Source organism: Ambystoma mexicanum, chromosome 1q (genome assembly GCF_040938575.1).
Source record: "Ambystoma mexicanum isolate Mex_15411 chromosome 1q, UKY_AmexF1_1, whole genome shotgun sequence".
Classification (NCBI taxonomy): Eukaryota; Metazoa; Chordata; class Amphibia; order Caudata; family Ambystomatidae; genus Ambystoma; species Ambystoma mexicanum.
This window is the reverse complement of record NC_090922.1, coordinates 1402728060-1402872238: the sequence shown is the minus strand read 5'-3', so window position 1 is coordinate 1402872238 and position 144179 is coordinate 1402728060.

The window sequence follows — 144179 nt, the reverse complement described above, 5'->3', positions numbered from 1 at the left end:
TGCGCCATGGACGCATACATTTACGATCAACATGGACTTTATTTTCCATTTGCGAGACTTTGGTGCTTTTCTATTTTTCCCAACAAACTACACTTACCACAATGCACTTGGCTATAACCATCTATTCCTGGCCATTCCTATTCGTCATCTTCGGAACTACAATCCCCAGAAGCCCCTTAGGGATCGCCTCTGCTTCCACCAGCTCAGGAACAGAGAGGGAGGTGGCCGATTGTCTGCAGGTGTGCTTATCCACTGTGACTCCTGAAATTTCTGCAGCTAATCTTGACTTTGCCATTGCTGCTTCTGATGCCTTGGAAAACCATCCTAGAGCAACCAACTCTGCTGTACCTCTGGCTCCACCTTCCAACACCTTACTGTTGCCTTTCAAAGCAAGATTTGCCATGGAGCCTGCAGCAGTCTTTCACAGTTCCTCTGAACACACTGTTCGGTTTTGTGCTCCAAAGACTTTGTCTTTTCTGAATTCTACCTCAAGGGTTCAGAACATTGATCCTGTCTCCGTCCTTCAAGACTCCCACCTAGCAACTTTAAACAGTTTTTGGTGCCTCATGATGTGCCTTTTTGGAATAAGACTCTTTCACGGTGTGACAGACATTCTTCTTGTTGGTCAACCCTCAGGGAGCCTGGAGAGGGGCCTGGAGAGGGGCATACTGTCATGCCTGTGCCATGGACGCATATATTTACGATCAATATGGACTTTATTTTCCATTTGCGAGACTTTGGTGCTTTTCTATTTTTCACAACAAACTACACTTACGACAATGCACTTGGCTATAACCATCTGTTCCTGGCCATTCCTATTCATCATCTTCGGAACTACAATCCCCAGAAGCCCTAGGGATCGCCTCTGCTTCCACCAGCTCAGGAACAGAGAGGGAGGTGGCCGATTGTCTGCAGGTGTGCTTATCCAGGTGCGACCAATTAGCCTGCCTCTGTGCTGGGCTGGGCGGTATAAAAGCTGCTGCCTGCAGGAGCTCAGTCTCTTTCATTAAGAGTCCTTCCGGCACCTTTTTGCTTCGAGCTACGGATCTTGTATGTGGTTCCTTCTTACTCCGGCTTTGATCCAGTGCCCTGCCGGGCTCTCTACATTGCAGCTGATTACACTCTGCTGCTTTCCAGCCTCCGCCCTTGCCCTGCCGGGCTCTCTGCTTTGCAGCCGATCATGCTCTGCTGCTTTCCAGCCTCCGCCCTTGCCCTGCCGGGCTCTCTGCTTTGCAGCCGATCACACTCTGCTGCTTTCCAGCCTCTGCCCTTGCCCTGCCGGGCTCTCTGCTTTGCAGCCGATCACGCTCTGCTGCTTTCCAGCCTCCGCCCTTGAACTTCCGGGCTTCTGCCTTGCAGCCGATCACGCTCAGCTGCTTTCTTCCGCCCTGGTCTTCCAGGCTCCTGCCCTGCAGCCTGCCTCACTCCGGCTGCTTACAGTCCTTGTCCTTTGGGCTCCCTGCGCTGCAGCCTGCCTCACTCCTGCTGCCTACAGTTTTGTCCTTTGGGTCCCTGCTCTGCAGCCTGCCTCACTCCGACTGCCTACATTCCTTGTTCTCTGGGCTCCCTGCCTTGCAGCTTACAGTCCTCTGCAGCCTTCTACAGTCAGCAGCCCTAATCTTCTAGGCTTACTCCTTGCTGCCGGTCCTTCTGGCTCCTTGCCGCGCAGCGCGCTTCACTCCGCTGCCAACAGCCCTTGTACTCGGGCCTTCCTACCTTGCTGCCGGTCACGCTCCACTGCTTGCTACCTACAGCCTTTGTCCGCTGGGTTCTCAGCCTAGCAGCCCTCTACAGTCCTCTGCAGCCTTCTACAGTCAGTGGCCCTGCCCCACAGGGCTCACTCCTTGCTGCCCGGCCCTTCTGGGCTTCGTGCCGTGCAGCCTGCTTTTCTCCACTGCCCTAGCCCTTTCCCTTTGGGCTCCCTACCTTAAAGCCCTGCTCCTGTGGGCTTGCTCATTGCTTTCCTGCTCCTCTGAGCTCTGAATCTTGTTCCATACCGTTCTCTGCTATCCAATCCTGTTATTCAACTTTCCCTTCATTTCCTTCTGCTAGTTTGCTATCAACTTCCTTTTCCTGGATTTGTCTGTAAGTATCTTCTCTTGTACTGTTTGTAGACCCTTTTGTACAGAGCTTGTCTGTTGGTTTCCATCAGGAAACCTCTGCCCCTTCCCTTGTCTCGTTTCTACGTTACAGACACCCATAGCTGTTGTTCCAAGCCATGAGCTAACAGCGTGGGCCTCTGTTATAGCAAACTGTGCAGAAGGCTAGAGTTTTTCCTAAGGTCCGTGGAATACTCTTTTTCTATATCTGCATACACCCCTAGAGGGAATCCATTCTGTTTTACCTTATTCCTTGCTACACTTGCCTACTCTTCATTATCATTACTTTCAGCTGTGTGTGTACTTATCTGTCCACCTTACTTCGGCACAACCACCCAAAACCCTTCCTGGATGTCCTGTGCCACTCATTACAGGGTGTCATCCCGTGACAACTCCAGACTTCAAATCCATCAATCTCCAGAGACCAGAATTTTGAATCCAGACTCCAGAACTTGTAGCAGAGAGGCCTGAATCCACAAGCTGAATCCTTTTTCAGCAGGCCTCAAAATCATTTGCAAATTATTCAAACAGCCGGGCTGAGCTGTCGGATTCTGGCCTAGAACCCTGTGCCAGAAACACCCAGAAAGCAGAGCTGTATCCAGAACCGCAGACCGGACCCAGACCAGATCGCTGTGAGCAGAACCAGAGATCCAGACCAGAGATCCAGAACCAGAGAACCAGTACCAGAAACCGCCCAGAAGTCCAGTCCATCCTGTTGACCAGATCCGTGACGAGGCCCATTCCTTCCAAAATTAGGAGTGAGTACCCAGCTAGAACTGTGCAGAACCCATCTCTTAGCTTAAATTAATCTGATTCAAAACATTTGAACCTGTCCCGAACTGCATCATAGAATCGTGTGTCCCTTCTCCGATTTTCAACCTGTAAAAGTGTCATTTTGCCATTTTGAATCATTATTTCATTTCTGAAAATCTACCTACACGAAAACGTCCGTATCGTCCGTATCTCTTGACCTATCTCAAAATCGTCCGTTTGTGATAGAAGCGAGGTTTAACTTTTATCGTAAAGCTGAGATTCTAAGCTTTCCAACAAGCTCTAAACCGACTTGCTACTCCTTATAGTTCGTTCGTAATTGCGCTTGACGCACGCAACTAAATTGCAGCGATTTGACATTTTGCTTCATTTCAGCCACGTGTAAAAATATTTGTCTTTTGCTTCCATTACGGAATTCCGTTTTCAACCTGATAACCATCCGAGAATCACTGATAGGGCTGGCCTGAACTGATTTAAAATATCTGTCACTCACCCTGAACCTCTAGAGGGAATTAAAAGCATTTTTAGCATATTTTTCACTTCATTGCCATTGTTGGTATTCTTGAAGACTGTGTGCTCTCCTTCCATTTCCTTATATTGCATAAAGGGTGGGAGTGAATTGTCAAAAGAAAAAGCGATCACATTATCTCTTGTTGAAATCATATCAAATTATTTCTGTGTTGCATTCTGTTCCACCTTTCATTTCCTTGAACCATATAAAGCATTCTCAGTTACCTTTTCCTCCCTATACTAACTCTTAAGTAATTAAATCAGTGTGCTAGTGTAACATCACCCAGTGTTGATCACTGTCATATTCTTAAGTGTGATATCAAATATTAATTTATTCTAAAAGTGTAATATATATATATATTGTTTAATTTTTCCAATAAATCTTTTAAATTGCAAAACAAACCTACTCCTTGGCTCAGTGAGGCCAGGAGGATTCAAAGAGAGGGGCGTTATATAAGGGTTTATCATCCAGAGTATAACTTGTCATAAAAATATATAAATAAGGGCTTTCCTTTGGCGTCCCAGACGAGGCACTGACTTAGTGGGATTGCTGAATTGAAGTCATTTAACAGAGTGGGGGCTCGTAGCCGGGGATTCTGGATTAGATCTATCACTTGTGCAGATTAATACAGTGTGCTAACTGACAGGATATATACATTCTGTTGGATCACCACGCCGTGTTACACTGTAAAAACAACCTCCCAAAGGAACGCTTTAAGGAAACGGTCTGTTTTGCAAAAGAAAATACAAACTTCTGTAAGTCAGGAAGGAAATCAAGTTCCAAAATGACGACCTTGGTAGATATCAAAATAGCCAGAGAACACCTCTTCCATAAGCTATTTGTGAGAGGTGAGTGGGCTCATCAGGACCAGGCGGTCTGGTTGCAGGCAATCGCACCACAGATCACTGAAACAGGGTCAGATATATGGAGAGATCGGGGTCCCTTACATGTGGCCCTGAGTGAACTATATATGGCCCCTAAGGCCAAGGATGAGCACAACAAGATTGCCAGGGTAGAGGCATATTTATATTTACATATGGGAGCCATACAGGACAAATGTGCTGAAGGCCAAGATCTGGCAAATAGGCAACTGATGGCATTAGAGAAGGCCCAATCTGACCTGGTCTCTTCTGAGCAGAGGCTGCCGAGGAGCCAGGAGTCAGAAAATGATAGTAGGCAGTATATTATTAAAATAAAGGAGGAAATGGATATCCTGCAACAGGAAAAGTCTGACCAGGATAACAGATTTCTGGCCTTGCAGAAGGAGTACCAAGAAGGTTTGGACGCCCTACTGCAGATCCAGAAAAAGCTGGAGCAACAACTGGACTTCAATAGGGCTTGCTAAGAGCAGGTAGTCACCCTGCAAAGCCACCTAGATAGGGAGAAGACAGAGAGCAATAAACTGATTTTGAAAGACCTGGATACCCAGGCAGAGTTTGAACAAGAACACCAGAAAGCTGGTGCCTTTCAAAGGCAGAGGGACAACCTGGCGGCACAGATGCAGGCTCTTAGTCAGGAAATGGACACCTTAGGCCAGGAAGTCTGCCAATTAAAAGAGGAAATTGAAGGAAATCACCTGGCCCTCCAGGGGCTGGGTGACCTCCAAAAAGAACATCAGAACTTGTTAGAGCACACCAGGAGGGTGGAAGATGCTCTGGCAAGAAAGGAGCAGGCCAGTAGGGATGGGACTCAGGAGGTAACCCTCCCGCAGCAAAGACTGGCCCAGTATTCCAGGACCAACCAGGAAGCAGAGAGAGAAAATGAGGCTCTCTGTCAGCACAATGATAGGCTCCAGCAACACGTAGCCATGCAGTAGAGACTGATAGAGTCCAGTAAGGCCTTAACTGAGGAACTGAAAGCGCAGGCTCTTGCATTGCAACAGGGAGCAGGGGCTGACAGAGATGAAGTTCGCTGGGAAAGGGACACACCTGAGCATAACCTCAGGAGCCCTAGTACCAGAGGCCTTCATCTCTTCCAGTCCTTGGACTCTGCCACCCCCATGTCCCCTGGCGCACATGAGCACAGGGCCACAGGGAGGGCAGATTACTATCCAGCCAAAAGTATGGGGTTCATAGGCCAGTAAATCCCAGGAATGGATGGGCGGGCATCCGGGTATGGGCACCTAAGCACAGTGCAATTTAATGGGGAACCCCAGGACAGTAGGCCCACTAAGGGCATCCTGAAAACCTCTGCCCAGTTAGGTCAGTGGGGGGGTACCCATCAAATCCTGGCAGCAAGGAGGGATCTGAAGACTCCTCTGAGCGGCCCAGGACACAGGAGACCAGGTCCTCACATTCTGCCAGCCATTCCCAGGCTCGCAGAATCCGGGAAAACCTGGAAGATCAGACGGGCACCTCTGGGAGCAGTGCCTCTGAGTCAGAGGATGAGTGGACCAGGGTTAGCCGAACCAAGAAGGCCAATAAGGCAAAAAGGGCCTTGCTTAAGGACCCCTTAAAGCAGATCAAGGCAATAAGGAGTGTCATCACCCCTTATCACAAGAACTCCAAGTATTCTGTTTGGGAACACTTGGAGCTCTTTGAGAAAATGATGGAGCCTTTCCATTTGAAGGACAGCAGTAGTTGCATCCAGTACGTCAAATGGACATTCTCCCCAGAATACTCCAGTTTCTTTGTGGGGCTGGAGGACCAAAATCATTCAGATGGTCCACCTATGGGGCGGCCATCTTGAAACATTTTTCTGTTCATAGAAATCCTCAAGAGGCTCGCAAGGCAGCCTACAATTTGCAATGTGGGGAGGATCAGGCCCCACAAGATTTTTTGCAGGAGTTAAAGCGTGCTTTTGCGCAGACTACCAAAAGGGTGCGCACCAACAGTAAGGAATTTGTTAATACGTTTTTCCATGTCTTACCCAAATACATAATGACCCAGCTCGTGAGAGATGTTCACGAGAAAAGATCTTTAGACTGGGTCATTGAGCAGGCCACCCGCATCTATGAGGTGCAGAAACCGGTGGAAAAAAAGAATCAGCCCAAAAACCCAAAACCAACAGCACCCCTGCTGCTGTCAAGGTGGCAGAGGTAAAGGTTGCCCCTGTTTTAGATTTGGAGATGGGGGGGCCTAAAAACCTGCCTGCACCAAATAATTCACAGCCCAGAAGGCCCTCGGGCCAGTCACAGACCGGGAGTCAAGGAGGTAATCCCACAAATGGGGTTCCTCGCTCCCCTGACTATGTAAGTCCCCGCTACAAGGGAAACAGACCAATCCTGGGTTATGTGTGGACTCCTCCGCCCCAAGGGGGGGGATCCAACCAAGCGCCCAAACCAGGCAACTTCCCTCCGCACTTCCCCCAGGAGGGCAGAAATTCACCAAATCCAGGGCAGAACTTGTTCCCCAGGTATCCACCCAACTTCCAGCCCCAGAATCATCCATCCTTCTTTCCCCACTTTCCTGAGCCCAGACAACCTAATCCGGGAGAGGGGAGGCCAAGGGTGGAGGGGTACCCAAATCTTCCCAATCCAGGGTACTACCAGAGAAGGGATAGCTACCCTTCCCGGGATCAGCCCAGGGGAGAAAACAGAACCCCGTATCAGCCTGAGTGGGTTTCACAGTTAGAGCACCAGGTCCAAATTATGGCACGGGATCTGGGTCACATACTGAGGGCTCAACAGAACCCTCAGATGAGCATGCCACCGCAGAATTCCCCAAACTCTGGGCCTGGTGCTCCAGAATAATGACGGGGCAGCACCCCGATAACCCACCGGTTCCCAGGGAGGAGGCACAAGGGAAAGGGGGGTGTAAAGCCTTGGAGGAAGCTTCCTTCCCCACTTATAAAGAGCCCCTGGAAACCCAGGAACCGGAAACAAAATCTCCTACCCCTGAAAGTCTGCCACCCAAGGAGCAAAGAGGAGATAGGAGAAACAAAGGACCCAAACAGACCCATTTTGTGGCGGAGGTACAGGTCTTCCAATTTGAGGGAGAGGGATCCTCAGAGGATCCTGGGAAAAGGATCTTCTCCTTCAGAGATGGGGGAAGTCCTCCCAAGGAAAAATGGGTCCCAAGGGATTCCAACCTAGACTGGGTAGATGTGGGGATTGAGCTGTTGACGCCCATCATCCTATCCCAGAACCAACAGTATCAAAAACCCCTGGTTCAAACCCCTCCTGGTGACTACCTCCAAAAAGGGGGGGGGCGGCCCGGAAACGGAACCAGGAAAACCTAAAACCGAATCAATAGACTGGGTAGATGTGGGGATCGAGCTGTCGCCGCCCATCATCCTATCCCAGAACCAACAATACCAAAAATCCCTGGTTCAAACCCATCCTGATGACTGCCTCCAAAAAGGGGGGGCGGCCCAGAAACGGAACCAGGGGAACGCAAACCATTTCCAGTTGCCAACTTTTTCTATCAGATTCCCAAGGCTCTCCACAGAAGTCTGCCCAAATTTCTTCTCTCTCAATGTCCAAAACCATAAAGTTAGCCCACCAGTTGTCCAAAAATGTACATTATCTGTGCCCCCTTGAGGAGAAGGAGGGAAGATATTATGCCCCAGTACAAGTATAAGGGCAGGGTACAATTTTGGCACTGGTGGACACTGGATCCCAAGCTACCCTTCTGTCCAAAAAGGCCTTTGATGAAATAAATTCAGTAAGGGGGGAGAAATACCAGATTCCTCTCACCTCTCTTCCTGGACAACTGCAGAACTTTGACGGGAAGGAAATTCCCGTCGATGGGACTGCAGATTTGGACATTAAAATTGGGCGACACAAGGTGAAACACCCGGTCATAGTAGTGGCTCCAGAGGGCACCCCTTGTTTACTAGGGAATGACCTCCTGAGAAGGTTGTCACCTCTAATAGATTGCGTAAACAGGGTCCTCTGGACCCAGACTAGCCGACCAATAAAATTAAAACAGAGTGTCAACCATATTAGTTTAAACGGCACGTGCCACATGGTTGAACAAAAATCTGACCAAGTAGAATTTCACTTCCAGAACAACCAAATTCCAGATGTAACAGTAATAGCAGTAGGACAACAGACTGGTGATGGGGGGTCCTCTCTATTTCTGAAAATAAACCTTCCTTCCAGTTTAAGGTGGTATTCCACACTGGAAGGAAACACTCTGAAATTCTTTACTAATTCACAATCAGACATTCCCACTCCTATAGTCCAGAAAGATGTGAAATAAGCTCAGAGCCTGGCTGATATTCAGCAAATTGGAGAGCAATTGTTCATCCCTGTTCAGTTAAATGATGGGAAGGGCTCTGTTCTCACCCGAGTATGTGTGAACAACGGTAAGAGCTTCATCAGCGAAGCCATGTTCCGCCAACTCCCAAAAGGTCCAGCCATTCCCACATTCAAACTGATAGACAAATGGGAAATGGATCTGGAGACACCCAATTCCAAACATCTCATGCCAAGCAGGTGTATGCTCAAAATCTCCATTGGCAACAAGAGCATAGTCCATAATTGTTGGGTCGTGTGAGACGTCACTGCCGCCTTTTACTTAGGCAGTGATATTCACAATCGCTTTGCCATTAGTTTGGACCTAATAAACTTCAAAGCTTCGTCCTGATTAGCGGATAATCCCATGGGCTTTGATGATCCACAAAAAGCATTTAGGTCAGCTCAATTGCTACCTTATGCAGTCGAAATTCAGGTTAACGAGGAAGTCACCATCCCAGAAAGGACCCGACAATTCTCCCTGGAAGTGAAAGTTAAAAGAGGACAAAAATGGAAAAACCCTGATGCTTATATTCATCTAAATGCTTTCCTCCAACAGCAAGGGTTAGGGGTTAACCCAACACCATTAGTCAACATAGAACATGACTCCATTCCAATAGAGGTGGATAACAGCGACTTAAAGAGTATTACTCTAGCCGCAGGCACCATTATTGGAATGGCGGTTGATGACCGACATTTCTCCAATGATTTAGGAAATGAACTGTTAGGACCAATCCCCAAGGACTGTTTTGACAGTGACAGTGATGACAATACAACACCAGACAGGATCTTTACCCGGCATGGGGGGAACTTCCTGGTGTACACTTCCTGCCCTTATGGTAAGGAAGATGTGACTTGTGACTTCAGAAGGGATGAGGTGATTTTCCAGGTCCATGGGGGTTGCCTTTTCCACCTGAAGCCTCCAGTCAAATCAGCACTCTGACCAGGGACTTCTCCACCCAGCTGGAGGACGCCGCTGAGATAGCAAAACCAGAAGTCTTTCCAAGCTTCAGGCAGATGGTGGAAGAGAGCGTCAACCTAGCTGAGGCCTGTTTGACTCTGGAACAGAAGCAAAAGTTGAAACAAGTTTTCTTGGATTTCCAAGATCTCTTTGCGGTAGACTCATATGACTGTGGTCGCACCGACATCCACACAACAACAATTCCCACGGACCCTGGCATGACTCCAGTGTTTGTGAAGCAATATCGTTTGCCTTACGCATCCATGGAGTCCCTTACTGAAATAATTACGAATCTTGAGTCCCGGGGAATAATCCGTCCAGTCCACAGCACCTTCAATAATCCGGTGCTGGGAATATTGAAGCCAAACGGCCAGTGGAGACTCTGCGCCGACCTTTGGGAGCTCAACAAACGGGTCCATACTTCCCGATGGCCTCTTCCCTACATTGACCAAGGGATGGCCCAGATTCAGGGGTCACAGGTATTCACTGCAATAGACCTGAACAATGGATACTGGACTGTGCCTGTCAGTAGGGAGGACCAATACAAACTGGCTTTTACTTTTGGGGGCCAGCAGTACACATGGACCCGGACTCCCTTTGGATACCTCAACTCCGGCAATGAGTTCAACATTTTCCTACACAACGCCATGCCCGGCCTGGGTACAAGGGGTAACCTGGCTTATGTAGATGATGTCCTCATCACAAGTTCATCTGTGGAGGAACACATAGCGGAGATCCATTATGTTCTGACACAGTTGAGGGCCGCCGGAGCCAAACTTTCCTTTCAGAAAGTACAGTGGTGTAGAACCCGTGTTAATTTCTTGGGGCATGAGATTACTCCTCAGGGTCGCTGTCCCCAAGAAAAGAAAGTGGAAGCACTTCAGAAACTGAAAGACCCCACAACTCTGCGGGAACTAAGGAGCCTCCTTGGACTGACTAATTACAGCAGAAAGTTCATTGAGGGCTACGCAGAGTTCACTAGACCCCTGATTCATCTTTTGAAGGGGGGGTCAAGTGGAAATGGGGTCCAGAACAATACGAGGCAGTAAGACAACTCAAAAGAAGCCTCTCACAAGCGCCTTGCCTAGCTTATCCTATCAGAAACAAGGAGTTCTTCCTGGAGACAGGGTTCTCTAATACGTGCTTGACAGCAGTATTATACCAAATGCATGACAAGGTCAATAAAGTAATCTCCTATGCGAGCAAAACATAATCCTCTGTGGAGGAAAAATTCAACGATTTTAAGAAGGCACTCCTAGCAACGGAGTGGGCATTGAAGAATTACCACCCGTTCATCCAGGGGGAACACATCATAGTAGAGACTCCACACCAGCCTCTGCAATATCTCCAAAGTGACAGAATCTGAGCCGGAAATGTGAGTAATTCCCGAATTACTTCCTGGATTCTGTCAATGCAAGGCTTTCCTGTGGAGGTCAGATATGGCCAAAACAAGAAGAGTCACCTCGCACAAGGTCTGGCTGACTTGCATGATTGTGCCAGAGAAAACTGTCTCGAGGACGAAAGTCTAAAAATCAAGGACAACATGGAGGCATACCTTAATTCCCCACACAAAGTCTTTGAAGAAGACAAGTGTGAGGGAATGCCCACTGTCTATGTGGATGGATGCTTTTACCATGTTGAAAACAACGGGGAAAAAGAACTGGTGGCCGGCGTAGGGAATGCGTGGGTGAATGAGTCTCCTGAACCCTCTGCTGGGTACAAAATCGGTCCCTGAAGTAGTCAAGTAGCAGAGTTGATGGCTGTGCATCAGGCCATCCTCACTGCTGTCCAACATCAACTCCACGAATTGGTCATAATCACAGATTCAGATTATGTACGGAATGGGTTTGTGGAGCACCTGGTTAATTGGAAAACCAGAGGCATGTTATGTGCTAATAACAAACCCTTGAAACATGGGAAGTTAATCCAAAACATTGATGATCTGGTCACCTCGAATGGGATGACCATCTACTGGGAAAAGATCAAGGGTCATTCCAAAGTAGAGGGACCAGACAAAACTGGAAATGATTTAGCTGATCAGCTGGCCAAAACCAGGGCCATCCAAGGGGATCTAATAGAAATAGAGTCCCTGTTGGGGGAAATCCAGGTCACTGCTAACACTAGGTCCCAGACAAATGCTCACAACGATCTTTCAACTGCACAATGGAGTAGAGAGACCCCTGATGCTGATTTAATTACGGCTCAGAAGGGGGATCTAATAATTGGTAAGTTTTACCAACACATTGAGGACCCTGAGAACTTTCCCCTGACGGATCCCGACTAAGTTGGGAAAGAGGACCTAAGAGTGTTGATGAAATGTCCAAAAATGTTCTGAATCCAAGACGGTTTGTTGGTAAGGAAATCCCAAGCTGGCCATGATCAGTGGGTGGTTCCTACCTCATTCCAAAGCCTGATGTTAAGTCACGCCCATGATGCGGCCACAGCCGGTCATAGGGGGTTTCACACAACACTGGAAATCTTAAGAGAGGTTGCATACTGGCCACACATGGGGCAGGACCTCAACCTATACTTGAAGGGCTGTCTGGTGTATGCACAATTTCAGCCATCATCCCTCACACACAGTGCGCCTCTCCAAAAGATGGGGATGACACTGCCATGGTCGGATTTGCAAATTGACTTTGTAGGCCCTGTGATTCGCTTATCTAGGGGAAACAAGTACATGTTGACGGTTACATGCTTGTTTACCAAGTGGGTGGAATGTCTCCCGGCCCCAAACTGCAAGGCAGAAACAGCAGCTGCCCTGATGATTAACCACATCTTTTCCCGTTTTGGTCTACCTCAAAGGATTGAGTCAGACAGAGGTAGCCATTTAACCAGCGAGGTAATGACAAAGATGTGGGAGATACTGGGGGTCAAAAGGAAGCTACATATTGCTTACCAGCCAGCCTCTTCTGGTGCAGTGGAGAGATACAACAGAACCATTATGAGCATATTAAAAAAGTTTGTGGCAGATTCTGGGCCAAGTTGGGATATCCGATTACCTCTGGTCCTAATGGCCATCAGATCTACCCCTTCATCTGCAACCAAAATGTCACCATTTGAGATGATGACTGGACGCAAGATGGTGATTCCCCAGCATTTGCTCTACAGGACCCGAGAGCAGACGTTGATCAATGCCTCCACAACTCATGAGCATGTGGAGAATTTGAGGTAACACCTCCAACATGCTTTTGCCTATGCTCAGCGAAATCTAGAAAGATCAGCTGATAGCATGAAGACCCATTACGATTTGAAAACTTCCAGGAAAGTATATTATGTGGGAGACCGGGTCTATCTATACAATTTCCAAAGGAACCAGGCCGAACAGCGAAAATGTTTGCCTACCTGGAAGGGACCGTTTGAAATTGTAGACAAGATCTCCCAGTAGCTTATAAGATCCGCATCCCCAAAGGTAGTCTGGCGGAAGGGGAAGACAAGTGGGTACATATAAATCAGCTAAAGTGTTGCCATCCCAGGCACACTCTGCAGCAACTGGAGGAATCCTCTGGAATCCCAGAGGGGGCCGCTCCAGAGTAATTCAGTTCCAACCCTAAAATATCCCGCATATAGTCTCTAAAATATCATGATTCTGGTATGAAAATGTTTCCTGTTATATCTTGTTTTTTAAAATAAGACTGCAAAATGTATCCGGATGTATAAAATGTATATGTTCGCCACACCATTAATAGTGGTGTAAAATTGTCTAGGAATGTGTATTGCCGCTTTGCTTTATCATCCTAGGAGAGATGAAACCATGGAGACTGACCAAGGAGAACGATCCGGGGACCGGGAGCAAAGATCTGAGGGGCCCGGGTTACCACCCAATATTCCCATCAGCACAGGTGAACCGATCGATCCAACCGGATGGAGGAAAAGATGCTGAACTGTGCCATCTGCGGAATTGTAAGAAGATGATGCGGACATCCCAGCGCGTGGATCACAACATCCTTTGCACCCGACTCCCCCTCGACTCGAAATCAAAGTGCAGTCAGGTGGGGGGGCTTGTTGGGTGTCTTGACCCACATTCAAGTTATTATGCTACAAGATTTGGTGCTGTGGGTTTAGAAAATCCAAGATGGCTGGAAAACCCACATTTGCGCCAAAATCCAGTAAAACCGTGCAGTTTGTGCGCACACCAAAATGATCGCCTGACCTACCACCCACCAGTGTGAGCGTGAGGGGCCAGAAGCGCCATGAGCGAAATCAGTGCTAAGGAATATGGTGCTGTTCAAAATCTGTTGTTATTAATGTCAGAAATGGGTGCAATACTGGTGCTCACCACTACCAGAAAGCCGGTGTTTTAAAACCACCAGACACTTGTGTAAAACTGAACAAATGAACCCAAACCAGGCCAAAGAAAGACTTGCTAAGAGGTGGATACAATGTAAAACTATATTCTGAAATGACGGGAAGGAAGTAATTGTCTAATGTATGTATTGAAAATAGCTGGGGATGTCAGCAGCTTAAGTGAATTTGGGTTTAAAACCACTAAAATCGAAATGTTTAGAATAAATGAGTGACCTACTTTTGAGTGTCACATAGGTTGCAATTGTTTAAATGTCATAGTTTTGAACTTAGAATCAGTGTTCTAGCTGCATGTGTAAAAATTGCAAGTTTGGTTTGAATGTAGAACACTGGGAACCAAAGTGACATTTAGCTGAAGCCTGGCTTAAAGAGATTGAATTCTGCCTGACAACTACCCCCAACAGGAGTTGAAACTTGATCAGCAGCTGTGTTCCCAGGCCTTGCTGCATTCTGCTGCCCCTGCCAAAAGGAGATGACACCTCTCTGATTGAATTAGGGGAGTGGCACCTGGGGACTGCAGGAAACTGAACAATGACCCTTCCTTGGCTCAGGCAAATGTTAAATTAGGGGTGTCGGAAATGGCTTCCTCTTGGAAGGAAATGGGAGGGGCGCTGCATCTGTGAGCAAGCTGAGTTGGGGGAAGTGGACAAACCAGAGATTCCACCATGTGCTTTGGAAAACAACACCCCTTTGGGGCCAGAGCATAATTTTAAAAAAGATGGATAATTCATAGTGCGGACTTGTAAAAATATATAAAATATATAAATAATATCATTCTTGTGATTTTTCTGTGCACATTTCAAGAGGTGTCAGGACTCTGTGGTATGTTCTGGGGAGTAGTAGCGGAAAATAAGGTTGTTACTACAAATGTATGCATGTTAAAAATCTGACACTTTATCATCTGAAACCCAAATCCCTTGTGCACATTTGTGTATAATCTGGAAAAGTTTAGAGGTCGTTATCTGGATGAAAAGGGCAGAATTCTGTCAAAAGTGGACACGACATCTTACAAAGACAGGGATCGGATGGTTTGGTGCTACAGAAAATATGTTAACTGGACATATAATATTAGAAAAGTGGTACATAGATAAATGTGTATTTGGATCAAATATAGATTTGTGTGCAATTTGACAAGGGGAGGACCCTCTGACCCATAAACCTTCCTCATCCATCTGACACACAACTCAGTTCCCCAATCAAGGGAGAGAGGAGGAGTTGGCCAATGATAAGTTGAGAGGGTTGGGCATGCAGAATGAGCCGACCAACCCACTTTCAAAACACATGAAAGGAGACTGTGCAGGACAGGTAGAGATTCATTCACTTTCCACTTTCTTGCGGGACGCTTTGCCGGGAGACTCCAGACATCAAATCCATCAATCTCCAGAGACCAGAACTTTGAATCCAGGCTCCAGAACTTGTAGCAGAGAGGCCTGAATCCACAAGCTGAATCCTTTTTCAGCAGGCCTCAAAATCATTTGCAAATTATTCAAACAGCCAGGCTGAGCTTTCGGATTCTGGTCTAGAACCCTGTGCCAGAAACACCCAGAAAGGAGAGCTGTATCCAGAACCGCAGACAGGACCCAGACCAGATCGCTGTGAGCAGAACCAGAGATCCAGACCAGAGATCCAGAACTAGAGAACCAGTACCAGAAACCGCCCAGAAGTCCAGTCCATCCTGTTGACCAGATCCGTGACGAGGCCCATTCCTTCCAAAATTAGGAGTGAGTACCCAGCTAGAACTGTGCAGAACCCATCTCTTAGCTTAAATTAATCTGATTCAAAACATTTGAACCTGTCCCGAACAGCATCATAGAATCGTGTGTCCCTTCTCCAATTTCACCCTGTAAAAGTGTCATTTTGCCATTTTGAATCATTATTTCATTTCTGAAAATCTAACTTCACAAAATCGTCCGTATCTCTTGAACCGTTTGTGATAGAAGCGAGATTTTACCTTAAAGCTGAGATTCTAAGCTTTCCAACAAGCTCTAAACCGACTTGCTACTCCTTATAGTTCCTTCGTAATTGCGCTCGACGCACGCAACTAAATTGCCGCGATTTGACATTTTGCTTCATTTCAGCCACGTGTAAAAATATTTGTCTTTTGCTTCCATTACGGAATTCCGTTTTCAACCTGATAACCATCCCTGAATCATTGATAGGGCTGGCCTGAACTGATTTAAATTATCTCTCACTCACCCTGAACCTCTAGAGGGAATTAAAAGCATTTTTAGCATATTTTTCACTTCATTGCCACCACATTAAAGTATTTTGGGCCTGTGTTTAAAAATCATCCCTGGTGCTCTCAGCTTGCTGGGGGGGAATTGGAACTTTGTATTGCATTTTTGTTGGTATTCTTGAAGACTGTGTGCTCTCCTTCCATTTCCTTATATTGCATAAAGGGGGGGAGTGAATTGTCAAAAGAAAAAGCGATCACATTATCTCTTGTTGAAATCATATCAAATTATTTCTGTGTTGCATTCTGTCCCACCTTGCATTTCCTTGAACCATATAAAGCGTTCTCAGTTACCCTTTCATCCCTATACTAACTCTTAAGTAATTAAATCAGTGTGCTAGTGTAACATCACCCAGTGTTGATCACTGTCATATTCTTAAGTGTGATATCAAATATTAATTTATTCTAAAAGTGTAATATATATATATTGTTTAATTTTTCCAATAAATCTTTTAAATTGCAAAACACACCTACTTCTTGGCTCAGTGAGGTCAGGGGGATTCAAAGAGAGGGGCGTTATATAAGGGTTTATCATCCAGAGTATAACTTGTCATAAAAATATATAAATAAGGGCTTCCCTTGGGTGTCCCAGACGAGGCACTGACTTAGTGGGATTGCTGAATTGAAGTCATTTAACAAGCCACAATAATCTCTTTGGCCTTGCAATATTTGCTACTATTATTATGATGGCATGTTTCTAACTGTCAATGACACTCATGCAAAGACTTATGCATAGCCTAAAAATAAGCTACGGTGCAAAACAACATGAAATCTAAATACTTCAACCATATTTTTCACTTTAAAAACTATTTTATTTACAATGCTAAGGTATGTCTACATGCCCAATGACATCTGTTACTTACAAATATTATTGTTTAATATATTTTCAATAAATGATAAAACAATAAACATAACGAATAAACTCAAATAATCCATAATATCCGGCACTTTCCTCAGGCTGCAGCATCCTAATTAAGTTTCCTCCTCTGTTGGATAATTCTCTTCAAGCCACTCATGGTATTTCTCCATTCTGAAGTAACAGCAAAAAAACCTGTTTCTGTCACCTCACTTGTTAGAATGAAAAATGGAAAAACATTACCTGATGAAAGAAGGTGGGATTCTCTGCATATACTTTCTGAATGGGAGCTTTTTGTTTCTATAGTGGGCAGCTGCAACTATGACGTCAATTAGCTCATTTGCGCTTCAACTATTGAACCTATAAGACAATGGGCCTCATTACAGGTCCGGCGGTAACCTTACCGGTAAATCCAGCAGGTATATGCCGGACCCGTAAACAGTTACCGGTGCCTGACTTGCCGGTAACACCAGGGTATTACAAACCCGGTGGCCGGAAAGTCAGGTGCCGGTAAAATGTTGTTTCCCCATTCCCATAGAGTCCTGTAGGACCCTATGAGAATGGGGACCATGGAAGCACCGGCACCATTAATAACGGTGCCGGTGCGTCTGTAAAACTCTGCGGGCGGGTGCCGTTCTGCCCGTCAAATCTTGCTATGGGAATGGGGAGGTCGGATGCACTGGACCCATTCAGAATGGTGCTGGTGCATCCGACATACTGTGCTCGCGGGTGTCGCTCTGCCCGCCAGGACAGACCTGGTGGGCAGAAAGGCACCCACAGCACAACTCGTAGTTTTCCGGTCCGGGAACTACAGGTCCAGCAAACTTATCGGTACCGTAGTTCCCGGACCGGCAAACTTGTAATGATGCCCAGTGTGTATTTTGGCAAGCTTGTGTAGCCACTGGCATACATGTTGTGATAGCCGCCAGTATTAGGACCCACATTTCTGCGCAATAACCATATTATTTTGTGGATGTTACACCAAACAATTTTACATGTCTTTCTGATTCATGCCCCACCTCCACCCTTGTGTCATTTGAACTTTGAAATCTTGGCAATATGTCTTATCGAGTACGAAGAAAAATGTATGTGTACCCGTAACTACAAGAAGGTGTTCATAGCTGCAGCTATAACGATATCTGAACTATCTGGTCAACTTGACAATTTTGCTCCAATCACAATAACAGTTTTTGTGTTGTATAGTAAGGTGGTTTTTACTTTACACTGTCTTGTGAGAAAGGTGTGTTTTTAGCAGACTGTTGATTTAAAGAGAATATAGATATTGTTTTTGCTTGACATTTTAGACTTTTGTTTTTAGGGAGAAAATTGAGTCAATTTCAGAACGAGATTGTGTCAATTCATTAAGTGGACTGTCGGGTGATGAGTCTCATTGCTCAGAAGAATGTGGAGGAATAGCACAGCGGCAGCGTGCGCGTCTTGGAAGCAAGACGACACAAAGCAACAACAGGTTCGATTCCCGGGTCCGCGCTTAGAAACCTCTGAGTGTTTAAGCGCGTTATAAATACGTAACTAAGACAAAGAAAAAACACAATTACACAACTAAGAAAAACTAACAATTCCTGTAACAGCGCCTCGATGCCTGCGGGCTGTGTGAGCGCTTTATAAATGTAAAATAAATAAAATAAATAAATAAATAAATAGAGAGTTTGGAGAATGGGACTAATACTGATGTTGAGGAGTATCAAAGGTTTTTCTGGTTTTACAATATCACTTTAGATGGAGTACTTGAAATGAGGGGTTTGTGCTCAAGTAGCGGAAAGAGATTTTTGACTGGGAGCACAGTATATTTTCTCTTTGGGAAAAGAAAATTAATTAGCCATCTAACAAAAGAGTACAGATATTTTGAATTGTAATAGAGGAGAGGAGTGTCTGAATAAAAGGATAGTTTTGTGTTTTATATTGGCACAAAAACACAAAGGCTCTTTCAAGAGCCATAGAAGTTCCGAAATAATATTGAAAATGTACATGTGTTGCCTGTTTTTTAATAGCTCCAGCTACAATGGATGTCTATGGGCCCATGAGCCTATTCCATAGCATCTCGTAGCTGCGGTTATGAAATGATGGTTAAAAATATGTTGTATGTTTTTTATACATATGTATATTCAGTGAAAAAAACATTGTTAAAGGGACATTATGGTTCAAAGTAAAACTGAAAAAAACCTTGAAATTCTCCAGTTATGGTAAGTTAATCAACCATAACTCGCACCACCACCGTGCACTGCTAAGACTAACACCCAGGACATCAAAGATGACAATCCAAATGTCATTGATGACATCACTGATAGCATCACATGTGCATTTACTTTTCATGAAAGGTCTGAACTGTGGATTCTTATAGTAATGTTGATAAAAAAGTGTGAAGGATTATTGGAATAAATATCATGAGGTACGTAGTGCATTAAGTAATGCATTGATACGAACACCATTCTATTATCAGTTTCTTTCCAGTATACTAAGCTACTCATGTAGAGACAACAAAACACATATAGACAACAACACATATTAATATGAGCATATAAAGGGAAAATGAAGTAAACAACAGTATTACCAGCCAATCTTCATACCCCAACTGATTAACTTTATACACAGAAATGATCGCTCTTCTTCAAAGCTACTACTTCGCTATGTATAACTACATATAATGTGATTGGACCCTAAGGAAAGTAGTGTGCATACAATGCATTAAAATATGAGCATATCCAGGAAAGTAAAGTAATAAAAAAGGCAGAACTATAAGAAAGTGTTCATAACCTTACTGATTATCTTTATACACACAAAGCATTGCTGTTTTCCAAATCTGTGTTTTCCCTTATGTATGTGTTTCATATGCTGTGAGTGAACCCAAATGAATTACTGTAAGAACATATTTGAAGTATAAGTCTACCAATATAGTACTTGAATATGAATTATGAGTATATGAATGTTTAGTTCCTGACTGTTACTGGCCTAGATAGGTCAGTAAAGGAAAAAAGAGGGCGCCAGTCATGTGATGTCATCAATGATGTCATCAATGGCATGTGTGATGTCATCTTTGATGTCCTGGGTGTTAGTCGTAGCAGTGCACGGGAGTGGCACAAGTAATGTGTAAGGGGATTCAATTCAGCACTACAGCTAAGTTAACGCCTAGTCTAGAATACTGAATGAAAACCCTTATTGATATATCTTTAGGTCCAGTTCATGCGTTCTGGATGACTACCCCTGTATAACACCCCTCTCTTGGAATCCCCCTGACCCCACTGAGCCAAGAAGTAGTTCTGTTTTGCAAGTTTAAAAGGTTTATTTGATAATTTAAACAAGAGATATATAGATCACACTTTATAATAAATTAATAATTGAATAGCACACTTAATCTGATATGATAAAGATCAACAACGGAGAATCTGGCACTAGCACACTTCTTATAATCACTAATGAGTTGACATGAAATGGATAAGGTAGCACACTGGTAAATAGGAACAAAAGAAGAAGGTGGTACAAAATGCTTTATAGAGTTCAAATGGATGCAAGGTTGAATGAATGAAATGCCGTATAGAAATACTCAATATGATTTCAACAAAACAATGTAATCACTTTTCTCTGGCAATCCCCTCCCCCCCTTGATGCAAGGCAAGGAAATGGAAGGAAGCACACAGTTCTCAGAAATGCAATCAAATGTGATTCAGTTCACCCCAGCAAGCTTAGAAAACAGAAGTTTAAAAACACAGGCCCAAATTGCTTTGATATGTGCTGGCAATGAATTAAAAAAGATGCTAAAATGCTTTTAATTCCCTTTTCAGAGCTTCAGGGTGAGTGGTATCTAGTTAATATTAGTCCAGGCTCACACTAGCAATGATGCAGGGATCGTTAGCAGGTTAAACGAATTTCTGGCAAATGGAAGGCAAGCAGCAGCAGTTTTTACATGTGAAGAAATTTGCAAATCGCGGCAAAATTTGCGGATGCGTGTTCCGCGATTGCGGTAAAACTATAAGGGGTAGGAATGCGGTTCTAGGTGCGATTCAAAGCTAAGATTCTAAGCTTTCAAATAAAAGTTATTGCAAGTCTCTAGCACAAACGGTTGCGGAGATATGAGCGATTGAATAGAGGTCGTTTTTGGGTTTTGAAATTTTAAAGTTCCAAAAGACAAGTGCAGCTTGCGACTAGAAATGACAAGTGACAGTTAGGAGGCAGTTCTACTTAGGTTAAATAGATTGAATTATATTATTTTAACTAAGAGATTGGTTCTGCACAGTTTTCTAGGTACTCACACTATATTCTTGAGTGAAATGGGCCTCGCCATGGATCTGGTCAGGGTTTTAAACTGGACTCTGGTCTGGTCTGGTCTGGTCTGGCCTCTGCACTTCACAGTGATCTGGGTCAGCTCTCTCTGCTGGTCTGGGTCTCTCTGGGTACAGCACTGCTTTCTCTCTGGTCTGGTCTCTTAGTTCTGGATAGATTGAAGTCTCTAGTTTGGCTTTCTGGAGGTTGATGGAGGTAAGTATGGATTTTTCCGGCAGAGCGTCCCGCTGCAGATGGATTTGGAAAGTCCCTATCTGTCCTGTCTGTCTGCTTTTATGTGTTTAGAATGTGGGTGTGTTCTAGCATCACTGACCCTACCTCTCTCTCAGCTTCTAATTGGTCAAACTTCCATTTATCATTTGATTGGGGAATGAACTGTGAGTCAGAGTGATGTCATTTTACAGCCTGCAGAAAGTCCACTCCTCCTGTCAACTTACACACAAATCTAGATTTGAAACAAATACATATTTGCAGAGGTACATATTGTTTTAAAATCATATGCACCCATCATGCATTACAAGAGGTATCCCCTGTTCAAACTCTGCTCTTCCTGGGAGCTTGCATTCAGAACTGGCACATATTTCACTTTTTAACTGATTTTGCAATTTCTGACATTGACCCAACTTTACATACAAGTGTGCAGGGAGTACGGACATTAACTGATGAAGTTTCAGATTTTTAACATGCATACATTTAGAGTAATATCCACTTTTCCGCTGACACCCCCCTGAACATGCCACCGGTTCTAAAAACCTCTTAAAATGTGGGCAGAAAAATCACAAGAATTATGGTATCATTTATAAAATTTTCACATGTCCGCTCTATGAGTTATTCATCTTTTTAAAGTTATGTTCTGGCTCCAAAGGGGTGTGGTTTCCCAGGTCACATGGTATAGAAACCAGTCTTTCCAGTTTCTGCCAAGCCAGCTTGCTCTCACAGGCAGTGCCCCTCCCAGCTCTTGCCAAGAGGAAGCTACATTTTACGACTGCGGTAATAAAAACCTTTGCCTGAGTGAAGAGGGCTTTGTCCACTCTCTTGCAGAGCCCAGGTAATTCAGTTATCAGATAGATGGCATATCCTTAGTGGGGGCAGCAAAAGGAAGGTTGGCCTGGGAACACAGTGGTGACTCAAGTTTCACTGCTGATGGGGGTAGTTGCCAGGCAGAATCAAGTTCCTTCAGCCAGACTTTCAGCTACTGTCATGTTATTTGTTGCTTTTTAAATTAACTTGCAATTTTACACATGCAGCTAGAATGCTGATTCTAAGTGCAAAACTATGACATTTAAACAATTACAAAGGCATGTGGCACCAAACATAGGTCACTTATTTAATCTAAACATTTTCGATTTTAGTGTCTTTAAATCCAGTGCAATTTAAACTGCTGAAATCCACAGCGCAGCCAGTCTTGTTATAAACCTTGTCTTATGATCTTCATTTCCAGATTTTGTAGGCACACAAAACTCCATTCTGCCAAATGTCTGCTGGTGTTCAGTAAATATTTTGCACATATTGCAATGTTTGAAAATAGGCATTTTGACTTGCCTTCAGGGAAACAGAGTGGTTTTAAAACGCCGGCTTTTGGATAGTGGTGAGTACTGGTACTGCACCCATTTTTGGGATTTAAGAAATGAATTCCCCACAATTCTAGGTTGCATTTGGCAATCAGCATTGCCATTCCCAATGGTTTCAGACTACTGTGCGGGTAGTCCAATGGTGGTTTTAGGCAGTGTCCTTCTGTGCCCATAACATCGGCAAAAATGAGTGGCAGCCTATTCTTCATGCATTTCCCTGTGCATTTTCTGGGAAGCTCTGGCCATCATGATGTTTTCCATGTCAGTACTGCACAGTTTTGAGGTAGGGCTAGGATGCATGGGTAAATACATCCCACAAGCCCCCCTCTTGCGATGGCCATTCTATTTCCCTGATGGGACTCGCAAGATCTGGGATGTTTCCTCATCTTCTTCCAATAGATGGCACAGTTCAGCATCTTTTCCTCCATCCGGTCGGATCGATCGGTTCTCCTCGCCGGTCCTGATGGGAATATTGGGCGGTACCCCGAGCCCGTTGCGTCTCAGCTCCCGGTCTCCGGATCGTCCTCCTTGGCCCGTCTCAAGGTTTTCTTTCTCCTAGGACGACAAAGGAAGAGCGGCAATACCTATTCATAGACGTTTTTCCACCACCGTTGAGATAGTGGGGCAGCATATGCATTTCATCATCACGAAACATTACATTCTTATTTTGAAAAAAAAAACAGTATAACTAAGAGACAGTTTCATGCAAATCACAATATTTTAGAGACTAGATGTGGTATGTTTTATGGTTGGAACTGAATTAGTCTGATACAGTACCCGCTAGGATTCCAGAGGATTCCTCCAGTTGTTGCAGAGTGTGCCTGGGATGGCAACATTTCAACTGGTTTATGTGGACCCACTTGTCTTCCCCCGCTGCCAAAGGACCTTTGGGGATATGGATTTTGTAGGCCACCGGGGAGATCTTGTCGATGATCTCAAATGGTCCTTTCCATGTAGGCAAAAATTTGCGCTGCTTGGCCTGGTTCCTTTGGAAGTTGTATAGATAGACCCGGTCCCCCACCTGAAATTCCTTCCTGGAAGTTTTCAGGTCATAGTGGGTCTTCATGCTATCAGCTGATCTTTCTAGATTCCGCTGAGCATAAGCAAAAGCATGTTGGAGGTGTTTCCTTAAATTCTCTACATACTCATGAGTAGTGGAGGCATTTATCAGTGTCTGCTCTTGGGTCCTATAGAGCAAATGCTGAGGAAGCACCATCTTGCGCCCAGTCATCAACTCAAATGGTGACATTTTGGTTGCAGATGAAGGGGTAGATCTGATAGCCATTAGGACCAGAGGTAATCGGATATCCCAACTTGGCCCAGAATCTGCCACAAACTTCTTTAAGATGCTCACAATTGTCCGGTTATATCTCTCTACTGCCCCAGAAGAAGCTGGTCTATAAGCAATATGCAACTTCCTTTTGACCCCCATTATCTCCCACATCTTTGTCATTACTTCACTGGTGAAGTGGCTACCTCTGTCTGACTCAATCCTTTGAGGTAGACCAAAACGGGAAAAGATGTGGTTAATCATCAAGGCAGCTGCAGATTCTGCCTTGCAGTTTGGGGCTGGGAGACATTCCACCCACTTGGTAAACAAGCATGTCACAGTCAACATGTACTTATTCCCCCTAGCCGAGCGAATCACAGGGCCCACAAAGTCGATTTGTAAATCTGACCATGGCAGTGTCATCCCCCGCTTTTGGAGAGGCGCACGGTGCGTGAGGGATGATGGCTGAAATTGTGCACACACAAGACACCCCTTCAAGTATTGGTCGAGGTCCTGCCCCATGTATGGCCAGTATGCAACCTCTCTTAATATTTCCAATGTTGTGTGAAACCCCCTATGACCGGCGGTGGCCGCATCATGGGCGTGACTTAACATCAGGCTTCGGAATGAGGTAGGAACCACCCACTGATCGTGGCCAGCTTTGGATTTCCTTACCAGCAAACCGTCTTGGATCCGGAACATTTTTGGACATTTCATCAACACTCTTAGGTCCTCTTTCCCAATGTAATCGGTATCCGTCAGGGGAAAGTTCTCAGGGTCCTCAAGGTGCTGGTAAAATTTACCAATTATTGGATCCCCCTTCTGAGCAGTAATCAAATCAGCATCAGGGGTCTCCTTACTCCATTGTGCAATTGAAAGGTCGTTGTGAGCATTTGTCTGGGACCTAGTGATAGCAGTGACCTGGATTTCCCCCAACAGGGACTCAATCTCAATTAGACCCCCTTGGATGGCCCCGGTTTTGGCCAGCTGATCAGCTAAGTCATTTCCAGTTTTGTCTGGTCCCTCTACTTTGGAATGACCCTTGATCTTTTTCCAATAGATGGTCATCCCATTCGAGGTGACCAGATCATCAATGTTTTGGATCAACTTCCCATGTTTCAAGGGTTTGTTGTTAGCACATAACATGCCTCTGGTTTTCCAATTAACCAGGTGCTCCACGAACCCGTTCCGTACATAATCCGAATCTGTGATTATGACCAGTTTGTGGAGTTGATGCTGGACAGCAGTGAGGATGGCCTGATGCACAGCCATCAATTCTGCCACCTGACTACTTCGGGGACCAATTTTGTATCCAGCGGAGGGTTCTGGGGACTCATTCACCCATGCATTCCATACGCCAGCCACCAGTTCTTTCTCCCCGTTGTTGTCAACATGGTAAGAGCATCCATCCACATAGACAGTGGGCATTCCCTCACACTTGTCTTCTTCAAAGACTTTGTGTGGGGAATTAAGGTATGCCTCCATGTTGTCCTTGATTTTCAGACTTTCGTCCTCGAGACAGTTTTCTCTGGCACAATCATGCAAGTCAGCCAGACCTTGCGCGAGGGGACTCTTCTTGTTTTGGCCATATCTGACCTCCACAGGAAAGCCTTGCATTGACAGAATCCAGGAAGTAATTTGGGAATTACTCACATTTCCGGCCCGGATTCTGTCACTTTGGAGATATTGCAGAGGCTGGTGTGGAGTCTCCACTATGATGTGTTCCCCCTGGATAAACGGGCGGTAATTCTTCAATGCCCACACCGTTGCCAGGAGTGCCTTCTCACAATCGTTGAATTTTTCCTCCACAGAGGATAAAGTTTTGCTCGCATAGGAGATTACTTTATTGACCTTGTCATGCTTTTGGTATAATACTGCCGTCAAGCACGTATTAGAGAACCCCGTCTCCAGGAAGAACTCCTTGTTTCTGACAGGGTAAGCTAGGCAAGGCGCTTGTGAGAGGCTTCTCTTGAGTTGTCTTACTGCCTCGGCTTGTTCTGGACCCCATTCCCACTTGACCCCCCCCTTTAGGAGATGAATCAGGGGTCTGGTGATCTCTGCGTAGCCCTCAATGAACTTTCTGCTGTAATTAGTCAGTCCAAGGAGGCTCCTTAGTTCCCGCAGAGTTGTGGGGTCTTTCAGTTTCTGAAGTGCTTCCACTTTCTTTTCCTGGGGACAGAGGCCCTGAGGAGTAATCTCATGCCCCAAGAAATTAACACGGGTTCTACACCACTGTGCTTTCTGAAAGGAAAGTTTTGCTCCGGCGGCCCTCAACTGTGTCAGAACATAACGGATCTCCGCTATATGTTCCTCCACAGATGAACTTTTGATGAGGACATCATCTACATAAGCCAGGTTACCCCTTGCACCCAAGTCGGGCATGGCCTTGTGTAGAAAAATGTTGAATTCATTGCCGGAGTTGAGGTATCCGAAGGGAGTCCGGGTCCATGTGTACTGCTGGCCCCCAAAGGTAAAAGCCAGTTTGTATTGGTCCTCCCTGCTGACAGGCACGGTCCAGTATCCATTGGTCAGGTCTATTGCAGTGAATACCTGTGACCCCTGGATCTGGGCCAGCCCTTGGTCAATGTAGGGCAGAGGCCATCGGGAAGTATGGACCCGTTTGTTGAGCTCCCTGAGGTCGGCGCAGAGTCTCCACTGGCCGTTTGGCTTCAATATCCCCAGCACCGGATTATTGAAGGTGCTGTGGACTGGACGGATTATTCCCCGGGACTCAAGGTTCTTAATTATTTCAGTAAGGGACTCCATTGATGCGAGAGGCAAGCGATATTGCTTCACAAACACAGGAGTCATGCCAGGGTCCGTGGGGATTGTTGTTGTGTGGATGTCAGTGCGACCACAGTCATATGAGTCTACCGCAAAGAGATCTTGGAAATCCAAGAAAACTTGTTTCAACTTTTGCTTTTGTTCCAGAGTCACACAGGCATCAGCTAGGTTGACTCTCTCTTCCACCATCTGCCTGAAGCCTGGAAAGACTTCTGGTTTGGCTATCTCAGCGGCCTCCTCCAGCTGGGTGGAGAAGTCCCTGGTCAGAGTGCTGATTTGGACCGGAGGCTTCAGGTGGGAAAGGCAGCCCTCATGGACCTGGAAAATCACCTCATCCCTCCTGAAGTCACAAGTCACATCTTCCTTACTATAAGGGCAAGAAGTGTACACCAGGAAGTTCCCCCCATGCCGGGTAAAAATCCTGTCTGGTGTTGTATTGTCCTCACTGTCACTGTCAACACAGTCCTTGGGGATTGGTCCTAACAGTTCATTACCTAAATCAATGGAAAAATGTCGGTCATCAACCGCCATTCCAATAATGGTGCCTGCGGCTAGAGTAATACTCTTTAAGTCGCTGTTATCCACCTCTATTGGAATGGTGTCATGTTCTATGTTGACTAATGGAGTTGGGTTTACCCCCAACCCTTGCTGTTGGAGAGAAGCATTTAGATGTATGTAAGCATCAGGGTTTTTCAACTCTTGTCCCCTTTTAACTTTCACTTCCAGGGAGAATTGTCGGGTCCTTTCTGGGATGGTGACTTCCTCTTTAACCTGAATTTCAACTGCATAAGGTAGCAATTGAGCTGACCTAAATGCTTTTTCTGGATCATCAAAGCCCATGGGATTATCCGCTAATCGGGACCAAGCTTTGAAGTTTATTAGGTCCAAACTAATGGCAAAGCGATTGAGAATGTCACTGCCTAAGTAAAAGGCGGCAGGGACGTCTCGCACGACCCAACAATTGTGGACTATGCTCTTGTTGCCAATGGAGATTTTGAGCATACACCTGCTTGGCAGGAGATGTTTGGAATTAGGTGCTTCCAGGTCCATTTCCCATTTGTCTATCAGTTTGAATGTGGGAATGGCTGGATCTTTTGGGAGTTGGCGAAACATGGCTTCGCTGATGAAGCTCTTACCGTTGCTCACACACACTCGAGCGAGAACAGAGTCCTTCCCATCATTTAACTGAACAGGGATGAACAACTGCTCTCCAATTTGCTGAATATCAGCCAGGCTCTGAGCTGATTTCACATCTTTCTGGACTATAGGAGTGGGAGTTTCTGATTGTGGATTAGTATAGAATCTCAGAGTGTTTCCTTCCAGCGTGGAGTACCACTTTAGACTGGAAGGAAGGTTGATTTTCAGAAATAGAGAGGATCCCCCATCACCAGTCTGTTGTCCTACTGCTATTACTGTCACGTCTGGAATTTGGTTGTTCTGGAAGTGAAATTCTACTTGGTCAGATTTTTGTTCAACCATGTGGCAGGTGCCGTTTAAACTAACATGGTTGACACTCTGTTTTAATTTTATCGGTCGGCTAGTCTGGGTCCAGAGGACCTTGTTTACGCAATCTATTAGGGGTGACAACCTTCTCAGGAGGTCATTCCCTAGTAAACAAGGGGTGCCCTCTGGGGTCACAACTATGACCGGGTGTTTCAACTTATGTCGCCCAATTTTAATGTCCAAGTCTGCAGTCCCCTCAACGGGAATTTCCTTCCCGTCAAAGTTCTGTAGTTGTCCCGGAAGAGAGGTGAGAGGAATTTGGTAATTCTCTCCCCTTCCTGCATTCAGTTCGTCAAAGGCCCTTCTGGACAGAAGGGTAGCTTGAGATCCAGTGTCCACCAGTGCCGAGATTGTACCCTGCCCCTGTACTTGTACCGGGGCATAATATCTTCCCTCCTTCTCCTCAAGGGGGCACAGATAATGCACATTTTTGGACAACTGGTGGGCTAATTTTCTGGTTTTGGACATCGCGAGAAAAGAATTTTGGGCAGAATTCTGTGGAGAGCCTTGGGAATCTGAAAGAAAAAGTTGGCAACTGGAGATCAGAGCCATTGTGGGTTCCCCTGGTTCCAGTTCTGGGCTGCCCCCCCCTTTTTGGAGGCAGTCCCCAGGATGGGTTTGAACCAGGGGATTTTCTTGCTGTTGGTTCTGGGATGAGATGGTGGGCGGCGGTAGCTCAGTCTCCACATCTCCCCAGTCTGGATTTGCATCCCTAGGGACCCATTTTTCTTTGGGAGGAGTTCCCCCCTCTCTGAAGGAGAAGATCCTTTTCCCAGGATCCTCTGAGGATCCCTCTCCCTCAAATTGGAAGATCTGTACCTCCTCCTCAAACTGAGTCTGTTTGGGTCTTTTGTTTCTCCTACCCCCCCTCTGCTCCTTAGGAGGCAGACTTTCAGGGGCAAGAGATTTTGTTTCCGGTTCCTGGGTTTCCAGGGGCTGTTTACAAGTGAGGAAGGAAGCTTCCTCCAAGGCTTTACACCCCCCTTCCCTTTGTGCCTCCTCCCTGGGAACCGGTGAGTTATCGGGGTGCTGCCCCCGTCATTGTTCTGGAGCACCAGGTCCAGAGTTGGGTGCGTTCTGCGCCGGCATGCTGATCTGAGGGCTCTGCTGCGCCCTCAGTATATGACCCATATCCCGCGCCATGTTTTGAACCTGGCGCTCTAACTGGGAAACCCGCTCAGGCTGATACGGGGCCCTGTTTTCTCCCCTGGGCTGATCCCGGGAAGGGTAGCTATCCCTCCTCTGGTAATACCCCGGGTTGGGAAGATTTGGGTACCCCTCCACCCTTGGCCTCCCCTCTCCCGGATTCAGTGGTCTGGGCTCAGGGAATTGGGGAAAGAAGGATGGATGGTTTTGGGGCTGAAAGTTGGGTGGATACCTGGGGAAAAAGTTCTGCCCAGGATTTGGAGAGTTTCTGCCCTCCGGTGGGAAGTTAGGAGGGAAGTTCCCTGGGTTAGGTGCTTGGCTGGATCCCCCCCCTTGGGCTGGAGGAGTCCACACATAACCCAGGATGGGTCGATTTCCCTTGTAACGGGGACTTACATAATCAGGAGAGCGAGGGACCCCATTTGTGGGGCTGCCTCCTTGGCTCCCTGTCTGTGACTGGCCCGAGGACCTTCTGGGCCTAACATTATTAGGTGCAGGTAGGTTTTTAGGCCCCCCCATCTCCAAATCCAAAACGGGGGTGACCTTTACCTCTGCCACCTTGGCAGCAGCAGGGGTGCTGTTGGCTTTGGGGTTTTTCTGGGCATTACTTTTGCTATCTACCGGTTTCTGCACCTCATAGATCCGGGTAGCCTGTTCAAGGACCCAGTCTAAGGATCTTTTCTCGTGAAAATCCCTCACGAGCTGGGTCATGATGTATTTGGGCAAGGCATGAAAAAATGTATTAACGAATTCTCGACTGTCTGTGCGCACCCTTCTTGTGGTCTGTGCAAAAGCACGCTTTAACTCCTGCACAAATTCTTGTGGGGCCTGATCCTCCCCACATTGCAAATTGTAGGCTGCCTTGCGAGCCTCTTGAGGATTTCTGTGAACAGAAAAATGTTTCAGGATGGCCGCCTTATATGTGGACCATCTTAAATGATTTTGGTCCTCCAGCCCCGCAAAGAAACTGGAGTATTCCGGGGAGAATGTCCACTTTACATATTGAATACAGCTTTGGCTGTCCTTCAAATGGAAAGTCTCCATCATTTGTTCAAACAACTCTAAGTGCTCCCAAACAGAATACTTAGCGTTCTTATGGTAAGGCGTGATGACGCTCCTGATCGCCTTAATCTGCTTTAAGGGGTCCTTAAGCAAGGCCCTTTTTGCCTTATTGGCCTTTTTGGTTCGGGTAACCCTTGTCCATTCTTCCTCGGACTCAGAGGCACTGCTCCCAGAGGTTCCCGTCTGTTCTTCCAGGTTTTCCCGGATTCTGCGAGCCTGGGAATGGCTGGCAGAATGTGGGGACCTGGTCTCCTGTGTCCTGCGCAGTTCAGAGGAGTCTTCAGATTCCTCCTTGCTGCCAGGATTTGATGGGTACCCCCTCCACTGACCTAACTGGGCAGAGGTTTTCAGGATGCCCTTAATGGGCCTACTCTCCCGGGGTTCCCCATTGAACTGTACTGTACTTGGGTGCCCATACCCGGATGCCCACCCCTCCATTCCTGAGTGGTACTGGCCTATGAGCCCCATACTCTTAGCTGGATAGTAATCTGCCATCCCTCTGGCCCTGTGCTCATGTGCGCCAGGGGACATGGGGGTGGCAGAGTCCAGGGACTGAGAGGTATGAGGGCCTCTGGTACTAGGGCTCCTGAGGTTATGCTCCGGAGTTTCCATTTCCCAGCGAACCTCATCTCTATCCGCCCCTGCTCCCTGTTGCAATGCAAGAGCCTGCATTTGTGCCTTCAGTTCCTCAGTTAAGGCCTTACTAGACTCTATCAGTCTCTCCTGCATCGCTACCTGTTGCTGGAGCCTATCATTGTGTTGACAGAGGGCCTCATTCTCCCTCTGTGCTTCCTGGTTGGTCCTGGAGAACTGGGCCAGTCTTTGCTGCAGGAGGTTTACCTCCTGGGCAATGTCCCTATTGGCCTGCTCCTTTCTTGCTAGAGCATCTTCCACCCTTCTGGTGTGCTCTACCAAGTTCTGGTTTTCTTTTTGGAGATCACCCAGCCCCTGGAGGGCCAGGTGATTTTCTTCAATTTCCTTTTTTAAGTGGCAGACTTCCTGGCCTATGGCGTCTCTTTCCTGACTAAGAGCCTGCATTTGCGCCGCCAGGTCGTCCCTTTGCCTTTGGAAGGCGCCGGCTTTCTGGCGCTCCTGATCAAACTCTGCCTGGGTATCTAGGTCTTTCAAAATTAGTTTGTTGCTCTCCTCTTTCTCTCTGTCTAGTTGGATTTGCAGGGTGGCTACCTGCTCTGTGCATGCCCTGTTGAAATTGATCTGTTGCTCCAGCTTTTTCTGGTTCTGCAGCAAGGAGTCCAAACTGTCTTGGTGCTCCTTCTGCAGGGCCAGAAATCGGGTATCCTGGTCTGTCTTTTCCTGTTGTAGGATGCCCATATCCTCTTTTATTTTAATGATATATTGCCTACTATTATTTTCTGCCTCCTGGCTCCTCTGCAGCCTCTGCTCAGAAGAGTCCAGATCAGATTGGGCCTTCTGTAATGCCATCTGTTGCCTATTTGCCAGATTTTGGCTTTCAGCACATCTATCCTGCATGTCTCCCATATATAGGTACAGGTATGCTGCTATCCTGGCAATCTTATTGTGTTCCTCTTTGGCTTTAGGAGCCATATATAGTTCACTCAGGGCCACATGTAAGGGACCCTGATCTCTATATATATCTGACCCTGTTTCAGTGACCTGTTGTGTGATGGCCTGCAACCACACATCCTGGCCCTGTTCGGTCCATTCACCTCTCACAAATAGCTTATGCAAGAGGTGCTCTCTGGCTATTTTCATGTCTACTAAGGTCGTCATTCTAGAGATTGGTCTCTGTCCTGACTTACAGAAGTTTGTATTTTATTTTTGCAGAACAGAACTTTTCTTGGAGTGTCCCTTTTGAGGAATGCTTCACAGCGTAATGCAGCGTGGTGATCCGACCGGATGTATGTATCCCGTCAGTTAGCACACTGTATTAAGCTGCACAAATGGTAAATCTAACCCAACGTCTCGGCTCGAGCCCCCAATTTGTAAGGGGATTCAATTCAGCACTACAGCTAAGTTAACGCCTAGTCTAGAATACTGAATGAAAACCCTTATTGATATATCTTTAGGTCCAGTTCATGCGTTCTGGATGACTACCCCTGTATAACACCCCTCTCTTGGAATCCCCCTGACCCCACTGAGCCAAGAAGTAGTTCTGTTTTGCAAGTTTAAAAGGTTTATTTGATAATTTAAACAAGAGATATATAGATCACACTTTATAATAAATTAATAATTGAATAGCACACTTAATCTGATATGATAAAGATCAACAACGGAGAATCTGGCACTAGCACACTTCTTATAATCACTAATGAGTTGACATGAAATGGATAAGGTAGCACACTGGTAAATAGGAACAAAAGAAGAAGGTGGTACAAAATGCTTTATAGAGTTCAAATGGATGCAAGGTTGAATGAATGAAATGCCGTATAGAAATACTCAATATGATTTCAACAAAACAATGTAATCACTTTTCTCTGGCAATCCCCTCCCCCCCTTGATGCAAGGCAAGGAAATGGAAGGAAGCACACAGTTCTCAGAAATGCAATCAAATGTGATTCAGTTCACCCCAGCAAGCTTAGAAAACAGAAGTTTAAAAACACAGGCCCAAATTGCTTTGATATGTGCTGGCAATGAATTAAAAAAGATGCTAAAATGCTTTTAATTCCCTTTTCAGAGGTTCAGGGTGAGTGGTATCTAGTTAATATTAGTCCAGGCTCACACTAGCAATGATGCAGGGATAGTTAGCAGGTTTAACGAATTTCTGGCAAATGGAAGGCAAGCAGCAGCAGTTTTTACATGTGAAGAAATTTGCAAATCGCGGCAAAATTCGCGGATGCGTGTTCCGCGATTGCGGTAAAACTATAAGGGGTAGGAATGCGGTTCTAGGTGCGATTCAAAGCTAAGATTCTAAGCTTTCAAATAAAAGTTATTGCAAACGGTTGCGGAGATATGAGCGATTGAATAGAGGTCGTTTTTGGGTTTTGAAATTTTAAAGTTCCAAAAGACAAGTGCAGCTTGCGACTAGAAATGACAAGTGACAGTTAGGAGGCAGTTCTACTTAGGTTAAATAGATTGAATTATATTATTTTAACTAAGAGATTGGTTCTGCACAGTTTTCTAGGTACTCACACTATATTCTTGAGTGAAATGGGCCTCGCCATGGATCTGGTCAGGGTTTTAAACTGGACTCTGGTCTGGTCTGGTCTGGCCTCTGCACTTCACAGTGATCTGGGTCAGCTCTCTCTGCTGGTCTGGGTCTCTCTGGGTACAGCACTGCTTTCTCTCTGGTCTGGTCTCTTAGTTCTGGATAGATTGAAGTCTCTAGTTTGGCTTTCTGGAGGTTGATGGAGGTAAGTATGGATTTTTCCGGCAGAGCGTCCCGCTGCAGATGGATTTGGAAAGTCCCTATCTGTCCTGTCTGTCTGCTTTTATGTGTTTAGAATGTGGGTGTGTTCTAGCATCACTGACCCTACCTCTCTCTCAGCTTCTAATTGGTCAAACTTCCATTTATCATTTGATTGGGGAATGAACTGTGAGTCAGAGTGATGTCATTTTACAGCCTGCAGAAAGTCCACTCCTCCTGTCAACTTACACACAAATCTAGATTTGAAACAAATACATATTTGCAGAGGTACATATTGTTTTAAAATCATATGCACCCATCATGCATTACAGGAGGTATCCCCTGTTCAAACTCTGCTCTTCCTGGGAGCTTGCATTCAGAACTGGCACATATTTCACTTTTTAACTGATTTTGCAATTTCTGACATTGACCCAACTTTACATACAAGTGTGCAGGGAGTACGGACATTAACTGATGAAGTTTCAGATTTTTAACATGCATACATTTAGAGTAATATCCACTTTTCCGCTGACACCCCCCTGAACATGCCACCGGTTCTAAAAACCTCTTAAAATGTGGGCAGAAAAATCACAAGAATTATGGTATCATTTATAAAATTTTCACATGTCCGCTCTATGAGTTATTCATCTTTTTAAAGTTATGTTCTGGCTCCAAAGGGGTGTGATTTCCCAGGTCACATGGTATAGAAACCAGTCTTTCCAGTTTCTGCCAAGCCAGCTTGCTCTCACAGGCAGTGCCCCTCCCAGCTCTTGCCAAGAGGAAGCTACATTTTACGACTGCGGTAATAAAAACCTTTGCCTGAGTGAAGAGGGCTTTGTCCACTCTCTTGCAGAGCCCAGGTAATTCAGTTATCAGATAGATGGCATATTCTTAGTGGGGGCAGCAAAAGGAAGGTTGGCCTGGGAACTGCTGATGGGGGTAGTTGCCAGGCAGAATCAAGTTCCTTAAGCCAGACTTTCAGCTACTGTCATGTTATTTGTTGCTTTTTAAATTAACTTGCAATTTTACACATGCAGCTAGAATGCTGATTCTAAGTGCAAAACTATGACATTTAAACAATTACAAAGGCATGTGACACCAAACATAGGTCACTTATTTAATCTAAACATTTTCGATTTTAGTGTCTTTAAATCCAGTGCAATTTAAACTGCTGAAATCCACAGCGCAGCCAGTCTTGTTATAAACCTTGTCTTATGATCTTCATTTCCAGATTTTGTAGGCACACAAAACTCCATTCTGCCAAATGTCTGCTGGTGTTCAGTAAATATTTTGCACATATTGCAATGTTTGAAAATAGGCATTTTGACTTGCCTTCAGGGAAACAGAGTGGTTTTAAAACGCCGGCTTTTGGATAGTGGTGAGTACTGGTACTGCACCCATTTTTGGGATTTAAGAAATGAATTCCCCACAATTCTAGGTTGCATTTGGCAATCAGCATTGCCATTCCAAATGGTTTCAGACTACTGTGCGGGTAGTCCAATGGTGGTTTTAGGCAGTGTCCTTCTGTGCCCATAACATCGGCAAAAATGAGTGGCAGCCTATTCTTCATGCATTTCCCTGTGCATTTTCTGGGAAGCTCTGGCCATCATGATGTTTTCCATGTCAGTACTGCACAGTTTTGAGGTAGGGCTAGGATGCATGGGTAAATACATCCCACAAATGGTTGCTTAGATTACCATAACTGGTGAATTTCAAGGGTTTTTCGGTTTTACTTGGAACCATAGCGTACCTTTAACAACGTTTTTTTCACTGAATTTCATAGGTTTTTAGTAGCGCAACTTAACCATAACGTCCCTTTAACTACGTTCTTTCCACTGAATATAAATATAGATAATGTAAATGTGATAAATGTTTACTAAGACTCCCTTACCTTACATTTATATAACATAGAATATACAAAACCCCCTGTCCTGATAGTGATTTTGATGTCCGCAGACCGTGCGCATGTTCGCGGGTGGATGCGGTCACCATCTGCACTATCCATAAGCTGAGGGGGTATCTTACATTATTGTATCATACAATAAAAACACCAAACATATAAAAAAGCACCATATAAATACATTACATTTAATAATAAATAAGAAGAGGAAACTGTATATGTAAGACACCAACCATCCACTGAAGTAGCATTTCCAATATAATGGAATATACCAAAACAAAATAAATATGCCTCCAACTGAATTACCTCACAGAAACTAAACAGCAAGAAGCAAGAGCATACTTACACAGCAGTAATAGGAAACGTTTGTAAAAAAGTAGTAAGTACACTGCATTTATTTCATATACTTATACATTTTTTGTATTATGTACAATAAAACTAATATATTTTTTTTTACACATAAATATCCAGTACTTTGCAATGGCTGGAAAAAAATTTCAAACGAGAGGAAATGAGTGAAGACACTGATAATAATGGTAGACACAACATTTCTCTATATAAGCCAATTAAAAAACATTACTTTATGTGTACTTAACACATTTATTTTTAACAGACCAGACAACCAATAAAAATAATGTACCAAAAGAGATATTAGAAGATCCTCTTAAACAAATGGAACTAAAAATGGATTTGTTAATGCAACACTTCAATCAACTAAAAGAGTGTATTTTGGACCACATTAAAGAAAACATTAAATACCACTGTCCCACATGTACCTGTTCCCACTCTCCTTGTCCCAGCCAACTATCCCCAAACCCTCCCCACCAAGAAAAATGGTACAATGAGACTTCCATCCCTTTCTCCTCTCCCATACATCATATCCAAACCCCTAATTCCCCTGTATTTGCTTCAGTTTCTGCTTCCCTCTCTCTTTCATAATTTTTCTACTGTTAAACAATAACAACATTTTAAGTGTGTTCTTAGTATATGCCTGTGTCTTCTTTTAAAAAAGAAAAAGGCAGTTAGGGTATCCGCGGACAGCGCGGCTGTCCGGTGTGTCCTCAATTAACCAACATGGGGTTATCCTAAGGACACTATACCTGTTTGTACTGTTCGTAATTAAAATGGAGGTGTCCTTAGAACACACAAGATGTTTGCATGTCCGTAATTAACCAAAATGGGGGCGTCCTAAGTACAATATACCTGTTCGTACTGTACGTAATTAAAATGGAGGTGTCCTTAGAACACACAAGATGTCCACCTCTCACAATCACCCAAAATGGGGGTGTTCTAATAACACCCCCACTGTTCGTAATGTCAGCAACCAGAATGAATATATCCGTAGAACACATATCCCGTCCGCCTGTCTGCAAAGTTTTGACACACATTTATTTTATTCAAGGAATTCAACATTGTTCGTAGAACACCGGCGCACATGCACATCACACACTTGGGTCCTACGAACATCGCGCCTCGCACATGTGTCGCACTTTTTAATTAGTTCGGGGACCCGAACACTGTCCATAGAACACCCGCGCGCATGCGCAGCACCATCACTGCGCATTTGGTGTCCTGCGGACAGCCATCCCATGTGCAAACGTGTCCGCGATGTCATCATGTGACCACACCCACGCTAAGCGTGTGCCCTTGTTTGCGGACACTGTCCGGGCCCCCGAACATTTAAAAACTGCTTTTTTGAGCAATCCAAGGTATTTTACAGTACAATTTCACCATTGCACATGTCCCAGAGAATGTCCCTGCCGATCTACATACTTTTTGGAACCTTTTGAGCCCGTTCTTGGTGTTCGAAGTGTTCGGGGATGGCGTGGGTGTCTGCGAAGCGCACCTCAGCACCCCTATAAAAGGCCACACCCCAGAGCTGATCCTCATTCTGCTTTTGGATTTCCAAGATTTACAACAGGGCAATTGCTCAGGTTGCTGTTCTTGGTTCCTCGTTCCTAGTTCCTGGTTATCAACCTTTCAGATGGCATCCCAAACTGCTTCTGCTGCTACTGCCTCGGCATCAGTGCCCCCACCCCCTCCACAACCACCACGTCCCCAAGGGCCTGCAGAGGGGAACAGGCTTGAGGATGCAGAGGAGATGGATGAAGAGGATGAAGAGGATGAGGTAGTGGAAGTCCCTACTACTAGAACTCATCGTGAGTCTTGGGTGTGGCGGCTATTTACCACCGTTGATGGAAAGTCAAAAGTTCAATCGAACAAGGTGATCTGAACTCAGTGCCACCTACTGCTGAGTCGTGGCAAGGCTGGTTTGTATAGCTTTGGTACTACATCAATGAAGCAACACCTAAAGTCATTCCACGGTGGGGCTATTCGTAAGGTTGTACCTTGCGATAAACGTAGTAGGTTGAGTTCCTCTGCAGCATCCTTCGTTTCCACTCCTGTCACCACAAAAGACACTCCTGTGGGACAGTGCATCCCTCCAGCTGCCTCACAGGCCATTCATGATGCTGTTGACCCTTACCTTTTGAGGGTCACAATATTGTGCATGTACTGCGATGCAGTACTCTGCAGGGGGAAGAACCTTTGGACTGCTTTCGAGACTGCGGTCAAGGCACATCAGAAAGTCTGCGACCTACCTGAATAAGGCCCACCCTACATCTTCCTCTTTCCATCTGCCCTTTCTTATCCCCATGGTTGGTGTCCCTTCCTTACCCTCCTTTCCCCTCCTTTCCTTGTGTGTCATGTTTAAAAAAAAACAAAAAATATTTTAAAAAAAACAAAGGCTCTTTTAAGAGCCGCCTTTCACAGTTTAGAAACAGAAGTAACAAATAAATAGTGCAGGGCCCTGTGCATTTTTTAGAAGTCTGCGGACATCTAAAAATTGTGCAGTGCTGCCCTGTCACAACCATTGCACTTTTCTCTGGGAGGAAGTGGTGGCTCTGAAAAGAGCCTTTTTGTGGGTTTTTTTGTGTTTCAAAAATTTCAAATGGTCAACACCTACTGCAAAATGGATTATTGTAATTCCCCAAAAAGTCGCAATGCACTTTGTATATTTCGCAGAAAAATCTGATTGCCGGCATAACTAAGATGTACTCCATCTCTGCGAAAAATATGTGTGCTACAAAACATAATATTTTCATTCTGAAAAGAGGACATACCAACGTCTCTCAAAAAAGGCACAAACAGCCTTGTTAACATTGCGTCTTGCTTTCGCCATTTGTGGAGCAAATGAAAAAGAACGCAGCCACATTTGTATCTGCGCAATACGGGAAATAATTACTCTGGATACATGTCCATGACTTTCCCAAGTCCTTCTTTCATTGCAAATTGCAAAGAGATTCCAGACCTTTTTCAGAGACGCCAGAGCACCAGGGGACCACTTTGGTGGTGATAGTGCCCGGAACAAATATCCTTTAACATTAACATTAACATAACACATATCCTAAACTGTTCCCTCCACAACAAATATTAATAATGTCTGGATGACGCTGTGTCACCAAAGAAGCACAGAGAGGTACCAAATCCACCCACTTCATTCCACGTATTCCATGCCAGTGCTCTTTCACATGAGAGGATCCAAGATGTGCAGCCACTCCACAGTGATCTGCACGCACCTCCATCCAATTTATCCACGAATCGCGCAAAATCCAAACAATCTGCTTTCTGAAACACAAAGCCATAGCTATCTGCTATCAGGTTTTACAGTCAAGTATTACAAATCTTATAGCAAACATGCGTGGTACAAAAGAATACTGTTTCTGATGTCATGGAGATGTACGCTGTATGATAAGAAACCTTGGCCCACCCACATGGTTTGTTACATTAAGTTGTGCAGAATATGCATGGGAAGATTTACACGATTTCCTACGCATAGCAAACAAAAATAAAACAAACATAGATATAAAAACACCAGGAGAAATCTGATCTCTAGATACTGTAAATGTATAAAGATATTTCCATCATAGCTTCATCGCTATGGTACACTTTATTTTTAATAAGACTGTTCCTCCCCTCGGAGAAGTTCAACACTTCTTTTGGAGAAAAGAATACCAAGCCAGAGGAGCACCACACATCCACATGCTATTATGGATTAAAGATGCTCCTAAATTTGGTCAGGACAGTGATGCCACTGTTTTGCAGTTCATCCAAAAATATGTCACTTGTGAAATCTCTTCACAAACAACACATAGTGACCTTCTTGCACAAATTGTACAATTTCAAAGACACAATTGTGGGAAATATTGCTGTTGCCAATATAAAAAAGGGGAAATACTACACCAAATGTCGGTTTAGTTTCCCTAGACCAGTTTCAGCAACAGGTCAAGTAAACAACTTAATGTCTTCAGTCACACATAATGTCAAAGGTAAATCACCTAAGAACACATATTACATAAAAAGAACAGAAGAATCAAAATACATCAATGATTACAATGCAATCATTCCCTCCTATGGAATACAAACATAGATGTGCAGTACATTGCAGACAATTCCACTGCAGTTGCACGATATGCCACAGCCTACTTAACCAAAGCATAGAAAAAAGACCGTCAGGACCTCTGGGATGACATATCATCTGACAAAACACTAGCACAGAAATTGTACAGCTTAGGTATTAAAATGCTCTCTCATAGAGAATGTGGCTGCTATGAAGCTGCAGACCGTTCAACCGGTACTGCCTTGTATGGAAAACCGACAATATTGTATGGCTAAGTCTTGTTCCTGGTAAATCTAGAAAAAGAGTTTTCAAATCATATGAGGACATAGAAACAATAACCAAAAATGATCCCAACAGCCAAGACATTTTGAAAAACAATTTACTAACACATACTACCCAAACAGGAGTACCACTTTGGAAACCATATGTCTCTACCATGTAGCCCAAAACTTCACATACAAACATAATGTTAAACCAGATGAAAGAAAGGTAGATACAGAGTGGTAAATTGTGAAGGCAGCTTAGTGAAACTTACCAAATGCAGCTTAATTAATCATATCAAATTGTCATTTAAAACTCCTCAACATAAAGAACTGTATTACATGTCCCTGCTACAACCTTTTAAACCATAGAGAAAAGAAGAAGAGTTACTGGATACATATGACTCCTATGAAGACCTTTTCAAAGCAAATGAAAGCACTATAACAGACGTAAACTTTACACAGTACCAAACAATGTTGCACAATTAACAGCAACACGAAGAAGAACTCCAGGCCCAACTACAAGTGGACATGCCCAACAGTAGTCAACCTTCTGTAACAGTAAGCCAAGAACCACTTGGATAGCCACTAATAGCAAATGAGGCAGAATTAGCCATGATAGAAGTAGAAAACACCATGTGTCAGTATGAACAAGTTACGGAAGACTTTGCTGTACTAAAATCACATCTGAACAATAGGCAGCGTAGGATTTGCCAAGAAATAACAAAACAAATTGAACATGATTTGAAACACAAAAATATAAACTGTACCTGCCAAGACTACAAACCTATACTGCTATACGTGAGTGGTGAAGCTGGTTCAGGCAAAATATTCTTAATCAAAATCATCAGCAAGTTCCTTTAACAACTGACAAACAACAAACTCTCAGCTGTTGTAACTGCCCCCACAGGTTTAGCTGCCTACAATATAGGTAGTGTCACTTTACACCGATTACTACTCCTTCCAGTATAACACCAAAATAAATTAGACTATTACAAACTTTCCACAGAAGCTGCAATGGAACTACGCAGAGTTTTCAAACAAATGAAAATGCTGCTAATAGATGAGGTGAGCATGGTCGCCAACCTAATGTTGGCTTTGATTTACCTCAGATTACAAGAGGTCCTCAAAACAGACTACGAACAGCTCTTTGGAGGAAAACACATTATTGTTTTCAGAGATCTTCTTCAAATCACTCCAATGAAAGCTGAATCTATTTTTAAAACCTTAGGGCACACACTGTGCAGTAAAACCCATTGACAGCATAGGAAATGTCAACCTTTGGCAACATTTGCAATACAAAGAATTAACAGAAAACATGCACCAGTTTGCAGACCTCACAAACGCTAACATTTTAAAAAGTATTAGAGTTGGTGTACTATCTCAAGAAGCACAAGCAATATTAAAAATCAGGCACATCCCTCCACTCTATGGCCATAACTCATGTGCTACTGATGTCATGGAACAATTAGCACAGAAAAATCTTAATTGTATGTCCTTGATACCAACTCTTGCAAGCTGTTCAAAATTCAATGAAACAATGTTGAAAAAAGAAATGCAACCAATAATTGAAATCTCCACAGATAAACTGGACGTACATGTTACGACACTACCCATGTGTCAACAAGCCACAACAAGACTAAATACCCTTGAAAACTCTATCTCCAACAAAGCTGGTTTGGAGAAAATATTAAAATGATCTTTAAACTGTAGAGTAATGCTTTAACGTAACCTTGACGTGGAGCAAGGATTAGTTAATGGAGCACTTGGTACAGTTGTTGTCTTTCAAACATACCTACGTGACAACAACATTCAATTTGTCAATATTCTCTTTGACAAACTACCAGAAGTTAAAAGGATAGGACGCTCAAAATCCCACTTCCTTCTTTTCAAAGACATGTATGTACACAGAGAACAATTTTCTCTAACTCTAGCATACGCAGTTACCATTCACAAATCACAAGGTCTTACCCTAGATAAAGAATGAATATATATTGGTAGCAGAGTCTTTAAAGAAGGCAAGAGCTATGTAGCACTATCATGCTTACGTAAACTTGACGGGATATTTCTAATCAACTTTGATGCAAATAAAGTAAATGCAGATATTCCTTGCATTCTAGAATACAATATGCTGCATTCACTCCATATACCCCATCTAAAAACCTAAACTGTTCCACAAAAAGCAAAACGTTGTAAAAGAAAATTACTTCAAACTGAAACGATACAGGATATCACTACAATTCTTCCAAAGAGAAAAAAAGAAACTAATACTTCATCAAGTACCACAACGAAAGAAGAATCGACTGGTCAAATTAACTGAACTACTTATTCAAAGAAGCAACACACACTCCGAACAAATGACTTCGGCACAGAACTATCAGGTCCATTCAAATTTTCAAATATAACTGCTGTAAATTGCTACGCTAATGTAGCAATAAATATTCTATTCCAATTGCCACCAATTATTGAGAACATTCACTTACACAGTACAGACCAATTGTGTTTGCAAAAGTTAGTCCTTCATAGAAATGCAACCAACAATCCTGACAACACTTACAGTGTTCATGCAATAAGACACGAATTGGACTACTGTGTTGGAATTGTCAAATTCACTATAAACTCACAAGAAGATCCACAAGAATTTCTAATGTACGTACTACAAGTACTGGAAAACAAAAACATAACTATAAATGAAATCTCTCAGATTTCATACATGTGGAAACGTACATGCACTCTCTGCAACCATGTGGCACAGGAAGAAGTCCCTAATGAAAGCTTTGTGTATGTATCCATACCTAACTGTGAATCCATTCCATTTCAGCAACTTTTACAAAATGCAAACCATGGCAGATTATGTGCTACCTGCAATTCAGAAAATACAGACGCATGGTAAATACGTAATAGTAATGCTTTTACGTTACAATGCAAATGGTACCAAAAACAACTGTAAGCTGACTGGATTCACACATGGTCAAGTATCACTGGGTAAGAAAACCTTCACAACAATAAGAATAATCTACCACGCAGGAGCCACAACCAATGCAGGTCACGACACTGCATATGTAAAAACGAATTGTGGCTGGTTCGAATGTAATGATGGTACCATTACTCGAAAGCAGAGATTGCTAGCAAAACCTGTAAATGCTTACTTAATATTCTTAAAACCAAAATTTAATACGTAATCTGTCTATGAACATAAGCAAAACTTCAACTTCAAAACTGTGCACAGTTAGAGTACTCCAATAGGTATCTAACTGCCCAAGATTCTGCAACAAGCAAACACATACATAGATACCACTAAAATCAAACAAGGAATATACAGTTAGAATACGTCAACAGGTATCTAACTGCCCCAAAAAATCTACAACAAGCAAACAGATAAACAAATACTTCCAAAATCAAACAAGAAACATACAGTTGGAATACACCAACAGGTACCTAACTGCCCCAAAAAATCTGCAAAAACCCAACAGGTAGATGAATAGCATAAAAGTAGAAATAAACAATTGGAATACGCCAACAGGTATCTAATTGCCCCAAAAATCTGCAACAAGCCAAAGATAGAAGATTAGCAAGAAATAGACAGTAAAGCAATGAAAGAAATATATTGTACCACAACATAGAAGTTTTTATTAAATTCAGCATGGACTCCTTCCATGCACTTTTCCCCTCCCCCTCTCCCATGCACTTGCATGTTCTCAATGTCACTGGGCCTAGTAAGATCGCTGTTTTGTTCTTCCCTGTTCCCCTCCCTTGCCTTGTCGCGCTCTGAAACACTTGTGTACGAGCGCGATAGAATTAAAATATCAATCAATCAATCAATCAATGATTTAGAAAACAAACACAGAAACTGTGCAAATTGCACAGTTAAGTACTAAATATGAGGGTAAGAAAATACAGAAATGTCTATTATGCAATGCTATAACTCATTATGAACTACCTTCTCTAACATATGATCTTTTCTTTTATCTCAGAGAATGAAAAAGTATGTCTGGTCCAGTTACCCATGTCATGAAAAAACTGCATACAACCACAAAAAAATCCACCTGTAAGTATACAATAAATAAACTCACAAACACCGCACTCCTTGTTACAAACTCAACAATCTTAACTGCATATCCTAGCCAAAACCTGACATACAAACTCTACAAATGAAACAGTACACAAACCTTTGGGTTCTGGATATTTGATGGGTGTTTGATTCTATGGGTGTGTTATGCTGCGGTGGTTGTGGCCAGGGCCTAGACTCTAGGGCCTACGGCCTTCGGCCATGCACCCAAGACTCTAGGCCCTGGCCACAACCACTACAGCATAACAGACCTATAAATACCAAACATTTTGACTGTTCTATGTAAGCTGCTTATAGGGGATATTAATCACAATCAATCCTCTACTAACAACCCAAAACCAACATCAAACTAAAGTAAAATAGGCAGTAGTGCATTTATTATGTCTGCGTACAACCGCGATGACCGCGGACATGAGGAAAACATCAGGGGCACCTGCCACCTAAACAAATACAGTATTTGATCCATCTCTTACTCCCCAACCCTCCCTCAGCACATCTGCACACCAACACACTCAACAAAATTTCATTTTGCCTCTGTTCGCCGACACGCTGTCGGCGGATCCAAGATGGTGGGCGCATCGAAACAATGTGACACACCTCACGACTCATCCCAGCCAATCAGAGACCAACATGCGTGTCCGCAGACATGATGCAAGCCGGTTAGCCAATCGGCGTCCTCTCCACGTAGCGAACAGGGGAGTGTTTCTGCGGAGCGGACATAGATATCACAAATTATTTTGCCTTATGTTTTGACCATTTAAAAAAAAAAACTACTGGACAGATTTACACCAAATTAACAAAAGCACGCTTTCAGGACTAAGCCGCCACTCCTGCCGCAAATTTGGTGGAAATCCGTCCAGCGGTTTGAGCAGTAGGCGTGCACAATATTTTTTCCCATTATGTCTATGGGAAAAAAATACATTTTGGGTCCCCCCTCTATAACTTTGTCCCCCCCTTGAGAAAAAAGATTCAGAGTGGGCCATATACTTTTTTTGCAAAGTTTGGTCAGGAGCGACGTTATAAGCCACCCAAAAAGTGGTCTTCCTATGGGATTAGCAACTTATCCATAACTACACAGCCACTACCGTGGGCTGTGTAATGTATGTAATAGGTAGCCCTTAAAACGACTGCTTTGGGTATTTCAGCACATTTCAGCACATTTGGAGTACTGCTTTGATGTTATCAAGGAACTCCATCATGTCTATACAGATAAGACATGATATGATATGATATGGCATTATAACCCGCTTATATAAAGGTGTTTCTAAGTGCGACAAGAAAAGGAGGGGGAAACAGAAGGAGGACAAAACAACCATCTTACTAGGCCTTGGGTCATTCAGATCGCACAAGTACAGGGAAGGGGAGGGAGGATGGAGAAGTGCAGGTAAACAAAAGTGCAGCCAGCGAGTTTCTCAGTGCAGGTAGTCAGAAAGTGCAGCCAACGGGTGGCTCATTAAGGCAGAGTGAGGGGACTGTAGGGTTACAGATACAGATCACAAGTGATGGGAGATCCAAGAGGCAGTGTGAGGTGTAACTGGACAGGGAGGGACCTGGGCCGAAGTTCAGAGGGTGGCCAGGTAACCAGTGAGTGGAACAGACGGGGAATCAGCAGGGGAAAGGAAGAGAGAAATCGGAAGCAAAGAGGAAGGTCTTGAGTGTCTTGCGGAACCAGAGATGGTTCTGCTCAAGTTTGAGAGAGGCAGGAGGCTGTTCCAGAGGCAGGCCTCAGGAGAAGATAGAGATCTGCCTCTAACTCTCTGCTTAGAAAAGTGGCTGACTCTCAGACAGTTGGAGGAGGATTGGCCAGAATGTAAGTTGGGGGGGAGGAATTAAGGGAAGGGACAGCAAGGACATTTACGAAGGGGCAGGCATACAAGGGAAGATGTTGGGTGTGCATTACATCTAAGGTAAGGGGCAGTGTTTCTCATGCTCTTTGATTGCAGCCTTGAAAGAACTTAATAAATGCCCTCCCCCGCAGAGTGGTGTGTTGCACAATGTACAGAGCACAGTTGTCTTAGAAAGATATGTAACAACAGCCTCTTGTACAGCTTGCAAGGTAGCTGGTGGGATCTTGTGCCCCTCGGGGGTAAAAATGCACAGAAAGGTCTCATAACTCCTCTACCAAGAACACACATGATCAAATAACCTGTTCAATGGGAAGGTGCCCTCTCGGGAGGGTCTACAACTACGTTTTAGGAGTAGTCTTTGTGGTGGCAGTATTGGTTGAGGACAATGAGGTACAGGAAGATAGACTACTGCAACCTGATAAAGGAAAAGCCTTTCTCGGAGCATTGCAGTTGTTGGAATTGGTGTGAGGGTGCATGGAGGTGGTCCTGTAGGAGTACTGGCCAGGTTGTGCATGAATGAGCACAACGTTGCACTCAGTGCATTTTACTTTGGTAGCTTTATCCTTTGGTACACCCCCAACGGTGGCAAAGAAGTGCCGCACCCATGATTCTCTATGATTGCTTCAGGTAGGCATTTCCTCTACCTCATCTTCCTGGTCCTCTTGATGGTTTTCTGAATTATTTGCGTTTCTTCCATTGTCTAGGCCCTCCAGCCAGTGGTCATGGTGGTGGCTCTTGGGGAAGAGGGATGGCAATAGCTGATGCCATTTTAGAAGATAAATAGAAGTTCTTCTAATATTTTTTCAGTTATGTGTTGTGCCCAGCATTGCAAATGGATAATCAGTAAAAATAGGTGTGGGAGCTGTGCAAGGGCACATTTTCAGGTTAAAACACCCTAAATCGGAGGGAAATGCAGTTTAAACTGTTTATGAAGCACAGACCCATTCTAGAAGTGCGGACACATTTGCGAACACACCCTCATGCAGCACGCGCACAAGGTCACGGTCAAGGTGATCCGGTCCGGAAAGTCTGAAGTGATGTCAGACGTTCGCGAGCAACAGCGAACACAGAAACAGTCAAAGAAATTGCAAAAAGTATATGGAAGTGTTAAAAATGTTGCTAGTAGGTAGGAAATGCCACCGTTTTAAGTTAAGACTTTGTACATCAGTCAAAAATGCCGCTATATTGGAGGTAAGTATTATATTAGGAAGTTGTAGCAAATTAGGGTGCACTGGTAAAAACCCCTGAAATTCAGTGAAAAACCTTGTTAAAGTGACAATAAGGTTAAGTTAAAAGATGGGGTTGGGTCAGCGCTCTACCCACTCAAAGTGGAAATGCCTTTGTTTAGATAATCGTTCGGTACAATTGTCCAGTAATTGTTTGGAATGCAAATGTCAGCATATACGAGATTTGTGAAGAATTTTAATTGTCGCATTAGAAAAAGTTGTTCAGCCGACACGTGTTTCGACCCCCCACTGGGTCGTCCTCAAGGCAGTTCAGTCTGTATTGAATGTATCGCTCCTTGTTCAAAATCCACAGATATGTATAAAATGTATGTGTATCAACAAGTCCTTTGCAATAAAAATAATTGCAATGTCCAGAACTGGATACATTCCAAATCATAACTCATGTGTGTCTTCACTAAACAAATTATGTTGAGAGTAACAAAATAATATAATCAATTCCGGGTTAAATCCCTACATATAGAACAAAGAATCCTGGAATATTATCAGAGAACGGCGTATGGTTAAGTTACACTAATAAAACATGACATTCAGTGAAACATCTTTGTTAAAGGGACGTTATGGTTAAGTTGCACTAATAAAAACCTTTGAAATTCAATTTTTTAAAAAAATGTTGTTAAAGGAACATTATGGTTACAAGTAAAACCAAAAAAAAACAGAAATTCACCAGTTTTGGTAAGCCGAGCAACCATAATCTGCGTCACCACCATGATGAGAGCTTTTCCATTGTGTAGAACTGAAACCTAGGTACTATATGTCAGTGTGTGCTGCGTGGGCTTGATCAGTTGGTGTATGAAAGGAGGGTTGACTAGGCTAGTTTACTCCTGAAAGTATAGACATACTATAAGGTGAGTAGCATGTTGACCTTTTATACTCTATATTAGCTGTTTAAAAGTATGGTTTTTGGTTTATTCTGTTCTGTATTATTGTATGTATATTTCTCTTACAATTCCTATAGTTCCTATTTTGTATTTGATGATTTTATTTCAATTTTGAGGTTTCGGTATTCAATAGCATTTATGTGTAAGAATGAAAAATACAAATATATATATTTAGCAGGACCATTTCTGTGTTTGTAGTACTTATGGAACAACATTTCCTGCACACGTTGTGATTATATTTGACTAATTGACAACAAACCCTCTCCCTATGAATCAATTGAGTAATCAGCTAGACCATACACTCGTTGGCATGCAGCAATCAGACCCCATAGAACGTTAAGCTAGCAAATTGGCCCAACAAACGACGCATCTGCTCTATTGGGACCCAAGTGCAATGCCACACCTTTCACAGTTTCTTTTGCTTTGCGACACATGTCCTCATTCAAAGGCAATCCTCCAAATGTTGGCACGAGAAGATCTGACAAGGTGTGGCCATATTCTTTCACCTTACAGGACTTTGTGAGTGAACCTACATCGGTCATTCAGTTTGTATAGTCACCCTGGAAGATGACCATGGTGGAATACATGAGACTGCGCCACAGCATACAATGTAGTGACCCTTTAACTTTGACTGAAGATTAGTCTCAGCTGGGGTGGCAGGAAAGACAATTCTGTGTTAATTGTTATAGCAATATATATTTTCTGATTTACTTGCACATTTTAACACTGTTTTTGAGTCTTGCAGAAGACCCCAGACCAACAGTGATGACTACATCTATCTATCTACCACTTACATGTGTTTTTTCCCCAACATGTTTACATTCTGCCTAGATTGTGCATGGTTTCTTGTTATAGCCATGCCCAGAAAGAGTTCTCAAACACAGATAGGTGCAGCTCATGCATGGTTTAAGGGACATGTGTATGTTCTTCTTCTTGCAACATGTGTATGTTCTTCTTCTTGCGACATGTGGATGTTCTTCTTTTTGTGAAGTGTGTGTTCTTATTTTTGTGACGTGTATTTTCTTCTTTTTGTGAATGGTTTGCTTACAATGTAGAATGGTTTTTGCTGTCATCTGTTTTGATGCTCACTACACTGAAGGTTGTCCTTTACCTGCTGCGGCCTGGTTGGTCGCCTGGGTCTGGAAGTTTGTCCACATTTTGCCTAGACTCAAACAACTACCATTCAGTGAATGGCTTCAGAATAAGAATGAATGGTTGACCCATAAGACTGTTCATGGCCGCACACCAATTTATGTGGCCAATAAACTTCAGGAGGCATGAAGGATGTGAGGAGCAATGATGAATTCCAATGAGAGGTCCCTCAGTTTTCCGGTCTACTTTTAAGCAATATTACCCAAGCAGGGGGGGGGTGAGCTGGCCAGGTAATGCCCTGGGCCAGGTAGAAGCCTAAGCAAAGTGAGAGCTTTATCGTTGGCCTCTGGCATTACCAGGCCCGGTAATACCACTCCTGCAAGGGTAATATTGCTTTTAGCATCCGGGACAATGTACTGGATACTAATAGTTTGTTTAAAAATAAGAAAAGGAAAGATTGCCGTCATGGATCCAGAGAAAGGGCTACGTAGTATGTTCTGACGGCCATTGACGAGGCTGCAGGCAATTGGCAGGAACACCGCGGTTCTTGGAATCAGCAAAGGACCATGCAGTGGAAAGTAAGTGGGGTGGCATTGGGAGGGGGGAGAAACATGTGGTGAAGGGGTTAGGGGAAGGGGACGCAGGGATGTGGGCCACGTGGCAGCAATTACCTGAGATCCCTGCAGGGGGGAAAATGGCAGCCTCCCGCTATGAAGAGATTCGGACGGCCGGATTACCATGTTGTAATGCCCCCTCCTCATTGCTGGGAGTTTCACACCGACACCACCCCCAGCCACTCCAACTGCCAGGTACTAATTAAGCTAAAATATTCTATTGCCTCAGGCCTGAGGTAATAGGCACAATCACAGCGTGGGACTTAAACAAGTGTCTCCAGGCTGCTGCCACCACACACAGCCCTTAAAGCAGGGTAGTATTGCTATTAGCAGCTCAGAGACAACCACCAAGGTGTTCATAACCGGTTAAAGAGGATAGCTCAAGGGCACCATACTCGTCTCGGAAGCAAGACGATATGGCGCAACACAGGTTCAATCCCCGGTCCGCACTTAGAAACCTCTGGGTATTAAGCACGTTGAAAATAATAAATTATACAATTGTAATTATAACCATGACGAGTTCATATGCTGTACAGAACTGGAACGTAAAAACAAAAATTGCTGATCTGGAAAAGGAAAGCAGGTATCGATCAGAGCACCTCTTTTGTTTCCATGGTGTATGGGGGGAGAATTGTGCAAGTGTGATGGAGTGGCACGTCCCCAAGGTAAGGGCGTGGTGGGGCTTAAGTATCCACCGGAGTGGAAGAACACGAGGTAGCTTACAACGAGAGTGTCCTCGAAAGTGTCACACAGGCTTAGGTCAGTAGAGAAAGCCTGTGATCCTCGCTCTCTGATTGGCCAGCTGGTTTCTACAGCATACTATTCCTGAACAAACGCCTTCTCATTAGCAAGTGTTATCTTTTCCAATGCTCCTCCAGTTTCTTTATGCCAATCTGAGAATGTTTTGGATTTCTGAGAGGCTGTGAAGACTTGGTTATCTGTTCAGTATTTTTAGTTGGTTGTCGGTATGGTCATATATCCGTACTATGATGTTTTTATGGTCTCTGAATCTGTTTTATTGTAAAGGTTTTTAATGTGATTACATATTATTTTTCCCCCCTGTTGTGTTGATGTTACCGTGCATTATAACTTTGGTTCGTAGTTAATTTCAAACCAAAAACAAAAAGGAATCCATTTTGAAATCTGAATGGTTGCAGATGCATGCGGAGGTTTTTACAAAATGCTGGCCTAGGCTGCTTTGTGCTCTGCAATGTTCACGTCTTTCAGTCAATAAACGGGGCCGGGAAACCCATAACTCTTAATCATAGCTTTGCAGGCTTAGCTGTAGTCCCACTGTTGAAAAATGCTTCAAAAAGCAAAATTAATGATCTTCTGCTAGCAAAAGTATTGATTTTGCACACATTCAGTAATAACGAGCAAGTCACCTGTAGGTAAAACTCTTGTAAAATATATTTGATACCATAATAGTCTTCAGATAGAGTTATGTGCAGCTGAGCGGCAAGGTGACCAATATTTCATTAAAAAAGGCATTTTCTTGACACTTTTCATGTCAGGAGTTTTAAAGCTAACATCAAGACTGGAGTTTATATATTTTTCCTCTCCGTTGCAAAAGAAAGTTTTATGATGCCTCTTAGTGCCAAAACCCTGATGGTTATAGGATATGAAATGTTGCCAGTTTTATGAGTTCTTCTGTTTTGTGAAATGTGAAATAGTAGCAAGGCAGTCTAATTTGGGGTGCTGTTTACACTGGTTCAGAACCGATTTGCTTTTTTCTTTCAAGACATTTCGGAGTTTCTGTAGAGACCTCAATGAAAAAGCCTACTAACTGTGAAATTACATTATTAATTGTGCTGATTTTCAGTGCATAGAGACAAAGGGCCTCATTAAAAGGTTGGGGGTGAGGAAGGAAATGGAGGTAATTCTGTTACCTCCACTTTTCCCACACCACCAAATTATACATTTTGTCAGCTTTACCGCCAGTGGTATTACCGCATGGTAAATCTGCCGATTTTCAAAGGAACTAATGAGGATTCTCCTCCAGTTTGTTGCTGGAGGTAAATCCTCCACTTTACCTCCAAAATTCAGTGGGTGTATGACACGGTTATCCTACTAAAGGTAAATCCAACAAAAATCCCCATGGAGTCCTATGGACTCAGAAAATGGGGAATTGCCACCACTTATAATCCCATACTAACTCCATGGGACCAAGTGGCGATAACAGTAATTCTGGTTGGCAGTATTTTGGTGGATTTACCACTTAAATACAGTTAAACTTGTAATGAAGCCATTAGTGTCTTGCAATACAAAGTGTCTTGGGTGAATCTGATGCAAGTGGTTAAGTCAGGTGTGTGTGTGTGTGTGTGTTTGTATGCTCATGCATATGTGTATGTAGTGTACATGTACAATTTCCCACAATTAGTTTGTAGATGATAGGAAAAGAAACGGACATCTGTTTTTTAGTGAGAAACCTGAGATGTCGATTCAGTTGGTAGGGCCTCATCAGCAGAGGGGGACTGGGAACAAACCAAGTCCCTGGAAACCTTTTGTAAAGGTGCCCCATATTGTTAGCAAGCCCACCCTCTTTCCCATGGGGGGGTTCTCCCTTGTTTTGATAATTGTGTTAATAAGACAGGGGGGCAATTCAGAAAGATAATTCAGGGAATTCATTTTATTTATTCGTGAACACTAATTTACACAAACACTCATGCATGTTTCCATGATCATGACATGCTTGAGCACAAGTGTAACTTACAATGGAGAAATAAATGTATGAATTCACATGTATGTTACTATCAGATGTGTATGGGTCTTCTGGTTCCTAAAAGAACGATATGGATACTCGCAAACATTTTTAAAAACATTTACCAGACTTTTCTGCCCATTAAAAATATCTGTGAATGATAAATATAGGCGCGCCACTTTTAATGTGGGAATACCTGTGGGTCTCTGACTATAGTCTTGGCTCAAAATGGCTATTGATAAATGACTCTTGGCAAGTAATAAATAGCCTACTGTGTGTATTTGTCGAACTGAGCCGGCAAGTGACTTGTTATGGTTGGCTAGTTGCTTTCAACTTGAAAAATATACCCCTGCTACAGTAAACCTAAATAAAATCAAATATATTTGAGTAGCCCTCCTATCAGTGCCTTTGTCCTTAGCACATCATATAACTCAGGCGAAGCAAGGTTGGTCCTGGTTACTGCATGGATGGGAGACCAGTGATTTGTCACCCTTATGTCACTGTAGCTGTAAACATATCTATTTATTTTTATTATGTAAAAAAGATTGCAGGCTTTGAGAACTTCCAATGTTTTTAGTTAACGCCCTGTGTGATTATATTGTTTGCTTAGGATCACACACTTCTGTTAAGCAGCATGCTACAAGCGCCTTGCTCGCTGGTGGTCTCTTAGTGACTGTTGTGATACATTGCACAACCCCAACTAACCGCATTTAAGCAGCACGTAAGAGGGACAAGAATGACCAGTTGCAAAAACAACATTCACTGAGGTTCTTTTGCCCCCATAGCGAAAATTAAAAGCTAGCACCCATGAATATATGCACAGTAAGTGACCATATATTTTAAAGTGAAATATACAAATGTAGTTCAGTAGACCTTCTCCTTAGAAGAAAGTGCAGAAGACAAAATAGCGTTGGACTTTTAAAATAAAATAAAGTAATGAACACCAGAAAAATAACCTGACAGAGGAAATCGTCTAATGAATATGCTGGCAAAGTATAAAAGGTGCTCACCTTTTAAACCCAGCAATCTGTCAAGAAATATTCCCTGGAAAACCAAATCCCAATACAAAACAAGTTCTTGTGGTCTTGTCAGTAAGCGTCTGCACTGGGAACATGACAACCTGAGTAAAATCTTGGTAGCCAAATACTAGCAATCTTGCCAACCTAAAAAAAAACAAGGAGTTCTGTCCGCCCTCTGAAGAAACGTTACGCTGTCCACCCACATGGGTACTTAATTTGTGCCCTGAAAAGCAGCCACAATTAGCGGACAATAACTGCGCCATTGTCCAGGATTGCCAACTGTCTGGCCAGATTGTGGGAAAAAACTCATGACTTACTTGCCCTTTCATCATTTCCCCTCCTCACCCCCATGTCTGGCTTTCAACAGTATTCTGCTTTATAAACATAACTTGAAAATTACACATACCATAGTGTCACTGAAATATATAAATCTTTATAGAACTATGCTAGGCAACAAGTGTACACATGTGGCATTATTTCCCCCATCTTGACTGGGAGACTACAAATACCAGAATGCAATTCAGAAAAAGGCAAGCAAATTGTCTCTGAGTTCAAAATATTCAAGGACTGACAGTAGCATGGTTTAAAAATAACTATGTGGATGATGTGTTTTAGATGATATTTAAAACTAGGAAAACACACAGCATTAGGGACTGTCTCCCATCCCTTCACTAATTAGATCTGACTCTGCTTAGCTTCAAAGCACGGAAGGATCCGGCAGCCTCGGGCCACGCTGCTCTAAGTGGTCTTGTGAGGTAGGCTCGTGTATTTGGCAACATGGCCTGAGGGGGCTGTCCCCTTCCTCGCTTTGAAGCTAAGCAGGGTTAGATCTGGTTACTGCATGGATGGAAAACACACTGTAGTTGTAAACATATGTACTTTTTAAATATTATGTATAAAAGATTGCAGGCTTTGAGAACTCACAATGTTTTTAGGCAACACGCAGTGAGAGTAAAATAATTGCCGGGGGGTCACACACTTTTGTTATGCAACATGCTACAAACCCCTTGTTTTATGGCTGGTCTCTTGGTGACTGTTGTGATACAACGCATGACCCTCAACTAACCGCATTTAAGCAGCACCGAACATGGTAAGAAATTATCAGCTGTAAGAATAACATATACCCAGGTACTTTTGCCCCATAGCGAAAATCAAGAGCTGGCACCCATGAATATACGCACAGTAAGTGATCATTTATTTTAAAGTGAAATATAAAAATGTACTTCAATTGACCTTCTCCTTAGAAGAAAGTGCACAAGACAAAATAGTATAGGACTTTAAAAAAAAATTATGAACACCAGAACAATAACCTGAGAGAGGAAAGCTTCCAATAAATATGCTGGCAACGTATAAAAGGTGCTCATCTTTTAAACCCAGTAATCTGTAGTGAAATAGTCCATGAAATACTAAATCCCAATATGAAACAAATACTTGTAGTCTTGTGGGAAAGCGTCTGCACTGGGAACATGACAACCTGTAATACTGGTAGCCAAATACTTGAGCAAGCTTGCCAACCTAAAAAAAAACCGAAGAGGTTGTGTCCGTCCTCTGAAAAGAAGTTACACTGTCCACCCACACAGTCCTTTACTGATGCCATGAAAATCAGCCACAATCAGGGGAAAATAACTGCACCAGGGTCCAGGATTGCAAACTCTCTTACCACATTGTGGACGAATACTCATGACTTAATTGCCATCTCATACCCTCCTCACCCCCATATCTGGCTTTCTACAATACTCTGCTTTATAAAAATAACTTTGAAAAGTACACATACCACAGTGTTACTTCAATATATAAATACTTATAGAACTATGTTATACAAAAAGTGTACAACTGTGGCATTATTCCCCCCATCTTGACTGGGAGACTACAAATACCAGAATGCAATTCAGCAAAAGGCAAAATGATTGTCTCTGAGTGCAAAACCTTCAAGGACTGACAGAAGCATGGTTTCAAAAATAATGTGGATGCTTTGTGTTATGAGATATTTAAAACTAGGAAAACACACAGCATTCGGGACTGTGGACTGTCTCCCATCCATGCAGTAACCGGGACCGACCCTGCTTAGTTTCAAAGAGGGGAATTATACAGCCCCCTCAGGCCATGCGCTCTAAGTGGGCTTGTAAGGTGTGTTTATTCGGCAACAAGGCCTGAGGGCGCTGGCCCCTTCTATGCTTTGAGGCTAAGCAGGCATGGTCCTTGTTACTGCATGGATGGGAAACCCACTGTAGTTGTAAACATTTCTATTTTTTTATGTTGTACAAAAGCTTGCAGGCTTTGAGAATTCACAATGTTTTTAGTCAACGCGCAGTGAGATTATATTATTTGCAGAGGATGAAAGCAGCGTGCTACAAGCCCCCAGTTTTATGGCTAGTTTCTTTGTGACTGTTGCAATACATTGCATGACCCCAACTAAATGCATTGTCATGATGCCTACCCCCGGGCATCTGGACCAAACCCATCAGCCCAGGGAGCAGGCATCCAGGTGCTTACTAAAAACCCAGCAGCCCTGGCTAGGGGCTGTCTAGGTACAGTCCTGGCACCATTGGCACCAGGCTCATAGAGGAAATCAGTCCTGGCGCCATAGGCGCCAGGCTCATGTACATTACTTACCTCATGCAGACCATGCTGCAATGAAGTCAAGCCAACGTGAGGCCTGAATGGGACTACTTTAATTCAGGGACTATTTTTTACTCGGGTGTGGTTCTGGGGGAACTTCTTACCTGGGACTACTTTGAAGGCTATTTAAACCATGCCCGTACAGCAGCACATGCTTCGCGTTATTCTGCATCCAGCAGCGTAACGCTCACCGTGCCTGCAGTCAGCATCCAGTCTTCTGCCACGCCCGCCTCGAGTCCAGAACTCCTAGAAAAAGAGGAAAGAAGAAGGAAAGGTTAGAACACAGACTTTATTTTAATTCCTTACCTGATTCCGGATCCATCACATCTTCGAACTTGGAAAGGACATTATTTCTGCACACGGCTCATTGCCAGCTGCAGCGCCGCGCCATACTCACCACTCCTCACAGCATTTTTCGATTCAGCGCTGTCTCCATCATTTTCCTCGCCAAACTCCAGCATCTAGGGGACAAAAGAAATATAAGGTGAGCCGAGAGAGCCAACAAATACAATCTCTTTTTTCAACCATAGACTTACCTGATTTACCACTGGAGGCATTATTCTTTAACATCCCGCAACGTCTTACGCCACACCTGTAAGGAGAGAGAAAACAACAAGTTAAATACACACATCTTTTACCGGACAGTGTTGGGTAATACAGACTCTTACCTGAACGCCATCAGCTGCCACAAGACAATCTTCTCTTGGACCCAGCTGCAACACAAGAAGGAATGGGACAAGAGTGAACATCGGACATATTGAACTCTTTGGACTTTATACTTACGGGTTCTCGCCAGGAACCTTGGAGTCAATATTCATCCGGACATCTTCCGATGCCTTCGAACCAGTGAAGTAACTGGAATCTACGCGCCCCTGCATTCCACGCAGGATGGAGAGCTCATCCTTCAAAAACATAAAGTGAGATTACTGAAAGGGAATATCGGAGGTGATTAGTGGGGAGAACAGTTGGGTGCCATTACTAGAATCCACGGGTGGCTAAATCCCTTTCTCCACTTGCAGGAGAAAACTTCTACGGGTCAAGCAGACGAGATTAGGTGGGCCAGTCCAGTCTGTCATCTCTGCACTACGCTTCACGTTGGAGGAGACTGCAGCTGTCCGGGTCCGATCGACGCTCCTGTGGGAGCCAGGTGAGCGTAACATGCATTTAAGTAGCACGGAAAAGGGTAAAAAATCATCAGCTGTAAGCATTACATTTGCCTAGGTACTTTTGCCAGCATAGCGTAAATCAAAAGCTGGCACCCATGAATATATGCACAGTAAGTAACCATATATTTTAAAGTGAAGTATACAAATGTAGTTCAATTGACCTTCTCCTTAGAAGAAAGTGCCCAAGACAGAATAGAATTTGACTTTAAAAAAAAAGTAATGAGCACCAGAAAAATTACATGAGAGGAAATGTTCCCAAACATATGCTGGCAAAGTATAAAAGGTGCTCACCTTTTACCCCCAGCAATCTGTAGTGAAATATTCTATGGAAAGCAACATTCCAATATCAAACAACAATTTACAAATATATAAATCCTTATTGAATAAGTTATGCAAAAAGTGTACAATTGTGGCATTATTCTCCCCATCTTGTTGGTGAGACTAAAAATACCAGAATGCAACTCAGCAAAAGGCAAACAAAAAAAATTGTCTCTAAGTGCAAAACTTTCAAGGACTGACAGAAGCATGGTTTAAAAAAAAATATGTGGGTGCTGTGTGCTATGAGATATTTAAAACTAGGAAAACGCACAGAATTCAGGACAGTGGACTGTCTCCCATCCATGCAGTAACCGTGATTGACCCTGCTTAGTTTGAAAGAGTGGAAAGATACGGCCCTCTCAGGCCATGCCCTCTAAATGGTCTTGTAAGGTGTGCTTATTTATCAGGCAACATGGCCTGAGGGCGTTGCCCCTTTCTTTGCTTTGAAGCTAAGTAGGGTTGTTCCTGGTTACTGCATGGATGGGAACCCCACTGTAGTTGTAAACGTTTATTATGTACAAAAGATTGCAGGCTTTGCAAACTCACAATGTTTTTAGGCAATGCGCAGTGAGATTATGTAATTTGCAGAGGATCACACACTTTGGTTAAGCAGTGTACTACAAGCCCCTAGTTTTATGGCTGGTTTCTTGGTGACTGTTGGGATACATTGCAAGAGCGAAACTAACTGCGTTTAAGTAGCACGAAAAGGGTAAAAAATCATCAGCTGCATGCATAACACATGCCCAGTTACTTTTGCCACCATAGTGAAAATCAAAAGCTGGCACCCATGAATATACGCACAGTAAGTAACCATACATTTTAAAGTGAAACATACAAATGTAGTTCAATTGATCTTCTCCTTAGAAGAAAGTGTGCAAGACAAAATAGAATTTGACTTTTAAAAAAGTAATGATCACCTGAAAAATAACCTGAGGGAGGAAATATTCCAAAACGTATGCTGGCAAAGTATAAAAAAGTGCTCACCTTTTAACCCCAGCAATCCGTAGTGAAATATTCAATGGAAAACAACATTCCAATACGAAACAAATATTCACAAATACATAAATCCTTATAGAATATGTTAGGCAAAACGAGTACATTTGTGGCATTATTCTCCCCCATGTTGACAGTGAGACTTCAAGGACCAGAATGCAATTCAGCAAAAGGCAAAACAATTGGCTTTGTGTGCAAACCCTTCAAGGATGGACAATAGAACTGTTTTAAAAAAAGAATGCGGGTGCCGTGTGTTATGAGATATTTAAAACTAAGAAAACACACAGCATTTGGGAATGTGGACTGTCTCCCATCCATGCAGTAACTGGGACCGACCCAGCTGAGTTTCAAAGCGAGGAAGGATCCAGCCCTCTTAGGGCATGTTTCTCTAAGTCATCTTTTAAGGTGGGCTCCTTTATTAGGCAACATGCCCTTAGGGAGCACAGTTCATCCCAGTTACATCAGCGATGGGAAACCCAGTGTTGCTGTAATAATATCTATTTTTTACCATTGACTGGGAGACTACAAATACAAGAATGCAATTCAGCAAAAGCCAAAAAAGTGTCTCTGAGTGCAAAACATTCAAGGATGACAGTAGCAGGGTTTAAAAAAATAATAATTCTGCTGCCTATTCGGTCACCCATCCATGGAGTAATTAGCTTTAAGCAAGGTAAGGTCCAGCCCATTTCTCTAAGCGGTTTTCTAACTTTGGTTCTTTTATTGGGCAACATGGCCTGAGGAGGATGGCCAGGGTCTAACCTGGTTACTGCACGGATGGGAAAGCAGGATGGCAATCATGTGTTATGTTTCATCCCCCGACAACCGTGCCTATTTCTGCATTACAGGGTTGGTGAAACACTGTTTTTGGATGGCTTATAACTTTGACGCCTCTCAATGAAACTGTATGTAATTATGGTATTTTATTCTAGACCTAATTCTGAATGAGTTTGCAATGTTTGGTGGGATTCTGTCAAGAAGGGGCAAAATTAGAGGGGGTCCCAAAATATTGTAAAGGCTTAAAAATGTGGTGAAAATGTGGTGCCATTTGACACATCTGCACAACAGTTGGCTAAACAATTTTGGGTCTAGATATAAATGGCTTAGCAAAGTTTGGTGGGATTCTGTCAAGAGGGGTCAAAATTAGAGGATGGGACCCAAAATATTGTAAATGCTTATTAATGAGGTGCCATGTGCAAATCCACACCAAAGTATGCAAAAAGATTTTAGATCTAAATATACCTCTTTTTGTAAAGTTTGGTGGGATTTTGTCAATAAATTATAGTGGGGGTCTCAACATTTTTAGATGGCTTATAACATTTTTACCCTTTGACAAATGTGGACAAATGTTTTCATAAAGATAATAGACCCAACCTTGAATGTTTGTGTAAAGTATGAATGGATTTTAGCAAGTGAGGGCTAAGTTATATGACTATTGTATGTACATACATTTTGACTCTTTTGAAAAAATAAAACATGGGCGGATTTCCAGCAAACTCATATAAAAGCATTGGCAAGGACCTTAAAGTATGGTTTTGCAAATGTGCCTGTGTTTTATTTTTGACAAGTGTCATAATGTAGGTACAAAACATAGTGATATACCTTTGGTGACTGAGGTATAGCCTGTGGCCATGGGCAGGGACCAGATTGTCTGAGTCATGGCATAAGGTCATGACCCGGACAATCTGGCTGCTGGCCATGACCATGAGGGAGGACAAATGGGGTCAAAGTGTCAAATGTCCACCTGGGTCCGGCTATGTGGTAAAGTTATTCAAAAGTGGGATAGGTTTGAAAGGGGAATAGGCTTCTCTCTTTGCCTTCTGCAGGCTGCTATGGAAAGGGAAGAGGGGCTCTGTACAGAGCCCCGGCTTCCCTTTCCATGGTGGCCATCTTGGAAAATAATTTTGTTTCCTACACCGATTTTACATATGATTTTGATTTTATATGATTTATTTCTAAATGCTCACCTGACAAATTTAATCATATCTGGGCACAGATGTATCACATAGTAACAAATCCACCATCTGTAAGAATGTTATTAATTCAGAAAATGTTTGATAACCAGTACCTAAACATCAGTGTTCCATTAACAGAGCATGCTGGCCTTCACAGCCTTTCGGAATGCAATGCGAGTTTTAAGTTATGGAATGACTCTTGGAAGGCTGTTCCAAGTTTTGGACCATAGGCTGCAAATCTTCGGTCCCCTTTATTCAAGTATCTTGACCATGGCACTTGTACAACTTCTTGTCGTATGAGCGTAGTTGGCGGCCTGAAGAGTAAATATTAATTTTATCCGCCAGATAACTTGGAGCTAGCTGGAACATGCTTTTAAAGACAAAACAGAAAGTTTTAAAAGCTATGCGTTCCTTCACAGCCAGCCAATGTAGTGACCACATTAGATTGGAAAAAGGGGATGATTTTGCCACCCTGACCACCAATATAACTGCCACACTTTGTGCCACTTGCAGTCTCCGTAGTTGGGATGTTGGGATTCCTGTCAGCAGAGCATTACCATAGTCCAGTCGTAAGTTGATGAGTTGATGAGAGTCCCCATGACTGTTACCCGGTCCAAGTCTGTTATAAACGGCAGGATCTGTCTTAACATCCATAGGGTGTAGAACACAGATTGTGCTTTCACACTAACCTGTGCCCTACTCCCCACTCCCCATGTTATCTTCCCAAATATACACATTGTTTATTTGACGGCGAGAAATCCAGTTGTGAGCACAGAAAGCATGGTGACAATAACTGCTTGTAATAAGGAAAATGTTGTTTGGAACCAAATAATGCGACCTCTGTCTTATTGGCATTTAGCAACAACTGGTTGGCACGCATCCATGGTTGCACCTCCTTTAAACAGTGTTCCACTAGTTCAAAAGTCTCCTCCAATCTCTCTACTCTTAGAAACACTTGAGTATCATCAGCCTATGAGTGGAATTTAACTTGATGTTTTCTCAAGATACCCATAAGAGGTTTAAGATATACATTGAAGACGTGAGGGGAGAGTGAAGAACCTTGTGGGACACTGCAAATTTGCATAAGGGAATCCGAAAGTAATACTCCAAATTTAAAGCCTTTGTTCCCTTCCAGTCAGAAATGACTTAAACCACTGTAAGGCTTGTCCAGAGATCTGTCCGACCTCCTCGAGATGACCCAACAGGTTCTTTTTTTAGCACCCGCTTTGGTGAACCCGGGTGCTAATGGCCTCCATCCTCCATTGCAGGGGCTGGAACGGGGGATAACGGTCCAGAGCCCTCATTATCCGCCCCCGCTTCGCTTGGTCCGATAACTTGGGCTGCTGGGCCGTTATCCCCTGTTCCAGGAACTGATGAACGCCACATTATTCCAATTAGCATAACACAAAATGCTAATTGAAATGTTGGAAAATCTTATTGAGTCTGTACTTTACTGAGAAATATAAATTATATAGAGTCTGTAAGATACTTTTTTTTATGTATTCTTTTTTATCAGGAGGGATTAACTTTGTAAATTGGACACAAATGTTGCTATTTTGGGGAAAGTATGATATAAGGAAGTTGTAGGAAAATAGCATGCACTGGTAAAAACCCATGAAATTCACTGAAGAAACTTTGTTAAAGGGACGTTATAGTTAAGTTTTACTAAAAAAAACCTATATAATTCACTGAAAAAACTTTGTTAAAGGGATGTTATGGTAAAATTGCACTAATACAAACCTATGAAATGATAGGTCTCCTGATCAACCCTGACATCTTGTTACCAACATTATAAATACAACCCCTTGTAGGAACTTTTCATCAAAATTAATTTCATATGTGATGTCATCAATGACATTTGTGATGTCATCTTTGATGTCCTGGGTGTTAGTCTTAGCAGGGGACGGTGGTGGCGCGAGTTATGGTTGCTTAGCATACCATAACTGCCGAATTTCTGAGGTTTTTCGGTTTTACTTGTAACCATAACGTCCCTTTAACAACGTTTTTTCATTGAATTTCATAGGTTTTTATTAGTGCAACTTAACCATAACGTCCCTTTAACAAAGTTGTTTCAGTAAATATATATATATATATATGTATAAAATCAAATATTCTTCTAAATACTCATTGCTGAATAAGTAATTCTCTGTTGTAACTATCACATGACTCAGAAGAAACCGTTTAGTAATATGGGGGGAAAATAATTCCACTGAGCAGTGCAACTTTTTAAACTGTACCTGTAGCCTATTGGATTTAATTAAACAAAAAGATATAGGTTTCTGATATTTAACAAAATAGTTTTGAAATAATTTCCAGTAAGTGTGTCACGTTGCTTTGCAAATGGTTTTTAGATGAGCACCACGGGCAAGGCTATTAGAAATGTGTCATATATTTGTGTTGATGTATATGGAAAGCACTACTAGTCAGTGACTTATATTTTGGAGAGAAAAATGCACTTAAAAATCACACAAGCATATGATTATTTAATTGGAATGGGAGATGTTGCTTGGAAAAATAAAGCTAGTAACTTTTTCTTGGGAATTATGGAATAAACTAACCTCTTTTCAATGCCCTTTTAATAGTATTAAAATCATCATGGTATTTCAAACCCAAATCTATGGGGGATGCAAAAGTTAGATGTGAAAGGGAAAGAAATTATGTTCTTAACATTTTTAAATATTTGCCACAGCTCCCCTTTCTTTGTGACCCCATATATCTGAGCCATACAGAGCCACAGATTTTATTTTGGCCTCATAAACTTAACTAGTTGGGCAATATGGCTCTCAGCAAATTTTCAAAATTCCCCTTATGGTCCCATCATTCTAGTTGCCTGTTCTTCTGTGTCTTTTTGCTGGTTAAAGTAATTTAAAAACTCATGCCAAAGTAATTACAATGGTCCACTTTTCTGATAATGTCATATCCTTAATAGAATAGTATCTCAAGAATGTATATTTACTTTTACAGTTGGTTCTTTCATCAAAGAGACAAATCCATGACGTAATACCCCCACCTAAACAATCCCACACACAATCTGGAACAAGAAACAGGCTGTTTTCAATCCTACTTTTTAATTGTATTTAAAATAATAAATCAAGCAGTTAAAGGTAATCCCCTAACTTGCAATACTTGGGAAGTCACCCCCAATACAACACATGAATGTGGGCAGCTGGTACACACAAAGGAAAACACACATTTCCTGTTGTTTTCCATCTTCTTCAATCGAAATACCATATCAAAATGAATTGTACATATTCAGACACACAGTCATACATTACAGGGTCTGCGGTATCGACCCCCTAGTAATGGTTAAGTTGCTCAAGGCAGTGGAAGAGCAGTTTTTCGGTGGCTTGTAACTTTGGCGCTATTTGATGTATCCTCACCAAACTCTGTAAAACGTTTATATGGCCACCTCTAAATGGTTGTGCAAAGTTTGGTGTGGTTTCATCAGGGGGTGGATAAGAATTTATAGGGGGTCCCAAAAAATTTGAAATCTGGATAGACATAAATAAATTTGCTCACGTTTACAGACTAAACCGCTGAACGGAATTGCACTAATGTTGCTCTAGGAGTGGTGCTTGGTCCTGAAAGCATGCTTTTGCAAATTTGGTGTGAATCTGTCCAGTGTTTTTTCGTCCTTCAATGGCCAAAAAGTAGGTACAAACCAATAAGTGATATCTGCGTTCGGTCTGCAGACTTATTTCCTGTGGACTCCTCTTGGCCAATTGGGGGCTGTGTGAAATCCACGGACATCAAACTCACACGGTGATTGGTAAATAAATAATGTGACCTGCCTGTAACTTTTTGAAACGGGTGCCATGTTAGATTCTCGGACCACAGACTTAATCCCCAGACAGCGCGGCACGAACCACTCCTGGAAAATACATTTGGGGTTAATTTGTGGATGAAAGAGTGCCTGGTAAGGTTGAGGGAGTGGAAAAAATTGGAGATGGAGACATTTTTATAGGTGAAAATGGCCGTACAGCTGCCACCACGTCTGCAGTCAATTTTACTGTCTGCGGCTGTATTTAGAGCTGCAGACATGGACATGTATTTTAAAAAAGGTAGCAGGTGCTCCTCTCCAGAAAGAACATGGCATGATAACCTGTTCTGAGATGAGAGTTTGCAGCACACGTTCTTTGCTCACTGTACCTTTCACAGATGGGAAATATCCATTTGCATATCAGTCTTTCTCCCGCCCACATGGGCAGTCCAGCACCGAAATTCTGTGGCAATTCCTCTATGAGCAAGAGTACCAACAGCAACCCCATACACGTGTTTCAGCCTTGTTGAGCCTCATGAGTGAGGTGAAGCTGTGCCTCTCTGAGCACAGTGAGCAGGGAGTCCACGTCTGGTTGCCCCCAGGTAACTCAGGGTGACCAACCCCAATTTCCTTGCAAATATTTTTAAAAAGGTAGCAGGCGCTCCGCTCCAGAAAGAACATGGAATGTAGATAACCTGTTCTGAGGTGAGAGTTTGTAGCACACGTTTTTTGCTCACTGTACCTTTCACAGAAGGGAAATATCAATTTGCATATCAGTCTTTGTCCCGCCCACATGGGCAGTCCAGCACCGAAATGCTGTGGCAATTCCTCTCTGAACAAGAGTACCAACAGCAACCCTTGTACATCCTCGGACATCATTGAGACTGGGAGGCGTTCGTTGTCTAGGTATATTGAAACATATTTTATACAAGTAATGGATGTGAGTAATATGTCTCTGTTTGGAATAAAAATACATGTGCTAGTTGTTGCTGAAGTATGCAAAGTGGTTATACCATGGCTAAAGTGTATAGTGTGTATGGAGAGGTTAAAGCATGGTTGAAAAGTATAGTTGTGACCATGGCCCATGTGCACATGTTTGGGGGCATGGATGTGCAGTTGTGGCAATGGCTATCATGGTTGTATAGTTGTGGCATTGTAGGGCATGCCCCCAATCATCTGGACATTCTGAATTGACACAGTAATGTGTGAACAGCTATTATGGAATGACTATGAATACTTTACATTGAATAATGTGGTTATTTGCAGGTATAGATAGTTGAATATGGTGATAAAGATATATATTGCACTTTTCTGTCTGTAACAAAAGAAAATATAGTTAGATTTCAAACATACTTTATGAAATATATTTTCTTACAGTTGTACACATGTTTAATTGTGTTGACCCTCCTAAGTAGTAACTTATGACCCTCATAAGTAGTAACATAGTACAAACAAGTAGTAACTTATTTGGTACAACATTTGTGCATGGTACACTGTTGTTCTATTAATATGTATTAATCATTGAGTCATTGGGAAAAACAATCCAAGGTGGATTGAAAAAACCCTTTGCATAGCAATACAGTTTAGCCCAATCTAGGAAGTTTGAAGTTGAAACTTTACCATTGCCACCTGCTAGCAACATTCATAATACATGTAAACACTTTTTACAATCTGGCGTATTGCAACTGCTGTTTCTTTTCTTCTGTAAGTCGGATCCTTTAGCCTACTTGATGGTCCTGTTGGATTTGCTTTTTTCGTGTCCTTTGTCTGATCATTTAGACTGCTTTAAGTAGACACTAGTGTTGAAAAGAAACCTCTGTTGAAAAAGGGAAATAGTTGAATATGAATGTTGTTGTTTTTAAAATGTATTTTTACTAGCATTTAATTGAAAGTTAAACAAAATATACAGGTGATTTAGAATCCCCACTATGTGTACCTTTTTATAAGTTAGGGAAGAGTATTGCTAACGATTTCTACAATATTGGTAAGCGGAACTCAGTGTTAGCAGGTGTAATATTTTGCCACTACATGTAATCTTGTAGCAGTGCTTGTAAAATAGTGAAGGTTAAGATGCAGGAAAATGTGTTGCATTGTATCGATGGGTATTTTTTAATAACATCTCAGTAAAACATTGAGAATGCGTCTGTATGTGAGCAGGGATGGCTAGTTATAATAACTTCTGAGTGAAATATTGAGAATGTATAACTGTGTGAGCAGAGATGGCTATTTTTAAAAGCATTTTATTTATTTTTTGGGTATTTATAATGCACTTATATGCAAGTGTTTTGAGGCACAGCAAGACAAGGGGAGGACATGGAGGACAACAAATGGTCTTTTGACATTTGGATCTTGCTAGTGCAGTAATAAAAAGTGCACGGGAGAGTGGAGAAGCAGAAAAGTGCCGGTCATGTGGGAAGGGCCTGTGAAAAAAAAGCGAGTGCCAGGGCAGGCCAGGTGGACAGAGCTAGGGGAAAGCGGAAAGTGCAGGAGAAGGAAGGTCCACAAGCTTCAGGGGTGCAGGTCCAGCCAGGCTAGTGCGGGCATAGGGACCCGGAGAGCAAGTGCAGGATGAGAGGGGGTCAGGGGATTCCAAGTGCAGGGGTAGACAGGACTTGGGGGGACCTGATGCCCTGTAAGAATCTGAAGGAACCAGGAAGCCAGTCAAGAGGCAGATGGGGAAATTAGTGGGGAAGGGGAGAGGGAAGGAAGAAGAGAAATGAAAGGTCTTGAGAAGCTTCTGGAATTTAAGGAGATCTGGCTCAAGTCTGAGATTGGAAGGGAGGCTTTTCCAGAGGGAGGCACTTGCAGAGGAGAGAGATCTACCCTCCCACTCTCTGCTTGGAAAAGGGTCTATTCTGCAGAGAGTTAGAGCTAGAAGACCGAAGGGTTCTAGTAGGAAGGTATTTAGGGAGAGAAAGTTGGATGTGGCAGGGTTCCAGGCCCAAGAAAGCCTTACAGATGATGCAGAGGTCTTGAACTTGATACTCGCAGAAACCAGGAGCCAGTGGAGAGATTTTAGGGCTGGAGGGATTCAGTCCATGTGCTTGAGTCCTAGGATCATTCTTGCAGTCCTGTTCTTGATGAGGTGAAGGAGCAAAGGGAGGAGTTAGGCAGATTGAGAAAGAGGATGTTGGAGTAGTTCAGCCTGGAGAGGACCAGAGCTCTAAAACATTGAGATTCTGGGGGAATGTGAAGAAAGGGAGAATGTCTCTGAGGAGGTGCAGCTGAAAGTGGGCCTTCTTGACAAGCTCCATGATGTGAAGAGAGAAGGAGGGAGGGGAGTTGAAGATGACACCTCGATTTTTGCCTCACAGGAGTGTGAAGGGAGGGGCCCCATGGATGGCGGCTGGAGTGTTTGAGGTAAAGAGGGAGCAGGGATCATAATGAGAAGGATCTCTGTCTTACTGGCATTAAGGCAGAGATCGTTGGAAGTGCACCATGCCTGAATAGCAGACTGTCAGTCAGGAATCAGAGAGGAAGAGGATGAGGCAGAGGAGGGAAGCTTGAAGGAGAGCTGGGTGTCATCTGTATAACACTGGACATTAGGAGAGAAGGTGTAGATCAAATGGGCTAGAGGGGCCAGGTAGATATCACATAGCCAAGGGGAGAGGATAGAGCCCTGAGGGACAGCACAGGTGGAGAGTGAGATGGTGGAAATAAAAGGGCCCAGTTGAACCTGGAAGGGTCGGTCCAAGAGGAAGGAGGTCAGCCAGTCCAGAGCCAGGTCCATGATGCCAAGGGTATCACAGAATCAATTTATCAGGTTGGTATGATTGACAGTGAAAGGCAGAGGAAAGGTCAAGAAATGATCAGAATGAGAGCCAGAATCAAGATTAGAGAGCAAGTCTTCACAGGTGTTCAGGAGAGCAGTTTATGTGCCTCTGGCAGCTCTGAAGGCAGATTGGTGGTTCGTGGAGACAACCAACATATTTATTGTGGTGGATAAGCTAGGAGATGGCCAGCTTGTCTAAGAGTTTGCCCAGGAAGAGGGAATGGAGATAGGGTGCTAGTTAGCCAGACAGCAGTGCTCAGCAGATGGTTTTATGAGGAAAGGTTGAACAAGGGAGTGCTTAAGTGGAGAGGGGAAGGATCCAGTGGCACAAGAGTGTTTGCAGAAATCTGCCAAGGCTGCAGCAAGGGAGACAATGCTGTCCATGATAGTTCTGAAGCATCAGGGGAGCAACTGTTTGGATGAGACTTTCTTAAAGTGAACTTGTCTAGAAACCTCATCAGGTGTTATGGGAGAGAACGAGGAGAGAAAGAGGGGAGGCAAAGGGATGCCTCAGTGAGTGAGGGAAAAGGGTGTGGAGTAGAGGAGAGTGAGGACAAGATGTCCTGAAATTTAGAAATGAAGTGAGAGGCCAGAGAAGTGTAGAGGGCCAGGGAAGGCAAAGGAGGAATGGAGACTGCAGTAGGGTTAGCAAGTGCCTTGCAGATTTTGAAAAGTTCAGCCGCGTTGATAGACGCCGTAGAGATGCGGGCTTGGAAATAGGCCCTCTTCTTCGAGCAGATGGAGATTCTGTTTTGCCTTTGGAGTAGGCGGCAGACCAGATTTTTAGAGGCTGTGGTCAAAGCCTGCCACTTCCGTTGAACTGCGCTTTACTTGTGTTTCAGAGCAGCTAGGTCGGAGTCATAACTGGAGTTGCACTTGGAGGCAGTTTTCATGCAGATCCTGATGACAGGGGCAAGGATGTCCAGAGTGTTAGAGATGGAGAGTTGAAGGTTAGTAAGGGCTTTGTCAGAGTGGGAATCAGTGCAGGAAGAGGAGGTGAGAGAAGGAATTGGAAAAAGCAGCAACTGACACTCGCTAAATAGGTCGAATGACAGAGAAGGATGCTGGAAGTGTCGGTGGAAGTATAGCCAGGGGACCCAGGAGGTCCAGGTGAGAGGACAAAAGATCATGTTTGGACCACGAGAGAGGAGAAATGAGAGGGTTGGACATTGGGATGACTGACGAGATGAGAGCATCCAACTGAGTGCGTTGGACCGGAGGGAAGAATGGAGAGGGAAAGAATTCAGAGAGGCTGTGGAAGAGCCCAGAGGCTGCATCAGGAAAGTCAATGTGAATATTGAAGTCTCTGAGGAGGAGAAGTTTGGAGGAGGAGGCCAGGAGAGAAGAGGTGAGGTCAGCCCATTCTGAAAGGAAGTTGGAGACATGGCCAGGGAGGATATTTATGGTGGCCAAAGGCAAAGAGAGGCCAGTAGAGACACCAATCCTGAAAACAAGGCATTCGAAAGAGGAGTAGGCCTGAACGGGTAGGATAGTAGCAGAGACCCACTCAGGTAAGATCCGGGCCACTCCACCCCCAGGCTGATTAGGCCTGGGCTTAGAAAGGATCTTGTAACCCTTGGGGAATAGAGTGTCAAAACTCGTGACAGAGTTGGCACTGAACCACTTCCCAGTGAGAATGAGGACGTGTAGGTCGAGGTCTTCAAGGATGTGGCAGATGTCAGAGGAGTGTTTGACGGCAGAGCGAGATTTGAGGGTAGCTAAGTGGAGCAGGTTGCCACTTTTGAAGGTCTTCCGAGGATGGGTACAGGACTGCGATACACCCGTCGGAGGTGGCAGAGGGGTCAGAGGGCCGGCAGGAGAAGTGGCAGGAGAGGGGAGGAAGTTGATGAGAGATGGAAGACACCTATCAAGAAAGAGGAGGTTGGGCTGCGAGCCCTGGGTCATGACAGCACCATTTAGATAGACATTAATGATGTCCCTAGAGGACAGGAAGGATGCCAAGCACCACTGGGGAAGACAGCAGAGAGGTGGAAGGGGTGGAGTGTGAGGAAACTGCAGAGCACAACACCAACTAAAACCACAAAGCAATGCAACAATCTAGAGTCAAGTGTCCGGGAAGGGATACATGCCTAGGTTACATCATGTAGCAGGAGGCACAACACCTAGAAGCAATTCATCAATTTATCTGGGCAGAGGGAAGAACCTAGATAGAGGGAAAAAGCTAATTTGTAAACTCAACAGCATTTTCAAAAACACACAGATTCGACTTTCCTAATACAGAGGGAAAAACCTAATTTCTTAACACAGCAGCAATTTCAAAAAGAAACAGATTCAACTTTACTGGAAGACGGTGAAAGCCCCACAGGCTATTTATGACAATTCACCAATGCCAGATATGAATAACATACACTGCCAAATGCAGCAGACTGCAGGATTCGATGATAGAAGTAGTAAGAGAGGAAGGACTATTAAATAGTGAGAAGTAATGGCTGTTCCCTTTGCTCGCACCTTTCTTATCTTTATATTCACTACTGGTTGACGGCTGCACTGCATGCTCCCACAGCAAACACTGGCAAACACCCTCCTGGGCTGCAACGGAGGGAGCTGCCCTTTGCCTCGGGGTCTTAGTCGAGGGGGCTGCATCAGTCACTGGGGCTGCCATGGAGGGTCCACTTAAAAAGGACATGGGCATGGGCACCAACCAGGTGTCGGTGCCAGGGTGGGAGTAGAGAGAGAAAAACAGCGGGTGAAGAACCCTGGACTCACCAGCCACAATGCGGTGAGCACAAGAGAATAAAAGCAAGGTAACTTCTATTTGTGCTAAAACAGTCCGGCACTATAAGAAATCAGGCAACTAAGCAATCATTCAATAAAATACTGTGCAAGAAGTATCAGGCAGGATGTTCTTGGGAAGGGGGCATCCCAGTACCACCCGCTAGTCACTTTAGAGTGAGACGAGCTGCATTCAAAGCACTATGATGAGCCAGGAGTGAGGGGCAGACAGTGAGATGGGACAACTCTCAGTTTTACAGGACCCCCTCCGATATAACCAACTATAGACTATCCACATAGTACAGCATAAGGCGTGAGCAGCATTGCTATTTTTGCACAGATATTAGTAACCATAGGTAGAAGGGAAGGCCTGCACCGTAAATTCAGAATTGCATGCACCAGGCCCAAAGGTGCGAGAAAAGAGAAATCCACAGCCATGCCCAAGCTCCCATGAGGACAGCCCACACCCCCGACCGTCACAAACACCTATTACTTATTCTAACAGTGTTGCAAAGATGCTCAAGGGGAATTTTCCCTGCAAGGCCACGATCAGATGCCGGCATCTGTTGTGCATGTTATCTCACACTGGCAAAAGAATGACCTACCCGTTCCCGGGTGACCACGAGTTATAGCCCATATAACTGACTAAACCTTATGATCTGTGAATTCCATGACACCAGGTGCCCTTTGACCACCAACTCCAATGTAACAAGTCTTTACATGTTCAAAGAGGACGGAGAGGGCTTATCGTTGAAGCGACAATTGTGTGATTTGTATTGCGAGGTGCTAGGAGGGATACATTATAGTTCAAATGAGGTTGGAGACCTTGGAGCCGGATGGCATGGAGGGGAGCAAGTGAAATGTGTGTGTGAAGGTTAGAGTACCCCAGAACCTCCTTTGTGTCCATCTTAAGGCCTGCCAAGTGCATAGTTTGAGTGATAAAATATCCGTATGGTAGGGGTATCATTTGTTTTCTGACCTTCGATGAGAGAAGATGAGTCTCGCAGCACCCACATGATGGAAGGCGGATGGACTGGGAACAATAGACCGGCAACCCTAATGGGTAAAGGTGGAACATGAATAGGGTCCATCCAACCATCTGCATGGGTTTTTACTGTATGTTGTTGCGTCATCATGACAGTGTGTACCTTTTTAAGTTTCTGCTTGTACCTCTTTTTGGCAGAACGTTCTCAGCAGCAGAGTGCTTTGCTGTTGCACTGATTTGTGTGTGCGATTAAAATGCTGTTAACCTTACAAGATCGACTTGGGCCTTTCTTGCCTAGCGGGCTGTATTCTCTCCGGTGTGAGCATTCAGGGACTTGCCTTTACTATTAACCCTATAGGTTCTGACTAATCAAGCAGCACAATGTTATCAGGCAATTAAGGTTAGCACTGTCAGTGGAGGCTGGTTACATAATGCATGTTTAGGCAACAAGTTAAAAGCTTTCCAACGGGTCAGTTCAATTTTTGCAAAGGATGTAGTCAGGCACACCTGTTACTCACTGCAAGCCACTTCAAACAAAGGGACCGAGCGTGAGCGAGGGGGTACACCCTCTGCCCGAGCTTCGAAAGCTAAAGCATTCCACCACCATTAGGGATCAGGCAATGAAGTAATCATACAATGGAGACAATTTAAATACTGTGCAATGTATGTAAGGCATGGTATCAAAGTAAGGCAGACACAAGGGATCACAGTGATCAAGTAATCCCCGGTCAAGGGTGTTTATTACATTGTAAAAGTGGGTGAGATAAACACCTAATCTAAACCTGAATCTAAGATAGGAGCAAGCTAATAATCAAATAATAATAATAATACAGTCCAAGTAGAGTCTGGCGAAATAAAAAGGGCCTATACTAAAAGAAAAAAACGATTGCCAATCCTTACCATTATGCTATAAAATAGTGTGGGATAATGTTCACAATAAAAGAAAGACGTGTTCACAAAATGATAAGTCATGATGTTATGGCCGGGGGTCTCCCTTCCCCATGTTTTTAGCATGGAACAAGGCGGGATTCTTGCGAACAGCACGCTCCTGGGGTTCTCCAGCACAAGCTGATTGCATTTCCTTTTCTCAATGTCAGGGCCTTCTGCACCCAAGTCTCTTCACAAGCAAAGCCTCTTCCTTCCGAGGGCCTGATATGCCAAAAAAAAACAAAACAAACAGTTCCTTCTGGTAACCTTCACGTCAGGTGATTACTATTCACCCTAGGATCCCCCTCAGCTGGGCTCCAATCCTTATCTCAGTGTTAGCCTCCCAAAGCTCTTGTCAATTCAAACAGAGACTTCCGAAAGGGTGGTCACATTTCGCTGGGTCACTCTGTTATTCTTTGGCAAGTGCGTGCTTCATAAAAGCACAGTTTGCACAGCGTTCGCCTCAGCAGGACGCAAACGTCAGTTTCACATTTACAATTTTAAAATCTTATCAGAAAGCGGGGGTTCCCTTCCCCTAGCTTTCTCTCAGCATCCCTCTGTCGGGTACACATTTGCAGGGGTGCACAACTGGCTCTTCTGGTGGACTGGATGTAATCTTCAAGCCTTCTGTAGTGGGCTAAGGGGTTACTTCATGCTTTTTGTACAAAAAAAATGCAAACATGAAGCAAGAGAAAAGACACATTCTGAAATGTATGAAATGTACTTATTGACTATATTGTTCTACTTCTTTATTTATTGTAGAACATCCTATAATATTTCATAGGAACATAATGAAAGCAAACTAATGCATGTTAGAGGAATGTATTTAAGGCCTGTGGTTAACATAACACGGATGCTGACAACATACCCCAAGCCTGAGGAGTATGCTTCACCTTACTGTGATTGTATTGTATTTGGGGGTTGGGGGATAAGAAAATCACACTGTTGTTTCATTTATCTAATATCATGTTCCATGTGATCTATGTGTAATGCTGTATCTTGATTACAATACCAAAAATTAAGAAATAATACTTTCATATTTTTTAAAAAGCCACTGAAACTTCACAAATTGGCCACTTATATATTTCAAGTTGGCACCCACTTGCCATTCACATTTTATTTCTAAAATTCACAGCATAATTGCTTTTTCATGGTACAAATTAAGCACTGCATGCAATGTCTTTCTTTCTCTTGGTTTGGAACTTTGTGCTCTTATATGTAAAAAAAGGAATGAGAATGAAAATGTGAGCATCTGTTATTTCTGTGTTGCAGTGTTTGTTCATCAATGTTTGGAGAGGAAATAATCAGAAAAGGGCTACACTTTATTCTTGAACTCTCTGGCCTGATGGGCCATAGATCATGATGTGAAGAGCTGCTACTTTCAAGTTTATCAAATTTGTATTGTGTGTGTCTTCTTTTTGATAGCATGCTCATTACGTTTAGAGCATAGAAAAAACCCACACAATTATAACCCTTTCCAATGTTATACATTGATAACATATTAATACATACTAAAAGTGCACACTATATTTATTTATTTAATTGTTCTTTTATAACGTGCTTGATACCATTATTGTGGTTACTAAGCACAGGATCGTGATTCGAACCAGTATGGCGCTGCGTTATCTTGCTTCCAAGATAAACGTGTTGCCCCTGGGAGTTGCCCCTGGGCTATCCTTCCACACCTTTAGTAGTCACTAAAATGTACCATAACACATTTCTCCATTAAAACTATGTTTACTGTGTACTTAGATTGCCCTTGCAGTTATGTAGAACTAATTTAAAATGTTGGTTCTAATAATAGTGTGTAGGCATTCTTTAAACCATTAGGCATTCTAGCTTTGCGTGATAGAGCCATTGCCCACAAGCCAAGCTACTTATGTGTGCATTTATGTAGGGAAATGTCCACAATGAATGGATGCCTCCTCATGAAATAAAAGTGCACATCATTTAAATTCTTATTCTAAATGGACACCTGAGAATTTACAAAGTTTAAAATTGGAGTACTGATCGTCCTACCATCCATTGTGTATCTCTGTAACATAACTGATAGGTACTTTTTATATTCTACAATGTGAAGTGATATTTACAAATCGCAACCACACTGACTATATCTCATGTTATGATGAGCTTGTATTAACAGATCAGCAAGATGTACACTTTTCTGATCTGGCACTTGTATATATAAAAACTTTACCAAAGGAGTGTGACAAACATGTTTATTACATTGTGGACTTGCATGGTTCCACACATGAGGCATTCCTATGAAATTGACCACACATAGGGGCCGATTCATGGAACAAATGGGCGCCGAAAATGGTGGCGCAAGCTGGTGCAAGCGTGAAAAAGCAAGCACATGTGCACGCGTGCAATTCATGGAAGACCCAGCGTGTGTTTTCCCCAGGATGGGCGCCAAATCCGTGCTTGGCGCACACGGGCGCACACGTCATTGCAACATCCAGAACGCGATGCGCGACGCGCACAGTGAAAGCGCACAACATTAGCGCACACACCAAAAAGGGGGCGGACCACGGCGTGGAACGCGCAGAATGGGGAACAACGTGTGAAAATAAGGGCGTAACTGGGAAAGTACTGCTGGGAAGTACACGGAACGCCCACACGCACGCGAACCACACGTATTCATGGAATCGAATAGGGTAAACCCATGCATGGCCAAAGACACGTACAGGTCTAAACACGTCCGCCACACGAAGGCAGGCGGTAGCGTACCTGCGCATTACAAAAGTGCGCGCAAAACAACAAACACGTATATACAGCTACGATGAATGTCCCATTCTGTGGCCCCCTGGGAGAAATGACGTGTCACGCAACGCTCAGGCATCCCAAAAAAGCAAGAAAAAGAGATAAGCGACCCCAGTAGCCCACATGCGTGTAAAAAAAAAACATGCAGTACGCTGTGGCAGCCAGGAACACAAAAATGTGTACATAATCGACACACAGGCTAGTATGCTCGGAAAAAAGGGGTACGCGACTAACAGGGACACCCGCATTAGGAAAAATAGCGTGTGCGACTCACCGTCTCCCTTGCGTGTAGAAGAAGAATGCGTAGCCAACACCCATGCCAAAATAAGAAGTACACACTGTAGCCGCTGTGAAGTAATCGCGTGTGAACCCCAACGCCTGGAAAACACACGCACCGATTTCCTGGATAAGCAAGTACAGAGCGATGGAAACCCACGTGGGACCTTCAACCCGTGCCAGGGAAACACCTGGGCGCATGTTACGTCACCTACGTGCTTACGGGCCAAGGGCCTTTCCTCAGAATACACGCAAACGTGCTGTTTTTCACGTGCCAAATCACTCCATATCAAGCTGGCCATGCGAAAACACACGGAAGACCACGCTCCTGCCCAGAAAGCCAAATTACTGCCCCCAGAGCCCCGAGCAGCCTCCCACGAGCCATCTGCTGCTGCCTGCCTGCCAACTGCCACCGTGCCCTGCCATTTGGTGCCTGCACATCTGCCATCTGCAGGGGTCCAGTTGCTGTGACCACCCCTGCTGGAACAGAAGACTCCCAACTGGTGTTCCATCACTCCACAGCCCAGCCCCAGGGCCCAGTTGCCCACCCACACCTGCCTTGGGGGTTGCCATGTCCGACACAACAACTTCCAGCACCAGTGGCAACCCCCCAGCAGAGAGGCAGAGGGCTACCAGCTTCAGTGAAAAGGAAGTTGGTATCCTGGTGGAGCAAGTTCTGGGGCATTGTAATGCCCTCTTCACACCATTGCGTGCCGACAAGGAAGGACGGAAGAGGATCTGGTAGGACATAGTGGGTGTCATCAACGCGGAGGGGGTGGCACCCCGCAACATCAAACACGTCCAGAAGCGCTGGGAGGACTACAACTCCAGGGCCCTCAAGAAGGCCTGGTGCTTCTTGGAGGCAGCGGATGCAGTGAGGCGGCGGGCCCCACTTACCACCGAGCAGATCAGGGTCCTGGTGCGCATTCGCCCAGTGCTTCACCACCAGATCCTCAGGATGCAGGCCCGTTTGGAGTTGAGTGGTAAGTGGCCATGCATTCACGTTTAAAACAGTGCATGTTGCAATGTGCTGGTAGTTAGCTACTTGGCTGCATGTGTGACATGGGTCAGGTATGGATATGTGTGTGCAGGGACATGATGGTGCTGCATGTGAGTCCAGTCCGGCGTGACCAACATGGATGGTGTATGTGTTACAATGCATCATGCGGAGCAGCATGCGGAATGCACACATGTATGCATGCCTGTGTCTGTACTTTGATCTGTTCGGGGTGTGAGAGATGTGTGCTGCTGTCATGGACATGCATGATGTACATGTCCGTGTGTCTGAGTAGTGTGTGCCCATGGATGCATGACACATGTCCGTGACGATGTGCTGATTCACTAATACAGCCTACTCATCCTTGTATCCACTGTGTCTGTGGGTATACGGGGCCAGATGCATGACCCTCCGATTATGCGTGTTCATGTGATCAGCATGTCCCATGATGCATGTGAGTTTCAGCCCACCATTGGATGTTTCTACGGTGCGGTGGACATGGATGCAAATGGTTGTTGCATGTGCCATGCCGGTTCCTGCATGTGTGTAGCCTGCACTGACCCATGTGTTGTTGGGAGACATGATGGAAGTGACGTTTGACAGTGCCACTCATGTGCTATTGCTTTCTGTCTAGGGGACTATTGTACAGTACCCTGATGCTTGTGTTCAATGTCTCCCTTTACACAGTGGCGAGTGAAGAAGAGGGCGGAGACGGTTCTGTGGAGGAAAGCAGCAGGGATGGCTCCACCGGCCGGCGGCGCAAGGCCCAGTCACCCTCCCAGGAAATTCCATCATGGTGCCGCGTCTGCCACTACGGCTGCAGCAGAGGGGGCGGATGAGCCCCCACAGGGGCTTGCAATGGTGGAAGGCGGTCTGGAGCCATCCAGGTTGCTGGTGTGTATAGAAGAGGTGGAGGCTGCTACATAGCCGCACATGGGGCCTGGTGGGGGTGGTACCACTAGTGCAAGTGGTATAGTCCAGGGGCAAGGGCAGGAGGCAGCACAGGTGGTCTGTGCATGTCTCTGTCCCTGACACTGTGACTGCATCCCTATGAACCAGCAGGGATGCCCCCACCCAGGCCCTTCCGCAGGTAGGGGGTAGGTCCACGTCATCTGGCACTCCTCTACCTGCGGACGAGGGGACCTGTGACTGGATGGAGTCTGTCCTGAATGGTGTCGCGTTGTGCACACGTGACATTCGTGATGATGTGCGTGCTTCCTGAGGGGACCACGCACGTCATCACGAAGAGCTGTGTGCCAACGTGGCCCAGTTGGGAGGGTCCATGGTCGGGGGTTTCCTCCATGTGTCGGCCAGTCTTGCGGCCCTCTCCACCTCTGTGCATACTATACACCAGTCGTTCTCTGTACTGTCTTCCGGCCCAGATGCCACCAGGGCCACCTGTGGGTCTGCCCCAACCAACACAGCCAGCCAGGTGAAGATCCCATCCCTGCCGCAGTCGGGAGTCAGAGGACCAGCAGGGTTGGCCACCCCACCAACTGGACCCCAGCGGATGGAGGATGTGCCGGCATCATCGCGCAGGGCACGTGCACAACGGCGTCAGGGGATTCCTTCAGCCCGGATGCCGTTGTGGTGGCAGAGGCAGTTGCGTCAGAAGCAGCAGCAGACTCAGCGTGGGAGACATCATGGCTCAGGGCCATCAACACCCCGGGGACAGGCATCGGCCGAGGGGCAGGAGGACACCAGACTGGGAGTGTCCTCCGTGTGACAGCGGTTGAGCTGGCAAATAAATGCAGAGAGGCAGCGGGCTTAGAGGGCACGGCTCAGGATGGTCAGTGCAGAGAACTCCATGCACCGGGCTTTGAGGCGGGTGGAGGGCCTGGAGGAAACTCGCAGGGATTTGAGGGATTCCATGGCTGCATCCATGCAAGACCTCAAGTCCAGGGAACAGGCCCGCCTCCGGAACATCAAACAGTGAGCCGTGGGTCTAGCCTGCCGCCTTTGTAAATAGTTATGTAGTTGTAGGTTTCCTCTATTCATTTTTTCCTCTGGGGCGTATGGGTTTCCTTTGGATTGTTGGGCACATGGACCCTTGATTTTTACATTGTATATAGTTATGGACCTGATCTTACATATTTATTTTTACCATGGAGGAATGGTTTTGTTTTTATTTTGACTTTGGATTTGGTGCTATGGACGGACACTTTGGAGGCATTTTTCTTTGTATTTTATTGATTTCACCATTAATAATGTTTCCTTCATTTCAGACATCCTTTTATTTATCATTTTTTACTTGTGTAATTTCGTTTCATTCATTCATTTTTGTACATATTTTTATTTTTGCTTCATTTGTGTGGTCTTCTCTCATTGGTTTTGTGCATGTCACAATGTGGGTTTTCTCAGTCATGTGTCTCCATTGTGTGGGTCTGACGGACTTGTACTCATGCGCATACTGGTTATTTGGGATCTATCATGACATGGGGATTTCAATGTGGAGTGGATGGAATGCTTGGTTGGGTGTTTGGACTGGGATGGCGTGGGGTAAGATTTGGGTGGCCATAAGGGCCATGGATCTGGATTGTGATGACGTGTTGGGTGGGGGACAAAAGTCGGGGCCTGCTGGCAGGTGCCCGTCGCTGGGGGTGGGGTGGGGACATAAGTCAGGGCCTGCTGGCAGGTGCCTGTCAATGGGGGAGGGGTGGGGACATGAGTGGAGCTCCCAAGTGCATGGTGCCATTTGGCCTGCCTGTGGGTCATTTTCAGGGATCATGGGCTGCCTGCGCGTCATGTTCAGGGATGATGGGCTGCCTGCGGGGCATGGGGAGAGTGGATGGGCTTCTTGCGGGGCATGGTCATGGTGGATGGGCTGCCTGCGGGGCATGGCGAGAGTGGATGGGCTGCCTGCAGGGCATGGGGATGGGGGAAGGGCACACCCAGGAGGGCCGACACTGCAAAATCGCGTGTAAAACTCCCACATTCTGCTACTTCAAACAAGCAAAGGTTTGCAAATGTGACAAGCTATTTGGATAATAGGTATCAATTAAATTAGTTTTCAAAATGTCTGTACTATCAGGTACTCTTTCAGTTAACTGTTTGATTTTAGTCTCAGGCTTCAGTACGATTTTCTGTTAATTGTAGGACCAAGAATGCAGCTTTACAGCTTCCACACTCTCTGTGTGAGAGCATTTTGATCCCAAAGAATAGTAATTTTGGGCTAGGGCCTTGTCTGCTGATAAGCCAGCACACACCTCTGCAGCATTGCTCTTTTAAGCTTTTGTCAAGTATGCTGTAGATTACCAAACAGCAGCTGTTGATTTATAAGCAATATATGGTACATCAATATTGGAATTCCAAAGCTGAGCAATGACAGGATTGTAATAATTTACAAATTTCATTTTGTATGTATTCTTAGGTGATCAGTATTGAAATTTCAATGTAACGCTCACCTGATTCCCGTAGAGGCGCCGGTCTTGACTGGGCGTATACCGTATCTTCACAGGTGATGTGTAACACACGGCTGGCTCTTTGGGCTGGACCTCTGTGCACGGTATATCTGACACGAAGGGTAAGATGTCTGCAGATAGAAAATATGGGATTAAGGAACTGGGCTATTGAATGTCTCTCTCTTCTTCCCTTTCTCTTCTCCTGTAGAACCCCAAAGGTTAACGCTCTCACCTTAGGTAAGTGAACGCCGTGCTCTCCATCTGCCTCGGGGCAGGGTGCTGTAACCAGTTTCTTCACTGGATAAGGGGAGCAGGCCTCTTGACTTCAGAGGACTGCTGTCCGTTGTTTACTGCACGAACGGTAAGTTTCAAGTAATTCTAATGTCTTTAAAGTCTTTAGTAATGATGTTTCTTGTTTTGCAGGGTTCCGGCGATGGCGGATGACGGGCTGAAGTGAGTTGAAGATGGAGCCCGTGTGATGAATAGAAGCGCCTGGAAGCACGTAAGTAAGCGCTTGTTGCCTGCTTCACGATGCGCTCTAACTGTCTTTTTATTTTGCAGGTATAAGTTCGGAGCGGCTGCAGGGTGCCGGAATACCCACTGTGTTAGATGTGGAAAGGAGTAACGGCACGTGAGTATTAAAGTTCCCCAATGTCTTTAAACGCACCTTGTTTTGTCTTTCAGATGCGGGATGCAGCGCCGAAGGCCTCTGGAGCGTGCGAAGAGTTGGTAAGCTTTTGTCTTTCAGATGCCGGAATGCAGCGCGAGGCGTTGAAGACAGCCGATGGACCAGGTAAGTGAAGAGCTGTCACTGAAGACCGTAATGCTAACCTGTTCTTTCTTGTCTTTATAGGTGTTGCTGAAGACTGGATTCAGGATGGTAAGCCTTTTTCCTTAGGCCCAGGATCAGATGCAGAAGACACGATGAGCGTTCTGCTGCAGAGGATGCAGAATAACGCAAAGCAAGATTCATCCATCGGGTGTGGTTTAAATAGCCTCCTGTAGTGCTTAGGTGTCTCCTTCCACAGCCACGCCTAGGTAAGAAAAGAGTTCCTGCTTTCCAGAAGAGTTCCAGTGTTCTGAATCTAGGGAGTGGCTCCTGCCCCACCCAACAGGAAAAGTAGTTCCAAACAGAAGAGGATCAGAGGCTCAACTGGTAGGCAAGTAAGCAGCATGGTCTGCTGCAGGTAAGTCCACCCAAGCATTATGAGCCCGGCGCTTCCAGCGCTGGGACTGGGCATATTTATGAGCCTGGTGCCACTGTCGCCAGGACTGGGTCCAAAAGGTCCCAATTGGGACTGGTTGGCACTCGGAACCTGGGTTATGGATCTGCTTCCAAGGGAGTTGGGAAAACCCTGACCTTTTGGAAGCAGAGATCATGACAGTACCCCCCCTCAAGGCCCCTCCCAAACCGGGCTTCTCCGGGGGTTTTGGTTTGTCAGGAAATGTTCGGTGAAATCTTTTGATTAGGCGAGGAGCGTGGACATATTCAGCAGGTTCCCAGGATCTCTCTTGGGGGCCGTAGCCTTTCCAGTCAATTAGGTAAAATAGTTTAGATTTGGAGATCTTGGAGTCCAGAATGCTTTTGACTTCAAACTCGAGTTCTCCATCAACTAGGATAGGTTTTGGAGATTTAGTTAGTCGGGTTTGAGGTTGCACGGGTTTTAATAGAGAGACGTGGAAGACCGGATGTATCTTCATGTGCGGGGGCAAGTCCAACTTGACCGCTACTGGGTTTACTATGGTAGTGATGAAATAGGGACCAAGGTACCTTGGGTTGAATGTGCGTGGCCCTTTTAGAGGTAGATATTTGGTGGATAACCAGACTTGATCCCCTACTTGATATTGAGGGGCTTCCTTCCGATGTTGATCTGCTCCTTTCTTGTATTGTTCTTTAGCCCTTTGAAGGTGAGAAACAGCTTCCTTAAAGGCTTCAGTGATTGTAGAATGCAGGTAGTCTACTGCTGGTGTTTCAAGATCTTGGAGGGGATCCAACTCCGAGGTTCGAGGGTGAATGCCGCACAAAAGAAAAAACGGGGTTTTCCCAGTTCCCGAATGGACAGAGTTATTGTAGGCATATTCGGCTATCCAAAGGATGTCTTTCCAAGTTTTTTCAGTTTGTTGCAGCATGCAGCGTAAATACTGTTCCAGAGTTTGATTGGTCCTCTCGGTTTGTCCGTCGGTCTGAGGGTGGTGACTGGTCGATAGTCTCACATCAATTTGAGCCGACCGACAGCAACTTCGCCAAAAATGAGAAATAAATTGACTACCTCGATCCGAAATTAGAACCGAAGGAAAACCGTGCAGTCGGACGATGTTTTCGAGAAATTCTCGGGCCAGCGTTGCTGCTGTTGGAAAGCCTTTGAGCGGAATGAAATGCGCCATCTTGGAGAATAAGTCCACGATTACTAGAATCGTATTGTATCCGGAGCATGGAGGTAGATCGGTTATGAAGTCCATAGAAAGCGTATACCAAGGGCGAGGTGGGATGTCAATAGGGCGTAAGAGGCCTGCTGGTCTTTCCTTTTGACTCTTGTTTAGGGCGCATACTCCACAGGACATTATAAAGTCTCTGATATCTTTTTTCCAAGACGGCCACCAGAAGTAGCGCTTGATCTTTTCTGAGGTCTTGGCCATACCGGGATGTCCTTCCATTAAAGAATCGTGATAACAAGAGATTACTTTTTTCTGTAAATCTGTGCTGGGTAGGTATAATCGTTCTTGGAAATACAATAAGTTGTCCTTTACTGCAAAGTCCTTTCCCTGCAGATGCCAATTCTGTATGTCTGCTGGAGTTACAAGTTGCCTGGCTTTATCCTTAACTTCCTCTATGGATTCTGTGGCGATTACACCCAGAATTCTTTGTTCGGGAATGATTGGTACAGGTTTAGGGTTGATCAAGTGTTCTTCCACTCCCATCCGAGAAAGGGCATCAGCTTTACCGTTCTTTGTACCAGGTCGATAGGTAATTATGAAGTCAAACTCGGCAAAGAATAATGCCCAACGGAGTTGTCTAGAGGATTGGGCTTTTGCGGTTTTCAAATATTGCAGGTTTCGGTGATCCGTAATCACAGTAACGGTGTGTCGGGCCCCCAGCAGATAATGCCGCCAAGCCTTAAAGGCAGACTTGATAGCCAGAAGTTCCTTGTCAGTAATCGTGTAATTGATTTCAGGAGGCGAGAATTTGCGGGACCAAAATGCCACGGGATGCAACTGATTGGTTACCGGGTCCTTTTGTGATAGAACTGCCCCCATGGCAAGGCTTGAAGCATCAGTTTCCACGATGTAGGGGAGTTCGGGGCGAGGGTGTTTTAGGATTGGTGCAGAGATAAATTTAGTCTTTAAATCCTGGAAAGCTTGTTCCGCCTCGGTAGACCATTCAAATCGTTTGTTTTTCTTTAACAAGGCAGTGATGGGCTGGACTATTCGAGAGAATTCGGGGATAAACCTGCGGTAAAAGTTAGCGAAGCCTAACATGCTTTGCACACCTTTTACGGAGGATGGTGATGGCCATTTGAGAACTGCATCGACCTTCTTTGAATCCATACGCACTCCGCCAGGTGATAATATGAATCCCAAGAATTCAACTTCAGTCACGTTGAAAACACATTTTTCCAACTTAGCGAAAAGTTTGTGTTGACGCAATCTTTCGAGGACCATTTTCACGTGTTTCCGATGTTCAGATTCCGATGAAGAATAAACGAGGATGTCGTCAATGTAAACAACAACACACACATCTATGAGCTCTCTGAGGACATCGTTCATAAAATACTGAAAGGCGGCCGGGGCATTGCAAAGTCCGAAGGGCATGACCTGATATTCAAATAGCCCATACTTGGTGCGGAAGGCCGTCTTCCATTCATCGCCCTCTTTTACTCGTACCAAGTGGTAAGCTCCTCTAAGATCCAGCTTTGTATATATGCATGCTTTTCTGACTTGGTCCAGGAGTTCAGGGATCAAAGGTAACGGATATCTATTCTTAACGGTGATCTGGTTCAGGGAGCGATAATCTATACAAGTTCTAAGGTCTCCTTCCTTTTTTGGAACGAAGAACAAAGCTGAAGAAGCAGGGTACTTGGAAGGACGAATAAACCCATTTGCCAGGTATTGATCCAGGTATTGTCGAAGGTGAAGGTTCTCAGGCTCGGTGAGGGCATAAATTCTACTACAAGGAGGAGTAGATCCAGGTATCAGGTCTATCTGGCAGTCATAAGACCTATGAGGAGGTAGAGAGTTAGCCTGATCCTTCCGGAAAACATCTTGGTATTCTAGGTATTCGGGAGGTAACTGGGGAGTCTCTGAAGAAATTGCTGCCAGTGCAACACCAGGTGGAGGGTGACAAGTAGAGACACATTCTGGAAACTGGACCGTTCTTGCTCGCCAATCGATCAGAGGATTGTGTTTCTCTAACCAAGGTATTCCTAGAATAATCTGAAACTGAGGGGCCTTGATCACATCGAACACGATCTTCTCATGGTGTCCATCTTGACTTACTAGCGTCACCTCTTGAGTGGTATGCGTTACTGGCCCGGAGGCTATCTCCGTACCATCCACCGTAGTAATGACGTCCTTTACAGCCTTGGGACAAAGAGTTAGATTCATCCTCAAAACCATTTCATGATCCACATAATTGCAGATGGCACCGCTGTCGACGTAAGCTTCAATTGCATGTAATCGATCCGGATTATCAGGGCTAATGAGGACCATAGGAATCACGAAATGCGAGGTCACGGAACTGGTTTTCACGCTCGGCAAGAGGACCTCTATTCTTGTCGGGCGAGGTCGTTTCCCTGCTCAGAGTTTGTAACTTTGGTAACTGCAGCTCCTACTGCCTTCTTGGCAGGTTTTACCGGACAGTCTCGAAGAAAGGGCCCTGAGTTTCCGCAATAGAGGCATAATTGCAACTGTTTTCTCCTTTCCCGCTCCTTTTGTGTTAGAGGACCTTTCAGACCCCCTATTTGCATGGGTTCCCCGGAGTCTACTCCTTTGGAAGGATTTGGCGGTTTGGAAAATACTCGAGCATCAAACTTGGAACGATCGGCCTTCCTGTTCTGCAGTCTGTGATCTATTTGAACGACTAAGTCTATATAGTCCGAACAATCTTGTGGGGGATTCACTACTTGGGCTAACACATCTTTGAGCTCTCCACGTAGACCTCTATAAAACAGCGTAATCCTTTTGTCCTCAGGCCATTGAGTTTCCACTATCAGTCTGTTGAAAGACGCAATATAAGCCAAAAGGTCTTGATTATCTTGTCGCAACGAAAGAAGCTCATTGTCCAAGGCCTGCCCCTGTGAATGTCTTGCGAACAGTTTTTCCATACTGAGCTGAAAAGTTTGAAAATCATGGAGGACCGGATCATCTTGATTTACTAGAGGGATCGACCAGTCTGCCGCATTGCCACTAAGGTACGAAAGCACGAAAGCTACTTTAGCTTGATCAGTTGGAAAGGCTGCTGGCCGGCATAAGAAATGCAACCGGCACTGATTGATGAATACTGCAAACCTCTTTGGGTCACCAGAAAATCGTTCGGGCGGAGCCAGAGGTACATTCCCAGGTAGGTTGATCTGCACTGGATTCATAGAGGATGTAGAAGGAAGATTTCCCCCAGATGCGGGTAACGGGGTCTGTCCGGCTTGTGACTGTAGCAATTGTCTAGCGAGATCATCTGTTCGCTCCTTGGAAATAATCAGTTCCCTTCTTAGAGCGTTCGTTTCCTGATGGGCTGCATGCACTTCTGCCCTTAGTTCCCCAAGTAACTGGGCTAGCTGGTCGGTATCCGAGGTTTCCATAGCGCCTGGACAGGAGTTTTGTGGTAGGCTTTGCGTTCTGTAACGCTCACCTGATTCCCGTAGAGGCGCCGGTCTTGACTGGGCGTATACCGTATCTTCACAGGTGATGTGTAACACACGGCTGGCTCTTTGGGCTGGACCTCTGTGCACGGTATATCTGACACGAAGGGTAAGATGTCTGCAGATAGAAAATATGGGATTAAGGAACTGGGCTATTGAATGTCTCTCTCTTCTTCCCTTTCTCTTCTCCTGTAGAACCCCAAAGGTTAACGCTCTCACCTTAGGTAAGTGAACGCCGTGCTCTCCATCTGCCTCGGGGCAGGGTGCTGTAACCAGTTTCTTCACTGGATAAGGGGAGCAGGCCTCTTGACTTCAGAGGACTGCTGTCCGTTGTTTACTGCACGAACGGTAAGTTTCAAGTAATTCTAATGTCTTTAAAGTCTTTAGTAATGATGTTTCTTGTTTTGCAGGGTTCCGGCGATGGCGGATGACGGGCTGAAGTGAGTTGAAGATGGAGCTCGTGTGATGAATAGAAGCGCCTGGAAGCACGTAAGTAAGCGCTTGTTGCCTGCTTCACGATGCGCTCTAACTGTCTTTTTATTTTGCAGGTATAAGTTCGGAGCGGCTGCAGGGTGCCGTAATACCCACTGGGTTAGATGTGGAAAGGAGTAACGGCACGTGAGTATTAAAGTTCCCCAATGTCTTTAAACGCACCTTGTTTTCTCTTTCAGATGCGGGATGCAGCGCCGAAGGCCTCCGGAGCGTGCGAAGAGTTGGTAAGCTTTTGTCTTTCAGATGCCGGAATGCAGCGCGAGGCGTTGGTGACAGCCGATGGACCAGGTAAGTGAAGAGCTGTCAATGAAGACCGTAATGCTAACCTGTTCTTTCTTGTCTTTATAGGTGTTGCTGAAGACTGGATTCAGGATGGTAAGCCTTTTTCCTTAGGCCCAGGATCAGATGCAGAAGACACGATGAGCGTTCTGCTGCAGAGGATGCAGAATAACGCAAAGCAAGATTCATCCATCGGGTGTGGTTTAAATAGCCTCCTGTAGTGCTTAGGTGTCTCCTTCCACAGCCACGCCTAGGTAAGAAAAGAGTTCCTGCTTTCCAGAAGAGTTCCAGTGTTCTGAATCTAGGGAGTGGCTCCTGCCCCACCCAACAGGAAAAGTAGTTCCAAACAGAAGAGGATCAGAGGCTCAACTGGTAGGCAAGTAAGCAGCATGGTCTGCTGCAGGTAAGTCCACCCAAGCATTATGAGCCCGGCGCTTCCAGCGCTGGGACTGGGCATATTTATGAGCCTGGTGCCACTGGCGCCAGGACTGGGTCCAAAAGGTCCCAATTGGGACTGGTTGGCACTCGGAACCTGGGTTATGGATCTGCTTCCAAGGGAGTTGGGAAAACCCTGACCTTTTGGAAGCAGAGATCATGACATTCAAATTATTATTATGATATTTATTGAGTGCGGACCTTGCTTTGAGAAGCAACAGGGTGCTTTACAGACGTATACAACAGTACAGAAGCATAACAGCGCGCTTTTCAGAGGTAACAACAGAACAGATATACAGCGGGGGTAGGATACAGAGGGGCACAGAGGAGGGGTACAGCTGTACCAGGTGGCATGGAGGAGAGGGGCAGGCAGCGTCTAACAAGACAGGTGGTACGAGGGGCGACATGACATGCCTAGGTGTTAAGGAGGAGAGATTCCTTGAATAGGTGGGTCTTGAGTTCTTTACTGAGTTGTAGCAGCATGGAGGTGAGTCTGATGCTGATTGAGAGGAGGCTCCATAGTCTTGGGCCTGGGCATAGAGAAGGCTTGATTTCTGGTCTATTCCTTTTTGCAGCTGCAGATTTCAAGTCTGCATGTGTCCTGACTTCTGGTAGTGTGCTCTCCGCCAGAGATGCTGAGTTTTTCCATGGGGTAGCTCTGTGACATCATGGTGACTGCCTTATAGGAGACGCAACAACACTTAAAGGTGATTTGTGTGTGCAGTGGAAGCCAGGGAAGAATGACAAGCTGAGCAATGTCAGGATTGTAATCATTTACAAATTGACATTCCTTATGTCTTTTTAGGAGGTATGTTTTCAGATGGGACTTGCCAGTTACAGGGTGCCGAACAGATGCAAAAACACTGTTTGTTCGACCAACTGGGGAAACAGGCCTAGGAAATCCAAATCTGTACTTAGTATGATACTTGTCTTTATAATAAATGTTCTTTCACAATATTGTCCACACATGGGCATTTGAAACCTTTCAACCTTGATCCATAGGTAAGCACTGACGATCTGAGCAGGCTTAGAACAAAACATTTTACTCAATAAATTGCATCACTTATGTATTACTATCTTTGCCAGACTGTGAAGCATCTTTAACCCACAAAAGCATATGTCTATGTGGAGCTCTACGTGCTTGGTCCTCTTTCCTCCAAAAGTAATATTCCACAGTGCCAAGTGGACCATTTTCTTTACTGCACATAAAATGTAACATTTCTAGTGATAGAAACATCTAGATTCTGTGAGAAACCAGAAGGTGTCTCAACCAATAGTCCCCAGGGATCTGTCATCCAGGTGGCCAGTACACGGCCATCACATTTCAATCCAGTTCTTGGGGGTGGACCAGAGTGGGAGGATCACCTGGGTGTGGGGTCTTCGGAGAGTGGGAGTGGGACACCGGATGGTGAGACATGATATCCCCTTCCCTGTAACACCTTTATCCCATTCTACCTTGTAGGTTATTTAGAACCCTACCCCCCACTTTCAACACTTTCTCACGGACAGCCCACTATAAGAGAAAACAGAATAACACCCGAGCTGTGTACCTGACATGTCCCAATTCTATGGTCAGATGAGGTCGGGTAATTATTTACAATCATTCACACCTGACTTCCATTACACTTCCCCACATGGATAAAAGGCAGAGCATGAGAGCTCACTCTGAGCGAGGCAAAGCACACAAAGAAACAGCAGTTTGGAGACGGCACCTGAGCAAGAAAGGAAAGATGGCAAAACTGAAGGGTATCACAAGGAGGGAAATTCCCTTGACTCTGTCGACAAGCAACCATTACTTTCCAAAAAACCTTGAGAATAGAAAGCGTATAACCACCAAACCAGGCTGAGGAATCCTGCATTGTGTGTCGGGGATACCCGGTACCTCCCGCGTCAGTAATCAAAGCAGGGAGAATCACCAGCTGCCGTGGTACAATCATTGGCTTCAAGAACAAAGCAGAATCAGTGAATTCAACATAGCCAGTGAGTTGGGGAGACCAATCCAAGACCGGTATGTGTTGAAGCCAAGGTTGCAAGCAGCAACATTGTATGGTGAGCGCTGGAACGAACATTGTTAAAATGCATGTGATAAGAAACTCGAGTGAAGAAATTTTGATTGCTGTCGGAAGTGGCAGTTGGCGGTGCGGCTTGACAGCGTTAGGCCCCTTACTCTAAACCTTCAGAGAAATCCTATGTGTGACTGTTGTGTGACTGCTGCTGCCAAGAGCTCTCGGATACCCGATTCCTGTGAGTAATCTTTGTCAGAGCCTGGCCCGGGAGCTGTGGTTAGGCAGAAGTAGGGGCTGCTGGTGGGCTGAATAGCCCATTACAGGTTATGGTGGCAGAGGCCAGAGATTGACTCCTCACTAGCTTATGGTGAGTCCCGTCACCCGATGTCCCGTCATGCAGATTAAGGGATACAGTATGGTGTAGCGCAAAGTCCCTATACCTGAAGCTGGAATTGCTCTTCACTGTGCTCTTGTGGCATTTGGGGATTTCTGGTGGCTCACTTTAGCCACACTTGCAAACGGTCCGTTTTCTTTTTTTTTTTCTTTCTTTCATGCCCAGTCACATAATTTCCTCCATCTGGTGTAGGACCGGGGAGTTTCTGTTGATCCCTGTTTGTGTTTTTACACTAAACCCCACTCACTAAAATGGCCCATTACCAGAGGAGGAGTGCACAAAATTGCACAGAGACCAATAGATGTGTATTCCACCCTACGCAGGTCTAGCCACTGCGGGTCCATTGAGTCTTCTAAACCTGTAAGCAATATAGTAGGTTCCCCTTTTCAATCACCACGGGATGGGACAGTTGTCCCCCTAACACCAAGTGATTGTCAATGCTTGATAGTCAGGTTAGAAGCATCCAGAGAAGACAGCATCTAAAAAAATTAGAAAAAGGAATTAATGCCTGATGTTCTCTTAGCTTTTCTGACCACTAGTCAGTCTGTGAAAAAGGACTGTATGTCTGACAGGGATCAACAAAGCAACATTATTGGATCCTTTTAGAACTTTACATTTGATAACCCTCTCGAAATTCAACCCTGCCTTACCACTGCAATTCATGATGCTATGCACCCGTCCACCAAAAGCATGGACGATGTCATTGCGGAAGTCTGCCCAAACCCTAATTTGGGTGTAGAAGGCCCAAATGCCATCAGTAACAGGCATATATATATATTTTTTAAACTTTGTTTATTAGTGGTCACAAAGAGATACACAGCACTTTTCCACATTGCACCATAGACAGTTAGGAAATATACATTTTACGGTCACCGTATTCATATACAATCACATAGTTTCATCATCATCAGAGGCCATATTACATAGATAAGTTCTAAATGGGCCCCAAATATCTTTGGGTCTGCAGGACGGAGGTCGGGTAAGAACATACTGCTCCTCAGTTTCATTTACATGCGCTAATTCGCGAAGAAATTGGTTCATATCGGGTTGTCCCGCACTCTTCCATTTTTGTAGGATGCATTTTTTGGCCACCGAACATGAAATATTAAACAGCCTTCTAGTCTTCTTGGAACACTTGTCTATGTCTCCAAATAAATATTTTTGGGGCATCAGGTCAGGGGGATCTGTGTTATTTCCTCCAGCATCAAAGCCACTTCTTTCCAGAAGCTCGCCACCACCCGACATTCCCAATACATATGCCAGTCTCCTGCCTGTGGCATCTTGCACTTAGGGCATGCATCAGAGACCTCCGGGGTGAACTTTGCTATTTTGGCCGGCGTATAGTGTAACCTATTCAACATTTTAAACTGGATTAGCCTCAGTCCTGCATTTAAAGAGACCTTCTTAGTGAGTGAGCAGTATCTGGACCATTTCTCCTCCCCAATGGGCATCGGAGATTCCCAAGCCCTCATTAGCGGTCACCAACTGTACACATGGGTGTGGATGGGGTTCGTCTGGAAATAGCTGCCATTTTCTCTGAAATGCCGATCTCATACGGTAGTATTGAAGTGTCCTAAGTGGTCCACCTCCTAGTGCTCTCAGTAGCTCCCTTAGTGTCGCAAACGTGCCATTGATGAACATATCCTCTATTTTCATTTCGTTATTCGGGTCCCAGGACTCCTGTATTGTAGTGTCATGTGTGGGGGGTATACCCGGGTAATTCCATAACGGTATTTCTGGGTTATAGGGTGTCACCAACTGCAGTCTTTTGTATATAGCCTCCCATGCCCTGACCGTACAACTGACCGGGTTGTACTCACACGTGTCTTTGTATTGCGTGTCGAAGATAACTGATCTTATATTCGTGGGGTGTATGTTGTATTCCTCTATCCATGCATGGGGTGTCTCGTGTGTGGTACTATACCAATACCAATACTTTGCAAATTGTGCTTGCGCAACATAATAGTAGAGCTCAAAGTCGGGGGCTGCTATTCCGCCAGTGGAGTATGATTCTATCATCTGTTCCCAGCTTATCCTAGCTGTTTTTCCATTCAAGAGGAACGTCACCACCATGGATCAAAGTTTGGTGAAAAACGTTCTGCCCGGCCATATAGAGATATTGACAAAGAAGTAGAGCAGCTTGGGCAGAATTATAATTTTAAGGACAGCAACGCTGCCATATAGCGATATCGGAAGACGCCCCCACATCTGAAGCTTTGTATTAATATTCTGTAGTGTGGCCTCATAGTTGTCAGAGTATAACGTAAGCCTGTCTCTGGACACAAGAACCCCCAGGTATCTAATATGGTGTTCGGACCATTTGAGTCCATTTAGTGAGTTGGGACATTTGGTGGCCGGTGTAAGTGGAAATTTCTCCTACTTGGCCTTGTTCACTGTGTACCCTGAATAGGCTGCAAAGTCTTGTACTTCTGCCATTATGGGTGCTATATTTGTCTCTGGTTCACGGATATATAATAACGTATCATCGGCATACAGTGAGACCAATTGGGTTGACCCCTTCATTTTTATACCTTTGTCAGCGTGTCTCAGTCTCACCGCAGCAGCCATCGGCTCTATAGTCAGTGCAAATAGCAGGGGCGAGAACGGACATCCCTGCCTGGTGCCCCTACCCAACAAAACCAGTTCAGAGATGGATCTATTGGTTAGCAGGTTCAGTGTATAACAGTTTTACATATCTAATGAAATTGGGACCCATCCTGAATACCTCCAGTACCGCTAAGAAATAAACCCAAGAAATCGAATCGAAGGCCTTCTCGGCGTCCAAAAATATGGCCACTGCGCTTCTCTTTGGGTCTATCTGCGCCATTATGCCAAACAGCCTACGGAGATTTAGGGCCGTGGACCTTGTCGGAATAAACGCATTTTGACCAGGATGAACCAGGCCTGGTACCGCCGGCAAGAGTCTATTAGCCATTACCTTCGCAAATATCTTAGCGTCTGTGTTAATGAGTGACAAGGGCCTATAGGAGGATAAGTCCTGTGTTGGTCGCCATGGTTTTGGGGAGCACCGTGATCACAGTCTCTCTCATTGTTGGGGGTAGTATGTTGCATTCGAGGGATTCCTCCCACACCAGCATAAGTATCGGAACAAGCTCTTCCCGTAATTCTTTGTAAAATTCAGCTCCTATCCCGTCTGACCCAGGTGCCCTACCCGATGACAGTGTTTTGATTGCCTCTGTAATCTCCTCAGCGGATATTGGCTGATCCAGCACCAGGCGATCTTCCTCCGAGAGTTTAGGAAGGGCAAGAGCCGCCAGATAAGTTTTAATATCCGCAAATGATTTCTTATCTTGATTAGAGTATAGTTTTTTACAAAATTTAACAAATTCCTTGTTTATCTCATCCTCCTTCAAGAGTACCTCCCACTGTGGTGTTCTTGTACTAGTAATCTGATTAGGTTGCTTATCATGTTTGAGTGGGTTGGATAGTGTTCTGCCTGCCTTGTTACCCTCCCCGTATCTGCGTGCACGCATGGGGGCTGCCACGCAGCGCACCTCTCTGGCTGCTAATTTATCGAATTCCTGCAGGTGTGTTTGTATGTCCGCTAGTAATTCCCTATTCTGTGTTCATGTGTAGTCTTCCTCTAATTTGTCCAGTTTACTTTCAATGTCCGTTAGTTCAGCCCGTACTCTTTTCAACATGCCTACAGACTTAGACAACAACATTCCCCTAGTTCATACCTTGAAAGATTCCCACACTGTGGAGTATTTATCCACCGTTCCCATGTTATTAGTGAAAAATTCTGCTGTTTCAACATGCAGTGTTTCCACCACCCCGGGGTCTCCCAACATCCAACTCGGTATTCTCCATCTTCTTGCGGGACTGGGGGCATCTCGGAGCTGTAACTCTAACATCACAGGGAGTGATCTGAAAATGTGCGGGGTAGAATTTCACATTTTTGCAATACAGTACACATAGCCGATGCAACAAACCAATAGTCAATTCTAGATTCGGAGTCATGAACCGAAGAGTAGTACGTATATCTCCTACTCCCAGGGTGTAATTCCCGCCAGGCATCCACCAGTGATAGTTACGAAAGAATGTTACTTAGGGTGAGGGCTGCTTTACTAGGAGCCCTAATGATTTTCAAAGATCTGTCCAGTGCAGGGTTCAGAGCCATGTTGAAATCCCCACCCCAAAGTACGTTGGACATACCATAGGCAGCAATCACTTGGTATACATTCACATAAAAGGCCGGGTCGTCTATATTGGGTCTGTATGTATTAATCAACAGTAATTTCTGGCCCATCACCCTGCCCCATACAACAACGTAACTGCCTTGTTGATCCACCTTGTGACCCTCTAGCACAAATCCAAAGCCTGGATGAATAAGCCTGATTACCCCTTTGGCCTGAGTAGAGTAGTCCGTATGGAATCGCAGTTTCCCCCATTTGGGCATTATATGCATGTTACTGCTTTCCATTGTGTGTGTTTCCTGCAGCATCAGGACCAGAGAGCCATGTCTAGCGATGTAATTACCAATTTCTTTAACTTTCATTTGATTGTTTAAACCCCTTACATTCCACGTAAGCAGTTTTATTCTCATTTCGTCACCTGTGTCTTGTGGTAGGAAATTCTTTCATATTCACAACCATTACTGTTATATTTTTGGTACAAGCCAATCAGCACTGGTCTCAATGCAACCAGAGTTTTAACGTTAACCAAACAGATGACCGCAGCCAAACTAACACCTGGATGCAACCTCTTCCAGTGGCCAAAACATCCACAACAAAACCCCTTAGTCCCACACCCTTTTCCCATCCCCCCGCCGTCATCATCACCTCCAACTTGACGATGTACCCAAAGGAACTCGTGGAGCATTCCAGGGGTAGCCATGTTGCTCCACATGACCGCCAGATTGTCCCCATACTCCAACAGTCACACTGGATGGAGCCGCCTTGCCTATCGGATCGGTAGGACTACGGTTAGATGATATAGTAAAGTAGAAAGTGTTCCGGCCATCAGTGCCCTTTAATCCTCTGGCCTAGGTCTATTTTTCTGTGCCGGGCTGCCCCCTCTAGGGGGAAGGGGTATGGAAGTCTCAATGTACTGCGTGAGCTCTGACGGGGATTTAAAAAAGTGCGCCCTTCCCGCATGTTGAATCCTCATCTTGGCCGGGAACATCAGGGCATATGGAATCTGGCGTTCTCTGAGGAGTCTCCTGACTGGTTCATAGGATCTTCTGCTTGCTTGAACCCCGGCAGAGAAGTCTGGGTATATATGTATTCGGTTCCCTTCATATTGGAGTGTTCCAGCCTACCTAGCCAGTCGTAGGATTGCGTCTCTGTCTCTATAGTTGAGGAGTCTCGCAATTATTGTACGGGGTGGTGCGCCTGGTTTAGGGGCCGTGGCCAATGTGCGGTGTGCCCTCTCCACCAAGAAATGCTCGGAAAATGCCTCTGGACCGAATACCGTTTTAAGTAGCTGTTTAAGTTGCTTTTCCATTTGGACTTTTCCAAATGTCTCCACCACGCCCACCACTCGGATGTTGTTCCGTCTAGATCTAGATTCAAAGTCCTCACATTTATTCTGCATTTTGGACATAGCCTCCTTGAGCTGGGTAATGTCACGACTATGGTGTGCAATGGCGTCTTCATTAGTGCTTATTCTGTTTTCTGTGTCCGTGACACATGCACTCTCTTTTTCAACTCTAGCCTTTAGTGAGCCTATGGTGGACACTGTCATCCAGCTTCATGTTCACTGCTCGGAACCCATTTTGTACGATTATGGTCAGCCTGTCCTCTTGATCTCCATTTTCGGCATTTAGGGTTTCATTGGTGTTGACGTGCACTTCCCGTGTAGTGTTTCGCGTCTGGCTGCCAGTATATGCATCCATAGGTCCTTTCTTTTTATTGCTGGGGGTCTTGCCCCCTTTCCCTGTCTTTTGTGGTTCGCCCATGGGGCCGCCCCACTGTACACTGTTGTTATTGCCCTTACTGATTGGGCGCTGTCCCCCCCTTACTGCCATGCCCTCCTGCTCCTGGGTCGTTTGTGGTATTTCGGTGAAGTAACTAGAGCTAGGGTCTTTGGGTTCGAGGCTTGCAAACCAGCAATGGACTGTGCTCTCCCACGTGTTGTGTTACTAGGTCATGGGACCTGCGCCAGTTTATGATGATATGGTTTTGTGAGTGCCCTCAGGGAGTCTCCGGCACCCAGGGCCAGCCAGACCACCAAAGCAGAATATCCGGCGTCACAACCCCTGTGCCAACAGGTCCCCAGGCGCTATGCGTCAATTTGCCTGGGAGTATTTCAATGGCCAGTCAATTCGGGCTGGGCACTGCGAGGCGGACGCGCACTCATATACTGCGGGGTGTCTCAGGTCACCAGATGTGAATCTTCATGGGCCGGGATCAATATTTTCCACTGTTAGGGTATTTGCTGTTTCATAAGTCCCCCCCGCTGGTATATGAGGCCAGGGGCAATGGAAGGCACAGACCCTTGTATTGTCCGGGTGGGCCGGGTCCCGCGGGTGGCGCAAGAGAACGGCTCCTGGTCAGTCGGGAGCTCTGCACCAGCCAGAGCCTCTCCCCTTAGCCATATCTTAAATGTCCTTACCGCGTGTAATACAGAGTGTGCCACTGCTCCGACGGGTCTCCGTGTGTCCTGATGTTGCAGCGGTATTAGGGGCTTCCCTGCAGTGGGACTGCGGGGGTATAGGGTTCTTGGCGGACTGGCGGCAGGCGTACGTTGTGAACGCCGGTGCCACCACACCTCCTCGGCCAGCTTGGATTTCAAATATCAGCCGTCCCCCACAGGCTCGAGTCAGGTGTGGGCTGCAAACAAAGGCCCTGCCCCTCCGCGGCCCCCTTCTTATCCGAGTCCTCGGCCTCGCACTGTTTCCTCTCGGTACTCTGGGCCGAATCGCGCCTGGAGCACGGGCAGATCAGGACTCAGGTTGCCACAACTTCGGCACCCACGACCTCAGCCTCCCAGGATTTTTAGGCATCAGGGACAGGACCTTAGTCCATCTGCACCGCCGTTTGCAGCTACTCAGATGGCTCCAAAAAGGTTATTTGCTTGAAGGATTTCTTACTGGAGCGGGAGCTCACAATTCAGACGGCCATCTTTACAGTGCGCAACAGCATCCCCTCCGTAACAGGCAGATTGTTAAGGAGAGAATTATAAGTGACTTGACAAAAAAGAGGAAACCGTTATGGACTTTCAGGTATGGGTTGATTCCTTCGACAACACAATTTTACATCTAACTGGTTTGGATAAAGAGTGTCAAACATAAAACTGTATTATACAGATAGTTCCCAACATGGCGGATGCAAGCTGCCAGACTGAATTGATTCATGCTACTAACATCGTGGCTACCAATTAAGTACTCCAGTGCCCGGTCCCTGGTCTAGTCAATTTGCATGATTCCATCACTCCTACCTGTGAAGTGACTGCAGACTCTTTTAAATCTACGGAATCCAAGAAGCCTATGAACAAACTATTCTGTCCCTCATTGAGCAGGGACTTATGTATTAGGAAATCCTTGATGCCAGAGATCATGGATCCTGTTTTAAAGGAACTGACTGTGGACCATAGAATTATGGTCATCATTAATGTTCATAAAATGGAAAAAATGGAACCAAGAGAAGCGCTCCAGAACAAAGTGCTGGCTTAGCTACGATCTAAAATCGGAGAAAGCTGTACTATAACTATGGACCTTAGATTCCAGTGCAGATCCAAATCAAGGGGTGGTCCCTGAATGGCTCAGACCGTATTGTCATTGGTTGTGGCCAGAGTAATCTTCTTTCCTTTTTGAATAAATGTAATGAGCTGGGAAAAATGCCATCCAACACAAACTTGAGCATTGTAATTTAATTGACTTGTTTCATCCCTGCTATTTCTCTGTCCATTTTATGTTCTATGTTCATTTGTTTGTTATATTGTAGTGATCTGAGGCCAACGGGCTAAGTTAGTGCTTTATAAGAATTAAATAAAATAAAAAAATAAAAAAAGTTAAACTGCTGATAAGTGATTGAATCAAGCTACAAAACCTTTGACAGAGTGGTCCGGCACTGCATGGGTGCTCAATCGAAGGTATCTGTAAGGTATACACCTGAGAAGTAAAAACAGTAGACAAATTTGCTACAAACCCAGCTGAGGGAGACCTATTGAAAGAAAACAAATTAATATGAATCGAGGTGGTCCTGCAACGGGTCAAGCAAAATCTCACCCATAGTCGAAAGTCTTCGATTTTGATGAAATAGAGAAAGTTAGGAAAATTGTGTGAATTTGGTCTGAGCCCTGCAGAGGAAAACCAATTGAAGGTTTTATATTAAAGTGGATCTGAGCCTAGCTGAGAATATATACATGTGAAATCCATTTGAAAAAGGAACTTTGATGTTTGTTCTGTTGCATCAGGCCCTCTGAAATAAGAGACTTTGAATAGCAAAGAGACTTTGGCACAGAAGGCCTTGATGTAGAAGTTTTGAACCGCATCCTCGTGCTAGAGAAGCCAGACACTGCGCTAAACTCGAGTGTGCCACCTTGACCTGTGCTAAAAACATGGGCAAGGGAAGCCAACAGATTCAATATCCTGACATAACATTTCTTGAATAATTTTTATTTGCATAAACATTGTTTCCCACACTATCTGTATTTAGAAATAAGGATTGGCAATAGGTTTATTAGTATAGGTCCTTTTATTTTGATAAGACACCACTAGGACTGAGTTGTTATTGTTTGATAGTCTTAGCCTGCTCCCATCTTTAGATTTAAGATTAGATATGCGTTTTTCAAACTCAGTTGAAGTTCAATAAACAGGCGCGACAAGACAAGGATGGGGAACAGACAGAGGACAAAACAATGATCTTACTAGGCCTTGTTTCATTCAGATCGCACAAGTGCAGGGAAGGAGGAGGGGAAAAGTGCCGAGGGGGAGGGGAGAAGTGTGTGTCAAAGAGTGCAGCCAATGTGTGGCACAGTGCGGGTACTCAGAAGTGCAGCCAGCCAATGAGTGGCTCATAAGTGAACGAAAGTGGACTGTAGGGTTACAGATACAGACCACAAGGGCTGGGGGAGCCAAGAGGCCGTGCGGGTTGCAACTGGACAGGCAGTCCCTGGGCCCAAATTCAGAGGGTGGCAGGTGACCAGTGTGTGGATCAGACAGGTAATCAGGAGAGGAAGAGAGAAGGCGGAAGCAAAGAGCAAGGTCTTGAGTTGCTTCAGGAACCAAAGGTGTTTCTACTCAAGTTTCAGAGAAGCAGGGAGACTGTTCCAGAGGGAGTTCCCAGCCGAAGAAAGAGATCTGCCCCCATTTCTCTGCTTGGAAAAGCGACTGACTCTCACAGGGTTGGAGGTGGATGAGCGGAGAGCTCGAGAAGGAAAATGTTTAGGAAGAGAGAGTTGGAGGTTGTGTGGTGGATCCAGGATCCCTGGGCTGCAGGCCAAGGACAAGTCTGTTCTTGTTCAGTTGTAGAGGATGGCGAGAAGAGACATGAAGATTTAGAAAGAGGCTGTTGCAGTAGTCCAGCCTAGAAAGGACCAGAGCTCTGGAGACAGTGAGATTCTGGGGGAAAGTGAGGAAAGGAAGAATACCTCTGAGGAGGTGCAGCTGATAGTTTGACTTCTTAGAGACATCAGAGATGTGAGGAGAGAAGGAGAGGGTGGAGTCAAAGATGACCAAGAGGTTCTTAGCCCCATAGGTAGGAGGAGAAAGGATTAGCGCCAGAGAGAGAGAGGAAAGGAGGGATCTGGTGTTCCAATGAGGAGGATCTCTGTCTTACTGGCAAACTTTCACCTGTGATATCAGCAGTGCATGAACACCGAGTGCGGATGAAAGAAGAAGGTGCCTTTGAAGCAAGTGACTGGCTCAGTGCGGCATTCAACTGGGCACCATCGTGTCTTGGGACTGCAATGAAGCTACTAGTTCCTATAATTGTCTTCCTCCTACTAATCTTCTGTGTGTGCCAACTGGGAGTACGATGTTGTGCAGAGGCAATTCCTAAAAGTGTGATGATGATGGTGACTGTGGGCAATCCAAATAGTAATGGGAAAATGCCTCATGGTATAAGGGAAGCCTAAGTACAAACAGGGGAAAGTGACAAACCTAAATATTGCTTGGTGGCCGTTTACGATACAGGGGATATAGTAGACACTCTATGGCACACAACAATCAAACAGCCCCAAGATTTAGAGAACCACAAGGAAGTGTGGGTGGACCTAGCAGGGGATGGAGGGTGGGGAAAGTTCAAGAAGTGTGTGCCTTGCATGGATGCCAATAAAGGATACACCTGCCTAGGATGAAGCGGTAAAGAGGGCAGAGGAATGCAGGCATGCTGGAGGAGGGTATTTGTTACTTTAGGAGTAACGAAAGGGGGGAGTGTTGGGAGAGGTGTGAGCCATTGCGCCCCTCTCACCACTCCCGTATGCATGGATCTCGCTTGTGTTGAGGGGGGGAGCAGTCCCCTTCCTGCCAACTGAAGTCTGTGCTAATCACCAATTAATTACTAACAGGGAAAGCATATAATTAGGCCTTACTAACGTGCACCAACTCCATTTTAATCAACTCACCCAAAGCCATCTTTTACTAGGCCGGAAAACGATCTCTAAAAGCATGTCTCTCCCTCTGTCCTGCTCCTTACACCGCCAGCTCCATCTCTCACACCTCTATCTCCATCTCCCACCCCACTGCCTCCTGTCCACTTCATACACACCCGGTTCTCACGGAAGTTCAGCTATTCATTGTTGAAACCTTCAGTACCGTCCCAGAACAGATGACCTCACTGCGCAGTGTGAGACCAGAGCAGGCCCCCGTCTGAGAGTCCATTCGTATCCACTAACCTGCCATTGTCCCTCTTTGACCCCCACCCTGCTAAACTGTAAACTACCAGGCTCATGCCCATTTCTTTTTTGATACAGATACACATGTGGCCCCCTGTAGTGACCCAACGAAGACACTCTTGAGGGCCCTGACTCCAGAGCCACATATATTTTTTTCTAACCATAACACTTGTCTGTTAGTACCATGAGACATTAGGTAGATCAAAATCTCCAAGGTGGGCATCTGGCACATGGATTCTAGGTTTATGGGTACTGCGGGTGCAAAGGGTACAATGCCTGCCCATAACTTGAGTATGAACTCTGAAAGACACCCACATTCCCACCTGACTTTATGAGTGTCGTTTGTCTCATGCTCTAAAATGCTGTATTGCAAGATCAGTTAGTCAGGGAAAGTGTCATTTTGCTGTCTGACCTTCACCTCGCAAAAATGAGCTCAGCTGGCTCACGTGCTGCAGGAGTCACGTCCAAGCATCCACCAATCCCATGAGGTCAACACGTATGGATCCATACTGCGCTGATGATTTGAGCCAATCAAGCTGTAGGATTATATACTGTAATGTGATGTCATTTATGACGCTGGATGCCTTTTAATGTGCTGCCCGTGTATCTGTTGGTAGAGCGCTCTCCAGGCAGCAATTTTATTTATATAAACTTTGTTAAACTTGCAATCTCTCTCCTGGTATCATTCCCTCACGGGGTCTGTCCATTATTCTGATTTTATATATTGTCTCAGGGAGTGGGCACCTTCAGTATGCAAAAATAGACAGTGGCTATTCAAACAAAAAAGAAACAAGAAGAAGAATCAGAGAATAAAATCCTCAAAAAAGCACATAAGCCAATACAACAATTAGAACTAATATTCCAAACAGAATGGCCAAGACCCAACAAAACAATACCTGTCAAAATAAAGAGAACCTTTGATCATTGAAAAAACAGGGAGGCTCTGGAAGATTGTAGGAAGGAGGAAGGCGTAGGAAGCAAAGAGCTTTGCCAGAATACATACTTCACACTTCAATGTTGTGTAGAACTGAACCTTCTGCATGGGTTAATTGTAACTCAACCTGCTTCCTCAATCCTTTCCGGACCAGCAGACAACAACTCTGCTTTCTGGTACCTGTGTGCCCGGCAGGTCTGACCTGCTGGGCGCAAAGGCCTAGGAAGGCAGAGTTGTCACAGCAGCACCAACACCATTAGCAACAGTGCCATTGCTTCCGGGTCCCCAACGAGTCCTGCAGGACTCTATGGGAACAGGGAACAACATTTCCTGGTGCCTGACTTCCTGGTCCGCCGGGACTTGTAATGTTCCAGTGGCACCGGAAAGTCAGAGGTGCTGGAAAAAAGTTACAAGTCTGACGACAACCCACTGGAAGCATCGGCAGGGTTACTGCCAGACTCGTAATGAGGCCTATAATCAGAAGGGGATTCCTTGCCACATGACTGGAGCAGGGCACACCTGGCAATCTGGGCTGTTCACAGCAAGTGTTCCAGTCCCCAGCTAGATCCAACCATTAGTACAGTGTAACATTCATTTGTTTAGGTGACTTTGTTGTGGTTAGCCAGTATGGGTTATCAACATGTATCCACCCTTAACAATCTCTCACCCACCTTAGATACTGTTTCTTTGAAAACCTATGATGAAAACAGGTTATCCTTTGAGAGGCAAGTATAGATGATGCTGGCTCCCATTGTTATCCTTCCAGTCCATATCATTTCCATTCATTGAGATAGAAAAGTGAGCCTTGGGTAATGCATGAAGGTTAAACATTGCATACTTCACATTCCAATTTGTCTTTGATAATCAGATATTTTGAGTTAATTGCTGGTTAAAGTACAGGCTCAGTTATAGATACATGGAAAACTGGACGGATTTTCCATTGTGATGGCACATTTAACTCAACCACAGCAAGATTCATCACTTTTTATACCTGATAAGGAGCAAAACACACAGGGAATGGTTTTCTGGACCATGAATGATGAGGTTGACAGCGGAGAACTAAAAAGTGCCTTCTAACATAATCAGCATTGACATTATATAATTGTTCTTGATACAAATGGATTCAGAGATTTCAATGTAGATTCTGTAACCTCTTTGCTTGTATTTATGCAGTAGGAACAGTGGACATCACATAAATCATATTTGGAAATTGATGATGATGGTATTATTTCCTGTAGAAAAAATATTAGCAAGCAGTGTCACGCAAAACAGTCATACCTGGGACATTTCAACCTTAACAAAAGCACGGTGGCTATTGTTCCATATTGCTGTTCATTCTTTCCGTCTGACCATCGGTTTTAGGGTAATAGGTGGAGATAAACTAAACCTCAACTCCGTAATGGGAGGTAAACTGAGAGCCACTTTTATATAGGAATGTCTACGAAGGAACACCTAGATTGTAGATGAACACTTCTTTTCACAAATAATACTACCAAAGGTTTTTCAGATGGGATAGCCTTACTTATAATTGAGTGTCCAATTTAGTAAATGAGCACATAAATATATCGTATCATATAGCAACCAGTGGCAATTCTACAATCAAATCCAATGACACCCTTAACATGTACTGTCTGTTGTTTAGAATGGGCATAACAGACCCACTAATTTTTCATGCAACCATTTCACTTGAAGATAGATAGCACCTTCACCTGTGCATTGGGCATTTTCTTAAAAAAAATGTCTTTTGAATAACGGCACCTTTGTAATAACTGCTATGTTTTTCGTTATCCCTGGTGTCTATTTTGTGTTGTTGCACCATTGGAATGCTGTACATAGAGAGGTGTGGTCAGGTGTATACAATATGTTACCCAAAAAAGGGAGCTTTTGGTAAATGTTTAGCATACAAGATTCCTTTGCCAATGTTCATATAATTGCTGCAATTGGGTGGTCAATGACCTCCCCCAGTTGCTTCTAGATCCCTTCCTGACAGATTTCTCACCACACACTCCCCTGTTATTAGCTCTCCAGTCCCTTGTTTCTCTGCTCCCCGCATCCAATTCTCTGCCCTATGTCTGTAAAGTACTGTGTTGTTTCTCGAAGCTGGGTCTGAGAAGAAGAGGAAGTGGAAGGAGAAGAAGAAGGAGAAGAAGAAGAAGAAGAAGAAGAAGAAGAAGAAGAAGAAGAAGAAGAAGAAGAAGAAGAAGAAGAAGAAGGAGGTGCAGTACAAGTACATTCAAACTTCTCAGTGGACAATAGACATATTTCAAGTTATGCTGATGCATCATTTTCTGCCAGCATTGCAGAGTATTTGTACAGAATAGCTGTATTTCTATTTTTGCTACCAGGATGGTACATCATCACAAAATCCTACTCAAAAAGAAAACTTGCCCAGCATGTTTATCCGGCATCACTACATTTAGTTTTCTAAAATGACAGTACATTTTGGGGAAATACAGGTTCAAATGTTGTGTTGACCACATTTGATTCAACTGCACAGGGTCTTGGTAAAAGACAGATGGTGTCACAACAGCATTTTTAGAGATTCAAAAGCTGCCTGTATGTGAGTATTGCAAATACACGGCATGCCTTTTGAGTTAATTTGTCAACAGATGTAATGGCACTAAAACATTGCCCAATACAATTAGGTTTGTGAAACTGCACCTTTAACCTCTTTTACAGTGTGTTGAACGGGCAAATCCAGAATTGCACAGATTTTCCAATGAGCCATTGGCCTCGCCGAAAGGGATTTTATGTATCCAACAGATTACACAAAGCAACACTGTTTTTGTCTTGTACCGAAAATCTCGATATGAAGAGTTTCTCAAGAACCATTTTAACATGTCGAACATTTTCCTATAGAGTGGATGAACAAATAATTACATCATCCTAAAATATTATCAGAATTGTGCTTCATGTTCACCTGGGGGGGTGCATTAGAAAGGCTGAAAGACATTACCTTATATTTGCATGATCCACATTTAGTGTTTCCCCTTCATATCAATTATTTATATTCACTAAATTGCAAACCCCCATTCAATCTAATTAAGCGTGAACTGCCATATGTCTTACTTGATCCACAAATACCCCTATGCGTGGCAAAAGGTGCTGATTCTTTATTGTGATTTAGTTTATAGCACACAGGTCGTTGCAGGTTGTATTTGTTCCTCTTTTTAGATAAACAAATATTGAGAAGTGGCCCAACATCTTAGAGGTAGAGTTGGAACCTTATGAATCCCGAAGCTCATTACTAAATTATCCAATAGGAAAACCAGCTTCCAAGACTGATGTCCATACTTCGGCATGGAAATAGACACAGAAATCAGCACAGTATCCCCATCTCAAAATCATCTTTAAAAAAGCGCTACATACAGTAGGTAACAACCTCTATATGTCAACTTCAACCTTTGCATTGGATGATAATCTTTGAACTGACAACGATAGATTGTATAGTTCAGAATTCTGATCATGCAAGTCATTTCTAGACCTCTGCTTGCAGACAATAGGAGTACTGCCTATGCATGGCATGATGGCATCATCCTATGTTCATTTATTGCATGACTGGACTTCACCATGCTTCATGGCCACCCAATACCAATGTATTATGAAATCGTAGGGAGACTGCTGACCATACAAATGGGGTATCTGGCGAACAAGGTGCTCCCCTCCTGCATCCATCCATGCAGGGACAGTGCAGTGTAGTGCTAAACTGTTTAGGGTTTCAATATTGTGGGGAACATGGAATATGGAGTAGTGTTTTTGTGTATGCAGGTCAGTGGTGGGGTGGGGTGGGTGCAGTGCTGGTTTAGTTTGTGTGTGAGTGTTTGTGTTCATGTGTGTTCTGTGCTGGCATGATCTTTGTATGTTGTGTGTGTGTGTGTGTAATGCAGTGCTTGAGGTAAGCTGTATGTGCTGGTCGGTAAAAAATGAGGTGAGTGAATGTTCATATGTGGTCCTGTGCTGTGCTGGTTTGTGTGCAGTGCAATATCCAGCGAGTGTGTGGGAGTATTTAAGTTCATTAGTATTGCATATTCGTGTAGTACAGTCTGTTGTAGAGTGCAGAGGGTGATCAGTAAAATATACTTCTTAGACGATGTATGTTTTTGTAGTGCAGTGCTGTGGTGGAGTGAATACTGCAGATCTGGAGTAATGTGTGTTTCGTTCAGTGTAAAGCTGTGATAGGGTATGCACGTGTGTGTGTGTGTGTGTGTGTGTAATGCTAGGTGTTGTGTCTTCCCAATGCCATGATTGGGCATTGTATGTGCTATGTTTTGATAGGTTCCTGTGTGTAGTGTGGGTTAGTATGTTTATGCAGTGCTAAGGGATATATGAGTGTGTGTGCAAGCATGTGTGAAGTACTCTGTGCCAGTGTTCTTGTTGATGTTTGCTGTAGTGTGTTGGGCAGCTTTCAAAGGACTCAAGGTGCCTCTGGGTCTCCTGCGAGTAGGGCATTACCAATGATCATGTGGGAGATGACCAGGTACTGGACTACTGTTCTGAAACTCTAAGGGGGAATGAAAAGCGTAACTTTGAGGCAGAGTGCAATCATAAACTGTGCTACTTGGGTCTTCATATTGAATGTGATAATCAGTGGATAATAAAGCCAAGAGATTTTGCGCAGGATGAGAGCTGCCGCATGAGTCCATTGAGCTTTATTTCCGTCAGACAATTCTGGACTTTGGCATGCTTGGTTGGGTTTCCTAAGAGAATGAATTATGACTTTGATGAGCTGAGCTTCAAGTAGGAGCTCGACATCAAGTTTTCCATAAGGAACAGACATGCATTGTGTCAATGCATGTTGAAGTGAGTCCAGCTGTATCTCATCTGCAAATTAGTGTATGTTGAGATTGATGTTGGTGAGGAGTTTGCAAGAGGTTCCCTGTAGAGATTGAAGATGGCCTAGGACAAGAAGGAGCCTTGTAGATCTCTGCAGGTTACTGGGTGCCGTTGAGATCTGGTGGTATTTGTTGCAGAGCTGGACTATGAACGACTGCAAGGCTGTTGCATCCAACTCATTGCAGATGTCAAGGATGTTGAGCAGGGTGCTGTTGTCAATGATCTTGAAGGCAATAGCGAGGCCTGGTAGAATGCATAGGCACGCATGCCCTTTGTTCACATCATGCGGTGGACATAATTTATAACATGGATGGTGACAGTCTCTATCCTGCATTGTGGTCAGAACATGGGTTTCTAGTTATGCAGAAGATTTTGTTGTATGATCATTTTATGCAGCAGGATAGTGATGGTTTTCCAAAAACCTTTGCAGATAAAAGGTAGATGAGTGATAGGGTGAGCATTAATTAGGTTGTCTGGGTAAAGTGCAAGTTTCTTGAGCAAAATGAGGATATGTTCCACTTTCAGTGCACCTGGGAAGGTGGATGCATGATTGATACATTAATGGTGTTGATGAGTAAAACGAATGGCTCTCTAGTGTTGACCTCCGCAATGGAGATGGGAAGGATTTCATCTTTGTAGATGGTGGCTACAAGAGTGTCGGTCAGGTCTTTTGGGGGTAATTATGCTGAATTTGGTTCATCTTTGTATTTTGCTAGCTGGTATGTGTGCAGAGTTCTTGGTGTTATTGAAACTGTCAAAATGTTGCCTTATTCTGTCTATATGGACAATGAAGAATTTGCTTCATTTGTCTATGAATTGTGGCATTGCAGGTTTTGACAGGGGGTTGATTCAGTGCTTCATTGCTTGGAAGATCAATCTCCTCTCATTTGATGTTTTCATCTACATACCTGGCATTTGACAATTCTACAGGCCAGTGGATGTACCTGTAAATACTGTGAGGCATGGCCTGCAGAATGAAAGCCTGCTGCAGAATTGCAGTCCTGTGATTCTACCTGTGGTGCCCAGGTGGCAGGTGCACAGCTCCAGTCTCTGACTACAGAGGCCAGACGGAGCGCCGGATTCTCCTGCACATCCGCACAAAAGGCAGACATTTGCAGATCCTTTTGTATCCAACATTCTGGACCTCCCCAGCACACCACTTTACAGCTACTCGGCGTATAGCAGTAACAAACCACCATTTTGGGGTGGGTTTGCAGCAAAACCTAAAGGGTACTCCACTCCGTGGCTCCATGAAGAAGGCTGTGACCCATCAAAGCCGAAACGTCCTGGGACCCCCCCCACCACATTGGTGGGCAGGGATCCCCCTTGATTCTTAGTTAAGATCTATTTCAGAGACGTTGATCAAATACCATTTTTTGGTCACCCTTTAGCCTGGCTACGTTACAATTAGAATAATATAAAAACAGAATGTATTAGTGGCAACATGATGCCTTCATACTACTGTCATATTTTGGAGTAATGTTAATATACAACACATGCTTGTATGAACTGACTTTATTTTCTGTTTCATGCTTTGCATTTTCATTGTTTTACACTTTATTGCCTATTGGGGGTGAAATATGTGTAAACCCCCCTTGGTCTGTATGATATTTACAAGTTTTTCATAAAAATGTTTAAAGAAATAAGAACAAGCCACTTAATAAAAGCTTGCCTTGCATAAACTAATGATTGTGTACATGTGGATGATCACTGTTGTTTTTCATGTACTGCTATCTTTGGTAACTATATAAATTGCGACACCCAAAGATAGGATACTGTCTCTAAATCTATACTGCAAAAAATATATTGTAGTTAGCTTAGACTTCCCCAGTCAGGACAAACCCCTCTTGTTGTACGCATTTGTTTTCAGCCCTGAGTCCTGTATCTGGTTTGGGCTTTCCCTCCAGTATATACAGGTGGCAGGTGCAGCACTCGCTGCAGCACAGACTGATGATCCGTTTCTGCCCTTTGCTGTGGTATGGATTATCCAAGGTGTGGAAAATGGAAGTGGTTGGCCAACATATCTGGATGTTTGCAGGTTGCCTACGCACCAGGTCTGCTAACTGATGGGTCACCACATGTCATACTAACAGCCCTGCCTTCTGGGTTAGCAGAACTGCTTTTGTTCTACGAATTCGAATATTTACAAGCATGAGAATTCATTTGCCCTCCATTTCCTGGTCCCTTCTCCCTCCCGCCTCCCATCCCGCCCACCCCGTGTAATAGGTTAGCTGGTTCCATGTGTTGGAGCCTAACGGCCCACTTAGCCTTTGCTCGCCACTTGGCGCAGAACAACAGGTGAGCTGAGCCTCCTGGGCATTTTTTGTTATCTCTTGTGACTGTTTGATAGCACTTTGTGTGCCATTGTTTCTTTGTTCCCCTCCCTCCCTCGCTCCATTTCCTGGTCCCTTCTCAGTCCTGCCTCACGTCCTGCCCATCCCCCGTGATTAGTGTGTCTGTCTTTCTTCACTGACCCTCGCAGGGTAGCCCTCTGCCCTGGCAGCCCCTGCAGCTAGGGGCCCCTAGGCAAAGGGCGGCTCCCACAGAGGCGGCTCCTGGTTCTGTCTGCAGGTGTCAACAGGGGAAGCCAGCTGCCAGTCGTCAAACAGGTTTTGACCCTCTCTCTACCCTGCTTACCCCTGCCCACCTAGCAGACTCTGAAACATAGGTGTGATTTCTCCTGGTTTTAAAATTGCATTGTGAAAGTGTTAACATTGCATTGTGAAACCTAGGCCTTTTTCCCCTCTATTCAGGACTCTGAAATTTAGCTGTGTTTTTCTCCTGTTTTTAAAATTGCATCGTGATAGTCTTTTAAATCTGAGCGTCTGTCGTCTTGTTGTTCAACTTCTCGCTCTCTCTCTCTGTCTCGTCTGCTTGCACCCTGCCCTGTGTCCTTCTCTAGTGTTCTCTCCTTCCCTCGCCCTTCCTTTTCTCTCTCTCCCTATCTACTCTATGGTGCTCTCTGTCTCTCCTATTTTCTCTAACTGCTTCTCTATCGACTATCCTGCTCTCCTCACTAAATCTGGTAGGAAGACGTTTAAAAAGGACATCCTGGTCTCCAACCCTGGCCTCCCTATCGCTGGCACCTATACCAGTGCCTCCTCCAAGCAAACTTTGACCAACATCCTCTTTGTCATTCCCTCACCAGACATATGGACCCTACATATGGTCTCTGTGCCCTCTCCCTTCTCCTCCTCTCCCATTATTGGTGGCACCCTGTGGGAGGCCCTCGTGGCCTCCTTCCACTCCTCTAAGGTCATCATTAATGTTTATGTGAATGGTACGTCTTGATCCAAGGGCCTCAGGCCAGTCTTCTCCTCTTTGATAGATGCTTCCCATGCCTAATCAATTTCCTTTCTTCTCCTGCTGTTCCCTCTCCCCCCTCCTTGGCTTTCTCGCCTCCCGCTGCTGCCTCCTCCTTGGCTACCTTGCCTTTTCCTCCTTCTCGTTCTGCCCCCTCCCTTGGGCGTCTTCTACACCGCAGCAGGGCGTTTCTCTGATTTGTACCCCTCCTTGGAAGGCTTTCAAGGATGACAACCTTCTCCATATTGACACTCTTAACTCTCGCTCAGCTGTCAAACACTCTTCCAACATCTGCCGCCTTTTGGAGGAACTTGACCTTGATGTCCTCGGTCTCACCGTGACATGGTTCACGGCCAGCTCTGTCACAAGCTTTGACATTCTCCTCCCTGATGGTCACAAGACCCTCTCTGTGCCCAGGTCCAACCGTTCCGGAGGGGGTGTAGCCCTGATCTTCCCCGAGTGTATTCCTGCCTCTGTCATGCCTACGGAGGCCTACTCCTCATTTGAATGCCTTGTCTGCAGGCTTTCTCTCTCTCCTAGCCATTCCCTTACTGTGGCTAATATCTATCGACCACCTGGTCAGATCTCCTCCTTCCTCTCTCAGTGGGCGCACCTCTCCTCTTCACCCCTGGTCGCGACCACTCAACTCCTCCTTCTTGGAGACTTCAACATCCACCTGAATACCTCCTGTCCTTCCTCTGGACTCTTTTGCACCCTTTGTGACTCTCTCTCACTCTCTATTCTCCCCTCTGGCCTGACTCATGCAGCAGGGCACACTCTGGATGTTATACTCTCCTCAGACCTTCCCCTTTCCATCCCTCTGACCACTTCTCTCTCCTGGAGTGATCACATTCTCCTTTCCTCCCAGCTCCCCTTCTCTAACCCCCAGGCCAAGCCAACTCCAGCACTGCCACCCACCTTCTCGGTTATCTGACCCATGAAGCGTGTGTCAGTTGAGGCTTTTGCCGCCACTTCCCCCTCCGCCTCCACCTCAGGCTGACTCTCACCCTGACACAGTCCTTTCCATGCTCCACCCTGCTATATCTGATTACTCTTGATATTCTTGTCCCTGTCAAGAGGATCCGCTTGAAGCCCAAAACCAAGTGCAACTCTTGGTACGACTCAGACCTCGTCACCCTTAAACGTAAATGTGCTTCATGTACATCCTCTGACAAACTGGCTTGCCGCCTGCTCCAAAGGCAATACCAACTCTCTGTCTGCACCAAGAAAAGAGCCTACATCCAAGCCTGCATTTCTGCGGCATCTAACAACTCAGCCGATCTTTTTAAAATCTGCAAGGAGCTGGCCAATCCTGCTGCAGTCTCTACCTCTCCTTTCCCCTCCCAAACCCTCTGCACTGCCCTGGCTTCTCACTTCATCTCTAAAATGCAGGACATCATGTCCTCTCTCTCTTCCTCTCCCTCTCCTCCCTCTACTCCCTGCTCTTCCTCTGGCCTTTCTGCAGCCACCTCTCCTCTCTCCTTCTCTGTTTTTCCCCTGTTCTACCCAGATGAGTTTTCTAGACAAGTCTGATCTATGAAAGTCCCGTCAAAACAGGTTCACCCCTGTTCCTCCAAAACCATCAAGGACCACATTGACTCCCTGGCTCCTGTCCTGGCTGACTTCTGCAACCACTCCTTCACCACTGGAGTCTTCCCTCCCCCCCTGAAGCACTCCCTTGTGCACCCTCTTCTTAAGAAACCTTCTGCTGACCCGTCCTGCCCGGCTAACTATAGCCCAATCTCCTTCACTCCTTTCCTGGGCAAACTGTTGGAAAAGCTGGCCATCTCCCAGCTCAATCTTCACACTGAATCTGTTGGTTTTCTCCATGATCATCAATCTGGCTTCAGAGCTGCCAGAAGCACAGAATCTTCTCTCCTGAATGTCCATAAAGACCTGCTCACCAACCTTGATTCTAATACCCCCTGTGTCCTCATCTTTCTTGATCTCTCCTCTGCCTTTGATATGGTCAACCATGCCATCCTGCTCAACTGTCTCCGTGATAACCTGGGATCACGGGTCAGGCCCTGGTGTGGCTGACCTCTTTCCTTTCTGACCGACCCTCCCAGGTTCAACTTGGGTCCTTCCTCTCCTCTATCTCTCTCACTACTGTGGTGTACCCAGGGGTCTAACCCCTCTCCCTAGCTGTTCAACCAATACCTGGCACTTCTTGCCACCGCATTGCTGCGCTCTGCCCCAACTTCCAATGCGACGCAGATGACACTCAGCTCATTTCCAGGCTACCCTCAGCCACCTCTTCTCCCTCTCTCATCCCTGACTGTCTGTCTGCTATCCAGGAGTGGTGTGCCGCCAATGATCTCTGCCTTAATTCCAGTAAGACCGGGATTCTCCTCATCAGCACACCTGCTCTCTCCTTTCCTGTCACTCTCTGGCCAGCCTCTCTTGGCCCTCTTCCTGCTCCCACCTGTGAGGCTAAAAACATCGGGGTCATCTTCGACTCCTTCTCTCCTCACATCTCTGACGTCTCTAAGAAGTCACACTATCAGCTGCACCTCTTCAGATGTATGCTTCCCTTCCTCTCCTTCCCCCAGAAGCTCACTATCTCCAGAGCTCTGGTTCCCTCCAGGCTGGACTATTGCAACAGCCTCTTTCTAAATCTGCCTACTTCTACTCTCCGCCCTCTGCAACTCATCCAGAACAGGACTGCGAGACGTGTCCTTGGCCTCAAGCCCAGGGATCGTTTCTCTCCAGGACTGAAATCTCTGCACTGGCTCCACGGCTGCAAGGATTAAGTTCGAAACCCTCTGCATTGTCCACAAGGCCTTCTGGGGACTGGGGCCTCAATACCTTCAATTCTCTCTTTCTAAATATCTTCCTTTTCGAGCTCTTCGTTCATCGCTTCCAACTCCCTCAGGGTCAGTCGCTTCTCCAAGCAACGAGTTGGTGGTATATCTCTTTCCTCGTCTGGGGCCTCCCCCTGGAACAGCCTCCCTGCCTCCCTGAAACTTGAGGAGAATCATCTCCAGTTCCGGAAGCACCTCAAAACCTTTCTCTTTGCTTCAGCCTTTTCTCCTCCTCTCCCTGCTGACCTCCTGGCTGAACTGCACTGGTTACCTGGCCACCCTCTGATCTTGGGCCCAGGTCTCTTCATCCGCCAGTCACATACTCCATCAGTGCCTCCCTGGCAACACCCACACTTGGGGACTGTTCTCTGTATCCCTACAGTCCCACTACCAGCACTTGACACCTGATGTCTTCATTTACCCTTGCACTTGCCACCTGTTGGCCGTACTTTTACTTATTGTTATTTATTCTATTATCCCATGTACTGCACTGTCCCCTACCCTTTCCCCCGCACTTTCCCCGTTCCTCCTTCCCATGCACTTGTGCGATCTGAATGACACCTGGCCTAGTAGGATTGTTGTCTGACTCTCCTTTGTTCGCCCTCTCTTGCCTCGTCCTGCTTTTAAACACTTGTGCCATATCATACATAGAGAGGGCATGCCACAGAGAGCTGCACAATCCCAGAAAAGGTTTTTTCAGGTGAGGGTCCCTCAATCCAAAATGACTGTCAGATTGAAAATGTTGAACCTGGCATCCACCATTCTCGTGCCTGCTTTTACTATGTAAAATGGGCCCAAAGGAAGAAACATGTCTAATGCCCTTTAAAAACTATTTTGTGGATCTTCACCGAAGTAAAGACTTCAAATGGACCCAAATGCCACTACTAAACCCAGTGTGCGCTAATCCGTCCAGCATGTTGTGCTCTAAAACTAGAGTGAGAAATTGACATTTTGGCCCTCATTACAAGTCAGGCGTTAACCCTTAACGCCTGATTCACACTTTAACGTCTGCTTTTTGCAGGCGTTAAAGTCCAAGGCGCTAAGGGACCTTGGTGCTAATTATGGCACCGTATTTTATGATGCCGTAATTAGCGCCTTCCCCATCCCCATTATGCCCTTTTGGGCAAAAATGGGAATGGGGAAGGGCAAATGGTGAATGGGGAATTACCGACCCACTCACCTTGGAATGGGGCGGTAATTCCGCCATCCACCATGCCGGACTCCGGCATGGACCATGGTGCTAATAGCACCATGGTCCAGCGCCGGAGTCGTAATGAGGCCCTTTAACTTTTGGGCACCCCTTATAATTAAGGCTCCTTGTTTTCTGTTTTTACACATGTTTACACATAAGTATAGACAGAAATCAGTCTGGTTTCTGTCTGTATGCATTTGTAAAAATGGAAATAAATGAATAAGCAGGCAGGGCTGTCTGCATGGTTCCCTCTGCTGTCAATCATGGATTACAGACTAATCGCATTGCTGACTAAGCAACATGAAGAGTGTAAAAGTTGTATGGAAAAAAAGTATTAAAGTTCTTCAATTTGCTTACAACATATATCTTAGGACAGCAGCAATCGCAGGAGCAACCATGTGTTATGGTAAACATGGAGCCAACATCAGGGGAGTATCCAGCATTGCAAGAGTGGGGGGGGTGAATCACCAAAAAAGTCCTGCTACTTTTCTCCCAAATGCACCATGGAAAATGAATGCTAAACTGACACACAATTGTTCCTGCCCCACCTATATGATGACTTGACTCTGTACCCTTTCCTTGCAACATTCGGACAAGTGTGGGACATAGAGCTGTGCTGCTGCTCTGCATCTATCGCTGCTCCTTATTGGGCCTGCAGCAAAGTCAATTGCCTGTAGTGGGACACATAGCATGCTCATGCTATGCACCCCATTGTGCATGGAGGGTGCAAAGCAGGAGCATACGGCCACACTGCTGTCTGTGTCCTGTTCCAGACCGCTGTTCTACAGGCAGCCAGGCCGAGCAGGAGCACATGGCAACACTGCTGTCCTGGATAGGATGCCCAGAAAAAAAGTCATGCCACAGTAAGAAAGGGCTAGACTGGCTGCCCCAAAATGCCAGACTAGGCAATTAATAACACAAATTATACTTGGTTTAAACCAAGTATGCTGTGTGTTATTATTTGGCTAGACTTCCATATGGGGGCAGCCAGTCTAGCCCTATTTTACAGTGGTATGACTTTTTCTATGGCCATTTATGCTAAACCAATCAGAGATGCACAGCAAATAAAATCCTCATCATATTGTAAGAAATGGCTAGACTGGCTGCCCCCAAATGCCAGTCTAGCCAAGTAATAACACATACAATGTTTGGTTTATCATGGATGCCCTGAAAAAAGAGGCAGTGCCATTATGGCCCTCCTGCACTCACCCTCCACCTGCCAACATCTGCTCCTCCTTCTCCGCTGCTAACACAAACACATGCAGAAACCCACCCAGTCACACAACATTCAGTCACTACACATACATCATAAACACACAACACTGCACCAGGGATACATAAACATGCAAACGCACATAGAACACGTTTTCTTACCTGTTCCAGCACTTCCCTAATTTCCTGAGCGCACTGACTAGTCTGATCTGAAAGAAGTCAGATCATTTCTTTCTGGAGTTGGATGCACTCTGACTCCAGAAAGCAATGACCTGATTTCTTTCTGAAGTCAGACCAGTGAATGCGCCCAGGACAGGAGCTGATGGCAGAGGACACAACACTTTCGGGTGACCGTGTCTTGCAACGCGCCAGGCTGCAGCTGCTGCAGTGGCCCAGAGCAGGGTGGGGCACGTGTACCTGTTTGCAGTGTTCTCTTTCTCAGACGGCACCCTTATTATCCTGGCAGAGGGACACCTCTCCCATTGGACACCCTCATTGTTAACAAGGGTGCTAAATGCCACAGGCGTCCTCCTCCCAAATGTCCAGGTCTGGCTCTTCAAAGAGACACTGGAGGGGAGGAGGGCAAGTTGCTGACATTGATGTGGAATAAATCAGTTACTCTCGTGTCCTTTATAGCTGGGTGTGTTTTAATAATTACATGTTTTTAATTTGAATGCATGCAGATGTATGCGTTAATGTAATTTATCGTTTAATATGGCAAATAATAAATGTGTATAAATACAGAAACAAATAGTCAAAAATAAATAAATATGGATAAATACAGCCATGAAAGACGGAAACATAAATACCATAAAACTGGGAGTCTTACTTAGTATCCCCCTAAATAAGCAATGCATTCCTAACATGTGACTGCATATTTTTTTGGTAGTTTCTTGCAGTTTTGTCAAATGGGAACAAGCCAGCAAAAATGTCAGTTTTATAGGGAGTCAAATGAAAGCATATACATATATAGAAAAGACCGTTGTGATTAATCTTTCATCAAACAGTAAAGGGCGGTTCATCTAAGAAGTTCAAAACATATCGACAAAAAGCATGATATTCGCTATATTATATCTGTGTCTCACCCTTGATGACTAGTTTGATGATAACCTCTGAATGTATGCACCGCTTTTCCGGAATAAAAAAAAAAAAACTAGCAACAGAGAAAGGACTACGTTCGAGAGTTACTTTCAGTACATACGTGAAGATATCTGAGCTGTGGAGACTCGGTATTCCCAGAGGTGCTGAAACTGGAAGACTTGGGGAGTCCACCGAGGCCTGTATCAGTGGAATTAAAGCTGGGGCTTGTGACCAAGCATTCCTGATTTGCTTAGAAGTGCACCCCCTCTCTGTCCTCCCCTCTCTCGTGGATGCAACACAGCACAAGGGGACCCTTTGTACGCGCCTAATCCTGAGGCAACACAGCGTTAGCAACACCCAGGGATAAAAGCAGCATCAAACCACAAATTTACGGGGCCAAATCTTGCTAATCCGTCGCTTTAGCTAAACAAAGCTCTCGGACCTAATCTGCTATTGCTTTAAAAAAAAGTGGGAAAAAACCTCTGATTTTGTTTTTTGGTTAGAAGATGATCCAAAGGACTAATTTTGAGAGAGGCTAATCAGCTCTGACAGCCTTTAAAGTAGACAGGGAGGGGAGAAAATAGATGCAAACTTAACTCTTTGCTCAAGGTTTTATGGGCTCTCCGTGCGGAAAATATCAAGGGTTTAACTGCTTTATTTTAAGCTCATTCTTAATGTATTAAATTCTCTGTCCGACGTTGTCTAAAACCAATGGGCATGCATTCAGTGTGATCTTCAAAAGCGGAGGGAAGCGGGATCTGTTATTCACCCAGAAGGAAGGCAGGCACAACCAGTTATCACACTTCCCAGGGCTGCATTGTTGCTGTGGTGAAACAGAATACACATATAGGGATTGTAGCTATTTCCGGGCATTTATGATACGCTTGTACCTCAGGGCCTAATTTTGAGGATGCATTAGGGCCGCCAAAGCAATTTTGGGCCTTTGTTTACCTTAATGGACTGAAGGGGGAAACCCCCAAAACCTTTGCTTATGGAACAACAATGCCACAGCCATGTTTAGTATTGGATGGTGGCTTCCCTAGGTACCGTCAGGGGGTGGAAGGCAACATTAAAACTAAGACTGTGCTGTATTTTCATATTGTGTTTGTTTCGAAAAGCATGTATTTACTGGTGTACCTTTATGGGTCCACCACAGGCCCGGTTATTTTGAGGCTTAAATTGACATATAAATGTGCTGGCACATGACATATGTCACTGTGAACATCATATATATTAGATATGTGATATATGTATAAAATACATATGTAATACATGGAGCTTGCAATACATGTGAAAAAGCCTGTAAATGAGGCCAGTTGTGACATCACTGGTTACCTGTAACAGGAAAATGACATCATTGCTGCTCTGTAATCAGTTATTATGCTTCGGGTGTGATGTCACAGGGCCTGCTTCTTGAGCCAGCACAGAGCAGAATTCCAGCTGCCACTGTTGCACTTAAAGCTGTTACAAGCTATTCGAATTCCTTTGCTGTAAAATAGATTTTCTGTGACACTTTACAGCCATTAACTGATAAGAAACCCTTTATGGAAGTAAAATGAGGCGGTGCACCACTAGAGTGTAAAACATGAGAGCATGAATCTGCATGTTATTATTGTAAAGCAGAATTTGAAAACGTTTTTTAGATGCATTTTATCAAACTGCTCACATTATTTTCCTTGGACACATTTATTCCAAACAGATTCTAAATTCACTATTAAGTATCGCAATTTACATTACAATATGCTACACGCCACACATTAAAGGGGGTGACTATGCATGTCTATGTATTATGAGAAATAGCATACCCCCTGCAGGACACAAAAAGAATTTTGGCAGACAACACATAGTATCTTGACCTTATAAAAAGTAGGTCTATGGTCTCGTTCCACTATCTGTTCACGGAACTCCTTGGTGACTTGCAATATTTTTATAACATATGACGGGGTACTTTATCCCATATACCTGTATGTGGTCTACCTATGAAATATTGGTATTACAGGGAATCTAAATTACGACTGGCATACATTTAAATTATGGTATGTACTAGCAGAAGTACCTGTTCTCTGAATGGGTTCTGTAGACAGAAATAATAACACAGATCCTGTGAGTCGCTGTTACGATTTGCTTATTACTTGATGTGCTTTGCACCCTGAAGTAAACTGCACTGAGAATGGGCACATGTGACTGGATGATATACCCAGGAGCAGACGTTGGGGGGAAGGCAAGAGTTGGTGTGCAGCTGCATAGTGGGATCTTCTGTGCTCTCTCCCCACCTGTCCCCTCACCCTGGTGTGGTGCAGTTTGTTGTGGTGCAAATATTTTGCTAACTGTGCATCCTAGGCTCTGGACATCGAGTTCTGTTCCTCGTGTCGGGACCGGTCCTTCTGTGACCACATTGATGTTTTGACGATTTTAGGCAACTGTCTCATGTGTGAAGGTGCTGAAATCCAGGTAAAGGGGTGGGGTGTCCAAATGTCATGTGTCCGCAGGGCCCTAACAGGTAACTATACAAAATTTGGTGTAGATTTGTGAAACAGTGTGAAATTGTATAAGGTACAACTCTTACCCACAAACCCACAAACAAATTTGGACTTTTGCTGAAATCCGGGGAAAGGGCACTGGCGTAACAGGGGTCCCCGCAGCCCCGAGGTGTGGGGGGCCCGCCACCACATGTCCTGGAAGCGGGGCCCCCTTGGCCTTAAAAAAACATGTTTTTTGTAGTGACTCTCTTCATAAAGGAATTATTTCTGTTACATAGTAACAGAAATAATTCCTTTATGAAGGCAGATTGCCTACAAAACGAAACTATTTCTTTTTAAAGTCTGAGGGCTTCCCACAACCCATAACATAGAAGCCTCTAGGCTGGAGGTCTCCATGGCATGGGATGGGGCGAGCCCTATGACTTAAAAAATAAATAGTTTATTTTTGAAGTCACTCTGCCTTCATGAAGAAATGATTTCCATTATGGTCCGGTCCTTACCGGAAATCATTTTTTTATGAAGTCGGAGTGACTTCAAAAAGAAACCATTTCTTTTTGAAGTAATGGTGCTCCCCTCAATTCCATGATGTGTGCGGGTGTCAATGTATGGTGAAAGGGTGCACAATTAAATGTATGGGTGGCTGGGTGTGTGTGTCGAGTGTATGGTGAAAGGGTGCACAATGGTATGTATGGGTGGCTGCCTAGGTGTGCCTGTATGGTGAAAGGATGCACACTGAAATGTGTAGGTGGCTGCCCGTGTGAGTGTATGGTGAAAGGGTGTACAATTAAAGGTATGGGTGCACTGGGTGTGCATGTCGAGTGTATGGTGAAAGGCTGCACAATTGCAACAATTGCATGTATGGGTGGCTGCCTGGGTGCCACTGTATGGTGAAAGGATGCACACTTAAATGTGTAGGTGGCTGCCTGTGTGAGTTTATAATGAAAGAATGCACACTTAAATGTATAGCTGGCTGCCTGTGGGAGTGCATGGTGAAATGGTACATTCTTAAATGAATAGGTGGCTGCCTGGGTGTGCCTAAATGATGAAAGTGTGCAAACGTAAACGTATATGTGGCTGCCAGTGTGTGCCTGAATGATGAAAGTGTACACACTTAAATGTATAGGTGGCTGCCTGTGTGAGTATATGGTGAAAGGGTGCACACTTAAATGTATAGGTGGCTGCCTTTGTGAGTGTTTGGTGAAAGGGTGCACATTTAAATGTATGGGTGGCTGCCTGGGTGTGCCTGTATAGTGAAAGGGTGCACACATAAATATATGGGTGGCTGCCTGGGTCTGGGTGTATGGTGAAAGGTGCACACTTAAATGTATGGGTGGTTCCCTGGGTGTGAATCAGGAGACCAAGTAAAATACTGGGTCACACAGCCGCTCTCTATAGAACCCAGTCTGGGTATATGGTTAATCAAGATTACTGAAAGTTCAATTTTGAGGTAAAAAGAGATGCCTTGAGTTGAAAAATGACAAAAACATTGAGCTTCAGTTGTTTTTTCAAAACAATTTTATCAAAAATAATAATCTCATGAATGAGAAGTCACTAATATTCTCTTAGTGAGGAGGAATTTGCCACAATTGCTTTATCAATCAGACCAAAATTGCCAATGCATTTTGGAAATAGATTTTCTTCGTCAGGGCCAGTCTAAAGATAATGCATACAAGTTTACAAAATAGAGAAAACAGTTCACATTTGTATAAAGCAACGTATAAGTGTCATACATTATTGTAATAAAGTCAAGAACATACCATTCAGTTGTAGTTTTCAGAAATGGATGAGTAAGATGAGAACATGGGAAAAAAACGAAAAAATAATAATAATAAGACCCTGTTTGTTGTAGGTATCCAATTATAAAACCAAATGAGGAAAACAGTTTACCTGTGATTGGTAAGTTGCATGCAGAGTGTGTGGCACGATATACTCATGGAGGCCATGTAGTTGTCAAAAGCTGCCTGACAAGAATCAGCGCAGACAAACAGCCTGCAATGAATTGGCTGAAACCAGAAGAAATACCAGAAGTAGTTGTAAAGGGTTTGAAATCTGTGTTTGAAGTTAAAAATAGAGATGGGAAAGAAGCTCACCATACGTAACACGGGAGTAGAGAAGTTCTCCTGTCACCGGATCAAACGAGACTGCGGCTGTTGCATAGAAGCGTTGCTAGGGCAACGCTTCCTTCATTTGACACGTGACCGTAATGCAGCCTGAATGGGCGCGCGGTCAAAATCTGACACTGCAATCAAGCCATTGAGCTTGATATAGATGAATTTAAATATTTATCTGGCCTCATGTGTACTAATGGGGAATTTTGATTTGATAAAAGATGAAAACAAAAAAAATAAAATTAAATGGAAATAGAAGAAATACTATAATGGAAAAAATCACAACAGTGAATAGTGACATGTGGGAATAAATACAGTAACAAATGAATAGTGAAAACCTATGCATAGAGATAAATCACAGTATTAATGTTGTAACTCTGCTGCCGTCGGTGATGTCATAGGGCGGCACCTTCGGTCATGGACATAAGGTCCAGGATGTGCAGCAGTGATATTAAAAGTACATAAAAATAGTCTCAGTCAAAGTAAATATTTGTGTCTATCCTGCACATTAGTATACACCCCTGCTGTGTGTGGTGTCGTCAAAAGATGGCACTTTGGGTCCCAGACCTACTGTCCAGGAAATACAGCAGGGTGGTCCATAGGTACACAATCTTATGGTACAAGGGATACATACAGAAGGTAATAATGTATTGTGGTAATAATGTTAGCAAGGAACATAACAATCAAAGCAGCAGAAATACAAGGTCATAAGAAACAATGATAATTAATTTCTTCGTTGATTCCATTGTGAGTTAGGCTACCAAGTTTGTCAATCCAAAAAGTCTCTCTGCGGTTGAGCCGCTGGCTCAAATCCTCATGTGGATTGTTTATTGTAAGTACTTCCAAAGTCACAAATCTTAATTGTGTCAGCTTATGTCCATTTTCAACCCAGTGGCGTGTTCAGTCCTTCTTGTTTTGGCCGTTCTTGTGGATTGGCACACATAGAATTTTCCACACGGGCATTTCATGCCATAAATAGTATTGGTACTGTCACAGGTTCCATAGGTTTAAAGGAGAATCTTTTTCCCTGTTCTGGGATGGTTAATGACATTACCCTTAATTATTGAATTACAGTTAATACCATGAAGACAAGGGAACGTTCCAGTTCGTTGAGTTGTAGGCTCTTTGAGGGGCGGTCTTGTATGTACCAATTCATCTCTGAGATTCCTACTGCACTGGTAGGAAACACAGGTGACTCACTAAACAGACTTTGTACCTTGATGTCATTTTTAAAAATTCCCCAGTGTTTTTTGATGGTTTTCTTAATCTTGTTGCTTTGAATAGAGAATTTGGATACATACACTAGTGATTTAAGTTCCCTTTTGTTTTTAGGATTTTGAGTAGACAGTAGGGTCTCACGTGCCAGGGTGCTAATTCAAAAAACCCCTACATACACCCATGATACTACTCATTTCCTGCAAAACCTCAACTCTACAACTCTTCAACAGGATGATCTGATGTTTACTATTGATGTCAGAAGTCTATATACTTTTTCCGTTATAGTATTTCTTCTATTTCCATTTAATTGTTTTTCGTTTTCATCTTTTATCAAATCACAATTCCCCATTAGTACACATGATGCCAGATAAATAGTTAAATTCATCTATATCAAGCTCAATGGCTTGATTGCCATTTAGACTGGCACTTAGGCTTTAGACTGGCGCTGACAAAGGAAATCTATTTCCGAAATGCATTGGCAATTTTGGTCTGATTGATAAAGCAATTGTGGCAAATTCTTCCTCATTAAGAGAATATTAGTGACTTCAAATTCATGAGATTATTATTTTTGATAAAATTGTTTTGAAAAAACAACTGAAGCTCAATGTTTTTGTCATTTTTCAACTCAAGGCCTCTCTTTTTACCTCAAAATTGAACTTTCAGTAATCTTGATTAACCATATACCCAGACTGGGTTCTATAGAGAGCGGCTGTGTGACCCAGTATTTTACTTGGTCTCCTGCTTCACATGTATTTTGAGTTTGGGTGTCTCCAAATTCGTCACAGCCAGCTCCTTTATAAATATTTGGATACAAATTGTTTGAATACGTCGACATGTGGATTAATTATCAAGTGGTGCCCACTCACTTCCCTTCTTGGTTGCCTGTGTGTGCCTGTATGGTGAAAGGGTGCACACTTAAATGTATTGGTGGCTGGGTGTTTGTCTTTGTGTATGGTGAATGGTGTATGTGCTTGTGTTGTGGCGCAAAAAAACCTACAATTCAGGGGGGGCTAACCCTTCAATTGTTGGGAGAGGTGCTAGCATCACGGGCAGTGGGGAGGGGCAAACCTATTTATGTGGGGGCATCTAACTTCTTTATGCATTCTAATGAAACTATTCTAGTGCAGCTTCAACGTTACAAGCAGTTAACTCTCGCCTCTAAGTCTGAAAGTGCCCACCTATGGACTGCTGTGAGAATAAGCAGTCTCCTGTTTCCTCTCCACCCTTCCAATAACTTCCCTGACATGAAAGTACTAAACCCACTTCAAGGTTTAAATTGCCTAGATAATTATGCATTTGAATGGAGGTACTAACAGTGAAATGCTTCACGTTAGTAATTGCCGGGCCTTTGTTAACAGCGAAACCCAGGTGCCGTTTAACATCCGTGTCATGTTCTGTCCAGCAATGGTTTTGTAGGTCAGTCAGGTCGAATCAACATAGCCCAAAATGTCAGCAGTGGTGTGGGGGAGGGCTGAAGCCCAGTGAGCTCAATGGCGTTGCACCGCTACTTGTGTTTAATCCCTTGGTTATTTATTGGTAATCTTCATCACTCATAGCCCTATTCTTCCTTGTCCCAGTACTTGTGCATGAGCAACTTTGCATCATACACAAGTACTGGGATGAGAGAGAGAAACATGGAGATAATGCCTGGATTCGTTTCCTGTAATCTGCATTACTCCTACTCTCACTCTTCCTCATCCCAGTACTTACCTATGAGGCAAGGAGCCTCATACGTAAGCACTGGGACAAGGAAAAGGGACATGGAGATAATTCTGGGCAGAGAAGCTAATTTTGGGGGTTGGGGCAGAGGGCGAGAGGGAGAGGGGATATGTGGGGTGGGGTGGGACAGGTATTGTGTGATAAATCGTAATGGGTATCCATGTCCATGTTAAGCAGGCATGATGTGTAGTATTAGTGGCTAGAGAGGCATTGGGGTGCAGCCAGTCTAGTAATTTCTTAGTTTGGCATGACTTGTTTTAACTGATAAAGCAGTCCTGCTAAGTGTAATTATCTGGCTAGACTGGCATTTGGGTGCTGTCAGTCTAGTTATTTCTTTCCTGCAGAATTGTATATTTTTCTGAGCATCTGTGATAAAATAACCATGATGAGTGTTATTGCTTCAACTAGCATCTTGGGGCAACCAGTCTAAGTATGTCTTAATGTACCCTGGCATGCTTTACTGTAATATGTTATTATGTCTCTAGACTGGTCTAGATTGTGCAGCCGGTTGGACATGTTTTCATTGTAGCATGGCATTTTTAATAGCAAAGCATTATATTAATTAAAGCATTAATGTTCATGTGCACTATTTGGATTTTTGGATTGGTGTTACCCTACAAAATAATTGCAAATGCTCTGGCCTTTTAATCAATTTTGTGTGCTGCATAATGCATTAAAACACATTGTTATTTTGTTCTCCTAGCGCAGTGTGCGGCGTACCCCTGCAGCAGCATGTTCCTCAGTATTTTGCAAGCGTGGTAATCTGGGCCAGTCAAGATTGTGGTATGACCTGTGATTTGTTACCGAGTTGGTGGGCCCTCAGCATGGCTCGAAGGGGGGCCCCCAAAATTTGTGATAAGACACTGGGAAAGGGGTGGGGTGTCAAATGTCATGTAGTCAGTAATGTACGGATGGTCATATCAGGCAACTATGCTACATTTTGTGTAGATTGGTGAAACGATGTGAACTTGTATAATTGTACTGTAAGAGAGGAGAAGAGTTAACCAGACAGTAGCCTCTGCAGGAAAAGTGCATGGGCAAAATTGAAGGGGATGGAGAAGTGGAAAAATTACAGGAACACACAGGCTAACAGTTTGAGACGATATGAAGGGGTTGAGGTAGTGGTAATGTGAATGAACAAGAATGGGTGCATGCGTAATGATAAGCAGTCGATCATACAGAATGCTCATCAGCATTTTCCAGAGGTAGCAGTTTCTAGTAAGTTGGTGATAAGTACTAGAATTATTGAAAGCATGGTTGTGTAATGGACCCAAGAGATGCCCAGGCATGCCCTTAAAGTGAAGAGGCCAGACTGTCAAATAGCATTTGTAGGCACTGCCTGCAAACCACAGAGATATAATCAGAGACTGTCCGGCTAAGGGGCAGAAATGACAGTGAAAGAAATTGACTATGTAAAAAGGTGCGGGCCAAAGTGAGAGAGAAGGAATTGGAAAGAGGGAGCAAAATCAGTCCTCCAAGAGCTATACATGCTTGGCCGCTGAGTGTGGATAAATACACTTATGCATTCTGTGGGAATTCTAACATAAGAAGCATGCGGTGGAGACTATCGTGCAAGAGGGTTCTATCTCTTGGAAAAGAAGAGTTCTATGTGGTCTCTTGGTGTAATTGCAACATCATGTCAGCAACAGAATGGCGTTGTGTGGGGAAGACATTCACCCTCAAGTGTGCTTTGTCCTGCCCTACTGTCTGTATTTGGAATTCCTTTCCTGCACCTTTACGATTGGCCCCAACTCTCCTTGCCTTTTGCATAGAGTGAAAACCTTTCTCTTGCCCCAATTAGATGGTTTTTTATGCTTATTCAATTCTTGTCATTGTGATTTTCACTTAAAGGTTTATTTTGTACTGCAGCCCTTGAGCTTAGATAGTATTTTATTATATTCTGTAGTGTACTGTTGCATAATGTACAGTGCTCAACATGCCGTCAATCAAGGGGTGCACTATATCACTGTATTATATAGCTGAATTAATGAATAATGCGCTGACTACGCCTATCTGAATGATAAGGAATATTATCATGTGGAGATCCCTATTGACCTCCTCTCATCCAATCAGAATGTTTAGAGTGCAGTCAATAACTACTGTTATTGACTACATTCTAAACATTCTTACTTCAGAAGAAGAGAGAAAAACAACAATGGAATTTCCCGGCAAGATTTCTTTCAACAAGGCACTTCCTCTCTGGAAGGACCACATTTTTGACTGCTATTTAACACAAGAAACAGAAAGCTAAAACACTGGAAAATGCTTTCAATTCCATGACCGACCATTTACTTTTACATTACACATAGTGCATGCTCAGTTTAAACTTTTTCCAGTTCAACCAAGTGCAATGAAAATGCTTAACTTATTTTAAATAAATACTGCAAACTAAAACCATGTTTAATTTACTAACTCATTTTGTCTATATATTTTACTCTTAAAGTAACCTTTTTTATTTCACGACCAAAACATGAATTGCTACTACCAATATGTGTAAATAGCCTTATAGATCTTGGGAGGGCTCATTATCACTAGATTTCTCCTCAGGCCATATTTGGAGCCGCAATAATTGTTTAAAAGTTGTATTCACAAAAAGTGATAACCAACAAGTTTACAAATAAAAAAACAATAAATCATAACCTTGATAATTTGTGTATAATGAGAGGAAATGAAAGCTCAACACCCCCTCCCCCCAAAAAAACGATCTGCATTTCTCTCTCCAACCAGGCAAGGCAATACAAAGGAGAGAGGCACACAATTAAGCAAAAAGCAACCAGGTGGCAACAGCGCAGGCCTCTGTTAATAGGCCTGAGCATAGCAAGGTAACTGTACAGCCCGTGAAACGGTGGTTATTATAATTAACACCCCAGGTTTCCAATCCATCTTCCCGTTCGTTAATGCTAAATACCTAACTAAGATGGCTGCTGTGGAACTGAAAGACGTGGCTCGAAGCTCAGCCCCTCTACCATTTCCATGGTGGCCCAGGACACTAGAGCACCGGTGGCGGTTGTGCTGTTGCCTAAAGAATAAGGTGAGTGGGTTAGCAGGGTTGGGAGGGGAGGGAATGGTAATTGAGGGAAAGGGAATGTGAGGGTTAGATGGTGGGGTGGGGGAGCAGTCATCTGGTTGCTTGGAACGCAGGCTTGGATCACTGGCTATCCCGCCTCGGGTGTTAATAAAAATTATCAGTACAACAGGAGATTTCAGCTTAATATACAGAGGGTTTAAAAGAGAGAGCTGCTAAAACAAGCTATATTTTCATGCAATAATGATCCCATTATCAGTCTATAAGGCCAGGGACATTAGAGACATTGATTTGATTTATTTGTTGTGCATTTGTTGCTTATTTTTAATTTCTTTCTTTTTTGAATTTTTTTATTTGTGATCCTGTTGTACTCAGACAACCTTACACAACATTAAATATACTTTCATTAAGAGAATAAAACCATTTAAAAAGAAATTGAACATTATCTAAAACACACATAACATCATCAAAATCTAATTAGCGATATCTTACATTTATCCAATTTGCTTCTTGTAAATATTTTAGCACAGCGATTGTGGCTAGGGTTTCTTCCCCCCTAGAGATTCTGTTAAAAAACTGTTCAACATCTAAAATTGCAGAGTTATGTATAAAATGACTCAAGTATTGGGCTCTCACCCCTGTCAGCGCTGTACAGTATAGTATGATGTGTTTCCTATTTTGGATTGCTGTTATATCATTTCAAAGAGTGCAAATAGGATCTGTATCATTTTCTTCCCCTCTAACCTGACAAATCTCTCTAGCCGGGAGAAGATTAAGGGGCTGATTCATGGAATTATTTGCGCCGAAAAACGGGGATTTGGGCACCATTCTGCCCGCAAATCGCTGTTTAACAAATGAATGGCGCACAAATCCCTGTTTTTCGGCACAACTAATTCCATGAATCAACCCCTTTGTCTATATCGTAAGAATTGGGCTATCCAGTACGAGTTTGGGAACTTCATCAGGCAGTTTGGTAATCTCCCCAGCTTCTTATCCCCAACGGTGACAGACTGTAGTATAGAGTGTATTGCCTAATGGCTGTCATCGTGGCTATCCAATCTTATCTTAGCATGGCCTTCTTGACATCATGAGAGTATCTTATCAGGTCTTCAGTTACTAACTCCACAGCGGATAGGATCGCTCCTACTCTTAGCAGTAGATTAGCAGCGGCTTTATATCTCCCTGATTTCAAGATATATGCCAGATCAGCATACAGGCTTAAGGCTTTTATACATCAAGTAAATTGTGTTTCAAAGTGCTCTGAGGGCAACAGGGAGGGAACATAGGAATGAAAACAAGTCTAACAATGAAAGATAGAGGCAGACCTACTAGGCCTTATGAGCATTCAGAATGTGCAAGTGCAGAGCGAGAGCGGGGGGCGCTAAGTGCTAGGTCTATCAAGTGAGAAGTGCTAGGGAGTCAGCAGCTGTAACTGCCTAGGTGGAGTGGTCAGCCACCAATAAATAACTAAGTGCAGACCTGTGGTGACATAGGCCAGTGTGTGCCAAGGCAAAGTGCTGGGGGGGGTAGACGTTGTAGGCTATTGGGTGTCACCAATCTGAGCAACTGTGGAATTTAGAAGAGGAGGTAGGGGAGGAGGGGGTGAAAAGGAAAGTCTTGATGAGCTTCCGGAATTTGAAGAGTTCTGGCTCAAGACCTAGAGAAGGGGAGAAGGGGGGAGGCTGTTCCTAAGGAGGGAGCCTGCTGAGGAAAGAGTTCAGCAACCAGCTCTCTGTTTAACAAAGTCCTTATCACCCAGAGTGGGTGCTGGAGGAACGTAAGGATCTGGAGGGAGAGTATTTAGTGAGAGCAAGTTGTAGATAGTGTGGTCCCCATCCCCAGACAGCCTTGTGGATGATGCAGAGAGGTTTGAATTTGATCCTTTCAGCAACCCGGATTCAGTGCAGCGTTTGTAGGGCTGGAGGGATTCGGTCCCTGGGCTTGAAGCCCCATACTGGTTTATCTGGAGGGGTCGTAGAGACGAAGAGGGTAGATTAAGCAAAAGGTTATTGCAGTAGTCTAGCCTAGAGATAACCAGAGCTCTGGAGACATTGGGCTTCTGGGGGAAGGTGAGGAAAGAAAGAATTCCTTTGAGGAGGTAGAGTTGAAAGTGGCACTTCTTGGAAAGGTCCTGAATTTGAGGGATGAAGGAAAGAGAGGAATCAAAGATGACTCCAAGGTTTCTGGCTTCAGATGAAGCTGAAGGGGGAGAGCCCATAGAAGAAGGCCAGAGTGAGGGACAGAAAGAGGGAGGAGGAGTCCCAATAGGAATGATCTAATTCTTGCTGGCATTGAGGCAGAGATTGTTGGAAGTATACCAGGATTGGATGGCAAATAGGCAGTCAGGAATGATGGAGGAAGTAAGAAGAGGATCAGAGGGACGTTTGAAGAAGAGTTGTGTGTCATCTGCATAACACTGGAGGTTTGGGAGAAGGTGGAAATGAGGTGTCAAAGCGGAACAAGGTAGTTGTTAAAGAGCCAAGGAGAACAATTGGAGCCCTGAGGGATGCTTCAGCATTGGAGCATAGGGTCTACCTAATGTAGCTTGCACATTCTAGAACTCACACAACTATCCAATAGAGCCATGTTACAGGTAAGCAGAAGATAACATTCCATAAACTGGACCTGTCCATGCCACCACGAAGATCCAACCTGGCTTCAGTCATAGAGAGACCAGGCCGTGACCTCAAGAGGGCATTGATGCAGAAAGGAAGTTCGAGCCTCTTTCGCCCACAGTCTCTCCCTGAAGTAAACCAGCAGGTTGATGGCTACAAAGCTTTGTATTAATCACAACTATGGGCATTGTTCTTGGCAAACCTCTGGACCCTTGCTTTAAGCCTGACAAGTCATTATAGAAGGGGAAAGACCATATGCAAATCAGGGTTGCTTACACCCGAAAGAGAGCAATCCAGCCCAAACCTCTAGGTCATATCCATTATGCAAGAGACTACAAGAAACCCAGACATGTTTCAGACAATTCCTCCCTGTGCATTATCAGTGAGGTGCAACCTGTGAATCTAGCAGGACCCACATCTGGGCATACCTGTCCCACTAAGGGTGACTTCAGCAAAACAGAAGGTTGATACCTGAAAGGTTTTGAATTATTCACAACCACATGCATTGCTCTGGGCAACCCTCTGCCCATCGTTTTCCAGCATGCCAAACCATAAAGAAGCAGAAAAAATGATGCAAATCAGTCTTGGTCACAGCACAAAGGCAACAGTCCAGCCTGAACTGCTAGGTCACATTCATTATGCATGAGACTACAAGCAACCCAAGACATGCCATTGGTTTAGGAGAGACTGATCCCCTTGCTGGAAGTACCAGACTGATTGCATTTGGATGGTCCCTTTTTGCAATAGTTGAGATAGACTGAAAAACTGTGGCGTGGAAGGTTGCCATCCAGTGTCATGACAAGTATGGTACTAGAGAGAAGTTAGTTAAATCAAAAACATATAGCATAATAGATTCAATTTAGCTCCTCTATTCCAGTGTGATGTAGTGGATGTATGGGCCCTGTGCAGTTCATTTAAATGTAAACAATGGTCTGCTTGCATATGAACTTTGAATTAGGAACTCATATTTGTAACGATTCTTGCATTTCGTTTTAAACACGTGTGTGCAGTCTCTATGTAGCTTTCACTGAACATAAATGTGCTAATTTCGATATATGCATGTGTGAGACTTTGAATACAACGTTGTGTGCAGTTTTAAATTAAATACACCTGTGTGTGTACTGCTTTCTGTATATTTCTGTGTGCAACTGTCAATCTGTGTATGCATGCAAATCTTTTAATTTGTATGTGTATAGTTTTCAGCCTGCATGTGGTTTTGGGCTGGAGAAGTAATCTTCTCCAGTAAAACATTCATTGTTACAACCCGCTTGCCCTTTCAGAGTACCCGAGTCTACCTCTCTATTCAAAGATAAGGGACTGCAGAGGATTTTAACACTTTGCACAATGTTCAGTCTACAGAGCGAATTCTCTGTGTTTGTTTCTGTTGCGCCAACACCTAATTTATGACTTGGCATCCCATTGACTGCTTTAATACATGATATCTCTTAGATGATAGCCTGTTATGGGTACACTATAATCCAGAAGACTATAATTTTACAAAAGGCAATTTTGCATTTAAGTGGCACCAAATGCAGTCAGAAAATAATTTATCTGGATACCATTTTATTCATAAAAGCAAAAAATACACAAATGCCATGTACAAATCTGGAAATACATTAAAATCCAACAAAAAACGAAATCCAAATCTTCGTTATGATGAAATGTCTAAACATGTTATATTTAAAATATAGAACATAAGAACATAAAATAGATGATAATCAATCATTAGTGTCTATTGTCGAGTTTAAAAAGGGGGAGAATCAACATATGAACAGTATGACGAGGCAACAAATAAAGTCACACTACAATGGGTTAACAATACATTACACACAATAGGCCATATAAACATACAAGAGATGGCATAGTCCTAAAAACACATGCTTACAATTTGTTTGATAGCGCAAAACTCAAAACATATGCGTCTTACTTTAAACACCTGGTTAAAACATTTATAATTTTTAAAAAGATCACAACGAAAAAAGGCCAAAAGGCTTTCTGTATATAAAGGGACAAAGCCCAAGCAGTTAGGCAAGTCTACACCTTCAACAGAAAGTAAAGTGCCAGGTGATATTGCGTGAAACTATTTCCCTGCAGCCTAGTCAGCAACAAACTTGTTCTCAGTGAAGCATATGCTGGAATGTCCTTCACTTACGAATGTCACATAGGGCTTCATGCCTCTGTACTGTACCCCAATCATCCAACTACAACATCTCTTAAGTGAAGACAATTAAGATGAACTTGTGTTATTTTGCACCTTTAAGTTTGAATTTGTTCCAAACAAGGTAATCCTTTATGGTATCTGTAGTCAGAATCATAAAATGCCTATCCACTGGTTTCAGGATTTCCATTGACTCCCTTGAATTTCAACCTCTCAGTATAAACACGGCTCTCAAGTGAATGCATGATAGTCAGGGTATCGAAATGCATAATTGCATTTATAACACCTAACCTGTTCCTTATATCAGGTTCAACCATTTGATGTTCTCTGGCCCTTTTTTATGGAGTAAACACTTCGAGATGTGCGGGGTAAGTGATGCTTTAGCATTGGACGAAATCCTAATCCACAAAAGGATCAGTTCCTAATCCAACTCGTCCTGAATAAAGCCAGAGGCAATCTGATTTTGTGTATCAAAATTCGGGTTTGAGCTAGGGAGGGCCAATAGAGACTTAAAAAAACGAATATCCAACTGTCTGTAACTCTGAGTTATCTGAAAATCCTAAATAGCCGCCCTATATGGCATTGCCCCAAGTGTACAGGCAGTATAGATTGACTAATAGTCTTGAGTGGTTGTTGTCTATGTTGGATAATGCAATGAAAAAGGCCCCCAATGGATTGCTTCATTCGCACCACTTGTTTGAAGTGATGGGGCACAGCGGAAATATTCTCTGAAAATCGACTCCTCACATAATCAAAATAGTTAACTCTAGGAATAAGGACTGAACTGCACCATATAGAAGGATATTTCCTCTTTTTATCCTTTTAGCAGCAGACCATGACTGCTGATTTAAGTGACTGAACCTGGAGGTCTAAAGCATTCATGAAGGATGCTCAATTTAATGTTGTGTTTTGTGAACTATATAAATGTGGCTTTGATGCAAATCTAGCCCTGGAGATGGAGTGACCCTCCGAAATGCATAGGCTTAAGAGCCACACTTTTTGGTTTGCCAAACTGTTCTGCCATTTGAAAGCTAATATCTACATTGGTTTGAAACACTGAGATTAAAGTGTTTTTTTAATGAAGCTTTACATACAACAACATGTGTGTGTGTGTGTTTTTTTACAGCAAGTTAACACAACTAATATCAATTATAAGTAAATTTGCTAAAGAATATGATTAACTATTAGCTCACAGCTGTGAGCAATTGTGAGAGCATCGGGCACTACCAGGTGGTGTCACCTGGTTTTCACGCTTTGTGAGCCCCATATGCTTCCCACTCTGACCCCACTACTCAGTTTAAATCCCTGGCTCTACCTCAGTGGTATTAATCATTTTCCAAAACAGGGCTTGTTGAAGAGTTATTTTTATCTCCTTGATTTCCATTTGAAACCGATGGACATGTGTTTTATTTATTATGGTGCCCACCCTGTTATTAGTTTTGCCCTTTGACACAGAGCAGGCCCTGATGTTTTCCATGCAGGCCTCAAAATGGCTAGTGGCTGTACGCCCATCTGCAGCCCCTAAAAGAATTTGGGCAGTACCCCAAGAAACCACATAGCTATCGAGACTTTCCTGGGCCACGGCAGATCCCCTCTCCACGTTCCCCTCATGCCAAGAAAGGTGACTCAGGCAGAGTTGACATGCACTTGCCCAGCAGAGTAGGGGTGGGAGTTACTTCCGCCTGTTTAAAAAAGGCCACCACAGGCAGGTGGTCACTTTCATCCCTGTGCTTGACCTGCATATCCTTTACCAGGTCACATTGGTTAGGCACAGAAACATAGGGCCTCATTACACGGTAGGCGGTAAACCATGGCGCTATTAGCGCCATGGTTCATGCCGGTAATTTACCGGTACCGCCTTGGTGGAAAGGGGAATTACCGCCCCATTCCAAGGTTGGCGGGTCGGTAATTCCCCCTTCCACCATTGCCCTTCCCCATTCCCATTTTTGCTCCATAGGGCATAATGGGAATGGGGAAGGCGCTAATTACGGTACCGCAAATTGCAGTACCGTAATGAGCTACTTGGGTCCCTTTGCAGGTTGGTTTTTAACGCCTGCAAAAAGCAGGCGTTAAATTCCCCAACCCGCAAAGGGACATCGTAGTAAGGCGGTAAGGATTTACCGGTAGCGGTAAGGATTTACCGGTACCGGTAAAATACCGGTACCGGTAAACCCTTACCGCCTCCCGTGTAATGAGGCCCATAGTCTATAACACTGCTTGACCTATTCCCAATCCGTGTATAGCTAGGTGGATTATCAGATGGATAACAACCATTAACCATGCTGAAGTTACATGAGTACCGCAGCTCAGCCCAGCTGAAACCCTGTTGGCAGGGCTTATCCAATCTGCCACGTTGCACGGGGGAAGAAGTGCCCACCAATTCACTTATGGGAAGGCAAACAGCCCCCTGGATCCTTGCATACAAATATCCGCCAATGATTACTGAGGCGCTGTTGCGCGAGTTACCGAGGAAGGTATTTTATGCCCCAAGGGTCGATGCATGGCACCTTTTGAAGGGAGGATTGTATACATTTACAATATACAAAACTATCTTAGGTATTGAGGCTGTCCCCTCAGGGGTTGAAACTATACCCACCAAGACATTCTCTTCACCAAAAGGTACAGCTTCTAAAGACAGAACTTTCTTAACGCCCAGTACCAGCCCTACTTTCAGGTGACCTTTTCGGACCGTGAACAGCAAGCGAAGAAAGAGTGGTCCAACCATCAATCACTGTATCAATCATGACATGAGCCATGTTTCTTGTAGAGCTAGAATTGTAAAGTTGTCAATACAATCGAGGAGGCCACCCTCTTCAGAAGATTTCCCTCGAGTGTTCCAGTTCAGAAGCAAAGAGCAGCCACTAATGTCACAGCTAGGACCGTGCCCTTTCATGCAGATCCACCAGATTGGCCAGCCATGCCAGTGGGATTCGTCAGCCAGGTTGGCCGCAATAGATTTGTTGCTCATAGGCTTGGCCAAAGGAGCAACAAGGGGGGATGGAGGTGATGGGTGGCGCCAGGAGATCACGCTCAAGCCAGCCCGATTACTGTCATAGATTGAGTCTAACCTCCCGTCTGCAGACCTGTCTACGTCAATTAAGGTGCCATTTTAGCCCAGCTTGTAAAGAGCCGAGCAATAGACCAAGACATATGTCATTGTAGACTCAAAATGGAAGAAGATGTTGGACAATGCCCTCCTATCACTCTGTTGATCTTTGCAGATGTTCTCAATTCATATGTCAAGTTGGAGCACAGAATGGAAAAGCTACAACACCCAGGATCGCTTGATTTATGTTCTTTTAGAGGTGCAAAAGATGCCTTGTATTTGTACGGCCTTTATTTCAGAGGGCTGCGGGAAGAGGTTCAGGCAAAAATAGACCTTTTAGGTTGTATATAGTCTCCTCCGTATTGATAGTGGTTTGTGTTTTATTCATCTGTTTGCAGGCAATTTTACTTCCCGAGATAGACACCTTGGTCTCTTGCAGGGCGTTTGCAGTTCTCTTTTATCGCAACACCATTGATAGTTTTTTCGTGAACGACAGGGTTCGGCACTGTCAGCTGTGGTGCAGGCCTCAGGTAAGCATTCAATAGTCGATGCAATTGTCACTGCACAGTTAGGCAGCAGAGGGCAATCCGCAGGGCCTTCTTGTCCCACACTCCTCTCCTTTGGTGGGGAATCCCTTAGAGACACAGACCCTGCTTAGTTGGAACCAGGGAGTGAGGGGCTCTGAGCGCATTTCTTTTTTTTTCGTTGCCATATCTTCATACATTATGCCCTGCTTGTGCACGTTCTTCTTTCTACGCAGATACCATGCTGTGGTATTCAAGTCCAATGTATGCTTCCCTGAATTTCGCAGGATCAGGTCCAATATTGATAACATATTGAGCTGTTTTTTAGACAGAGCTTCCAGGTCACTTATTCTTGCATCGGTTGTTTCCTGCAGCTCAGTGATAGTGCCGGTCACATTGGCTAATTTTAGGATAGTGTCCATAATTTGAGAAGATTCTCCCCGACAATTTGCCAGACGGCCGGACCAATCCTCACATTTCCGTTTTAATTGTCCAATAATTGTTTCCAGGACATTAAACATCACCTCCGAGGAGGTGCTCATATTACTCTCACCCCCGCTACCTCCCGTTCAATGTGTATGCAGCTTGGGTGGCCTGAAGGACCTCATCCATGAGCAGCTCCCCCCAAACCCTGACAAAGGTTCTGAATCAGCATCAAAAGCCTCTCCCAGACTTGAAGGTAAGGGTGCAATGCTCGGTTGCCTTTGCCTGTTTTTGCTTAAGATAGCATTTGGGTCCGTAGTATTTGTGGAAGTTTCAGGATGACGCACAAACCTTTCATAGAGCCTCACAACCTCAATGCTAAGATTGCCAGTACTGAAGACTGGGCTCAACAACAAAGGGCCGAGAGGGAGATTACTATATAATGATGAGCTTGTAAAGGTAATGGAGGCGATGGGAACGTGGTGGTCCAGGTCGATATTAGGGGTAATCAATACTGTTAGAAAAGCCTCAATCAGTTTGGATCCTATGCAGGGTATAGAAGCCAGCAGTTTGTTGGTTAGGTTTGTTCTGAAAGCTTTGTCAATGTGGATAGAAGATGCTTTAGGAACCGCACTGGAGCCCCCACAAGCATAAGCCCTATTATTGGAGCCTATCACAGAGTGGTCAATAGATGGGTAGTAATTTTAGAAGTGTTGCCCCTCTAGCTTTCTTGGATCCCACAGACTGCGGGTATGTTTTTTGAGGGCAGACAGATTGTTGCGGGATGATTACTCTGCACCACTCCTCAAAGGTGATGGGGAGAGCGAGGAGGGTACAATCAATCCAAGCTCGGGGCAATGCTCGGGGTCTTGCTAGCTCATGTAAGAGACAGCCTGGCTTCAAAAGAGCCTTGAATAGCCACTGTTACACATGTTTTGATGGAGTTAGGAGCACGACGCATAGGCATACTTAGAGTGGGGGAGGTTCACAGCGCACGGCACACTGCCGCCTCCCTCTCAGGGGTTGGCACTCAATATGGATGAAAAGAAAAGAAAATGGGAGCTCTTCCCAGCAGCAGAGTGGTAGCAAATACTGATGGCAAAGCAGAAAAAAGGAGTTTCAGGGGAACAGAGTATAATGTTGAATCGTCCACTCACAAGGGAGTAGATTCCACAGCAATGACTTCTTGTGCAATGACTTCCCGGACCTTACTTCTGCCTTTAACAGCAGAACTTTCATCTTGGCTCATCTCGTCTCTTCATCAATAGCACCAGTCGCTCAATCGCTCCGTTGCCCACGCCAGAATACACCAGTACACAAATAAACAATTCTCAACACTTTGCAAATGCTTCACGTTCTCGTGAGGGCTTATAAAGGCAGTCATTTGTTCAAGGGTCGGTGTCCCAGCTCTGCCCTCGTAGGCAGCAGCACATGAGGCGAACAAAAGTTAGGCGCTCCACACAAAGGAACACTTCTCAACACATCTCAACACTTCTCAACACTTCTCGTCAAACAGTGCCTCAGGTGGGCCATTCTCCAAATGTATATTTAGGTCTCCAGCCCCAAGGTTCAACAATTCTTTATCCGAGAGAGACTTAATGAGATATTCAATTTCATTTTTAATAAACGTAATTGATGGAAGCGAACATGGTGATGAAGAGCTTTTGCACATAGTTACAATGAGGGTTTACCCTCTTTAAAGTCTAAATCAAACAATTGAATAGCGGTGTCCACATCTCTCGTCCAGTCAGTTATCTTATATTCCAATGAGAACTTAGCATGTAGGGCAATAGGCCCATGGCAGATACAAAAACGCAAAATGATTGTGTGGGCCTGTTTTTTTTGCTGAATAAATATTCTTTCAAATGTACAATTTGCATCACATTGTATCAAAAAACTCCCCATTGGGTACTATTCAAACAGCGTCACAAAAGGAATGAATTCCCATTTGCAACTGTGGACCACTTTTTCGTTGGTGCCCGAGACAATTTTATGCCCCAGTCTGACCCTGCTTCGTTCCCATGTTTCCTGCAATAATATTATGCAATAATATTATGGGATCATTTAAAGGGGGGACTTGATTTGCTAGTTTACATTTCGAATCTGCAATATCGCAAGAAAAATAGAAAGTTTAGGTATATCGAACATCGAACATCACTAACCCTATAGATGCATCAACTGACCTTGAAACCAATCGGTGAGCATTGTATTTCTATGTTGGATTCTTGTTCATAGCTATCCATTTTTCTCTCTAAGGTCAATCAATTTCTTCCAGTGACTCTTGGTCTTGACACCTATTAGCCATGTCTAAGGCCCCCTGTGTTTGATAGCCAGCTAGCTGCCTCAAAGAAGTGGCGCATTTTGTAGGTTCCTCTGTCCAGCTTTTTCCAATCTCCACTACACACTGTTACAAGGTCGGAAGGGGAGTGTTTAGCATACAGTTATTTTTAGGCAAGAGCGATGAGTATCTTTCCTGCCACCTGTAACTAACCAGTGAAAACCACTATCAACTAGATTTGTAGGCTGTCGGACTGCCTTATCCTGCTCTTTCATTGGATACAAAAAAAGAGAGTAGTACCATTCTAATCTTTGAATGCCATTGTAGATGTCTCAAATTAGACTGTGAAGGAAACACCCTAAACGTTCACACCAGAAAAAATACAACCCACTAGGGAAAAAGTCCCACAAAACTCTTGCAAGTATAGCAAGTCTTATTTCTCCCAAAATAGGTGCGTCAATCAAAGAACTCTGCTGCCATGATCCGTTCTTCCAAAAAAACATTACAAGCAGAAGGTTAAAAGGAGACAAAGCATCATAGAGCATTTCATTGTATACAGTGGAAATCCGCGTGGCTGGTTGGTTGGAACTTAAACATGGTCGGCTGCTCCATAGTGGATGCCAGGCCATTGGTCCCAGCACAGTCCGTCCGTCTTCCATCATGTGGTGTCTGCTGAGCTCAACGTCTCCATGGAACCAAGGCCAAAAATGTAATTAGTTACATTTGTGAATAGTTCTACAGTATCATTATACAGCGCACCTGACATGTGCAAAGACTGTCATAGGATGAGTCTCGAGATCACACTAACCCACACATACTTCACTCACCCCGATCGCGTCTTTCAGTTTACAAGGCTTTGACCTTCGCTTTTGTACTATAATTTATCCCTCCTTGTACCGTGCATTACAAACCATGTCATTATGAAATAAAATTGGGACGACCATGCTCTTAGATCTTTTGTGGTGGATTGGTTTATGGTCGGTGGTCTGTGGTCAACTAGTATCTTGGAATACAGGAATATCGGGAGTAGGGCAGTTGCAGGTGCTATAACTTGTTGTTGGCTGGGTCGGGGTCGGAGGCCTGCTCTGGCCTGTTTGTGATAACACATACACCAAGGCACCCAGTACTGTCGCGTGCCCTTGCAAGGCACATTCTTTCTAGAACATAGATATTGACAAAAACTTTAGAACACAGAAGGGTTTCTGCAGAGGTTGGCAGCGTAGGCCTCTCTCGTCATCACTTGGGTCTACTCAGATTTTCCCTTGAAGCTCACAACCTGTTTCTAACACACTAAATACTGCATGGCCGTATATGGTTACTTAATATCTATAAATGGTGTCTGCTTATCTGTGCGCACTGTCTCAATGCCTAAATTACGTACAATATTATGAACGAGAAGGGATCTATAGGATGACCCCTCCCACATGGACTTCTATAGTTCTTCCAATGGAGATCGCCTCACCCAAAAGCACCTAGGGAAGTGAGATGGTTTCGCTCCCTTCCCAACATTTCCCCTTTCATTACTTCTACAGTAATGAATTCCCCCCATACATGTGCTCATTCACCCTTCTCACCCTTCTCTCTGCCGCCTCATATGGGGTATCCAGGTCCTGCACATGTACCGTAATCTTTCCCCTGATTGCGCACATTCAGGTGTGCATGCCATATAAATACATCCCCCATCGCCTGCCAGGTCAATGCATACTTCCACATAATTCTCTGAGTCCGGGGGCGGGATGATAGTAGTGTGATATGTCTCCATAGGGGATGAGGATCATGTGAGGGATGGCGTGGTCAGTTTGTATCTCACTATCTTTTGTATTGCGAGTTACCTTTGAAACCCCATTTGACACCATCATCATTGCGCTACTAGTTACTGCTTTGGCAAAACACTGGAGGCCCATTTGGCAGGTGCAGCAGATGGCCAAGATGAACACAATGACGGGTACCAGCATCATCATGATTGCATCTAACCAGGATGGCACACAATCGAAAGCAATGTCAAACCAGTAATTTCCTTGTATTCCTCCTTCTTTCTTCATGCGAACTCCCAGACCATGTATTGCTGCAATTGTGTGAGGTAACAACCAATTCTCTGTGTCTTCGTGAGGTACGAATGTGCAGCATGAATCCAAAATCTGTTGATACATGCTTCCTTCCACTACCATCGACATATTGAGGACATAGTTGTTTTGCATCATCATCAACCGCAGGGAACCCATGTTCGGTATCATTTGCCAACGGAACTAGTTCCCAGCGTACAATTTGCAGCCATTTTGCATTGGCTGCTGCCTGTACGCCGGAGAGCAAAAGTGAGGTGATGAATGTCTCAGCTGAGCTGAAAAGTGTTTATTCATTTGGGATTTCCACAAGAAAGATAGTTGGTTCATTTCTTCCTCTGTAACTTTTCATAGAGTCCTCTTCTGGTTAGGATATGAAAATATGGCGGCTGTAACAGATTCTGTTCTTCAAATGCGGGAGAAATGGTCGGGGCTCTATCGGGTATTTGCCCCCCTTGCAAGTGTTCTTCCGGGATTACTAATAAGGCTCAGTGCATGATGGCGAGAGGTGCATGTATGCTTTTTGGCCGCAGACCCAATAGTAATCCATCACAACTGCCTGTCTGGAATCAGGAGGGCTTACTTGCATCATTTCATTAGAGCTGATGAAAACAGTTCCTTCACTGTGGAAGCAAAGTGCATATGTTTCTTCTTGGTGCACTATCACTTGTTTTTCCATCACTGCAATCTGTGTCAACTTTGTAATGTGCTCTGTCCAGATTTGTGCGCAGGTTGCTTCCACTTGAGCCAGCAGTTCCACTACATATCCCAGGGAGCCCTTTGCCAAGCAGCTGAGTGCGGTCTCTTGTCATCTATTGTTTATATATGTAAGTCCTTGGATCACCAAATAAATTTGCTGCAGGAATCAAATGTCCCTCGGATTACTGTTACATTGCAGGGGATCTGGATTGATGAGCTTTAACCCTACAGAGTGCAAGACGAACCAGGCACTGTACCTCTATGATTGGTACTTCTTGTGGTACTAATACCTTGGGTGCCCCCGAGGCATGCAGGATTAGTGAACATACATAGCAGTTGCTATCGGCTGTTTGTCTCCCTAAAGCACTCATATCCATGCACCAACTGTTGTTCATCTCGGGTTCCGCACATCCTCAATAGCATCAAAGCCAAGCCCATGGTAGGCGTGGTATTTCGCCCTTTATTCTTGCCTTTTCATTCTCTTATGTGGCCTAATGGGTTTGCTCATAACACTTCTACTACTAATATAATCATAAGTGGTTATGTCATGAAATATATTTTTAAATACAAATGGGAAAACATTTTCTAATATCGTTCTCAGTTATACTCATACATACAGGGGTACTTTTATCTTTTATTGTTCTTATTGCGCTCATCACTATTTTTATACATATTTACAGTAATGTTGGTTATGTTTGTGAATGCACCTCCTCCTCATGCCCCTCTTTTATATGAGCCCTCCATATGAAAGAACCTCCCCACAAAATTCCTCAAAATAAACATTACAATGGTAAATAATCCTGCAATAAAATGCATGCCACACATATATGAATTTGAACATCTAGGAGCAATCTCATAGCTAACACATTTTCTGATGTACAGTGAAGTATCTCAAGTTGCCGGTTCCATTGTCTTCTCACCTAAGAAGCAAAATTAAGGTGCACAAAATGTAGGGTGGAAGAGAGGGTGGAAATGGAACAACACAGAGAGAAGGAGGGAGAGTGAGAGAGCGAGATTTTATAGAAATATATGTTTGAACAGCTATCTGTGCCCGAATAGGATAAGGATGGAAAGGACTTGTACTATCTGGCTATATACTTGGGGATGAGGTAAATGGGCAGTGTGAGGGGCCAACAAGGTGATTGTGTAATATTTGGGGGTGCCCTGCAGATGTCAGGAAATACATTTACACAGAGGGGAGTGTTAAACACCACTTTGTAGGGCCAATGAAATCTGGGAGTATTCCATTTCCTAACCAAAACTCCTTATGAAAATGAGTTCTCCAGCAAGCAGCGGTTGGTTTGGTGGGGAACCTGTCACAGTTGTGTTTGCAGTATCCGATGTGACCTCTGGTCACGGCGGTGCAATCTGTCTGGAGATGCATTTAATTGCATGTGTCAGGGTTGTGAGATATTCTTTAAATTCTACACCTAAAACAGCTGCTGCCCTATGGGCATCTGATGTTCTCTTTAAAGGTATATGGGTGTATTCATGCACCAACCAGTAACCACCTCATTGAGTGATAAATGGTGGTATTTGCTTGGTTGTGTGCATAGACTGAAGAGGTTCAAGGATAAGCAATGCACACAGTTATTTCTGAACGTGGTGCAGAGCTTAGATAGCTTGCTCTTGAGGAGGCTGTTGATCCTCTCCACAATGCCATTGTCCTATGGGTGGTAAATTGAACACATCCGGTGCTTATGCCAAGTAGTGCTATGATCTCTTTAAAGAGTTAATTGAAAAAAAGTGTGACGTTACCAATTCTTAACACAGTGCGCACACCCCATCGGGAGAAGACCTCATAAACAAAACATGTAGCTGCACATTTGCCATACAGATGTGCACAAGGACCTGTTTTAACCCACCATGAAAAAGGGCATACTACAACTATCAAATATCGGGACCCATTGCATCTCTCATCCATGTCTGCATAATCTTTTTGTAGCTTTCGGAAAGGCCCAATAGGGCGGGGCAGAGTGCCCCCTGAAGTGCAGAGCTTCATGCCTGTGCTGAAACCTTGACAAGTGGTACAGTGTATGGCCATGTTAGTGATGTTCTCCTGAAATTTGGGCTCAAACCAATCTTCTTGTCTGTCAGCTGCAATGTGTTGCTTTGAGCTGTAGCAGGGGTGGTGGAGTTGATTGAAAGCTTTTGTCAACTGTTCATACATCATTACTGCTTTCCCAGTGCACTTCTGCCGCCACAACAAATCAGTCAGGGATTGTCTGCAACCTCTCTTCACCCATAATTCTTTCTCTTCATTCGTTGCCTTGCCTTGCAATTCAATAAGTTGTGCAATAGGCATGGCTGTATGAGGGTGCTGTGTTGGTTATTTGACGGTGTGGTCATAACATACTCGCCATGTCTGGGTACTGGAAGATAAGCACCAGCCCTTTTACACGGCAGCATTTCCCAATCAAATTTGGTCTGTGTTAATGGTATTGGCGGCACACTTAACGACCGCCACTACATATGGTTGGGACAATGCATACATTAATATGTCTAGCAATTGCCATGTTGAACTGGGGAACCATCCGCTCTTAGTAAATCCCTCCTTTTCCACTGCAACAGACCAGCATACACTGTTGTAGTGGCGTATGCTGTGACATATGCTGAGTCAGAATAGATTGTCACGTGGCACCTATGTGATTCCCGCAGCACATTCCCGAGCGCTATGAGCGCTGCTGCTTGGGTCTGAGTAAGGCATTGGCAATCTTTTCATAATCAGTGTCCCATATTTACCTTCCTCGAGGTGCACTACTGCAGCACCCCTATGTTTTAGGCCCATCTCTTGTTCAATCATTGCTGACCCATCAATGAAGAGAACCTCCCACTCCTCTAATGGGTTGTTGTTTTCTTTGGGGATGTTGTCTTCCTCCCTTTCATATGTCACACATTCATGGCTTGCTAAGTCCTCTTCTGTACACATTTCTATCAAAATGTTTGCAGGGTTCACTGTCTTGCATCGCCAATATGAATGGTTGGGCTTGAAAGGATGATTTCATAAGATGAGTCTCTCTGTGTAGTCAGGATATATGTTGATCCCTGTAGAATGGTGAATGCTGAATGTTCCACATCCAAGGTGACAGAATATCTCATTGCGATTGTGGAACATTTCTCAATCGTGAACGTAGATGCAACAAGTACTTGCTTGCAGGCAAATTGTCCTTGGATCACTGAGTCTAGTGTGCCACTGTAGTAGGCTAATGGCTTGTGGCCCATTGTACTCTTCTAAGTCAATACTGCAGTCATGAGTTGGCCGTTAGAATGTGAGAATATGTAGAATTCATGTGCATAGTCTGGGGTGACAAGCACTGGTTCTGTAGATATCACCACTTTTAAATCATTGAAATGTGTTATCATGCCTGCTGTCCATTTGAGTTTTTGTTTTCCTTTTTGTGCTTCCTTGAGGGCCTGCAGGAGCACCCTGGTATAAGCTCCATAGTATAAAATCCATGCACTGCAGTAGTTGCATAGCCCTAATAATGTTTGCAGGTCTTTCACTATTATGGGTTGGGGGTGGCACGAACAGACACTGCTCTACCTGGTATTATTCTTTTGTTGTTTGCTTATATTAACTGACTTAGATACAACAAACGCTCCTGCACATACTCTAGGTCTGCTTCAATGAAGGTGGCAGGGCCACAATG